This window comes from Acartia tonsa, chromosome 5, assembly GCF_053477335.1.
Source record: "Acartia tonsa isolate MP-2025a chromosome 5, ASM5347733v1, whole genome shotgun sequence".
Lineage (NCBI taxonomy): Eukaryota > Metazoa > Arthropoda > Copepoda > Calanoida > Acartiidae > Acartia > Acartia tonsa.
Window position 1 is genome coordinate 54,062,648 of NC_137264.1, and position 144,179 is coordinate 54,206,826.

The 144,179-nt window shown below is 31.2% G+C and overlaps 8 protein-coding genes across 8 annotated transcripts; 5 read left to right on the plus strand and 3 right to left on the minus strand.

Moving 5' to 3' along the window:
- The first annotated feature begins 48,515 nt into the window (after positions 1-48,515).
- LOC145320390 (uncharacterized) lies at positions 48,516-64,978 on the plus strand. Its single transcript, XM_080162797.1, has 18 exons — positions 48,516-48,612; positions 49,595-49,639; positions 50,165-50,196; positions 50,609-50,665; positions 50,979-51,068; positions 51,361-51,457; positions 52,165-52,231; positions 53,965-54,012; positions 54,975-55,079; positions 55,355-55,449; positions 57,792-57,838; positions 58,413-58,464; positions 59,941-60,005; positions 61,119-61,185; positions 61,359-61,408; positions 62,685-62,762; positions 64,044-64,178; positions 64,467-64,978. The coding sequence occupies exons 1-18, from the start codon at positions 48,517-48,519 to the stop codon at positions 64,537-64,539; spliced, it is 1,299 nt and encodes a 432-aa protein (XP_080018923.1). The 5' UTR covers position 48,516; the 3' UTR covers positions 64,540-64,978.
- A 1,564-nt stretch (positions 64,979-66,542) lies between these two features.
- On the plus strand, positions 66,543-73,105 carry LOC145320391 (uncharacterized). Its single transcript, XM_080162798.1, has 7 exons — positions 66,543-66,591; positions 68,068-68,132; positions 69,246-69,312; positions 69,486-69,535; positions 70,812-70,889; positions 72,171-72,305; positions 72,594-73,105. Exons 1-7 carry the CDS (start codon positions 66,547-66,549, stop codon positions 72,664-72,666), a joined length of 513 nt encoding a protein of 170 aa, XP_080018924.1. The 5' UTR covers positions 66,543-66,546; the 3' UTR covers positions 72,667-73,105.
- Positions 73,106-81,015: 7,910 nt separating this feature from the next.
- LOC145319856 (uncharacterized) lies at positions 81,016-90,811 on the minus strand. Its single transcript, XM_080162260.1, has 16 exons — positions 90,710-90,811; positions 90,386-90,491; positions 89,679-89,778; positions 89,501-89,604; positions 89,284-89,342; positions 88,950-89,036; positions 88,593-88,611; positions 87,968-88,013; positions 85,092-85,180; positions 84,975-85,019; positions 84,762-84,873; positions 84,348-84,470; positions 82,086-82,124; positions 81,773-81,805; positions 81,584-81,699; positions 81,016-81,171 (listed from the first exon to the last, which is right to left on the minus strand). The coding sequence occupies exons 1-16, from the start codon at positions 90,804-90,806 to the stop codon at positions 81,108-81,110; spliced, it is 1,239 nt and encodes a 412-aa protein (XP_080018386.1). The 5' UTR covers positions 90,807-90,811; the 3' UTR covers positions 81,016-81,107.
- Positions 90,812-90,820: 9 nt separating this feature from the next.
- LOC145319855 (uncharacterized) lies at positions 90,821-100,425 on the minus strand. The gene is made up of 16 exons (XM_080162259.1): positions 100,296-100,425; positions 99,898-100,012; positions 99,557-99,656; positions 98,377-98,480; positions 98,173-98,231; positions 97,820-97,909; positions 97,010-97,034; positions 96,155-96,200; positions 95,140-95,228; positions 94,990-95,034; positions 94,308-94,431; positions 93,066-93,188; positions 92,847-92,885; positions 91,734-91,766; positions 91,426-91,544; positions 90,821-90,968 (listed from the first exon to the last, which is right to left on the minus strand). Exons 1-16 carry the CDS (start codon positions 100,390-100,392, stop codon positions 90,905-90,907), a joined length of 1,272 nt encoding a protein of 423 aa, XP_080018385.1. The 5' UTR covers positions 100,393-100,425; the 3' UTR covers positions 90,821-90,904.
- A 13,224-nt stretch (positions 100,426-113,649) lies between these two features.
- LOC145320393 (high zinc activated nuclear receptor protein-like) lies at positions 113,650-120,599 on the minus strand. The gene is made up of 5 exons (XM_080162799.1): positions 120,499-120,599; positions 116,962-117,067; positions 115,779-115,851; positions 115,435-115,513; positions 113,650-114,376 (listed from the first exon to the last, which is right to left on the minus strand). Exons 1-5 carry the CDS (start codon positions 120,581-120,583, stop codon positions 114,204-114,206), a joined length of 516 nt encoding a protein of 171 aa, XP_080018925.1. The 5' UTR covers positions 120,584-120,599; the 3' UTR covers positions 113,650-114,203.
- A 15,892-nt stretch (positions 120,600-136,491) lies between these two features.
- LOC145320396 (uncharacterized) lies at positions 136,492-138,084 on the plus strand. Its single transcript, XM_080162803.1, has 8 exons — positions 136,492-136,605; positions 136,809-136,862; positions 136,944-136,997; positions 137,076-137,126; positions 137,235-137,294; positions 137,385-137,480; positions 137,564-137,635; positions 137,726-138,084. Exons 2-8 carry the CDS (start codon positions 136,854-136,856, stop codon positions 137,930-137,932), a joined length of 549 nt encoding a protein of 182 aa, XP_080018929.1. The 5' UTR covers positions 136,492-136,605; positions 136,809-136,853; the 3' UTR covers positions 137,933-138,084.
- Positions 138,085-138,089: 5 nt separating this feature from the next.
- Positions 138,090-139,505, plus strand: LOC145320395 (uncharacterized). The gene is made up of 7 exons (XM_080162801.1): positions 138,090-138,152; positions 138,234-138,299; positions 138,384-138,431; positions 138,564-138,632; positions 138,727-138,825; positions 138,906-138,959; positions 139,068-139,505. The coding sequence occupies exons 1-7, from the start codon at positions 138,093-138,095 to the stop codon at positions 139,392-139,394; spliced, it is 723 nt and encodes a 240-aa protein (XP_080018927.1). The 5' UTR covers positions 138,090-138,092; the 3' UTR covers positions 139,395-139,505.
- Positions 139,506-139,509: 4 nt separating this feature from the next.
- On the plus strand, positions 139,510-141,271 carry LOC145320394 (uncharacterized). The gene is made up of 8 exons (XM_080162800.1): positions 139,510-139,590; positions 139,699-139,788; positions 139,918-139,986; positions 140,070-140,111; positions 140,218-140,292; positions 140,386-140,472; positions 140,651-140,752; positions 140,846-141,271. The coding sequence occupies exons 1-8, from the start codon at positions 139,522-139,524 to the stop codon at positions 141,149-141,151; spliced, it is 840 nt and encodes a 279-aa protein (XP_080018926.1). The 5' UTR covers positions 139,510-139,521; the 3' UTR covers positions 141,152-141,271.
- The last annotated feature ends 2,908 nt before the right edge of the window (positions 141,272-144,179 follow it).

A 144,179-nucleotide genomic window follows, 5' to 3' on the forward strand; every position in this document is an offset into this window, starting at 1 on the left:
TGATATAGCTGAAATATTATCAATTTGTTTGCAATGCATTAAATTATCACCTATGATATAAAAAGGTATTCAAAAATTTAACGAATAACAGGCCATGTTCCGAAATCTTTGTTGGATTTTTTATGAATATATATTCACACAAAAAAATTACATGATCTATTGGGCATTGTTTTGATAAATAATTATGGAAGAAAAAAATAATTTTATCGTTTAATTAGACCATAAATTAAAAATTTATAAAATCACTATGTTCAATGGATTGTTTGTTTTGATTAATATTCAGCTGTTTTCAAATTTGATAGTGTACACTTTTTTTGATGAGGTTTAGCGAATTTATACTCTAAAGTAGTTTACTAATAACCGATTTTTATAAGAGTTGAACCATTCATAATATTAGATACTCATATAGGTTTCGTGATAAAGTTACATAATTTTAATAGAATTATTGGTCAGAAAGAACTTCCCTTGTCCCTGAGCAAACTAAAAATTTTAAAAGAAAAAATATTATCATCTTAGCTTCTATTAGAGCTAGATGGCTAAACAATTGATAAGGGCATACAAAAATTTCGACTATAAATCAGTCAAAGTCTTATTTGGATTCCTTCGCCCATTTAAATTAACAACCTTTGTTTTTGGGTCCTTTTTCCTTAAAAATTTTAAACGACTGTAAGTGTCCAGCTAGAATAACATTTTTTTACAGAAAGACTTAAAGACAAAGGTGGATTAATCAAGGTGTTAGTTTACTAAATACTATGTTGAATTTTTTTTATTAAAAAGTTTGTAGTCATAGTGTCAATAGAATTACAATTTCAAGTATGGCTTAGATTAAGATACTGATTAAGATCGGCAGGATGAAAACCAGTTCTTAGCTATACTGAAAAATCAAGTATAGCAACATATTACAGAATTTTTTCATAAATAAAAAAATATAAGATTATTGCTCGTTTTATTATCATCCCCTACCTTCGGTTCCTCAGGGCTAACAAAACTGGTTTTAATCATTTAAATCTTTATTTTAATATCTGTGGAAAGCTGTCTATAATACGATGCGATAGATAACTATTATATTTTCAATTATGTTTTTTAAATAGCCCTTTATATTGTAATTCCGCAGGGTCATACCAAGAAAGGCAAAATAACCTTTTTCTATTAATAGGATAATTTTCAACCTTTACGAATTAGTAATTCTTTTCAAAGCGGTATTTATATTTGATTCTTATCTATCATTAGACCAAAACTGTTAACACTATAAAGATACTCTTAAAGTCTTATTATGCACTTTGTCTGTGTGTAAGTAAATTATTTTCTCGTATTCATTCGAATCCGGTGGATAGGAACCGGTTCTCATCCATACGAAAAAACTATGTCTAGCATCGTATTATATCCAGCTTTCTACGAATATAAAAATGTACAATCATAAGGTTAAAACCAGTTTTGTAGCCCTACCTCAGGGCTAAAAAAGCTGGTTTTAACCTTATAATTGTACATTCTATATCCGCGGAAAGCCATTTATAATACGATGAAAGAAATAACTATTAAGAAATTGTCTGTACTACGATGCTATACGTTTATAATCCAGCGGAAATTTATCTTTTTATAACCATTCTGGAAAATGAATTAGTGGCGTTATCCTCTTACAAATATATTTTTTTCATTTTTGAAAATTTTTATATCCCCCCCCACCATTGTTCATAGTTCTGTCAGAGGGAGGGAGAAGGGGGGTCTGAATAAAAATTTTCAAAATTGAAAAAAATATTTCTTGAAGGATTATTCCGAATCAATTCAATTTTGATTTTGTTAGTAAACTTAATTTGTAAACTTAATTTCAATCAATTTCAATATTTACTCAATTGAAAGTCTGGACATTTTAGTGTTTCTACTTTACAACATGTCTTAATCCTTATACTAAAGTAACAGGATGTCTGTGTGTTTGTGTGTTTATTTGTACCGAAGGATCTCGCTAACCGCTGAACCGATCGGGTTCTCCTTAACAGGGTAGCTTCTCATAGGTCCCGGGAAGGTTTATAACTTTTTTGGGGGGGATGGGACACCCCTAATCCCCCCCCCACAATTTTTTTTTATTTTTTTACCTAAAATTAAAAATTAGGGGGGGGCACACCCCCCCCCAAAAAAAAAAAAATTTTCGCCCCCCCCCCTAAAATTTTTTAAAAAACTTTTTATTGAATTATATTTTATGGAAATTTACTAGAATCATCTAATAAAATTTTTGTAATCATTTCATTTATTAAAAGAATCAAAACGAACTTAAGTCTAAATATGACCCAAATATGACAATCCCTCTTTAATTTTTTTTTCAAGCCTTTATTTGCGGTTGACGCGCTGCTACCCACCCCTAAACAAAACCCTCAGCTGGTAAAATCCAGGAATAAATCCAACAAGCGAAATAAATATAAAATGATATTTGGGGGGCAAATGGAGAGTTCGTCAATTTTACTATATGTTGCCCCTCAACGACAGCTGATAAACATGTATAGGTTTCGAGATTTTTTCCGAATTAATTTCGTTATTGGTATAAGCTGTGTAAAATCCCTTTAGCTGGGGGCGAGTAATTTAACAACTAATAATTTTTCTAATTTTGGAAACATCTTTACAATTACACAAAAACTACAAACCTTTTCCCTTTTCATCAATAGAAAGTATGTTCGATCAGGAATGTACGGATAGTATATACTAAAGTAACAAGATGTATAATTTTTGTCTGTCTGTCTGTCTGAATATAAGTAAAGCATAACATTTCATGGATAGTTTAGAATTAGTTAAGAACCGGTTTTCCAGTATGGCTTCCGAATAATACGATGTATACCAGTTTTGTTAGACCCTTAACGTGTTGACGCACATTGAAACTAGTATTTTCAAATTTTAAAAAAAGAATTAAAAATTTATTTTGTTGATTTACCGAAATCTAAATTCCTGATTTTGCTTTTCAAGAACAGTCTGTAAAGTTTAAAGAGTCTTACCCGTAGTTAAATTATTAGAGTTATACTAACTAGAATAATCATATCGGTTTTAATTTTGTTTGGTACTAACGGTACACCTCTAGCATCCAGGGACACTCTATGTTAGGGGGCAGAAAGGGACTAGAAAATAGCTTGAAACCATTCCAAACCTAAATCTAAAAATAAAATAGCTTAAAACCACCACAGGACGTATGGGAAAATACTTTGTAAAGGAGAACCATATCCTTTTCATTTTGATGGGGGGGAGGGGGGGGGAGAAGTAATATTTATATCATATAGGCGAGGAGGTCAAAGCTTTAAAAAAAAAAAATTGTGGGGGGAGGGTAATTACCCCTTTACCCCACCCCCAATGGACGTCCTTAGGTTCATAGTTTGGCGAGATCCTTCACTACAGACAAAAAGATCTTACTACTTTGTGTAATAGGATAGATTTTGATTTCATTGGTATCACCAGTTTAAAATCTACTGCAATCAATAACTATATTTATACAAAGTGATTTATTGATATTACCATCCAATAATAAATAATTTTGTCTATCTTTAATTTTCATCTCAATAGTTCTAAGTAAAACATAATATTAGCTTTTTTTGACAAAGAAATTTGTTGGAAATTATAGTCAGTTTAACTTAAACAAAACGTATGAAAATAAAAATATACATTGAAATTATTTAATAGTCGGTTCGTTCATTCAGTAAAAGGGGATAGATGGGGATTTCATTATTTTAGACTGCTGGGAGTTTCACTTTGTTAGAGACCATGAAAAGTACTCCATATTCTTTACTCCACCCACGAATATATATATATATAACAGTTTATTATATTTTTGCTAAATTCCTTAAGTCTTAATTTCAATACCTAATAAATTTGAACATAATTTGTGACAAATACAAACTGATTATATACAAAAAAATATCCTACATGTTCTGGAAGAGTGTAATTCCATTAAAGATAGGCTAAAATCATTCTAACTCTCTAATAGTTTATTTTATAATACTCTTATTGGCTAACCATTGAAATTCTATTTCTGTAAGTCTCACTTTGGCGCAACTACAAAAATGTCAATTTTTTCATGATAATTTAATCAGTATCTCTTAGTAAGAAAGAGCGATCTAAAGGGATAAGACAATGGCCGATAAATTGATGTACATCCCCTTCATTAGATTACAATTAGTGGTCGAAAGATTTGGACACCCGATTTGATAAAGCAACCAATTTCTCCTTCTTTCGATTACAAATAGTGGTTGAAACGTTTAGACACTCGACCACCCAATCAAAATTAAATATATGCTCCAAAAGTTATGCCAATTATTGTTTTTGCTACTTATGGATGTTGTCATCCTTATTTTTGATGAAAACCGAACATCTGCCCTAAAACTCACTTTGCACTGTCCGTTTGTCGTGCTTTGCTTCTTATATGTGTTGTCATTCTTGTTAAAATTCAACCTAACGCTTATTTTCTCATATTTTGTAGATGCCCTTGTAAAATTTTACTTGACTTAATTTGGTTTTGTTTACTTTTAAAACAAACTTCACACACTTTTATTTACTTACAACTACACATTAAACTTGGATCTTAACTTTTTATATTCTCCATGAATTGAAAAATATTTTTAAGTGGTTTTTTGGAATACTGATTTCTTTTAAAACAAGGTACAATGTTATAAGCGAATAATCTCTATAATAAAGTCCTAAATGTAAGTATGTCCTCAAACAGAATCCTGTATTAAAGCAGTTTTGCAACAATTTTTCTTGCAATTTTGTTTAGACTTACACATACATTTTTTTTCATTTTTCAACAGATTTACTTACAATTTTAGTCAGTTTAGTTCGACTTTTTTACATTCTGATTATCCAGTCCTGTCACTATACAAATGATTTTGTTCATTTAACCTACTATTTCAGAGATTATACATACATACATTTATTCAGTTCTCTCACTCTACAAGTGAAAATGTTAGTTTGACCTACCGTTCCTTTGATTCGCTTTTATTTATGTTGTCATTCTTGTTCAATAGGTATTGACTTTACCCAAAATGAAGCACTAGAAATAAATTGTCCAAAGAAAGCGCATCATAGTCATTAGTTAAAATTATCTGTACCCGCTGCGTCAGCTTAAATGGTAGCGTACTACAGACATAGAGAGAGAGAGAGGAAAATGGAATATTTATAAAGTTTTATAATAACGTTTTCTTATTTGTTGGTTTAACAACCTTGGGGACTCTAGTGAATTTTTATTGGTTGGTTTATTAAGTTGAGTGTTCATAACTTTCAACCACTAATTTTAATCTACAGAAAAGGGAAATTTTGTGCGTAATCATTAGGGATAACATCAATTTACCGGCAGTTTGTCTTATTCCTTTAGATGGTAGCATACCCTCTTGCCATCCGGGAGGTGTCGAGTTCGAGTCTGGACATCACCGCGATATACCAGAGACATTAAAAATGGAACCTAACACTGCATTACTCGGATTAGAGAAGGATAAATGCCTTAGCCCCTTACACAGGCTCAATTTATTATCATACACAGTTCCAGACAAAAGTTCTAGGATCAAAGCATTGGTTGACTGTTGGGTATTACTTAACTTGATGTCAATTTTACACGTTCAATTCAAATAAAGAGGCAAAAATCAAGGAGCTTAAAAAATATAAAAAAAAACACTAAAAATGAAGCCAGTATAATTTTATCACATATATTTTATTATAAATATACCAACTAAAATTTAAAACACATACATACGAATAATAAAATCGTTTTGAGATGCACAATTTTAAAATTTTGAATTAAAATTTTAGAGAATTTTTACTCAATATTTATAAATATTAACAAATTGATATATTTTTAAGGTTAATTTTAGATTTTTAGTTTAAGTCAAAGAAAATTGGTAAATTAATAATATTAATAAAAATCTTATTTTGGTAGGTTTAATCTTAGATAATAAATGAGAAAATTAGAAAACTTTAAAACGTGACATTTTGATTTTTAAAATGGACTAATTAATGCCCAAAAAATTAGCTAGTCGGGGCTTTTGGTAAGTAGTAGATGTAAAATGATCCAAAGAATTTAGATATGCTATTTTTTGTAGACCTCTTATTTTTGAAGTAATTTAAGTTTTACAAAAAATCAAGTTTGTTTTAGGGTACTAAAACGCAACAAAAAAAGAAGAAAATTGCCATTATGAACTTAATTTGACACCTTACAACATTTTTAATTCTGTTAAGTAATTATTGAAAAAAATGTATTTTGTTGAACCCCAGTGAATCAAATCTTTGAACTTTGGGAGCTCGTCAGGAATAGGTTAAAACAAAATCACAAAATTAAGGACACGTTCTTTCTCAAAATAAGGATTTATTGGCATTGAATACTAAACATACTGTTTTTAATCTATTAAAAATGCTTTAGATTCATGTAAGGTTACTCATAGACCTTAATCTCCTTCATTATTTAGTTAAATTGACATAATTTGCCTTAACTGCAGGGCTCGGCAGCCATCTGTAAGCCTCAAGGATATCAACCCTTTACAATTTTAAAAATCAGCTGGAAGTATAACCCTGACATAAATGTTGCAATCAAACTAACTTTCAAAGTATCCTAAGATTTGAGGGTTAGTCGCGACTGACGCGTGACTGCCGAGCTATGCTTAAATGGCATCTAAAAAAAATTATTGATAAGCTTTTAATAATTAAAAGATGAACCTACACACATTTTCAAAACTAATTGTCAGAGATAAAAGGTAATGTAAAATCAAAAATATGTTAAATTGAATTTCAAACTGGAAACTGCTGGCTTTTTGGTTAAATAATAATAAAGTTAAGTAATTAAGTGAGAATGGACAAAATGGCGGTTTCCCTCAAAATAGGCAACCACAGAAACTTGTTAAAATAAACTGAAAATAAGTGGGTAGTGGTAGAGTTTGTAGTGTTATTTTGACTTACTTTGGTTAGGTTAGGTTATATTGGATAAAGAGTAGCTCTGCAGGGCTAAGACCACTTGCTAGAGTTCGTATTAAAGTAAAGAATACCTCCGCCCCCGTTTGTTCAACATGTTTTTCTTTTAAATGAGGAGAGAGTTTCTTTCCTCACAATGTAATTTGAGGTAACGGTTATAGATTTGCTACACTTTCTAAAGCGTACCTTACTACTACAGGAATCACCATGTAAAGTTTGGATTCGATAGGACAATTCTAACCTATTGAAATTAATGAAAAAGCTATCCGTCACGGACGGACGGACCGACCCTTATTTATAGAAAAGCTTCGCTTTGAATAACTGAACCCTTACTTTTTACCAACAGTATTTTAATCAATTCTTAATTTCACCAAATTCCAGAAAACTGTAGGTATGACGACAGGGATCTAAAGGGATAAGATATTGGCCAATAAATTGATGTACATATATATCCCCTTTGATGATAAAAAAATTAACCCTTCTGTAGATTACAATTAGTGGTAGAACCATTTGGACACTACACCATATGAATAAACCAATTAAAATTAAAGTTTAAATAAGAAAATGTTATTGAAAAAACTTTGGGGGTAGCAAAACAGTCAATTGACCCCTCCCTCATTAGTATGAGGATTTTTTGTTGGACTTATTTGATGTTTAAGAAAAGGGCGTTACTTTTATAGAAATTATAATTTTTTATCAATTCCTGGAATTAATTTAATTAATAATTTATGTATAAACTAGCGGCTACGCCACCTAGAGGCCTCTAGTGGCACTTTAAATGTTTTTTTTTTTTAATAATACGATACCTGTCTATGTTGCGTTCAATACGTAATTTTTTTTATATTTTTTTGTGATTTCTTTTGGGAGGGCGATGCCCTCCCCACAAAATAGTTATAAACCTTCCTTGGACCTATGAGAAGCTACCTTGTTAAGGAGAACCCAATCGGTTCAGCGGTTAGCGAGATCCTTAGGTAAAAACACATAGACATTCTGTTACTTTAGTATAAGGATTGAAAAAACTTTGGGGAATAGTGTAATAAACAGCCAATTGACCCCTCCCTCCTTAGTATGAGAATTTTTTGTTGGACTTATTTGATGTTTAAGTATAGATTAATTATTTATTTGATTTTTTAGATTTTATAAATGAAGCAGGTACAATTTAAAAAACAATATTGAAAAGAGCAACAAATCACAAGAAAATGCAATATTAATTTCCAAAAATACCTTGCAAATACCGTCTAAAAAGCATAAGAAAAAATGGAATAGTAACAATAGGTATTAATTAATAACAAGATAGATTATATATTATAATATCATTTTTTAAAAATAACAATCCGAAGCTATCTTTATACATAAATATAATCGACCATAATATGGTAATGTGAGGGGGGGGGGGGGATAATTAAACTTTCATCGATTTTGGAAAAAAATAGCATGTATTAAAAACATCTTTAAATAAGGAAGATTGCATTCAAACTTTTGTAAAAGTGGATTTCATCATTTTAATATTACTAGAGTTATCTTCTAAAGCTAATTTCTTTGAATCTTGATATCAGGGTGTTGAAAGAGCTTCAATCTTCATGGTAGAGTTGTAAATTTTATTGATAAAGGACACTCTGAAGTTTTCAAATCAAAAATAATTTTCAAAAGCCAACAGTTAAGAAAACTAAATAGCGTCCTCCAAAAATACAATTATCAATAACATAATAATCAATAAATACAAAGCACATCAAGTAAACATCATCAAAATTGCCAAAAATCAGTCCATTATTTTAGGCCATATTGACCAATATTATCCTAAGAAACCTGTCTATATAAATATTAGAAAAAGGCCTATGCGACCACTATCAATATTTTCTTTTATTTTCCCTAAGTGTCTTAAATTCTAGTACCTGGTGATTTTAAACAATAACGTAAATTGGTATTAAACTTTATTCCAGACAGGACAAAGTAAAATATAGAGTTCTATTTTTACAAACTAAACCTTCTTAAAAACAAGAACGATTACGTAAAAAGTACGGATATCAACCCATTAGTTTTATCTAATTTTAAAAAGAAAACCAAAACGGATTTGTAACCCATGAGTAATCTCATAAATATCCACAGAACCGACATATATGTGTTTCATAATAGGCCTTAAGATAAAAGCATGGGTATTCACTATACATGTTATAATTGAAGAAAATCTATATTTTAAAACTGCTTCTTCACACACAGACACAGACACACACACACATACAAAATAACTAACAGAAAACAAAAGTACAAAAGAGTGCTACAAAAAGGACAACTGCAAATTTATTTTTTGCTTCTTAAATTAGTTCAAATTAGCAAGTTCACGGTAAAAACTACACTAAAAGCAACACATATAATACAACAAGTAATTAACACCATGAAACTGCTCAGAGCATCAAACCATATAAATTATTAGAGATCGAAATTAACTACTTTTGTCTGTTTTATAGCACTCCCACGTGGAAAACACATTTTCAACTCTTTAAAAAAAGCCAAATTAACAAGTCAATTTGTTTAATTTTATTAATAGCTAAGATGAAATAAAAGAGGGCTTCAGACGTAATCCATAATTTAAGTCCTTATAAATTATCAAACGTAATTATCCGACTCAAAACAATACTACCAAACAAGGCTAAATGAAAATTAAGTAATGAAATATGTGAATTTCAGAGAAAAAGATTTTTAGAAAGAAAATTCAATAGATAGTAAAAACACTTTATACAAATGAAACGAACAAATACAACGACACCCGTACGCACACATAGACTCATTTTCGTAGTACAAAAGTGCTACAAAATAACAAAAGAAAACTTATATTGCCTTAATTATATGAGACATTCTTTGAAAGAAAAATCAAATGAATTTATGATTCCAAAATACTATTTAAAGACACAAAATTCACTGGATTACTCACGCTAACAAATACTTAAACAATGAAACACTACTTTTCTGTTCCTTTAATTAGTATTAAGACTTAAAAAGTTCTTTACAAGTATCATTATTTTGTTGACCACAATTTCACTGTAGCTGATTTTAACTTTAGTTTAATTCGTAGCACTAACAAAAATATTTTACGATCTCAATTCATACAAAAAATACTGCCAATATTATAAAAAATAGTTATGCAGAAAGTATTTAATGAACGCAAGCTTAACAAATTAGATAACTAATATGCAATAGATGAAAACGAACCATGATTGATCTTATAATGAACACGTGGTAATCCACTAAAATTCATTCAATTTTACAGCTTCTTTTTCAAATGAAAACAAGATTTACCCAAAATTACAGAAAAAAAACCTAATAATAATCATGATGACCTATACAACACGTGGTTATCAAATCAAACGAGGGAGTATATTATGTAGCTGGTTATCCAACTTAAAAAAAAGTAAGGGGGGGGGGGGGTGAATAAAATGTAAATTTTTGGGAACAAGTACAATCTATGATTTAACAAAAAGCACGATAATACCCTATTTACATGTTGGAATCAAAAATTCTAAAAACAGCTTAAGGAGTTGTTTCATAAATCCATATAAAACTAACTCCATTACTAAATCTATCCAGCGGACAAAACAAAAAAAAGAACAGGAGCAATAAAAACTTAATGAGATTTGTTCGAAATACCATAAAAAAATAAGGATGCAACATTTTTTTAATGACAATTTAGAAGTTTTAAATAACACACACAGAAAAAATATATTATAACCTATCGCAACCGTGTCCGCTAATCAAATGAGTGTTGGTGATCCAACAGAGTTAAAACCAGTTTTGTACGAGAGTACACATTGTGTACTACACAAAGAGAGGAGAGGTGGTCAGACCACCTTCCTTCTTGGTGTCTCGTACTCGTGATGTTTAAGTAAAGGGCGTTACTTTTATAAAAACTATATTTTTATCAATTCCTGGAATTAATTTAATGAATAATTTATGTATAGAGGCCTCTAGTGGCACTTTAAAAGTTTTTTTTGTTTTTAATAATACGAAACCTATCTATGTTGCGTTCAATACATAAATTTTTTTTTGTGATTTCTCTTGGGAGGGTGGTGCCCTCCCCCAAAATGGTTATAAACCTTACAGGGACCTATGAGAAGCTACCCTGTTAAGGAGAACCCGATCGGTTCAGCGGTTAGCGAGATCCTTAGGTAAAAACACAGAAAAACTTTAGTATAAGGATTTTTAAAGGTGAAGCTTTTCTATAATTAGGGTCAGTTCGTCCGTAGATTTTTTTGTTCATTTAGGCATGATAGAAATGTCCTATCGAATTAAAACTTTGTATGATGATTCCTGTAGGAGTTAGGTACGATTTAGAAAGAGTAGCAACTCTATAATCGTTACCATAATGTCCGTACGTCCTCTTTAAACATGTTAATTTTAAACTTTTTTAACAACAATTTTTTATGTGATATAATCATCCGATTGATCTGATTTTTGGAGTACTGATTTCTATTTTAATAAGGTATAATATTATAAGTGAAGCATCTCTATAATCAATTCCTAAAAAGTCAGTATGTTCTGTATTTTGTATTTAAGAAGTTTTGCAAAAAAATTACATATAATTTTGTCAAAATTTATATTCTGATTATTTAGTTCTGATACTCTTCAAGAGTTAATGTTTGTCTGTCATACCGTTTTAGAGCTTCGCTTTTATGGATGTTGTCATCCTTGTTTTATTTAAAAATGTTATACTTTATTCAAAAAACTTATTTATACATTAATTTTCATAGGTTTTTGAATGTCTGGTGCTTTCCTTGAAAGTTCTTAGCAAGCACAGAACACGGGTCTCCACCTTGTTTATAGCATAAAGGGAATAGTAGCTTTCACAATATTCTGTAAAATTGTGAGAAATCGTCCAGTCAAATGCGCTTATTAAGTCTAACTGTTCTTAATGCTGACCAAACACATATTTCAAAACAATTTGACCTAATAAGCGCATTTGACTGGAATCTTACTCACAAATTTTACGAAATTTTGCGAAAGCTTCTATTCCCTTTGATATTGTCTTACGTTCTTAACAAATAATAACTGCAGTCTCGGAACATAATATAACCTAACCTTACCTAACCCTAGGGTATAATACAAATAAATATCTATTATTTTTATTCTGCTATTAAGAGGGTTGGTCTGTCTGTACGTCTGTCCGTCGGGAACAGATAGCTTTTTATGTTAATTTATGCATGTTAGAATTATCCTATCGATTTTAAACTTTGCATGGTGATTCATGTAGTAGTTAGGTACGATTTAGAAAGCATAGCAACTCTATAATCGTACCCAGAATGTCCGTACGTCCGTTTTAGACAGGTTGATTTTTAACTTTTTTAACAACAAATGTTTATGTCTTGTAATAATCCGATTGATCTGACCCCATTTGAAAGCAAAGTACAATGTTATTAGCAAAGCATCTCTATAATCAAGTACTTAACTTGTATGTAATTAGTATGTCCTTAAAAATGTATTTTTTATGATTTCAGTTTTTATGTCTTGCAAAGATAAATTTTAATATATACCTAAAATGAAGATAAAATTTTTCTCATTTTCATTCGAAACCGATCAATAAACGGTGGATTAGTACCAGTTCTCATCCATACGGAAAAATTATGTCTAGCATCGTATTATAGCCAGTTTTCTACAAATATAAAAATGTACAATCATAAAATTGAAACCAGTTTTTTATCCGCGGAAAGCTGTCTATAATACGAAGCAAGACACAACTATTATTGTATAGTTGTTGCATATTTAAATTTCATCTATAATACAAAGTAGAATGATGTCTGTCTGTCTCTCCGTCCGTCCGTCTGAAGCTTAAGATCTCGGTAACCACTGAACCGATTGGATTCTACTCTTCAGGGTATATACCTACTGGTCCTTAGGTGGTTTTAGGCTATTTTCTTGGGGGTGGGACACCCCCAACCCCCCAAAAAACAAAAAAAAAAACCCCAATTTTTTTTTTTTTTGCAGGGGATTTCCTTGGTCCTTTTTTTTTGCTGAAGATTTCCCTGGTCCTTTTATGAGTTTCACCTTATTTTTTTTCAATCACCTCTTGGGGCAAAGCCCCTAGAGGCTAGGGGCGAAGCCGCTAGTAATTATAATAAAGTAACAGGGTGTGTGTTTGTCTATTTGTTTGTCTGTCTGTGTGTCTGTACCAAAGGATCCCGATCGGGTTCTTCTTAACAGGGTAGTTTCTCATGTCGTTTTATATCTATTTTGGGGTAGGGTACCCCCACCCTCCAAAGAGAAATCACAAAAAAATCTAATTTTTTACCTACAGACTTGAACGCAACATATAAGAGTTACATATTATTTTAAAAAAAACATTTGAGGTGCCACTAGAGGCCTCTAGGGGCGTAGCCGCTACTTATAGATATAAAGTACGAGGATATCTGTCTGTGTGTGAGTTTCTGTTTGTACCTCTGAAATATGGTTCTCCTTTTCTCATAGGTCCTGTGATGGTTTATAACTATTTTAGGGGAGGGTACCACCACCCTTATAAATTGCCCTTATGACCCCTCCCAAAAAATTTGAGAATAGTTATTTCTCGCATCGTATTATAAACAGCTTTCCACGAATATAAAGTGTACAACCATAAGATTAAAACCATTTTTTTAGCCCCAAGATGCCGAAGGCACGTGCTAAAAAACTGGTTTTTATCTTATGATTGTAAATTTTTATATTTGTAGAAAACTGGATATAATACAATGCTAGACATAATCTTTTAATGACTAAAATAAATGAAAATCTAATGAAGTATTTAAGTTTGTTAATGTATATCTATTATTGTACAAATTTTTACTGCGTAAATGAAAATTTAATTAAGCATAATGGTTTGTTAATGCATGTCTATTATTGTACAAAGGGGGAGGTAGATTGTGCTAAAATTCCGTAAAGGTGTGAGTTTTAAGGCTTAAAAACAGTAGTAGAACGATAATATTCACTAAATATGTGTATTCCTTATTGAAAAGAACTATAGACAACAAATTTTATTTAAAGTTAACATAAATTTTATCGTTCTACCACTGTTTAAAACTTAAAACTCACACACCTTTACAGAATTTTAGTACAACCTACCTCCCCCTGTTTCATGCGTAAATGAAAATTTAATCAAGCATAAGAGTTTGTTAATGCATGTCTAATATTGATTTGACAAACATAGTATAAAGTTTACCCATACATTCAAGGCCTTTTCATAATTTTCCTTATATGGCCTATGGAGCAAAAAAAAAACTACCAACCCAAATTATTTTTATACTAGCGGCTACGCCCCTAGAGGTCTCTAGTGGCAATTTAAATGTTTTGTGTTTTAAAATTATAATAATCTTGGGGGAGGGTGGTGGTACCCTCCTCCAAAATAGTTATGAACCTTCCCGGGACCTATGAGAAACTACCCTGTTAAGGAGAATCCGATCGGTTCAGCGGTTAGTGAGATCCTTCGGTACAAACACACAGACATCCTGTTACTTTAGTATAAGGATAGATTAAAAAATCAAATGTATTAAATATAACCTAACCTAAAATGATAATCATCAAACAGACAGAAATTCACCCCCCTTCCCCCTTTAAGTAGATTAAAATTAGGGGGTAACTGCATTGCATTGCTTTAAACCTGCAGGGCTACCCAGTACCAAATATAATAATCTATATATATGTCTATCTATCTATATGTCTGTCTATCTATCTATATGTCTGTCTATCTGTCTATATGTATGTCTATCTATCTATATGTCTGTCTACCTATCTCTATTTATCTATCTATCTATCTATCTATCTATCTATCTATCTATCTATCTATCTATCTATCTATCTATATCTATCTATCTATCTATCTATCTATATCTATCTATCTATCTATCTATCTATCTATCTATCTATCTGTCTATCTGTCTGTCTTTTTGTCTGTCTGTCTGTTTGTCTGTCTGTCTGTCTATATGTCTATATATCTATCAATCTATCTATCCATCTATCTATCCATCTATCTATCCATCTATCTATCCATCTATCTATCCATCTATCTATCCATCTATCTATCCATCTATCTATCCATCTATCTATCCATCTATCTATCCATCTATCTATCCATCTATCTATCCATCTATCTATCCATCTATCTATCCATCTATCTATCCATCTATCTATCTCCTAATCCTAAAAAATAATTGCCCCTTACCCCCCTCATTTATTTTCAGATTTTTAAATTAAGGGAGGGGGAAGGTTTTATGTACCTGGCTACTTTAAGGGATTTTGAATTGTGAAACAGAATTAACTTTTTATATTATTAAACCTAAATGAGAGAATTTTAATAATATTAATATTTCTATTAAAACCTAAAAAGTTTCCTCTGCTATGAAATTTTTTTTGTGTAGATTCTCTTTATCCCTCCATCCAATTGGCATCTAGTATAAGAATTACTTGGTCCAAAATACAATACATACATTTTCTAAAGGGATTAGACAATGGCTGATAAATTAATATACATCCCCAATTATAATAAAATTAGCCTTTCTGTAGGTTTCAATTTGTGGTTGAAACACACTCAACTTAATGAACCAACCAATCAAAATTAAAGTCCCTAAAGTTGTTAAGCAAACAAATAAGAAAACTGTATTAATAGACTTTGGGGATTAGTGTAATAAACAGCACATTGTCCCCCTCTCTTTCTCTGTGATTTTCTACCAAGATACATATTTATTCTTTATTACACTGATCTAAAACCCACTCTGTAAGTTTGGTAATTCTTATTTTTGTGCTTGCATCCATGGAGGGAGGGGACAATGGGCTATTTATTACACTAGTCCCCAAAGTTTTATAATAATGTCTTCTAATTCGTTGGTCCAACAACCATCCTTACTTTTAAATAATTATGAATTCCATATTATAGCAATTGAAACAAAAGCATTAATTAACCAGGGATCTAAAGGTATAAGCCTATGAACTGATGTACATCCCCAATGATAATACACAAATTACTTCTTCTGTAGAATACACTTAGTAGTTGAAACGTCTGGACACTCATAAAGTTTACATAAAGTAGTATGATGTTTTGTATGTAACAAATGGTCTTTGTAACCGCTGAAGCAATATGGCTTTCCTTTACAGTGAAGCTTCTTATGAGTCCTGGGAAGCTTTTTAACTATTTTATGGGAGGGGTTCTTCGCCCTCCCAAGAGAATCCACCCCAAAAAAATAACCACTGACTAAAAAATCATTTTCTTTCCTTTTTAAAACTAATGAATGACCAACTTCCACGACCTCCTAATCTTTCAAGTGTCCCTAGAGGCCTCTAGGTGCGTAGTTGCTAGTTAATTTTATTTTAAGCAAAAGCATTAATTATAACATTATAAAATGCTAGACCTTTATTTGAACAGCCTCCAAATTAAGTAAAAGCTGGTAGGCAAACAAAGTGTTTAATTTATGGATGTATTTTTAGTAGCGAAGCTACTCTATAATTGGAGTTGATCCGTCCCTCCGTCCGAAACGGTTGGGTCTTTTCGTTAATGTATGCATGATAGAGTTTTCCTATCGATTTCAAACTTTGCATGATGATTCCTATAAAAGATAGGTACAATTTAGAAAGCGTAGCAACATTATAATCGTTTTCAGAATGTCCGTACGTCCATTTATAATAAATTGATTTTTAACTTTTTAATAACAATTTTTCATGTGATGTAATTGTCCTATTCATCTGATTTTTGGAATACTGATTTCTAGGATAACAAAGTACAATTTATCAAGCGAAGCATCTCTATGATAAAGTCCTAAAAATGTAAGTATGTCCCTAACAGTATCCTGTATTTGAGTAATTTTGCAACAAATTTACTTTCAATTTTGTTTATACATTTTTATTCTGCTTATTCAGGTCTGACACTCTACAAGTAATACTGTTTGTTTGTCCTTTTTGTTTTGTTTTAGAGCTTCGCTTTTAAGGATGTTGTCATCATTATTTTGTTAGAATTAACAGTTTTTACGCAGTTCCTAAATTTATACATTAATTTAATTAAACAAGAATGACAACATCCATAAAAGCAAAGCTCGGAACTTTAACACTTGTAGAATAACTGAATAAACTTAATATTAAGTCTATACAAATTGTAAGAAATTTGAATTAATACACAATACTGTTTAAGGATATACTGACGTTTTTTGGACTTGGTTACAGGTATGCTTCGCTTATAACATTGTACCTTGTTGTAATAGGAATCAGTAATAAAAAAAATCAGATGAATAATATAATTTTAGCATACAAAAATGTGTTATCTAAGTCGTACCTAACTGTTACAGGAATCAGAATGCAAATTTTGAAATTGACAGGACAATTCTAACCTGTTTAAATTAACGAAAAGAACTGTTAGGGACGTACGGACCGACCCTAATTATAGAATAGCTTTTAACAACAAATGTATTTGTTGTTAGTTGTTACTACTCAATAGTTCCAGGGATCTAAAGGGATAAGATAATTTGCTATATATATTGATGTACATTACTACATGCCTAATGTGGATAAAAATTAAATTACCCTGTCTGTAAATTAAAATTAGAATTAGTGGTTGAAATCGTTTGAAGACTCAACCTAATGAATAAACCAATCAAAATTCACTAAAGTCTTCAAAGTTGTTAAGCCATCGACTAAGAAAACCTTATTATAAAACTTTGGGGACTAATTGGTGTAATACACAGCCCATTGCCCCGTCTCTCTCTACTAAAATTCACAATAAATCTGCCTGTTAGGTAATTAATGCTCTGGGGAAGAGGTAATGTGATTCTGACAAACAATTCTTCAGGAAAATGTCCCCACAACCCCTTTCCTCTTTTTCTTACCCACTCCCATTCAGTTACATTTTACCCCAACAAAATATTAAATTTTGAGGCATTGTCAATTGCAATTAATTGGCTGAATAGCAGCCCCTGAGTACTTGCAGCTTTGTCCTTAGAAGCCACTAGAAGAACTTGATAAAGAGAGATGGGAAGGAATTTAACTTTTACTTTTAGAAGAAAAAAAAAATTTATGTGGTATTTAATCCAGAGACAATTTTTTTTAACAGGTATATAAATCTTCCTTGGACCGTAAGAAGTTTATTAAGCAGATCTTAAGCTACACACAGAAAGAATTCCTGTTACTTTTATATAAAGATTATGGTCTAATTCTTGCCTAAAAACGTACAACTATAATTTTCTTTAAAACAGAGTTTGCAGAGTTTTATTTCCTGGTTGGTGAAAGATTTGTTTAAACTAAAATAAATCAATAAAAGGATTGTCATGTCATGTTTGTTGATTTTACAATTTCTTTCTTTCTTTTTGTCTATCTATTAGTCTATCTTTCTATCTGTCTATCTATCAATCTATCTGTATGTCTGTCTGCATGTACATCTGTCTATCTATCTATCCAACTAACTGTCTATCTATCTATATGTCTGTCCGTCTGTCTGTCTATCTTTCTATCTGTATATCTAACTATCTGTCTATCTATCTATCTTTCTATCTATCTATCTATCTGTATGTCTGTCGGCGTGTCTGTCTGTTTATCAGTCTATCTATCTAACTAACTAACTGTCTATCTATCTATCTGTCTGTCCGTCTGTCTGTCTATCTGTCTATATATCTATCTATTTATCTATCTAACTATCTATGTTTATTAATTATACAATGTTTGATAGATCTTTGTTGGATACACAATATTCATAATAAAGTAAGGGGGGGAATGTCTAAATAGGAATAATTTATATTACAATACAAAACAGTTTGGACTTCTAGACTAAAAGTTGAGTATTAAAGGGAGTAGACTATCTGCAATAGCCATTATAAAACAAGTATGACAACATCCATAAAAGCGAAGCTCTAAAACAGCAGGACTAACAAACATTAACACATGTAGAGTGTCAGAATTGAAAAAATCAGAAAATGAACAAAATTGTCGGTAAATTTGGTCTAAATGATTTTTAAGGACATACTTATATGCAAGTTTAGTACTTGATTATATAGATGCTTCGCTGATAACATTGTACTTTGTTGTCCCAGGAATCATAATTCCAAAAATCAGAAAAATCGGATGATTTTATCACATAAAAATTTGTTGTTAAAAAAGTTACAAATCAACATGTTTAAAATGGACCTACGGACATTCTGATAACGATTATAGAGTTGCTCAGGTATCTAAATCGTACCTAACTACTACAGGAATCATCATGAAAAGTTTGAAATCGATAGGACAATTATATCATGCCTAAAATAACGAAAAAAGCTATCCGTAACAGACGGACGGACCGACCCTAATTATAGAAAAGGTTACAAATTTTAAAGTGTTAAATCTGTAGCTTTGTTTGACTCTTAACATAGAAGTCAGATTGATAAAATCTAAAATAAAATTTAGTTATTTCAATAGAGTAAAACACTAAAGGGTGAAAGGGTTAAATAACTGTATCTCCCCATCGCATCAACCTTGTGCAACCTTTCAATTGGGTTAATGAAAATCAACCAATGATTTCGCTTATATTACCACAGCCAAGTAGGAGAAAATGATTAAGAAGCAGACGAAAAAGGTCATTGAAAATCGAAGGGAGGTAGATGTTTGTATATACATTTTTACTATAGATCTGGGAAGCTGCAATACTAAAAACATGAAAATAATTATAGAGTACTTTTATCAAATTTTGTACATTTATAATTTTGTGTTGTAATAAATGTTAGGTTTTCATGTTTGTTATCGATTTTTTTAGGTTGAATTGTTGACTTTACTTATTGAATATTAAATATTTTATAAACTTAAATATATAGCGAGTACTTTTAAAATTTTATATAGACTTTTGTATTTTTAAAATAGTTTAAGTAATTTACTTAATAAGTTAAAATTTCTAAAACAAAAAATTGAAGCTCTGAAACGGTATAATAAACAAACATTATCACATTAAATATTTGCATTTTTAAAACTTAATTATAGAGATGCTTCGCTTATAAAATAGTACTTTGTTGTCCAAGGAATTAGTTTACAAAAAATCGGATCAATCGGATAATTGTATAAAATAAAAGTTTGTTGTTTAAAAAGTTAAAAACAAAATGGACGTATGGACGTTCTGGTAATGATTATAGAGTTGCTTCGCTTTCAAAATCATACCTAACAACTACAGGAATCACCATACAAAGTTCGAAATTGATATGACAATTCTAATATGTCTAAAAAGCATTGCAAAATATATTGTTTATTGTAAGGCGTTGTAATCCTCTTTATTATATTAATAAAATGAAAATGTATTGTTAATGTTTAATAAAAGTTTTAGCTGTAACTTTTTAATATTAAACTTAATAAAACAAATTAGAAGCATAAAATTTCTTTTTCTTATATAGTTTCTTTTTCCTCAGTCACTTTTAAAAACTTAATTTATATAAAAATAATTTGTATTTTCTTGTGTGGAAATTTATAGAGAACAAGGATATATACTACTTTTTAAAACACACCAAGAAGTTTCTAAAGTATACAACAACCTAATAGTTATTTCTCGCAGTGTATTATAAATAACTTTCCGTGGATTTAAAATGTACTATTATAAGATTAAAACCAGTTTTTTTAAGCCCCGAGATGCTGAAGGCACCGGCTAAAGAACTGGTTTTAATCTTATGATTGTACATTTTAATACTTGTTGAAAACTGGATATAATATGATGTTAGACATAATTTTTTCGTATGGATGAGAACCGGTTCTAATCCACCGCATATTAAACGGTTTCGAATGAATACGAGAAAATAAATAAACGTATTTGCCTACTCAATATTTACACAGAAAACTGAAATTTCCTACACTTGGATAAATGGATGAACTCCCTCCCTTAGCTTCAGATATGTAAAAATATGTCTAGCATGATCTAGATCTAATCACCAAAGATTAGAGGCCAAAAGGTGTAGAACTACAATCCTCCAAAAATAAATAGTAAAATAAAGTGAGGAGGGGGGGGGGGGGGTATGTCTGTAGTTCACTGTAGCAAACATTAGGATCATGTAAAATTAAATATGTTGAAAAATTAGTATTTTTTTCATGTAAAATTAAATATGTTGAAAAATCTCCTAAAATTTATTGAAAAAATCATCCAATTATGTTATAAAAATCATTAGTATCTTTCTGAAGATTGCGAAAGCATGAAACTTTAAGTTAAAGATAAATAAAATTGAAGTAAAAAACGTTGTTTTACTATAAAATGTTAGGCTCCATAGTATACTCTATGTAGAGCACTCTTGGCTACCTTGGAAACCAACGTTTATTCTGTCTCCTGGAAACAGTTGAGCACTCTGTTCACCGAGGTAACTTAATCAAACAATGAAGAAATTTGAAATCCCATACTCATTAAAGAACATACCAATCCCTTCAAGACTTCAATACAAGAAACAACTTGTCAGCCAGGTACAAAAGTTCACCAACAAACTTAGGTGGTCCTGGTTCTTCATCAACCATCCAGAGGCAAGAGATGATAAACAAACATTTGGATTCAAATCTGACAATAGTGCCCCAACCAACTACACAGAATTTGAACAGCTACGCGACTTTGAAGATGATTTAATAAGTTTAGTAGAAAATGTAACATTCAAACCAGTAACTGACAATTTTCAAAAAAAGTTAAGAGATGATTGTAAAATAATTAAAAATAGCAAAGATGTCATAGTCAATGCAGACAAAACTTCAAACTTGTACGAGATTCCTGTCACAAATTATAACCAAACTTTAAGAAACAATGTCACCAAAGATTATAAGAAATCCAATACTAATAATATTAACAATGTCAATGTTGAAGCAGCGGAAATAGCGACAGAGCTGAATGTGGCTGACAGGATTGAGGTATTAGCTAAACCTCCATGTTATATAACAGTTAAGGACCATAAAGATTCGTTTCCTGGTCGAGTTGAATGCAGATTGATAAATCCAGCCAAAACAAAAATTGGTATAATATCTAAAAACATTTTGGATAACATAAATAAAACTGTAAGAGCAAGCACAAATTCGAACCAATGGAGAAGCACTCAAGACACACTATCTTGGTTCAACAATCTGCAAAACAAAAGATCCCTAAAATTCTTTCAATTTGATATAGAAAGTTTCTATCCAAGTATTACTGATACTCTTCTAAGGAAATCAATTGATTTCGCTTCTACATATGTCAACATTACAGAACAAGACAAGCACATTATCTTCCATTCAAGAAAAACATTCCTATTCTTTGATGGAGATCCATGGATAAAGAAAAATGGAGAAAATTTTGATGTTCCTATGGGCGGGTATGACTCTGCAGAAGTATCTGATCTAGTAGGCCTGTATTTACTAAATAAGTTAGAAACAATCATTCCTCAGAACCATATTGGACTTTACAGAGATGATGGATTGGCGGTTTTATCAGCTTCTGGACCACAAATGGATAGAATAAGAAAGGAAATAATTAAAATCTTTTCAAATGAGATCTTGAAAATAACAGTTAATATGAACATCAAAACTACAAACTTTTTAGACATTAACTTAAACCTAGAAACTGAAGAATACAAACCTTTCAGAAAAGACAACAACAAACCAAATTATATCAACATTAGATCGTGCCATCCACCTAACATTAAAAGAGATCTTCCCTGTATGGTAGAGAAGAGACTTAGTAACCTGTCAAGTAACAATCATCTGTTTGATTCTGAAAAACATATCTACCAAGAAGCCCTAGAAACATCAGGTTATAAACACAAGTTGATTTTTCAAAATGATAGGCAACAAAATAGTCAACAAAACCGCACCAGAACAAGAAAAGTTATATGGTGTAATATTCCTTACAATACAGCTGTGTCAACAAATATTGGAAAGGAGTTCTTACGCCTGGTAGACAAACACTTTTCAAACAACAGAGTCTTTAAAAAATATTACAACCGAAACACCATCAAAATCTCCTACAGTTGTATGCCTAATATGGTCAGCATAATCACAAGCCATAATAAGAAAGTTCTTGGACAGACAAAGCATACAACTGAAGCTGGTTGTAACTGTAGGAGAGGCACAACTTGTCCACTTGACGGAAAATGCTTAACTGATTCTTTAGTCTACCAAGCTGATGTTCAAACAGACCAATCTACCAAAAAGTATATTGGAATGGCCTCAACAACTTTCAAATTAAGATACAACAACCACAATTCTACCTTCAATAATCTACACCTTCAAAATTCTACAAAACTATCTGGTTATATTTGGCAATTAAAAAATGACGAGTTACAATATAACATCAAGTGGAGTATCCTTTCTATGCAGCCACCCTTTGATCCTGGTTCTAATAAATGTCAACTTTGTCTTATGGAAAAGTTGCAATCTTATATTCAGACAAAGAATCTATTCTCAATAAACGGCATGAAATCTTCTCTAAGTGTATCCACAGAAAATACCACCTTCTTAAGAAACTAAAGAATGTAGCTGTTCAAAATTAGTATTTTTTTCATGTAAAATTAAATATGTTGAAAAATTAGTATTTTTTTCATGTAAAATTAAATATGTTGAAAAATTAGTATTTTTTTCATGTAAAATTAAATATGTTGAAAAATCTCCTAAAATTTATTGAAAAAATCATCCAATTATGTTATAAAAATCATTAGTATCTTTCTGAAGATTGCGAAAGCATGAAACTTTAAGTTAAAGATAAATAAAATTGAAGTAAAAAACGTTGTTTTACTATAAAAGAATATGAACTCTATGTGTAAATAATTTGGCTCATGTGAAGGAAACAAAGTTGCGGGTTCAGTCATGTTTTCAAAGTAGCTTTTCTCCCATTTCTAGCTCCTGCAGGGGGCTTTAACCCCGCAGGGCCAATTGCTTTACACTTCGGGGCAATCACCTCACCTAACCTAAAATAACCTGTCAAAGGCTACTGTGAAAATATGACAAAACCCTCTTCACATGACCCAATAATTTTTCCCCCAGAAGGTCAATAAGACACAGCAACTCCAACAAACAAGGGTGACAACATCCATAAAAGAACATCTAACATTAACACTTGTAAGGTGTCAGAACTCCAGTTTCAGTACATGCTTACATTTTTAGGATATGGTTATAGAGATTCTTTGCTTAAAATATTGTATTATGTTTTCCTGGGAATCATTATTCAAATATCAGTTGAACAGAATAAAAATATAATACTAAAAATAGTTGTCAAAAAGTTAAAAATAGCATGTTTATATTAAAGGACGCCAGCAAGAAATTAGCATTGAGATTCTTTCAAAATTTTCATTGTACATAAAATGTCATTTTAAAATGCCTAGAACTTTTTTGTTATTGAAGCTGAAGGATTCAAATTTGGGGTATTGGGTCTACTTGTGGCAGTCTTTCAGCAGTTAAAGCGTGGTATTTCTTGCAGGCTTCCTTTAAGAACTCAATAATTTCACCAATAAAACTACAAAAAACTACATATTGCCTTTTGATAATATAAACTGTTGAGTCAAATAAATTCAACCTCCACGCGTTGATAGAAATCCAATAATTTCAGGAATTCTAAGAAATAATTTAAAAGATCTAACATTAGGATGCATGGAAATTTATGACATTGAATGACCAACGCCTACAAGAAATTTTTCCCCACCCTCCCATGGTTGCTTACAGACAGCCAAGATCTGCTAGTTTAAGAGCACGCCTTGTAAAGACAAAATTACCATCAAGAAAACAGCGAACTTTACCTGGCCTCAAAAAATGCCAACAACCAAGATGTAATACCTGTAGCTATATTCAAGAAGGTAAAAAAGTTGTTAGCTCAAATAACAAGAAAATTTACATCAACCTACAAGAGAGTGTTACCTGTGAAAGTAAAAATGTGGTTTACTGCATTTCCTGTGACAAAGCTGCATGTAATTTTGTTCAATACATCGGTGAAACACAAGCTAAACTAAAAGTTAGGTTTGGCCAACACCTTGGTTATGTTAGAAGCACAGATCATGACAAATACCCAACAGGAAAACATTTTAATCTACCTGGACACAGCATGACCAACATGAAGCTTTCAGTCTTAGAAAAATGCAAACTAGACTCATCAAACTACAGAAAAATTCGGGAAGCTGAATACATCAATAAATTTGACACACTAAGAAATGGATTAAATAAAAAATTGTAATTTTACTTGTTATTTTATCCAAATATAAATTTACATTTGTTGCTTTGTTGTTAATCATTACTAAAATAATTTTTAATACTTTATTGTTTAATTTATGACATTTTTTCATACACTTTCATATAAAATTAAAATCTTTTCAACACATTCACGTATTTCTGTTTTGCTAATTGCAATATTTTTTTAAAAATACAAAAGTTATACAGTACAAAACTTTCATTCTTTTGAACTTTGATTCTTTTAAACCCCCATCCCTTCTACCCCTTCCCTTTACACCAAAACCAGCGGTTAAAATACTCAGTTTCAAACAAACCTTTGTACAGTAAAGAATAATAGAAGGGATAACCATATTCATTATAATACATTCAACTTTTTCTTTGTATTTTCGAGCACTTTTTCATTATTTTGTTGTTTCTTTACTTTAAAATAACCTAATTTTTTTCAAAATATATATCTGATTTTACTATAAATATATGAAATATGGTTAATTTTGTGCAGGTTGACAAGGATTAGATGTGATTTAATCGAAATATATTCCTACAAATTGAGCTGTGTGTTTTTCCTTGGATAGTCTCTTTTCAACATCGCTGCCGTGTATTATTCCAAATAATTTAAATTATGCAAGTGTTGGTAAAAAGCCGATAATTTCATTAATTCCAAGAACTACTGAAAACCTTTTATATTATACAAACTCTTGAGCAAATAAATTCAACCTCTACATGTTAATACAAACCCAATAATTTGATAAATACCCATATAACAGTAGACTATTTGTAGCATTATGCCTTTTACCAATCCAAATTTTTTTAGAGCAGTCCTTTTGGAGATTAGACATTTTAAAGATGTAAACCTTTTTTGATTAGATCTTATGTAGGCATAGACCTTTTTTAGAGTTGATCTTTTGTAGGTGTAGACCTTTTGTAGAGCAGACCTTTTTTAGATGTAGACCTTTTGTAAAGTAAATTTTTTGTAGAGTAGATCTTATGTAGGCATAGACCTTTATTAAAGTAGATCTTTTGTAGGCATAGACCTTCTGTAGAGTAGACCTTTTGTAGCAACGCCAATAATTTCATTTATTTCAAGAACTACTAAAAAAAATCTAAATTATACAAACTCTTGAGGCAAATAAATTCTACCTACACGCGTTGCTAAAAAGCCGATAATTTCATTAATTCCAAGAACTACTAAAAACCCTTTAAATTATACATACACTTGAGCAAATAAATTCAACCTCCACGCATTCATAAAAATCCAATAATTCTAAAGTACTACCTAAAAAGCTTAACACCAATAAAGTTAACACCCAAAAAGTAAACAAGTTGGCCTCACTAATAAATTCTCTCTACATTCATAATAATTTTTTGTTTAAATGAAAAGTCTGGCTAAAAAAAAGTTTATTCTTAATTTTTATAAATTCTTTCTTCTTCTTTGAAATAGTTTTGTTTTAGAGGATAAATCATTATTCCTAGAACAATTATTAGGCACAATGCAAAAAGCCTCTCTCTCTATATATATTAAATCCTTGATTTAATCAATTCAAGATTTTGAATTGCTTAAATCAAACATTTTCTTATTAAAGAGTGACAATTAATAATTGCTATAGGTGTAAGATTGCTGTTTAAAAGTAAATTCAAAGCCATCTAGTTTCATAGGAAGATAAAGCTTTCAATGTACCCCTCCAACCCCCTTCTCTCTCTAAGGTTTCAAATTCCAGAAAACAGAATGGATAAGGGGGAAGCTTTATCTTGGTTCAAGCCTTTAATCATAATTTTGGAAACTTGTAAAATGGAAAATTTGTTTTTCTTTTTAAAGGTTTTACATATTGCTACAAATCAATATGAAAGTATTCTATATGAATTAAAATCAAACTGTCCTTATTGATTTTTAAAAATATATGTAATGTCATATTTCACAATGATTAAAGGATTATGATTTATTTCTAATCTTTATCTTCTTGACAGTTCTTGTCATCTTAAGCCAAATTTTAAACAGAAAATAATATCATGAAATGGTATTTTTAATGGAAATTCAACTTAAAATATAAGAATTTAATTCTTGGCAAATGAACCTTTTAAGATTCCGGTTTTTTTCAATAACAATAAGAAAAGGGTGATTGGGGCTTACAAGGCATAAGAAATCTTATCATTTGTTTACCCTAAGTTAGGTTAATGAAATTTGGCTACAGGGTTGTGCTAGAAACAAAAGTTTTGGATCTTTTCAGCTTTCTTTTAAGAATTGCACTTTTTTTGCAGACAAAACACATACATTTTATCTATCTTATTAAGCTAAAATACTAATAAAGAATTTTAAACAAAATTAAAAGAATATAAATATAAAAAGAATATTTTTAATTTAATCTAAAGTTTGGATTAATATGAAAGGTCTATTCAAATTTTTCATTAGACTAAATTATTTAACAATAGATGGGTAGTTTCTACCCACCCATAAATTCAACATTTTGTTTGTCAAGTCAATACCTTACAACAATGCTTATGAGTTTTTCAAAAAAAACTTGTGACCTTAATGTTATTGAACTTTTAGCCACGTGAAAGACTATTTGACTTATGAAAGCTTATTTATAATAAAACTCTGTACAAAATATTTTCTATAAGAAGTACATCAGTTGATTTGTTTGTTTTATGTGAATTTTTACATTATATTTTTGCAAGATAAATATATTTAAAGATTCTAGAGATCATTTCATCAATTAATGTTTAATTTTTTAAAGGAAACAAAATTTTTCATAAAAAAGATTGATAGATAGATATGGATTTCAACATAAGCATACAAAATGATAATAAAATTATTACACAGATTCATATAATTTTATGCATAGTTTGATACTTTTAAAACCTGTGTTGTCAGTTGCAAAAGCTGAAAATACCAATATTTCTACCTATTTTTTTAGAACCTTCTATTTTATCTATTACTAGCAGCTTTGCCCTATATAGAAGTGTTCTTAAAGCTATTGAGATATTATCTAAAAATATTTCATATCAAATTTAGTCTCTAGCTAAATTAAACCCAGGAATATTATCTATTATTACAATGTTTCAATTGCAGTTATCTTTCATATATATATATATATGTTTTATATGATTTAACATAGAATGAATAACAAAAAGTTATAAGTAATCCACTGTGTTTGGTAATGATACCCTTCAGTTATAATAACAATTTGATATGTTTTATATATATAAGATAAAATTGTATAAATGTTTTATTTTCACATAATAATATTACACCATATATATTACTTTTTTCCATAAGTTTTAATAAAATGAAAATTTAATTAATTTTGAAAAGTCCTTGAACATTTGTTAATAATGTTTGGGTAAACTTAAACTTTTACCACAAATTTAAAAATTTTGTTTGTCAAATCAATATCTCTACAAAGACGACTAGAAATGCACAAACACTTAAAATTAATTAAATTTTCATTTACGCGTAAAAGCATAATACAGTAAAACTTTTCTATAGTAATTTTAACAAGTATATAAGTATACAAGTTGATAACAAGTATATCAGTTGATCTTTTTATTTAATATTGACTTTTGTTTTTCATTTATATTTTTTTTTACCATGCCCACATATTTTGATGTAATAACTACATGATTAAAATATTATATATCATATAACTATTTTAAAATAATAATGTTATCATCCTTGTTACTAAGCTCACTATTCAAAAAATAAATGTAAAATTATAGATGTATATTTCAGACATCTAACAAAGACCCTTATGTTAACAGACAAAAACAAAATTTGCTTTCTCAATTCACCTGTGGAAAGGGACAATTTAAGAGAAAATATATTTTCTGCCTGAACTTTTATTAAGTTTTAAGGGGGGGGGGGGGGTAATTACACCCCCAAGGAAATTTTATCCCCTAGGTTATAGTGGTTAAAAAAATTGCTGAAAGCTTCGCGTGCCTTTTAATTCCACCCCAAATAAAAAGGCTTGGATGCCCCTATGCTTGCCAGGTTTTGTAAAAAGAAGTCTGATTAGCTCATAACCCTCTATTTTTTTATTTTAATATTTAAATGGGCATGTGACCTCTACCAGCCAAAATATTGTTGCTCAATTGATATAATTAAATAAATAAAGTTGGGGACAATAAAATATTTTCATATTATTTACAAAATATTCACAGCTTATAGTTGATGTAAAAGACTCAGATTTTTAAATCAACTTCTAGATTTTCTAATTTAACTAATGCCTTTAATTTTCACTAACTGGTTATATAACTATATAACTGGTTAGGCTGGACCTACAAACAAAGTCTTATATCCAAAGTACCTGGCAGGGGAACCTGATCTTATTATTGGAAACCAATGATACTAATTGTGAAATTTATGTTTAACAACAAAAATGGGGTATCAAAAGCCATTTAAAAAATAAGACGAATCGCCCCTTAAGGGGCATTGGCTCAAAATGAACTATTCCCAAAAAATGTAAAACCAATGTTATAATTATATCAAGTTAAAAATGTTTCAGTAACCCAACATTTAGTTAAACAAATTTTGAAGTGTTAGTTCATAATTAAAGTTAACTTTTACAAAAAAAAACCATATAGGGTTGTGAAGAATTTAACTTTCTCGTTATTACATAATTTTAGATTTTTAAAAAATGATTAATCTTTAAATAGAAATACTGCCACCATTAGACCTTAGTTATATTATTTACACAAATATTTTTTATTCCTATCCAGATTTTGATTAGATTGATAAACACTGAACCGATATGGGTCTCCTTCACTGTGAACCTTATAGGCATAAGTGCCCATGGAAGCCCCTAGAGTCATAAAGGCTAAATAATACAAGACAACATGTACATATTCGCTCATTGTCATGAAGGTGTCATGAATCTTGGTCTAACACAGCAACATAACTAAAGACGTTAAAATGGTTCCTACTACTGATATGTAAGGTACGCAACATATATAGTTAAAGTAGTAGAAATGCTTTGGTCCAAATTAAGGGCAAGTCATTGTCATGCACAGTTAGAATTTCTCCGAAAAAGGTCATGAAATCAAAGGGTTGGTTGCACTGCAATCATAAGTAGAGTATGTTTCAGGGTGTGTGGAGAGGTCTACATCCTGAAGAGATACCAAGATCCCTATATGGAGTCATCATCATCAATTTACTTCAGATTGAAGGTCCTAGGACAATCGCAGGAGTCCCAAACGTCAGAGTGGACAAACATAGGAGTAGAAACCTAACCTATTTTAAACTATCTTATATATTTTTTAATGCCTAACACCTGCGGGGGGCTTATTTGTATATTCATATCTTAACCTATCCTAACCTGTATAGAAATACCTAAAAAAAGTTAATATTTTAACACTCCTGCGTTTGTCCTGGAACCTGATGGAAGGGTGATGGAAATAGTCTTAGAAGCCCCCTCCTTTTAGCTGATTAAATAGACAGTAATAATATTTTGTTGGAGTTTATTTAGATTTATATTTTCAAAGTTATTGAAATATTCTGTCATAACCCTGATAATATACCAAGGTATGTATGTAACTATAAACATTTATGTCTCTATAGTAAATACTTACATATAGTCTAAGGCCTACCCAGGATATGTTACATTAGGCCTTCAGACTTTTAGAAGTAAGGTTATTCAACATTCACATACAATAGTTACAAAGAAAAGTGTATAAACATATAACTAACAAATAAACTGTAAAAGATAGGTTTGCTGCTGGTAGAGAATTTTTTCTTACTAGTTTGAGACATCTGTCCCTAAACAAGCAGACACCAACCTCCAAGTTTGTTCTCCTAATTTCAATTTTAATCCCAGCTTTCGAAGTTTAGCAATGGATCTTCTGAAAATCCTCAAATGTCTTGTCTTTATAATTTCATTTGTCATGTTTTGCTACCAGCTCAACACTGCCACAATAAACTTGATGGACCCTCCAACAGTAGATTCTACAAATGAAAGAAGTATCACTGATGATGACATGCCCCTTATTACAGTATGTCCTACTTATCAGACTAATCTCACAAGACTGTATGAACTAGGATATGTGAGTTATGATTCCATGCTTTTGGGAATTGCTAAATGTAATGAAACAACTTTGTGTACTACCTGGGGTGGACATCTGAATCTTACTTTTGATGAGCTGAAAGAACAAATATATGATTTGGACAAAGTTGAACACATAGGAAGAGGAAAATTTAAGGTTAGTCTTGTATTTATACCTGCCTATGGATTGTGCAGAGAGACTTCATTACTAAATTATACACAAGAAATAATATTAAAGCATTATCATCCAGAAGAAGTAAGGGTGTTCATTACAGACAGAAACTATAGAAGCTTTATAATGCCCGATGTTGCTTCTCATGTAGGAAAGGAAATCTTTATGAAACCAAAGACAGAACATTTCATCAATGTTAAAATTAACATTAAATCATTCTGTAAGAGTGATGAAAAGCCAATGTCAGAGGAAGATTATAAGAATTGTGTTGATGATAAAATTCAAAAGGAGTTTGATAAGAATAATATTAGTTGTATTACACCATGGTTGTCCTACAACAAACAATGTAACCAGACTTACCCTGAATACAAAACATTTTTTGGCAAACTTTGGAAAGACATGTGGATCTATAGAGATTTGGTGGGTATATCAAATAACATCAGGTTTGAGGAAGAATGCAGACAATCTTGTAAGGAAACAACTTATGTTGTACATGAAAAGGGTTCTAAAAAAGACTATTCAACAAGTTGGGCTACACTAACCTTCAATCAGAAAGTTACAGTTACAGAGAAGGTGCCAAACTATGATATGTTTAAATATATCATTGATGTTGGCAGTAGCCTAGGACTCTGGTTAGGACTGTCTGTCCTGGGACTTCATGATCTGGTTGTCTGGGCTGTTCAGTTTGTCAACAACAGCTTCATCATCAAGAAGATCAGATCTGCAGTCACTAAATAAGATAAAGGTATTTTTTGTCTTCCTGTTAACTCTAAATATCCAAAGGCATTAGTCACCTTGAAATATCTTATATTATACAATGTTTTCAAATATTCTTTTTAATTACAAAAAACTTATTGTCAAAGATTCTACCAATGAAAGGTGGAATATTCTTACAAATGTTTGGAACTATATTATGCTTTATAAACAAATTTTAAAATAATTTACCCCATACTTGAAGCTCTCTCTTAATCCTCAATTTTTAGCTTTAAATACTCAAAGATCTTTACTATTAGTAAGCTAAGGTTTCCAAATTAAGTATATGTTTTTTTGTAATTCAAAATTTAAACAACCATATCATTACACATGTAATATTCATAAAGTGGACAAATAGCTGATATATTTGATTTTTTACACTTTTATATTTTTCAATTTTTAGACACTGTTGCAATCCAGAAACTTGCTAAAAAGTTCCAATAGCTCCTTCAACTGGTAACCAATTTGTATTTATTTGAAAATTTCAACCAATCATATCAACAAACCTTTGATAAAAGACAATTCAAAAAAGAAATCAAACATGTTTTTGTTTCTTGTTACTTCTAAATATCTATCAAGAATCATGATTTTCCTTAATGTAAAATTTTAACTATTTGAATTTCTTAAACTTATTTAAAAATGTTAAATAGAGCAATTGTATAAATATCTTTTTATAAAATGTATAGTGAATTTTTTAAAGTTTTTTTTTAAAAACAGTAATAGAAGTAGGTTCAAGACCTTAGTTAACAATTGCAATCTTTTGATATCTTTGTATTTGAGATTTCTACTTTGTTTAAAGTATGTGTAACATAAGTTCATGCTTTAAGTAATGCAAAATCATGATTTCTAATTACTTATTGTATAATGTAATTGTTTAATTGTAAAGTGTATTGATCTCAGTGTTAGATGTCATATTGTTAATGATATACAATATAGTTTTTTTGCAGGAAAGCTCAAAGAAATTTTAAACTTTATCTCATATCACTCTCTATATAATCTTATATTCTTATTACTTATTGTATAATGTAATCATTTTTAAGATATATGTGATATTATATTCTAAATAATATCAAACATAGCATTTTTAATCATTATTGAAATTTAAACAATGGTAGAAAAGTTGAATTTGGTTAGATAGGGTCTATCAAAGTAAATAATATTGAATATAAAATAATGATAGACTTATGAATGTTTTATTATTGTAATATTGTAATTATAATTGTGTATTCTAAGCAGAATCACATAATTAGGATGGATAGAGTTAGGGAATTCATCTTGTGTGGGTCTAGTTTGAATAGAACCATTTTAAGTTATGTTTATTTGATTATTATACTTTATCAAATTATAGTCTTATTACTTATTGCATAATGTATCATTTTGAATTTAAGTTAGTTAGTGTCTATCATAGAAGATAGGTTAGGTAAGGTTCAATACTATATTTTTCAACTTTTATTTTTATTACTTATTGTATAATGTATCATTTTAAGATCTAAGTGTTAGATGTTATATTGTTAATTATATCAAAAATAGTAATTTTTATATAGTTTTAAATACTATGATTGCTATGATTATTGTTTTAATAACTCAATTTTTTCAGTAAAGCCCAAAGAAATTTCATTCTTTGTACAATTTTTTTTTTCTTATTACTTATTGTTTTATGTATTTCTTTTGGATAGTAAAGATATTTTGACAGTAGGAGAACACTTAAGTTTTGTAAGTTAAGATATGAGGTTGGATTTTAAATAATGATAAATTTATGAATGTTTTGATTGTAGTAATTTTGTATTTGTGTAATTCATAATGATGTTTCTATGTTTTAGGAAGAATCTAATGATATTTTTATTTTCATCCACATTTAACTTAATGAACCTAGTTAGGTAAATTAGAAAATGTTATAATATTAACATAGTTATGTTTCAATTACTATATTTTGTTTTAGTAAAGCCCAAAGAAATTTATTTTTTGTACACTTTTTTTCTTATTACTTATTGTAGTATGTAATTTTTGGATAGTAAAGATATTTTTGACAATAGGAGAACACTTAAGTTTTGTAAGTTAGGATATCTGGTTGGATATTAAATAATGACTTTTTTATAGATGTCTTGATTGTTGTAATATTGTATTTGTGTAATTTACAATGATGTATCTATATTTTAGGCAAATTCTAATGATATTTTTATTTCCATCCACATTTTACTTAGAAGAAAGATAAATTAGAAAATGTTATGTTATTAACATAGTTATGTTTCAATTACTATATTTTTTCAGAAAAGACCAAGGAAATTTATTCTTCGTACCTACACTTTATAAAAACTATTTTGACAATAGGAGAACACTTAAGTTTTGTAAGTTAAGACAATAGGTTGGATATTAAATAATGATAAATTTATGAATGTTTTGATTGTAGTAATTTTGTATTTGTGTAATTTATAATTATGTATCTATGCTTTAGGCAGAATCCAATTATATGTTTATTTGTATCCACATTTAACTTAATGAACCTAGTTAGGTAAATTAGAAAATGTTATGTTATTAACATAGTTATGTTTCAATTACAATATTTTTTTAGTAAAGCCCAAAGAAATTTATTTTTTGTACATTTTTTTCTTATTACTTATTGTGTTATGTACTTTTTTGGATATATTATTGACAATAGGAGACCACTTAAGATTTGTAAGTTAAGATATGAGGTTGGATATTAAATAATAATATTTTTTATATGTCTTGATTGTTGTAATATTATATTTGTATAATTCATAAACTTGTATCTAGTTTTAAGCAGAATCTAATGATATTTTTATTTGCACCCCCATTTAACTTAATGAACCTAGTTAGGTAAATTGGAAAATGTTATGATATTAACTTGGTTATGTTTCAATTACTATATTTTTTTTTAGTAAAGCCCAAAGAAGTTTATTTTTTGTACACTTTTTTTCTTATTACTTATTGCATTATGTATTTTTTGGATAGTAAAGATATTTTTGACAATAGGAGAACACTTAAGTTTTGTAAGTTAGGATATATGGTAGGATATTAAATAATGATAATTTATAGATGTTTTGATTGTAGTAATTTTGTATTTGTGTAATTTATAATGGTGTATCTATGCTTTAGACAGAATCGAATGATATTTTTATTTGCACACACATTTAACTTAGTGAAACTAGTTAGGTAAATTAGAAAATGTTATAATATTAACATGGTTATGTTTCAAATATTATATTTTCTTCAGTAAAGCCCAAAGAAATTTTATTCTTTTTACTTTTTCTTATTACTTATTGTATTATGTAATTTGTTTTTGATAGTTAGGATGTTTTTGACACAAATTGAACTTGAAAAAATAGGAGAAAGGTTATGCAGATTCCAATGATTACCATATTTATATTAACACCCACACATGATTAAACTTAATGAACCTATTTAGATAAATTAGAAATGGTTGAGTAATAGAGTAATAGTAGTTTTGGGATAGTTAAGATATAGTCAGGACACTAAGTTGAAAAGTTAATTTTGGTAAGATTAGATCTATGATAACAAGAAAGGTTAAAAGATGAAAAATATTTCAAAAATGTTTTGATTGTTGTAATATTATTTAATGAATGTTTCTATTTTTGTAATATTGTAATTTTGAATTAGTAAGCTTGTATCTTTTTTTTGTTGGCAGAAACCATGTTGTGATTACCTCATTCTTATTACCATATTTTTATTAGTACCAACACAGGATTTAACTTAATAAGTCTAGTTAGGTAAATTGGGAAAGGTTAAGTTTGGTTAGGTTAGGTTAGGCCTGATACAGTTTGAGAGTTTAATCCTGTGTGGGTAAAACTCTAATTGGAACATTTTAATTTATAAAATATTGAGATATTTGTTAAACTACTACATTTTTTTTTATTAAAACTCAAATGTATTGTATTTTTTGGCAGAACACCATTTTGTGATTAACCATATTTTTATTAGTACCACACAGGATTTAACTTAATGAGTCTAGTTAGGTAAATTAGGAAAGTTTAAGTTTGGTTAGGTTAGGTTTGGCCTTGATGCAGTTAGAGAGTTTAATCCTGTGTGGGTAAAACTCTAACTGTACCAATTTCATTCTTAAAATTTTGTGGTAATATAATTTTTTCAGTATAAAACAAAGAACCCTGTGACTTTAATATTATGATATTTATTCCTTATAAATTTTAGTAACTGAATTAACTATGTATATTATATTTATTTTTAAATCTCAATGTCACATTCAAAATTTAGATATTGTATTATTTATGAGCATAACATTTATTTTTCATACTTGAGATAAATCTAATTATAATTGAATTTATTAAGAAATGGAGAAAATTTTATAATTATAATATCTAAATTATGAAATATTTTAGTAAGAATAATTGTAATAAATGTTTTTATAATAAAACAAAAAAAAAGCAAAATATTTTAATTTAAAACAAATAAAGATAGATAGATAACAAGGTTAGGATTGTTTGTCTGTTATAAAAAGGTCTTTATTAATGATTAAAGAAAATATTTTTTTCCAAAGCCCAATGAATTTTTATTATTAGGTGTAAATAAATTGTTGGAGGAGGGGGGATGGGGGGAGATGAATAATTATCCTTATATTAAAGTAACAGGATGTGTGTCTGTTTTTTTTTTGTCTGTACCAAAGGATATCACTATGCGCTGAATTAGTCAGGTTCTCCTTAACATGGAAGCTTTTCATAAGTCCAAGAAAGGTTTATAACTATTTTTGGAGAGGGTACCTTCACCCTCCAAAGAGAAATCTCCCCCCATCTAAAAATCTAAATTAAAAAAATGGGTTTTTGGATTCTCTCTCAAGTGCCCCTAGAGGGGAGTAGCTGCTAGTTTATTTTTAAAGGAACATATAACAATACAAATATTGAGTTAGTTTAGAGGTTAGGATAGCATTGATTATACAATAAGACATGTGAAATTGACCATAGATATCTAACATATAATTCCTGCAACCATTATCCATAAGAGTAATAGTATGTCTTGTGTGTGTGTGTGTGTGTCTGTCTGTGTACATGTGTGTTTGTCTGTGTACATGTGTGTCTATCTGTCTACATATCTGTCTATCTGTCTACATGTGTGTCTATCTGTCTACATGTCTGTCTATCTGTCTACATGTGTGTCTATCTGTCTACATGTGAGTCTATCTGTCTACATATCTGTTTATCTGTCTACATGTGTGTCTATCTGTCTACATGTGTGTCTGTCTGTCTACATGTATGTCTGTCTATCTCCATGTGTGTCTATCAGTCTAGATAAATGTCTGTCTACATATGTGTCTGTCTGTCTACATGTGTGTCTGTCTATCTACATGTGTGTAGGTGTGTCTAGATGTATGTCTATCTATCTACATGTGTGTCTGTCTGTCTACATGTGTGTCTGTCTATCTACATGTGTGTCTGTCTGTCTACATGTGAGTCTGTCTGTTTATATGTATGTTTGTCTATCTCCATGTGTGTCTATCAGTCTAGATGTATGTCTGTCCATCTACATGTGTGTAGGTGTGTCTAGATGTGTGTCTGTCTATCTACATGTGTGTCTGTCTAACTACATGTGTGTCTGTCTGTCTACATGTGAGTCTGTCTGTCTACATGTCTGTCTATCTGTCTACATGTGTGTCTATCTGTCTACATGTGTGTCTATCTGTCTACATGTATGTCTATCTGTCTACATGTGTGTCTATCTGTCTACATGTATGTCTGTCTGTCTACATGTGTGTCTGTCTGTCTACATGTGTGTCTGTCTGTCTACATGTGAGTGTGTCTGTCTACATGTATGTCTGTCTATCTCCATGTGTGTCTATCAGTCTAGATGTATGTCTGTCTATCTACATGTGTGTAGGTGTGTCTAGATGTGTGTCTGTCTATCTACATGTGTGTCTGTCTATCTACATGTGTGTCTGTCTGTCTACATGTGAGTCTTTCTGTCTACATGTCTGTCTGTCTGTCTACATGTGTGTCTGTCTGTCTACATGCTTGTCTATCTGTCTACATGTCTGTCTGTCTGTCTACATGTGTGTCTGTATGTCTACATGTCTGTCTATCTGTCTACATGTCTGTCTGTCTGTCTACATGTGTGTCTGTCTTTCTACATGTGTGTCTGTCTATCTACATGTGTGTCTATCTGTATGTACATTAGGGTTGGACCGGATAGTTTTTTGGCCGGATACCGGATATCCGGCTGATTTCAAATGCCGGATATCCGGGAATTATCCGGTTATCCGGCCAAATTACCGGATATCCGGCCGGATAACCGGCCAAATTACTACATATTAAAGTATCAAAAAAGGATATAGTCCCTTTCGTAGCAACGCACCTTAAGGGGCGATTTGTTGTATTTTTAAAATTGCATTTAATAGGTTATTTTAGGTTAAATTAGGTTATATTTGGTTAGGTGATTGCCCCGCAGTGCTAGGCAATTTGCCCCGCAGGGTTAGAGTCCCCTGCGAGGGGCTAGAAATAGGAGGAAAGCTACTGTGAAAATACGAATAATCGCTCCTTAAGGGGCATTGCCACGAAAGGGACTATACCCGCAAAAAAATTCTTCATAAACTGGTGTTTTATATTATACTAGCGGCTGCGTCCCTAGTATCTAGGGATATTAGAAAGGACATGAAAGTGCAGAAAAATAACTTAAAACCTTACAATGACTTTTTTATAAAAATTAAACGGACTAAAACCACCCTGGGACCTAAAAAGAAGAACCATATCAAACCATATCGGTTCATCAGTTAGCGAGATCCTTCGATACAGACAAAAAAAAAGCTTACTACTTTATATAATAGGATAAAATTAAGGTTAAAACTTAAAAATTAAGTAACTATTAAATCTCCATAGCAAATAAATCTAATTAACTATTACTACCCTCAATATGTAATATCAACCCCTTACGGTTGGAGGATGGGCGGGGAGGTGGCGTTAAATGCCTGCCCCCCCCCCCCCTCTGTTTTTTTCTATCCCATTTTCTGTGTATAAAAGGTAGAGGGCTACAACTGAGTGACTTTCGAAATATGGGTATGAAACATAACTAAGAGTTGAAAATTTTTAATACCTCCTTCCTGGCGGGCACAGGATGCCAGCAAATCTGGTAAGGTCATTCAGGTAAAAAGTAAAAATATTTTTTACTTAAACAAAGCATTTCATGTAATCTGATACTAAAATATCCTATAGTCGTACATCCTCATATGTAATATAGATGTTCAAGTCGATTTCAGGTTCCAGGTATAATCCTGCAAGTTCTGAACCTCCAGGTCTCCAGAAATCTTTAAACGGTTTCTGTGACCGCAACTTTTTACTTGAAGATTTCAAATTTTAAACTTAAGCTTTTTTATATATCTTCATGACTTATTACAATTTCATAAAATCCGTTGCCGTTTACCTGCCAACTGTCGGTTTGCGGCTGGCAGCTGCCAAGTACTGCTGCCACCGCCAAAATTTATGTTTTGAGATTTCTAATATAAAATTTACATAAAGATAAACATATTCAGAAAAAAAATTTCTTCTATTTTCAATAACAAGAAAATTACAGCCATTTAAGATTAAAAAAAACAGAGATTTTTGTTGTAAAATATAAAAGATTATATTGCCGGATATCCGGCCAGATAGTTTCAATATCCGGTATCCGGCCGGATATTGAAAATGGCCGGATATCCGGCCACACCGGATATCCGGCCCAACCCTAATATACATGTATGTCTGTCTATCTACATGTGTGTCTGTCTGTCTGTCTACATGTGTGTGTCTGTCTGTCTACATGTGTGTCTGTCTATCTACATGTGTGTCTATCTGTCTACATGTGTGTCTATCTGTCTACATGTGTGTCTGTCTATCTACATGTGTGTCTGTCTGTCTACATGTGTGTCTATCTGTCTACATGTGTGTCTGTCTATCTACATGTGTGTCTGTCTGTCTACATGTGTGTCTATCTGTCTACATGTGTGTCTGTCTATCTACATGTGTGTCTGTCTATCTACATGTGTGTCTGTCTGTCTGTCTACATGTGTGTGTCTGTCTGTCTACATGTGTGTCTATCTGTCTACATGTATGTCTGTCTATCTACATGTGTGTCTATCTGTCTACATGTGTGTTTGTCCTATCATTTCAGAGCTTTGCTTTTATGGATGTTGGCATCCTTGTTATGTAAACATGCCCTATAATAAAGTAACAGGATCTCTATGTGTACCAAAACTAACCACTGAACCAATATGGTTCTCCTTTACAATGTAGCTTCTTACAGGTCCTGGGAAAGTTTATAGCTTATTTTGGAGGAGGGTACCACTAACCTCCAAATAGAAATCAAACTGACCAAGCTAAATTTGCTTGATTCACTTCACTAAGAGACAAAATGAATAGTAAATGATTGCTAAAATCGAAATATATCTTCATGTTTTAGAATAGGTTGAAAAACATACTAACTTTAAAATAATAGAAATCAACCATATAAAAACAAGGATGACAACATCAATAAAAGTGCAGCTTTAAAATCAGAACAAAAACTCTCGTAGAGTGTCAGAACCTAATAAGCAGAAAAATGTTGCATTAGGCATAAATACAGGATACAGAAAAATAATGTTTAAAATGGACGTACGGACATTCTTGTAATTGTGGGAGTGTAGATTGAAAATGGTTAAAATGTACAGTTACTACACAGAGGCACAATCCTTATACTAAAGTAACAGGATGTTTGTCAGTTTGTGTGTCGGTGTGTCGCACCCTGTATAGTTACTATAGCAGTAAAATGTATTAAAAATATAAATGAATTATAGCAGTAAAATGTCAGGAATATATTCAAAGACCTACGGACTTTCTGCTATTGATAATAGAGGTACTTTGCTATCTAAATTGTAACTAATTGTTAAATAAATAACCCTGCAAAGTTTGAACTTAATCGGACAATTCTAACATACCACTAGAATACATTCTTTTAATATACCAATTTTTTAGAGTAGCTGCAGTAGACAAGATAAATTTTTTATCGTTTGTCTTTGTATTGATAGAAAAGTATTAGTAGAATGGATTTATTATTACTTGGATCTTACACAAGATTTTCATGATTTAGATAAATTGAACTCTGTAGCTGGCTCAAATAACGATCTACCCCATACCCTTAACCCTTAACGGTCGGGGGGGGGGGGCGTTGAACGCCCCCCCCCCTCCGGTTTTTTCTATCTCATTTTCTGTGTGTGAAAGATGAAGAGCCCAAACTGCTTGACTTTTTAAGTATGGGTATGACACATAACTGAGAGTTGGAATTTTTTGAATATCTCCATCCTGGCGGGCACAGGATGCCAGCAAACCTGGCATGCTCATCCAGGTAAAGAGCAAAAATATTTTTTTGACTAAAACAAAGCATTTTATCATACCAAAATACTAAAAAATCTTCTAGTAGTACATCCTTATATAAAATACAGGTGTTCAAGTCACTTTCAGGTTCCAGGTATGATCCTGCAGGTCCTGATTTTCCAGGTCTCCAGAAATCTTTAAAAGGCTCCTGTGGCCGCAATTTTTGACGTAGAGACTTCAAATTTTAAACTTAAGCTTTTCTTACATGTCTACATAACGTATTAAAATTTCATGAAGATCCGCCGCCGTTTTCCCGCCGACCGCCGACTGCGGCGGCTGGCAGCTGCCAAGTACAGCTGCGGCCGCTGAAATTTATATTTGATATTTCTAATGTAAAATTTACATAAAGATAAACATTTTCTGGAAAAAAATTTTTCTTCTAGCTTCAAAAATAAGAAAATTACAGCCGTTTGAAATTTTTAAGTAAAAAAGGACCTAAAAACAAAGGTTGTTAAATAAAAGGGTGAAGGAAGCGAAAATTGACTTAGACTTATAAAAGGTCGGAAATTCATTATCAAACAGGGGACTTGCACAAAAAAAATTAGCCCTCTAGCTCTAATAGGAACTGAGATAATAAGGGGGGGCGTTGAACGCCCCCCCCCCCCCCCCCCGACTGATTAAGGTGCGGCAAGGGGCCCGACTGTAAAGGGTTAATTTAACCTATCCCCTCCCATCCCATTGAACCAATAAATGTGAGGGGATATTGCAACCTAAATTGACGACAATTTTTCTTGTGTCCTAATATCCGTCTATATTCTACATCCATTATTAGTTGAGCCGCGGGAATAAAATGTTTACAAACATATTATATAGATATCAGAGTCAAGAAAAACGAGGATGACAACATCCTTAAAAGCGAAGCTCTAAAACATTAGGACAAACTAACCCCTTGTAGAGTGTCAGAACTGAATATGCAAAATTTATATATTTTGACAAAATTGTACGCCAATTTGTTGCTTCTTAAATACAAAATACTGTTTAAGGACATACTGACATATTTTGGACGTGATTATAAAGATACCTTGCTTATAATATCGTACCTTATCGTAATAAGAATCAGTAGTCCAAAAATAAGATGAATAGGATGATGATATCATACAAATTGATAAGACAATCCTTACCTTTTAAAATTAACAAAAAAGATCCATCCGTTCCAGACAAACGGATGGACGGTTTATTTTTAGTTAACTATCATTAATAAAATTTTCATTGTCATTTGTGAACCAAATGTTTATGAACACCAGGGAGAGAGAAAGTGGATAATGGGATATAAATGGTCAAACAAAACAGCATAATTTTCAAATTAATTGAAATACACATAGATTATCCTATAACTTACATTAATAAGATGTCTATTTGTCGGAAAGTATATGGCCACCATGGTGTGTTAAACAGAAGGACGGATTGCACCAATATTTTCATAGAAGTTTGCTTGTACCGTGAATTTGTTGTAATTAAAACAGTTTTTTTTGCTACATAGTAAAAATGTTTTATTCTACAAAGCACTTGGCGATATGAACATGCATATTTTTAGGATTTTTTCAGTAATAGAAAGTTGTTTTGTCCTATTTGTAGTTCAGTGAAACCTATGAGTGTGTAAGTAGTTATGGATCTCGTGAACTGCTGAAATGATATGGTTGTCCTTTGCAGTGAAGCTTCTCGTAGGATCAGGGTGCCACCGCCCTTCCAAGTGAAAGCACCCCTATGACAAGACCAACCCGTCTGTCCGGCTAAAACGGTTTGTTCTTTAATTGGAACGTTTAGCTCTTTTCATTAATTTAGACATGTTAGAGTTGACCTATCGATTTCTGCAAGCTGATTTCTATAACAGTTAGGTACGAATTAGAAAGCGTAGCAACTTCATAATAGTTACCAGAAAGTCCAAATGTCTATTTAAAACCTCCTTTTAACCTCTTTAACAACAATTTTTTGTGTTATAATTATCCTATTCATCTGTTTTTTTGATTTCTATTACATTAAGGTATAATGTTATAACCGAAGCATCTCTACGATCAAGTCCAAAAAATGCAAGTATGTCCTTAAACAATTTTCTGTTTTTTTAAGCAGTTTTGCAAAAAAATTACCTTAAATTTTGTTTAGACCTACATTCTGCTTATACAGTTCTGACACAATCCAAGTGTTAATGTTTGTTTGTCCTGCCGTTCCAGATCTTCGCTTTTATGGATGTTGTCATCCTTGTTAACAAAGATGTTTGTTGTATCAAAATATAAAGTTTAGGAGATTTCCTCCATAGCAGTTTCGTAACACATGTAAAATGACTATGAAAATTCGTATTCATGAAAACCGATCATTATCCGGTGGATTAGAACCGGTTCTCATCCATACAAATTATATCCAGATTTTTACAATTATAAAAACGTACAATCATAAGATTAAAACAAGTTCTTTAGCCCCCCGATGCCTATGGTTTTAATCTTGTAATTGTTCATTTTATATCTGCGGAAAACTGCTAAACCTATATCTAAACCTCTTTATGTTTGATGTTTTAATGTAACTGAATAATCGTTTCTATGGATTATTACAAATATCAGGGATCTAAAGAGATAAGACAAAGGTCAATATATTGATGTACATCCCCAATGATCATACACAAAATTACCCCTTGTGTAGATTAAAGTTAGTAGTTAAAACGTTTGAACACACAACTGTAAAACTTTGGGGACTAGTGTTATAAACAGCCCAGTTAGGAAGTTGATTGATTTTTATTGGATGGTTCCTTAAGATGAGTATCAAAACTTTTCAACCACTAATTATCATCTAAAGACAATCAATTTTGTATTATAATTTATTATTTAATGTATCAATATTGGGGATGTACATAAAATAATCAGTTATTGTTTTGTTCCTTAGATCCCTGGGAGTTAATCTATAATACAAAGTAGCTTTATGTCTGTTTGTCTGTCCGTCCGTCCCTTAAGATCTCAGTAACCACTAAACCGATTAGATTCTACTCTTCAGGGAATATATCTACTGATCCTGTGGTTGTTTAAAGCTATTTTACAAAAAAAATTCCTCTAAATTTTTTCATATTTCTATAATTAGGATCGGTCCGTCTGTACGTCTGTTACAGTTAACTCTTTTAGTTAATTTAAACAGGCTAGAATTGTCCTATCGATTTCAAACTTTTCATGCCATTTTCTACAACAGTTAGGTACGACTTAGAAAGCACAGCAACTCTATAATCGTTATCAGAAAGTCCGTACATCCATTTATAACAAGCTGATTTTTTAATTTTATGACAACAAATAATGATTTTGAATGTTAAAAATATACTATTCATCTGATTTTTTGAATACTGATTCCTAGTACAATAAGGTAATCGTGTTATAATCGAAGCATCTCTATAATAAAGTCCTAAAAACGTCAGTATGTCCTTAAACAGTAACATGTATTTAATCAGTTTTAATTACAATTTTGTATAGACATGCATTAATATTCAGTTCTGACACTTCACAATGTTCGTTTGTCCTTCCATTTTAGAGCTTCGCTTCTATTGATGTTGTCATCTTTGTTTAATTACCTCTTGGAGCAAAGCCCATAGAGGCTAGGGGCGAAGCTGCTAGTATACATATAAACAGTAAATAAGAATCAGAATATCATTATAAATATAGATATTAGCTAATAAAAATTTATGTCACTCATGCTCACATTTATAATAGATTTATTATTAAGTGAAACTTGTAGCTTGCTAAAATAAGAATCCCTATCCACCCTCTTTACACCATCCTCTCCCATTCTACTGAAATGAATTAAATGACTCCAAATTTGACACTTTGAACACTTTGATGAATAGATAGATGGATAGGTAGATGAATATATATATGGATAGATAGATGGATGAGTAAATGGATAGACAGATGGATAGACAGATGGATAGACAGATGGATAGACAGATGGATAGACAGATGAATAGACATATGGATAGACAGATGGATAGATGGATGGATAGATAGATGGATGGATAGATGGATAGTTGATGGATAGATAGATAAATAGTTAATGGATAGATAGATAGATATATAGATGGAAATATAGATGGATAGATAGATGGATCAATAGATGGATAGATAGATGGATAGACAGAAAATAGCCTAAAATCACCACAGGACCAGTAGGTATATTCCCTGAAGAGTAAAATCCGATCGGTTCAGTGGTTACAGAGATCTTAAGCTTCAGCCGGACGGACGGACGGACAGACGGACAGACATCAAGCTACTTTGTATTATAGATAATAGAATATCATAACTGAAAAATTTGTTGAAAAACTTCGTTAATAAAGGATACTGATTGAGGACATACTCAATTTTTAAGGACTTGATAAGGATGCTTCGCTTATAACATTGTATTTTGTTGTATAATCTATGAGTATTACAAAAATGAGATCATAAGATTATTATATCACATAAGAAGTTTAAAAAGTTAAAAATCAACTTGTATACAATGGACGTACGGACATATTGCTATGCTTTGTAAATCGTACCTATCCACTACAGGAATCACAATGCAATATCGATAAGACAATTCCAACATGCCTAAATTAACAAAAAAAGCTATATGTCCCAGACGGACTGACCGATCCTAATTATAGAAAAGCTTTGCCTTTACAAAGTAACAAATTAGCTTTTTAATGGATAAATGGCACGGCGTTTTTTATGTTAGTGCAGTACATCAATTTATTAGCCATATTCTTATCCCTGTAGATCTTTGTATTTCATCAGTTTTATCTTAATCAGTAATTCATAATTCCAAATATTGATCTGCACTAGTAGGTATTATTATAATCTTATGTTAGAGAAAAATGATGGCCATAATGATTTTATTCATTATACTCTTTGTTTTTTAAAGTAAAGGGGAAACAACTAAAGAAGATTGTTTTAATTTCATGGTTGACAAAGGTAAATAAAACTAAATATTCTAAAACGAACAAATATTTATGATAACCGAATGGATATATGGATGGGACAATAGAACTAAAATACAATTTCAAGTATCGCTTTGAAACCCATTAATATCATGTGGACTAGAACCTGTTTTCTGCAATACTGAAAAATTATGTATATTATATTATATCTTCAGATACAATGCGCTAAATTACTATTCTTGGATATCTTGGACTTTGCAATTTGTCTTATTTTGGCTAATGTTATAGACTTTGTGGACCAGCACACCTTAAGCCGTTGAATATTTTAATTCTCTATATGTCAGGAATTGTATGTCACTGAGGCAACTTTGATTTGTCATCAATATTAAAGTAATATATATAGAGCGATAAATAGTATATGTAACAATCACCCCTTTTCAAAGGCTTTTTACCGACTTTGGGTTGGATCTTTGATACCAGCTGAATCTTTCAACAATGTAAATACAGCTGGGTGCTGGCAAAAAAAAAAAAAAAAGCAAATTGTGAACTAATGTTAACACAAGGACGCCCAAGCTTTTTACTTTGCATGGGTGTAAAATGAGGGTTCTATATGTTCAAGATAGTAATCTAACGTATTTTTAAAAAAAATTAAGGGGTGTAAAATAAGAGGATTGAAAGTCTAATGGGGTAAACACCTCCTAACCCCTTTACTTGGACGTCTATGTATGAGCTATAATGATTTCTGCATTTTTATGTAGTTAAATTCGTTTTGCATTGTCTAAATACTGTTCATTTGTTGAAAAATATTTCAAAAAATTACCTATTGATATCATAAAACTAACAATAACCCAATTACTTAAAATAAGGACATAGTTAATTTGCCATCACCCCAAAGAGAGCTCAACCAGTTATAGAAAAATAATTGAAAACAACATAAATTCAAACAAAAAAATAAATTTGGGAAAATCTGCAATATATTAGTTCTATATTTTTCACTAGATGTCACTAAAAACTTGACAATTATGTTCTGCAAGAAAGTATTCACATCATTAGGAAAAATGTCTTGTTAATACAAAATAACTAGGTTTAAAAATGCAGTAATGTGAAACGGAAAAGATGATTAGAATATAATTTTATAGTCAGGAGCCTAGTTGTGAGAAATTGACAAAGGAAGTTTTAAAAACTTCATAAAAGTTTACACAGTAATGACAATTTTTCACAAAAATTGTCCCTTTCTGTTTCAAAAAGCAGACAAAAGCATTAAACAGCTGAATTTAGAAAGCAAAGTTTAATAAAATTCTTTCTCATCTGCAGAATTTTGGGTCCTTGCAATTAGGAAGCCTTTACACAGTCCACTCGAAGCAACAGTAAGAGAAAAAAAATTTCCCAGACATAAGGCCAACTGTTTCTAAAATGTCCCAAGGAACATATAAATTTAGTATAAAAGACTTGAAATCTTAAAACGAGGCCTTTCTGAGAAAATTAGATTTGAAAATTTCAATTGATATTTTCACCCCCTAGGAGTTACCGAATAATCATGACAAGAAAAAGAAAGATTATTTATTTAAAATTTTGAACAACTTTGCTTTTATGAAGTCTATCATAAAACCTCTTTATATATGATTTATTTAAGGCTGAATTTCCGTGACCTTAGCAAAGCAACTGATAAAAATGGCCATTAATTAACTCCCTTCAGGAGTGGTTTTATGAAGAACTTTATAAAAGCAAACTTATTCAAAATTTTAAATAAATAATCTTTGCTTTTCTTGTCATGATTATTCGGTAACTCCTAGGGGGTGAAAATTGAACTTGAAATTTTCAAATCTAATTTTCTCAAAACGGCCTCATTTTAAGATTTTCGTTTTTCCACTAAATTTATATGTTCATTGGGACATTTTATAAACAGTTGGCCTTATGTCTAGGAAATTTTTTTTCTCTTACTGTCGCTTCGAGTGGACTGTGTTTAGTAATCTGTTTATACATCTATATTATAAATCTATTCCTAAATAAAAGAAAAGAGCTATCCGTTACAGACTCACAGTCGGACGGACATACCTAATTATAGAATAGTTTTGCTTTTAAAGATATTGGTGGAAAAAAAGGAGTGAAGTTTAATTAATTTTTAGAGAACTCTCCCTGTCTAAATAGTCAAATTTTCATAGTTTTTGATTATTTTTTGTGCTTTAAAGCTATGTCCCCCTCTCCCTCTAAAAGGTAATGTGGGCGAAACAGCTAGTTAGTATAAATCTTATATGTATTTGTTAATTTCATTGTTTTATCTTTTCAGTGACAATGTTATATATAAAATGTCGAGTTTTTGCAATGTATTTGTGCTTGATTGGACCTTCTTTGTCAAAAATAGACTGGGGTGATTATATTCAGCTTGAGGTATGTTTACATTTTATAGTATGGTTTCAAATCCGATTAATATCCGCTGGATTAGAACTGGTTCTCAGCTATACTAAAAAACCATGCATATTTCCACGAATGTTAATATGACATTCATAAAATAATTTTTTTTGCCCCTCTGGGCTTACAAAACTGGTTTTAATCTTAATGATATAATGCGCACAGTAACTGTATTTTTAAAAGTGAAACTTTTCTATAATTAGGTTTGGTCCGTCTGTACGTTCGTAACAGTAAGTACTTTTTGTAAATTAAGACAAAAAAATTTAATGATATAATTATCCTTCTCATCTGATTATAACAAGGCACAATGTTATAAGCGGTCATATATCTATAACCAAATGTAAGTATGTCCTTGAACAGTATCCTGTATTTAAGCAGTTTTGCAACAAATTTACTTAAATTTTGTTTAGACTTACACATTTATATTTTGCTTATTCAGTTACTCACACTTTACAATTGTTAATTTTTGTTTGATTTACCGTTTCAGAGTTCGCTTTTGACATCATTGTTTTTATGGATCTACTGCAGTTCACAGTAAAATGTTCATGGTAACGAATATCTCCAAAAATCTATGAACTTTAAAGTTTGCTAACAGCTAAACGGCTGAACGTACATATCATGCTCGCACACCATTTTAAGCGGAATGATAAGGCATACAAATAATCTGGAATAGTCATTAATCAAAAATGCACAGTTATCTCGCAGTGTACATGAATGCGCGAAAAAGACTTATTTTACGCGTTTTTTCTTCAGTAAAGCTTTCAATGTGCATCATTGGATCTTGGCTATTCCAGATTATTTGTAGGCCTACTAATGATGCTTAACACGATGTGCGGGCATGACATGTACATTCAGCCGTTTGGCAACTAACAGCCTTTAAAATTCATAGATTTTTGGAGATATTTGTTACTAGGAATATTTTACCATAAACTGCAGTAGATCCGTTTTTATTATGTTTTAGGATGGCAGTAAATTAGAAGCAATAATAGAAGAAGATCTTAGTAAAGTAAGAATCTATAATACAAAGTAGAATGATGTCTGTCCGTCCGTCTGTCTGTCCCTTAAGGTCTCTGTAACCACTGTACCGATCGGATTCTACTCTTCAGGGAATATACGTACTGGTCCTGTGGTGGTTTTTTGGCTATTTTCTTGGGGGGTGGGACACCCCCAACCCCCCCGCCCCCCCAAAAAAAAATCCCACCACCATTTTTTTTATTATTATAAATTGTGGTGGAGTTGGGGCAAAAAGCCCCTAGAGACTAGGGGCGAAGTCGCTAGTACAATTATAAAAGAGAAAATAATGATACAAAATTTGGTTTTTGAAAGAGCGGAAGGGGGGGGGAGGGTATCAGTATTTCTTTTTTTACTTTATGTCAGGTTAGGCTAGTATCACACAGGGTTAGGACACCTGCAGGAGTTAGGTGAAATGACAAAATGCCCCCTCTTATTTTCAATTTATTTAAAAATTAGAGGAGTATTGTCTTGATAATTTTAATTAATGAAAAATGTACATAATATTATATATTTTTAGGTTGATTTTTCAAACCTTCCCATTAAATTTGAGTAAGTATCTTCATTTCATGAAAATAGCTTGAAATAGAAGCTTTTTATAGCCCCCTTAAAAAATAACGTCATACTGGCCTACCCGTGATCAATTAAACTGTATGTATATTGTACACTGGCCTGCCATTGGTGATTTAGACTGTGTATTGGCCCATTATTGGTAATTTGATTTGATGAAATAGATTAAACCCTTCATAGTACTGAAATATAAAATTAAAGTAGCCTAAAACAATAATTATCAATATGAATCTTCCCTAAACAATGCAAGAGAACGCAAATGTAGTTATCAAAATCATATGTTACAGACAAAATTAAAATATTACATAATATTGGATGAGATTAACGCACTGTATATTTATGCCAACATTAAATTTCCATTGCAGTTGTTCATTAATTTTTCTTGTTACTTTAGAGATGTAGAAGTAGATGCAGAGTGTGAAGACAGAAAATTTAAAGTCACTGGTTATAGGTAATTTCTATCCAACTAACGGCTGTGGGGGGATTTAAGGACGAACCTTAAAAAGAAAAGGAGAGAGTTGGAGTAGTTTACAACCTTAATTTTTTGTGGTAATAGAGAATTTTTTTCTCAGTCATATTTTTTTTTTAAATTTGCAAATTTTTATCAGATTTTTTTTTTTTTTTTAGAATAATTATCTATTGTTAGTATAATAGACTGCTTTCCTCGGATATAAAAAAAGAAAAAGATTTAAACCAGGTTTTTCCTTTCTTTTCCAAAAGAAATTTTCTGTGGAATGATCTTGCTAACTGACAGTTTTATGCAGGTATATAACCAAGGACCGAAAAGGTGAACAAGTTGAAATAATTCTGACACAGAAGGCAATTATTTTCGACACTGATGGAGTTGCTTTATCGTAAGTTTTTTTATCTTTAAAATTGAGGTTTAAATCAGGGATGGAAGGGACACTGGGCTGTAAAAAAAAACCGATGGCATATCTAAATACTATGGATCATTTTACATCTACTAATCATTAAAAGCACCGACTAGCTGTTTTAATAAAAGTTAAGACAACTTTTTTGCGTATAATTTATAATTTGCATATTTAGTTCTGACACTCGAAAAAGATTTAATGTTCATCTCTCCATACCGTTTCAGAGCCTCGTTTTTATAAATGTTGTCATCCTTGTTATTCTTTCAATTTCTAGTGGAAGATCTGGAGGAAAACCAGATGAACATATAATCTATCACAAACATTTCAACTGTCATAATCAAGATGATCCAATATTAGTTAACCATATAAAGGTAGGTTTATGTCAATGCCCCAGTCACAGTTTTTTTTGCTAAGGGGCGTGGGTCAAAGGAGTAATTTCCACCCTCATGGTTTTTTAAGTTACATTAGCTCCCCCCACAACATAACAAATTTACTTATAACAACTTTAATGAGTTGTTATGTGGTAAGCCGAACGTTTCAGCTCACAGGGTTGCGAGTTCGAGTCCAACGAGCCTTAGCCTTGAATTATTCTACCAAAACAAACTAGCAGGATTTAGTCATACAGAAATTATATATTTAACTGAATAATATTTACAATGAATGTTTACTATATATATACAACAGATTATAACAATGGTTAGGTTTGAAGGGGGTGTGGGACACAAGGGCTTAGCCCACGGCGGTAGACAGGCTGCGGGGGCAGCTGTGGTAAAAGGGGAGGCAGCGCCTCCCGGTTGTATAATTGCGTGAGGGGCGCATGATAGCTGCGTGTTTGTGCCCCTCCCCATATTTAGGCAGGCCAGTTTGACCGCTGGATAGCGGGGTCACCGTCGGTCATGAGATAAATGGTGATATAATGGGATTAGTGCAGAGGGCTTGTTATGATAAGTCACAGCGTAGCAATTCTGTAAACTGCCCGTCCGTCTGGTTGTCGTATTACCACAGTTACACCCCCCCCCCTTCATTAACTTTTAGATATCATGTGAAAAAAAAGGGTTGACAATTTTCAACTGTTTAGGAACAAATGCTGATATCTCCAAATGGTGAAGATTTAAAGTTGTCACACCCAATAGAGGACAATATTGGTAAGATCTATATTTATATTAGATTATTTTCTATAATCTATTATACAAAGTAGCTTGATGTCTGTCCATCTCTCTGTCCGTCCGTACCTTAAGATCTTGGTAACCACTAAACTGATCGGATTCTACTCTTCAGGGTATATACCTATTGGTCCTGTGGTGGTTCTAAGCTTTTTTCTTGGGAGATGGGACACCCCCAACCCCCTAAAAAAGAAAATCCCCCCCCCCCCAAAAAAAAAAACAATTTTGCTACCCATAAAATATTTTTTTTATATTTTTTTAAAATTACCTCATGGGGCAAAGCCCCTAGAGGCTCGGGGCGAAGCCACTAGTCCTTGAGCGGGTTCTTCTTAACAGGGTATCTTCTCATAGGTCCTGGGAAGGTTTAAAAATATTTTGAGGGAGGGTACCACCACCCTCCTAAGAGAAATCACAACAATTATTTAAAAATAATTGAGAGACTTTAACGCAACATAAATAGGTATCGTAGAGACTTGAAGAAAAAAAACATTTAAATGCCAATATTGTTATATAATTACATTTGGATATAGGTCTACAATTTCAAAGTGCTCTAATATTTGTTAAAAGCGAAGCTTTTCTTTAATTAGAGTCATGTTTATTTTTTTTCAACAACAAATTATTATGTGTAAAAATTATCCAATTAATCTGATTTTTGGAACACTGAATTCTAAGACAAAGTACAATGCTATAAGCGAAGCATCAAGTCCTATAAACATAAGTATGTTTTTAATCATTATCCTGTATTTGAGCAGTTTTCAACAAATCTACTTCGACATTTATATATTTATGTTCTGTTTTTCAGTTCTGACACTCTACAAGTGTTAATGTTTGTTCGTTCTACTGTTTCAGAGCTTCGCTTCTATGTATGTTGTCATCCTTGTTGATAATAAAAAACATGTAACTGCAAATACTTATATGATTATGAATTACATTTAGAGAGCTATTGGTTTCTTACTCTCTATGTTTAACAAAAAAAGTAAAGTTTCTAAATCATATAAATAAATATAGCATATAAGGTTCTGTCACTCAAACTTGATTCTTGATCATCTAGCCCCTCTTCTCTTACTTTCAATTTATTTCTTATCTAGCCCCAGCGGAGGTCTTAACACTGCGGGTCCCACTCAATTCTTATGTGTTACTATCCAGGGAGGAAGGGAGGGGACAATGGATCAAATATTGATATTTTAGGGTCTCAAACCTTGGGTACCAGCTAAAGGTGTTCGTGAAGTATTTAGACTGAATTTGGAGACTTTAGGTACTAGCGCACAATTGCCGCGGAATTTGTTATGAATCTAGCAGACAAAAATAAAAAACAAACAATGAACACAATTTCTAGCAGACTAAAAATTTATATAGTATAAAATTATTTCAGCTGGTTCTAACAAATATTTTTTTTCAATAAATGTCATTTCATGTCTAGAAACTGTACTGATGTACTGGTAACCTAATTTATAAGTAGATGTTTTTTTTTCTTAGAACTCTTTCTCATTTACAGTTTTTTAATTTAGATAACCATAAACACTTTACAATTTTCTTCAAATTTTCTGGATAAATCTGGTTCTCATGGCCTTTCAGCGAAAACCCTTAATTGAATTAATTGCCCATTGTCCCCTCCCTTCCTCCCTGGTTACTATCTCTGCGTATTTTTCTAAACTTTACCTAACCTAAACTGCCACTAAATGTACATAATCTTACAATTACAAAAATAATTTTAGATGGTGAAGTTGGTCAACCACTTGATGTTGATAGAATTGTGTTTGGAGGTAAATATCTTTTTAGTAGCGAAGCTACTCTATAATTAACTTTGTCCGTCACTTTGTCCGTCAGTCCGTCAGTCTGTCAGTCCGTCAGTCTGTCAGTCCGTCAGTCCGTCAGTAATGCTATGGGGGAAACATGATTTTCACGGCTCTCCTTCAAGGTACTTTTTAGTGAAGATTCCTATGATATAAGCCCATCTAAACTATACATTGTTGTGTCTATCTGTCTGTTATTTGGGGTGCTAGATCGATTCCTAGATTTTCAAGTTTTCGTGATTTTCTCAATTCCTTTTCAAGATAGAGGGCTGAAATTTTCAGGAATTAATCAATTTTAGATTCTACTTTTTTGTACTAAGTTTTGTTAAGATTTGTCTTTCAATTGGTGTGCTAGATTGATTCCCAGATATTTAGGCACCACGGGGCTAAAAAAACTAGTTTTAATCTTATAATTGTACATTCTATATCCGAGGAAAGCCGTTTATAATACGATAAGAGAAATAACTATTCTCGTATACATTCGAATCCGGTGGATAGGAACCGGTTCTCATCCATACAAAAAAAACTATGCCTAGCATCGTATTTTATCCAGCTTTCTACGAATATAGAAATGTACAATTATAAGATTAAAACCAGTTTTTTTAGCCGGCGCCTTCGGCACCTCGGGGCTAAAAAAACTAGTTTTAATCTCATAATTGTACTTTCTATATCCGCGGAAAGCCGTTTATAATACGATGCGAGAAATAACTATTCCACTATTGGTTCCGCTGGATTAGAACCGGTTGTAATCCATACTGAAAAATCATGTATATTATTGTATTATAGACAATTTTTTACATAAACAATAAAAAAAAAATTATTACCAGTTTTGTTGGCGCTAGAATTCGGCCCCTTGGGTCTAACAAAACTGGAATTATTCGCGGAAAGCTTTCTATGATATGATGCGAGAAATAACAATTATGATTTTGCAGGAGAATTGAAGAACGGATTTTTCCTGGAGGCCGGCGCTTTTGATGGAGAATATAACTCTGATTCCCTGTATTTTGAAATGAATCATGGATGGACTGGTCTCTTAGGTTGGTTTTTATGTTGTATCTAACGATTTTTTCACTTTATTTTAACACAGTCAGAAATTGATGGTCGGATGTTGTTCAATTTCAAATCCATTTAAATCATGCCATTTGTATATTAAAGTATTGAACCTTATTCATGTTTCCCCCTCCATTCCATTTTTTTCTTGTTGTCATTAAAAATAGAATATACTAAAACCATCTTAGGACCTCTAAAGAGAGAACAAAACAAAAAGCCCTAGTGATTTATAAAATAGGAATAATAAAGTTTATATGTTTAGTTGAGCCTCATCCTTATGCTACGAGTGAAATCAAGGCCCGCAATAGAAATGCTACGGTCATTCAAACATGTCTTTCTACAGAAACAAAACCACAGGTATTAATGCAATTGATCTAGTGTAGTTCATGGTAAAATGTTCCTGGAAACGACTATCTACAAAAATCGGTGAGCTTTAAAGGAATCCTGCAAGAAATACACATCTTTAACTGCTGAAAGACTGCCACGAGTACACCCCATACCCAAAAAACTCGGCCTTCTGATGGCATTCTCACACTTCAGTACTCTCAGTACATTGCAAATACAGTGTGTTTTTTTTATGAGAACTTTTTTGAAAGCAATTTTACCCCACTTTTAGTTATCAGAATTTAATGATTAATGACTTATTTTCTTTGTTTTTTAAGGCAATGAATAGAACAACAAAAAAAAATATTTCTGTTTTATTTTAAAAGTACAGTAAAATCTAAATTTCAAAACTTAGGTGTCAACATATAAAAATGGTTTTAGCGCATTTTTCTGAAAAAAATGGATTTTCTGTAGTAGACTTTGGGGGGCCAGTACTCCCTCCCTGGTTGAGATATGACCTTCAAACTTTGATATGTTCTAGTACATGTCCCTAATAGTATCTGTACACATTTTTAGCTCTATATCTCAACTTTGAAGTGTTTAGCAGCCATTCTTGCAAAAGGTTGATTATTTGAGCATAAGAAAAATGCGCTAAAACCATTTTTAGATGTTGACACCTAAGTTTTGAATTTTAGATTTTACTGTACTTTTTAAATAAAAACTGAAATATTTTTTTGTTGTTCTATTAATTGCCTTAAATCGAAGAAAATAAGCCATTAATCATTAAATTCTGATAACTATAAGTGGGGTAAAATTGCTTTCAAAAAAGTTCTCATAAAAAAACACACTGTAAAACTGAATTTTTTTGAATGATTTTTAATATAAAGAAGGGTGTTTTTATTGTAAAAATGTTATCAGTTACTGGCATCCTAAGTTTCTGCCAAAAATAAACTTTCTAGGCGACATATTTCAATAATGAAATTTGTATTATTAGCAATGAAAAACTTTCAAAATTTTCATTGTACTAAAAATATTATTTTGAAATGTCTATAACTTTTTTGTTATTGAAGCTGGAGGGTTCAAATTTTGGGTATTGGGTCTACTCGTGGCAGTCTTTCAGTAGTTAAAGTGGTATAAAGTGGTATATTTCTTGCAGGGTTGCTTCAAGGCTGCTAGCAGTCAAAAGTCTGAACCTAGTACAAATTTTAACCAACACAAGAAGTCCTACAGAAATATATTATATGTATATACAGGGTGGGGCAAATAAGACCGGACAAATTCTAACTTCTAAACAAATGAACATAAAATCGTCAATTTTAAAGATTTTATTGAATTTTAAAAACTGGCAAGCAAAATAGGTATATGACTATTAGATTATTTAATAAAATCGCCGCCAGCCTTAATCACCGTCTCTACCCGCCTCCTCAACCGCCGACAGGTCCAGGTAAAAATGTACCTGTCCAAGCTGGCGTAGTTCTCCTTAATAGTGGCAATGAGGGAGGTCTTTTTGGTATGAGCACGTCTATTGGTGCATGCTTCAAAGTAGCCCCAGGCCCAAAAGTCCATTGAATTAAGATCGGGCTGCTGGGAGGCCACATTTCCTTAGGAACGTGAGTAACTTCAGGATCCAAATTCGCCCAACTTTCAAGCTACCCTTATACACGGAGGCTCTTATTTGGACCACAGATGAGCTAGAACGACGTTCTTTACCTTTTTGGAATTGGCATGAAGTTTTAGCTAGGGTTGTCAGCACAACCAATAGTCTAAAATGAGTTTTAAAGTTCAATATGGGTCCCTGAAGTCAAGAACCGAGAAATTTTCACGAATTTTCATGGTTATTGGCGTTTTTTACATCTCAAAATCTGCCCCGTTCCACTTTGTTGGAGTACTACGGCCAAGCCATTTCAGATAGAGAGCTCTAGTCTTTTCTACTGTCTTACTTATGTATCTAACAGTATCCCCAGCAAGTTGCATAACTCTACCTCACCTACAGATGGGCTGAGGTGAGATGTAGTGGGCCCTAGTCGAGAATCAAAATTTAACCACCGGCGCATTTGGAATCTGCCTTGTTGAACATATGCGCGGCTAGCTCGTTGTACATGTCCATCTTCGTCAAAAGATTTTTTGTGCTAAAAGATCATTGCCTAAGCTTTTTATAGTGTGGTTAAACGTCCTGATTTGTCAAGTAGTTTCGGCGCTATAGCCGTTTAAAGTTTGTCCGGTCTTATTTGCCCCACCCTGTATATACAGCCAAAATATTCAGCAACACTCAGTTGTCATGTGGCGCACATAAACGCGCAAAAAAGACTTTTTTACGCCTGTTTTCTTAAGCCAAGCTTTACTTGTGCATGTTTAATCATGTTTAAATGTTTTAGGTTGTAAACTTTGATCTGGGTGGAAGTGTGAGGAACAAAACACATAGGTATAATTCTTTTATAAAAGTAATATGATCTTTGTCTGTCTATCTGGACCAAAGTTTCTCTGTAACCGCTGAACTGATTTTGTTCTCCTTTACAGTGTAGCTTCTGATAGGTCTTGTGAAGGTTTATAACTTCTTTTTTTGAGTGTACAACCACCAACTCAATAGAAATCGCACCTAAGCAAAATGACCCCTCAAAATCTTTTTTTACCTTTTCTTTTTAAACCTTCCCCCCCCCCCCCCCCTAGTACCCAGTATAAAACTTTCATTGGAATTTTACTGTAGAAATGGGATTTTTTCAGATGTTATTGGATATAAACGGCTGAATTTTGACATGAAGATTCTGCTGACCAATGAATATCCACTCATTTTGTTCAATTTTAGTTTTACCTCATTAAATTATCTTATATTTATAAGTTTTGCTACCTACGATTATTGATATTCTTTTTTAAATTAGAAAAATATCAAATTTAATCTTAGTGCATTTTTTATGAAAATAGCAATAAATTTTATTTTACACTTTAATATCTATTTGAATTTCAATTAGATTTACTGATTATGATATTTTTCCATGTAGAGAATCAATGATGGGAATTACTTTGAATCCAATTGATGACAATTATGTAAAGGTTAGTGTCTGTTATCACTCACGCAACCCCTCCTAGATTGTGTCAGAATAGTCATTTCTCATATTCATTCGAAACCGATTAATATCCGGTGGTTTAATACCGGCCACACTACAAAACTATGTCTCGCATCATATTATATTTTCTACAAATGTAAAAATGTACAATCATGAGATTGCCTTCTGTATGTTGGGGCTAAAAAACTGGTTTTAATCTTAAAATGTACATTTACATCCGCGGAAGCTGTTTATAATACGATGCAAGAAATAACTTTTCGTTGGTATTATAAGATTAAAACCACTTTTGTTAACCCTGAGGAGCCGCAGATAGGGGATAATAAAACTCATATTAAAGGAAGCATGCAAGAAATGCCACGCTTTAACTGCTGAAAGACTGCCACAAGTAGACCAAATACCCCAAATTTGAGGCCTTCAGCTTCTATAACAAAAAAGTTCTAGGCATTTTAAAATGACATTTTATGTACAATGGAAATTTTGAAAGAATTGCAATGCTCATGTTGAAAACTTTAAAATTAAACTACGTGGCCTAGAAACAAAATTATAAGCTTATTTTTGTCATAAATTTAGGTTTCCAGTAACTAATTATATTTTTACAATAAAAATACCCATTTTTATAGTCAAAATCATTAAAAAAAAAAGTTTTACTTGCGTTGTACCGAATGTACTGTAGCCAATCAGAAGGCTGAATCAGCTAAGCAACCAATCACAGCTAAGCTTGTATAAGTTTACCCCTTTGTTTCCGCTATGATTTTCGTTTAAAAATGCAATTTAAATCGAATTTTTTTCAAAGATTTTGACTATGAAATGTGGTGTTTTTATTGTAAAAATGTAATCAGTTACAGGCAATCTAAGTTTCTGACAAAGATAAGGTTATAATTTTATGTCTAGGCAACGTAATTTAATATTGTTTTTTCTTTTATGAGCATTGGAAATCTTTCAAAAATTCCATTGTACATAAAATGCTATTTTGAAATGCCTAGTACATTTTTGTTATTGAAGCTGAAGGCTTATAATTTAGGGTATTGGGTCTTCTTGTGGCAGTCTTTCAGCAGTTAAAGCGTGTTATTTCTTGCAGGCGTCCTTTAATTTTATAATTGTCTGTAAAAAAATTTTCAAAATGGCTGGGAACCGGTTCCAATAAAGCAGATATTAATCTGTTTTGAAGTTATACTGGAATAAAGATTATTGAGTATATAGTTTGTGTCATAGATATTAAATAGCCTACATTTATACATCTTTTATTCTTTGGGACCTTTTTTATGTCATAGTCTTAACTAGCCTATACTTGTAAAGTTTTTTCTATTGTATCTTTTGAAATATGATAAGGGTTATTTGCACCTTTATTTAAAACTTTTGTACTTTTCTACCCTATTTATGTTATATTTGGAAACCTACCATACTTAAATTGATAATTAATACATAAATATAAATTCTTTAAATTTATTTATAATTATTTTAGATGCAGTGTATGCCTCTTTACTCAATTCTTATGGCCATGGGTAACCCAACTGTTCATCACTTCAGGTAAAAATTTTAAATAGATATTCCCTATAAGTTAGAAATGGTTTTAGTTTGAATTGGAATATATATTACTAGCAGCTACACCCCTATTATCTAGGGACTAGATTTTTATAGAGATAAGATGTGTGCAAAAAAATAGTCTAATACCATCCCCCTGCTTATATCTAAAATTTAATAGCGTGAAACCATCCCATGGCTTATGAAACCTTTCCTAAAATCTGTTTTGTAGTTCTTAAAAATCTTAAGCTTTAGACAAAAAAAAATAGGGTTATAGTTAAGAAACTAGTGTTAATGCATTATAAAAACATTATTTTAGACCAACATATAAATTAAAAGATCATTGAGACAAAATAATATTTAATTTTCTTTTTAATCTGTCTTCAAATACATTGTCAAATCATATACATTGAAAAAACATGTTTTTGGGGTATACTTGGTGGAAAACTGCAAAATATTTAAATGCCCAATGAAGAAAATAAGATATTGATTATTAATTTCTGCCAACGGTAGGTTGGGTAAATTAGGTAATACTTTTGAACAAAGAAAAAAAAATGTATATTTAGTTATACACATTTTTAAAAGCGAAGCTTTTCTATATTTAGGGTCAGTCCGTCCGTACGTCCGTCCCAGACAGATATCTTTTTTCGTTAATTTAGGCAAGTTAGAATTGTCCTATCGATTTCAAACTTTGAATGGTGATTCCTGTAGTAAATAGGAATGATTTATAAAGCGTAGGAACTATGTAATCATTACTAGAATGTCCGTAAGTCCAATTTAAACATATTTATATGTGCTCCAATTATCCGTTTGATCTGGTATACTGATTCCTGGGACAACAAAGTACAATATTATAGGCAAAGCAACTCTATAATCAAGTCCTAAAAATGTAAGTATGTCCATAAACATTATACTATTTCAAGCAATTTTTTAACAAATTTACTTACAATTTTGATTCGATTCTTATACATTTATATTCTGATTATTCAGTTCTGACACTATACAAGTATTAATGTCCGTTTGTCCTACTGTTTCAGTGCTTTGCTTTTATGGATATTGTCATCCTTTTAAAGATATGTGTTAACAAACAAAATTGCAAAGGGATTCTTTTTTTTTCAGCTTGGACGTTGAAGGTGCCGAATTTGCTATCCTAAGAACTATTCCTTGGGACAAGGTTGACATACAGGTGAATACAGCTACTAATATCTTTTTTGTTGGCCTGAAGGCAATAATTTTTCATTTTACTCTCTGCGGATAACTGTTTAGAAAATGATACGATATGTGTATGTAAATAAGTCTAAAATCAGTTTTGATTTAGTGGAAATTAATTCTTTCAATGCAATAATTAATCAATTTTAGACGCTGAGTATTGAAACCCATCTTTTAAACAGAATTTTTCCAGGAACAAGGTATATTTTACATTTTTAATAAAGTTCTTTCAAAGAGCTGAAAGTCAGTTCCTCTGAATAATAAAAATGACTGCATAGTCCGTCTGCATTGATAGCTTTTTCAAAGGGGTAGTTTTACGAAATGCATTTGAACTTAATTTATTGAACCGCATATTTTTTGCTAGTTAATGGGTTAAACTATATTTATATGGCATATATTTGAAAGAATTTCAATTTTCTACCACGTAGTTTTGAAAATATCAAGACTAGAAAATTGTCTTTTTGTGATATATGCAATTTAAAAAGACAATTTTCAAGTCTTGATATTTTAAAAACTACATGATAGAAAATTGAAATTCTTTCAAATATATGCCTTATAAATGTAGTTTAACCAATTAACCAGGAAAAAATATGCGGTTCACTAAGTTAAGTTCAAATGCATTTAGTGAAACTACCCCTTTAAACCTAATCAGCTTGTGTTTAATAATAAAGTTTCTTATTGATAACAATTAACCCATTAGTGCCGAGCGCCACTTTTATGGGCCAATCGAGCTAAAAGTCTCAGGGAAGCTTTATAATGGTAAAAACGGAATTCCAATTTTTTTGTTTTGCTCTAGTGGCGTGCACAGGAAAGTTGCAAAAAAACCCGGTTCGGCCTGGCCATAAATACCAACCAGGCATTATTTGGGCGGTTTCCGCCGGCATTAAAACCCGGTTTTGTAGTAAAAACCCGGTTATTTCGGCCGTTTCGGGTAAAAAAGCCCGTTTGTCGAAGTTTTTAAACCCAACATACACAAAAAAAGGGTGTAAAAAAACGATAAAAAAATCATATAAAAAATAATAATTTGAATAAAACGAATTAACAAATAGATGTACTTGTCAATAAACATTAGATTTCACGAAAAAAATCAGCGACTTTACTATAAAAACAAAAAAGTTAGAAGGGTATTTTGAATTTTCATGATTTTCAAATTTTGTTGATCTATACCGGCAAACGAAAGTAAGCTAAACTGCCTGTTTCAGGGGGAAATGAAAGCTAGGGTAGTAGAGGGGGGATTCATACTGAGAATGATGCAATTATGAAGCCGGAAACCGTTTTTTTTTTCATTTTTCGGAACCGGGTTTTAATACCCGGTTCGTCACTAATGGGTTAATAAAAACCTAGAAAAGAGATGGGGTATAGGGTATATCCTGACGTCAATAGAATATGTAGGCCAAAAGCGTTTACATTTATCCCCATTTTGCACTATAGACAGCTACCGGTTTGTGGTTTTTAATATGATGAAAAACTTTGTAGGGAGGAGCTGATACAGTTTATGGATGAAGTTGGTTATGAAATCCTACCCTGGGCGCACACAACTACAAATGAGCTCAGGTCATTTATTTTTCTTGTGGCGGCGCTATTGGCTGATACAAAATTGGGACATAGTCCCTGACTGGAGGAGAAAGTTACTATGCCCCCAATTAATTATTTTACTTTAATGTAACCCTTATTGCATTTTGACCTTAAAGGACGCCTGAAAGAAATACCACGCTTTAACTGATGAAAGATTGCCACAAGTAGACACTATACCCCAAATTTAAAGCCTTCAGCTTCAATTACAAAAAAGTTCTAGGCATTTCAAAATAGCATTTTATGTACAATGCAAATTTTGAAAGATTTCTAATGCTCATAAAAGAAAAAAGAATATTAAATTACGTCACCTAGACACAAAATCATAACCTTATCTTTGTCAGAAACTTAGATTGCCGGTAACTGATAACATTTTTACATTAAAAACATCAGATTTCATAGTTAAAATCTATGGAAAAAAAATTTGATTTAAATTGCATTTTTAAATGAAAATCATAGTGGAAACAAAGGAGGAAACCAATACAAGCTCAGCTGTGACTGGTTGCTTAGCTGATTTATCCTTCTGATTGGCTACAGTACTCTCAGTACAATGCAAGTTAAATTTAATTTTTTTTAATGCTTTTGACTATAAAATGGGTATTTTTATTGTAAAAATATAATTAGTTACTGGCAATCTAAATTTATGAAAAAGATAAGCTTATAATTTTGTTTCTAGGCCACATAGTTTAATTTCAAAATTTCTAACATTAACATTGAAATTCTTTCAAAATTTTCATTGTACATAAAAGGTCATTTTAAAATGCCTAATAATTTTTTGTTATAGAAGCTGAAGGCTCAAATTTGGGGTATTGGGTCTACTTGTGGCAGGGTTTCAGCAGTTAAAGCATGGTATTTCTTGCAGGCTTCCTTTAATATCATTTATTGAACTTTATTGTCTGTTAGTATCTGTGTTGATGGCGTTCCTGCAGCAAGCACGTCTGTTTGGAGCATAACTTTTTAGTGGCATTTCATTATATGAACATATGAATATTAGATCCCATCTCTTTACCCTAAATTTAAGAAAATAGTAGCTGGACAAAGGGTCTCAAAAATCAGCCATGTTACGCCATAAAAATGAGAGAAAAGTTGGAAAGAAAACCTCTAAAAAAGAGATGGATATTGATAATTCCTTATTTTTATTACGTCACAAGGCTGATTTTTTGTGAAACTTTGTCCAGCTATAAAAATACAATCAATCACGGTTTCAAAGTTTAAAAAAACACAAATAACCAACTGCAAATTCACCTAGTTAATTTCTTATAGAACTTTTATGTCCACAACTGATGATCTGTTTGTGAGAAAGGATATTCCCTTGAAGATGACCAAGGAGGAGAAGGAGAAGCTTTACTCCGAGGAGAACAGATCATATCCAGATAAACCACATTCAGAATTTAATAGGTAAGTCTAGTATCAGTTATATCACCCTATTTGTAGATTAAAAGTAATGATTGAAAAGTTTGAATCAACATTTCAAGATCCAATGAAAGTACCCAAAGTTTTAAGCAAATAGATGAGATCATTTTTTTTTAAAGTTTGGGTACCATAAAAAAAGGCCAATATCACCAATCCCTCTGAGCGCATTTCACACAAGATATTTCTTCGATCTCAATTTTTTAGTTAAGATTGTATATCTGCAGAGCTCCTCCTCTATACCTCTGTCAGTTTAATGTTTTTTATTATTTGCAGGAGAGACCCAGAGTATACCTACAACAGGGAAGAGTATAGACAAAGCAAACTTAACAAGAAAGATGAGCTATAAAAATTATTTCTTAAGTGTGTCTTTCCATATGTATATTGTGATAATCAAATTCCAAGAATCTCATTTTCAGTATGGCTTTGAAACAAATTGATATTCGCTGGATTAGAATTGATCCTCAGGCAAACTGAAAAATTATGTATTGCACCATGTTGTAGACACTTTTCCACAAATAGTAAAATAAAAATCATAAAATCGAGAGCCCCAAGGGGCTAACAAAACTAGGTTTAATCTTATAATATTTAATTTAAATAATTTTGCGGAAAGCTGTCTATAAAATGATGCAATAAATGATTATTAAATTTTCATTTTGAAGTAAAAATTTGAATTATTATCATACTTTGTTTTATTTTTTAGAAAAATATAATGATATATGATCATATTTATACCCGTTTAAAATTATATTTGTACACTCTTAGTATATAAATACTCATGTTCATTATTTTGTTATTTGCATCTTTTGAATCACCTGAATTTTATAACATGGCAGTTAATAGAGAGTCGGGAGCAATGTTGTGTGCAGATCTTGGTGGAAGTAGCGAAAAATCCATATAGGAATTGGATAGTTGAAGTGGAGAAAGGTTTTGTGTGAACAGTAGTTGAACACGAGTCAGACGGTTCTAATCCTAAGTTGAAGTATGGGAAAGACACAGGAGCAGTGTCAAAGCGGAGAAAGGGAAACTTGTTAGAGTTCAAGTTCCTAGACCAGTCTCTTTCTAGTGATAGGCCAGGGTAACCTGGAGATAGGATAGAGATTCCAGCTCGCCCAAGAGAAAGAGTTGTCTTTTCTATATAAGCAAAAGGTTACCTTGAAACACTGTTTGAGTGAGTAAAGGTAACCCTAGCTAAGAACACGTCCATTCAAGACATGTCTCCTGAGGAAGCTGGACCTTGAAAATCAATCTTAAGGCTATGGTTGAACTCGTCTCCTAATAGAAATAACCTCTACATAGAAAAAAACTCCAGCCACCAACAGGGGCGTCCAAGTTTTTTTTTTTTTTTTGGGGGGGGGGGGGTAAACCTACCTTTCCCCCCCCTCCCCTTGGACGTCTATGGCCACCAATTTTTTTTAAAACTAAAATTCCCATGAACATACGAGGCTTTGCTTTTAAATTATGCAACAATCTTCTTTATTTTGCTTTTTATTTATTTATAATAGCTAGTCGGTGTTTTTAGTATGTAGTAGATGTAAAATTGTCCATACAATTTAGATATGCAATCGTTTTTTTTTTGTAGACTTCTTATTTTTGAAGTAATTTAAGTTTTTTTTATAATTAAGTTGGTTGTAAGGTACTAAAATGCAACCAAAAAGAAGAAAGTGCCATTATGAACAAAAATAGTTAGATCTTTAATTTTACACGTTACTTTTTTAATTCTGTTGGGAAATTATTGAAAAATTGATTTTTTTGAGTCTTGATCAAATCAAAACGCTGAACTTAAATATCCTTACACTGACAAAAAAATATGTATTTGTATATACCTTAATAATGAGAAATAAATATATTACAAATCCATTTTAATCCAGTAGCTTCTGATAGGTCTTGTGAAGGTTTATAACTTCTTTTTTTGAGTGTACAACCACCAACTCAATAGAAATCGCACCTAAGCAAAATGACCCCTCAAAATCTTTTTTTACCTTTTCTTTTTAAACCTTCCCCCCCCCCCCCCCCCTAGTACCCAGTATAAAACTTTCATTGGAATTTTACTGTAGAAATGGGATTTTTTCAGATGTTATTGGATATAAACGGCTGAATTTTGACATGAAGATTCTGCTGACCAATGAATATCCACTCATTTTGTTCAATTTTAGTTTTACCTCATTAAATTATCTTATATTTATAAGTTTTGCTACCTACGATTATTGATATTCTTTTTTAAATTAGAAAAATATCAAATTTAATCTTAGTGCATTTTTTATGAAAATAGCAATAAATTTTATTTTACACTTTAATATCTATTTGAATTTCAATTAGATTTACTGATTATGATATTTTTCCATGTAGAGAATCAATGATGGGAATTACTTTGAATCCAATTGATGACAATTATGTAAAGGTTAGTGTCTGTTATCACTCACGCAACCCCTCCTAGATTGTGTCAGAATAGTCATTTCTCATATTCATTCGAAACCGATTAATATCCGGTGGTTTAATACCGGCCACACTACAAAACTATGTCTCGCATCATATTATATTTTCTACAAATGTAAAAATGTACAATCATGAGATTGCCTTCTGTATGTTGGGGCTAAAAAACTGGTTTTAATCTTAAAATGTACATTTACATCCGCGGAAGCTGTTTATAATACGATGCAAGAAATAACTTTTCGTTGGTATTATAAGATTAAAACCACTTTTGTTAACCCTGAGGAGCCGCAGATAGGGGATAATAAAACTCATATTAAAGGAAGCATGCAAGAAATGCCACGCTTTAACTGCTGAAAGACTGCCACAAGTAGACCAAATACCCCAAATTTGAGGCCTTCAGCTTCTATAACAAAAAAGTTCTAGGCATTTTAAAATGACATTTTATGTACAATGGAAATTTTGAAAGAATTGCAATGCTCATGTTGAAAACTTTAAAATTAAACTACGTGGCCTAGAAACAAAATTATAAGCTTATTTTTGTCATAAATTTAGGTTTCCAGTAACTAATTATATTTTTACAATAAAAATACCCATTTTTATAGTCAAAATCATTAAAAAAAAAAGTTTTACTTGCGTTGTACCGAATGTACTGTAGCCAATCAGAAGGCTGAATCAGCTAAGCAACCAATCACAGCTAAGCTTGTATAAGTTTACCCCTTTGTTTCCGCTATGATTTTCGTTTAAAAATGCAATTTAAATCGAATTTTTTTCAAAGATTTTGACTATGAAATGTGGTGTTTTTATTGTAAAAATGTAATCAGTTACAGGCAATCTAAGTTTCTGACAAAGATAAGGTTATAATTTTATGTCTAGGCAACGTAATTTAATATTGTTTTTTCTTTTATGAGCATTGGAAATCTTTCAAAAATTCCATTGTACATAAAATGCTATTTTGAAATGCCTAGTACATTTTTGTTATTGAAGCTGAAGGCTTATAATTTAGGGTATTGGGTCTTCTTGTGGCAGTCTTTCAGCAGTTAAAGCGTGTTATTTCTTGCAGGCGTCCTTTAATTTTATAATTGTCTGTAAAAAAATTTTCAAAATGGCTGGGAACCGGTTCCAATAAAGCAGATATTAATCTGTTTTGAAGTTATACTGGAATAAAGATTATTGAGTATATAGTTTGTGTCATAGATATTAAATAGCCTACATTTATACATCTTTTATTCTTTGGGACCTTTTTTATGTCATAGTCTTAACTAGCCTATACTTGTAAAGTTTTTTCTATTGTATCTTTTGAAATATGATAAGGGTTATTTGCACCTTTATTTAAAACTTTTGTACTTTTCTACCCTATTTATGTTATATTTGGAAACCTACCATACTTAAATTGATAATTAATACATAAATATAAATTCTTTAAATTTATTTATAATTATTTTAGATGCAGTGTATGCCTCTTTACTCAATTCTTATGGCCATGGGTAACCCAACTGTTCATCACTTCAGGTAAAAATTTTAAATAGATATTCCCTATAAGTTAGAAATGGTTTTAGTTTGAATTGGAATATATATTACTAGCAGCTACACCCCTATTATCTAGGGACTAGATTTTTATAGAGATAAGATGTGTGCAAAAAAATAGTCTAATACCATCCCCCTGCTTATATCTAAAATTTAATAGCGTGAAACCATCCCATGGCTTATGAAACCTTTCCTAAAATCTGTTTTGTAGTTCTTAAAAATCTTAAGCTTTAGACAAAAAAAAATAGGGTTATAGTTAAGAAACTAGTGTTAATGCATTATAAAAACATTATTTTAGACCAACATATAAATTAAAAGATCATTGAGACAAAATAATATTTAATTTTCTTTTTAATCTGTCTTCAAATACATTGTCAAATCATATACATTGAAAAAACATGTTTTTGGGGTATACTTGGTGGAAAACTGCAAAATATTTAAATGCCCAATGAAGAAAATAAGATATTGATTATTAATTTCTGCCAACGGTAGGTTGGGTAAATTAGGTAATACTTTTGAACAAAGAAAAAAAAATGTATATTTAGTTATACACATTTTTAAAAGCGAAGCTTTTCTATATTTAGGGTCAGTCCGTCCGTACGTCCGTCCCAGACAGATATCTTTTTTCGTTAATTTAGGCAAGTTAGAATTGTCCTATCGATTTCAAACTTTGAATGGTGATTCCTGTAGTAAATAGGAATGATTTATAAAGCGTAGGAACTATGTAATCATTACTAGAATGTCCGTAAGTCCAATTTAAACATATTTATATGTGCTCCAATTATCCGTTTGATCTGGTATACTGATTCCTGGGACAACAAAGTACAATATTATAGGCAAAGCAACTCTATAATCAAGTCCTAAAAATGTAAGTATGTCCATAAACATTATACTATTTCAAGCAATTTTTTAACAAATTTACTTACAATTTTGATTCGATTCTTATACATTTATATTCTGATTATTCAGTTCTGACACTATACAAGTATTAATGTCCGTTTGTCCTACTGTTTCAGTGCTTTGCTTTTATGGATATTGTCATCCTTTTAAAGATATGTGTTAACAAACAAAATTGCAAAGGGATTCTTTTTTTTTCAGCTTGGACGTTGAAGGTGCCGAATTTGCTATCCTAAGAACTATTCCTTGGGACAAGGTTGACATACAGGTGAATACAGCTACTAATATCTTTTTTGTTGGCCTGAAGGCAATAATTTTTCATTTTACTCTCTGCGGATAACTGTTTAGAAAATGATACGATATGTGTATGTAAATAAGTCTAAAATCAGTTTTGATTTAGTGGAAATTAATTCTTTCAATGCAATAATTAATCAATTTTAGACGCTGAGTATTGAAACCCATCTTTTAAACAGAATTTTTCCAGGAACAAGGTATATTTTACATTTTTAATAAAGTTCTTTCAAAGAGCTGAAAGTCAGTTCCTCTGAATAATAAAAATGACTGCATAGTCCGTCTGCATTGATAGCTTTTTCAAAGGGGTAGTTTTACGAAATGCATTTGAACTTAATTTATTGAACCGCATATTTTTTGCTAGTTAATGGGTTAAACTATATTTATATGGCATATATTTGAAAGAATTTCAATTTTCTACCACGTAGTTTTGAAAATATCAAGACTAGAAAATTGTCTTTTTGTGATATATGCAATTTAAAAAGACAATTTTCAAGTCTTGATATTTTAAAAACTACATGATAGAAAATTGAAATTCTTTCAAATATATGCCTTATAAATGTAGTTTAACCAATTAACCAGGAAAAAATATGCGGTTCACTAAGTTAAGTTCAAATGCATTTAGTGAAACTACCCCTTTAAACCTAATCAGCTTGTGTTTAATAATAAAGTTTCTTATTGATAACAATTAACCCATTAGTGCCGAGCGCCACTTTTATGGGCCAATCGAGCTAAAAGTCTCAGGGAAGCTTTATAATGGTAAAAACGGAATTCCAATTTTTTTGTTTTGCTCTAGTGGCGTGCACAGGAAAGTTGCAAAAAAACCCGGTTCGGCCTGGCCATAAATACCAACCAGGCATTATTTGGGCGGTTTCCGCCGGCATTAAAACCCGGTTTTGTAGTAAAAACCCGGTTATTTCGGCCGTTTCGGGTAAAAAAGCCCGTTTGTCGAAGTTTTTAAACCCAACATACACAAAAAAAGGGTGTAAAAAAACGATAAAAAAATCATATAAAAAATAATAATTTGAATAAAACGAATTAACAAATAGATGTACTTGTCAATAAACATTAGATTTCACGAAAAAAATCAGCGACTTTACTATAAAAACAAAAAAGTTAGAAGGGTATTTTGAATTTTCATGATTTTCAAATTTTGTTGATCTATACCGGCAAACGAAAGTAAGCTAAACTGCCTGTTTCAGGGGGAAATGAAAGCTAGGGTAGTAGAGGGGGGATTCATACTGAGAATGATGCAATTATGAAGCCGGAAACCGTTTTTTTTTTCATTTTTCGGAACCGGGTTTTAATACCCGGTTCGTCACTAATGGGTTAATAAAAACCTAGAAAAGAGATGGGGTATAGGGTATATCCTGACGTCAATAGAATATGTAGGCCAAAAGCGTTTACATTTATCCCCATTTTGCACTATAGACAGCTACCGGTTTGTGGTTTTTAATATGATGAAAAACTTTGTAGGGAGGAGCTGATACAGTTTATGGATGAAGTTGGTTATGAAATCCTACCCTGGGCGCACACAACTACAAATGAGCTCAGGTCATTTATTTTTCTTGTGGCGGCGCTATTGGCTGATACAAAATTGGGACATAGTCCCTGACTGGAGGAGAAAGTTACTATGCCCCCAATTAATTATTTTACTTTAATGTAACCCTTATTGCATTTTGACCTTAAAGGACGCCTGAAAGAAATACCACGCTTTAACTGATGAAAGATTGCCACAAGTAGACACTATACCCCAAATTTAAAGCCTTCAGCTTCAATTACAAAAAAGTTCTAGGCATTTCAAAATAGCATTTTATGTACAATGCAAATTTTGAAAGATTTCTAATGCTCATAAAAGAAAAAAGAATATTAAATTACGTCACCTAGACACAAAATCATAACCTTATCTTTGTCAGAAACTTAGATTGCCGGTAACTGATAACATTTTTACATTAAAAACATCAGATTTCATAGTTAAAATCTATGGAAAAAAAATTTGATTTAAATTGCATTTTTAAATGAAAATCATAGTGGAAACAAAGGAGGAAACCAATACAAGCTCAGCTGTGACTGGTTGCTTAGCTGATTTATCCTTCTGATTGGCTACAGTACTCTCAGTACAATGCAAGTTAAATTTAATTTTTTTTAATGCTTTTGACTATAAAATGGGTATTTTTATTGTAAAAATATAATTAGTTACTGGCAATCTAAATTTATGAAAAAGATAAGCTTATAATTTTGTTTCTAGGCCACATAGTTTAATTTCAAAATTTCTAACATTAACATTGAAATTCTTTCAAAATTTTCATTGTACATAAAAGGTCATTTTAAAATGCCTAATAATTTTTTGTTATAGAAGCTGAAGGCTCAAATTTGGGGTATTGGGTCTACTTGTGGCAGGGTTTCAGCAGTTAAAGCATGGTATTTCTTGCAGGCTTCCTTTAATATCATTTATTGAACTTTATTGTCTGTTAGTATCTGTGTTGATGGCGTTCCTGCAGCAAGCACGTCTGTTTGGAGCATAACTTTTTAGTGGCATTTCATTATATGAACATATGAATATTAGATCCCATCTCTTTACCCTAAATTTAAGAAAATAGTAGCTGGACAAAGGGTCTCAAAAATCAGCCATGTTACGCCATAAAAATGAGAGAAAAGTTGGAAAGAAAACCTCTAAAAAAGAGATGGATATTGATAATTCCTTATTTTTATTACGTCACAAGGCTGATTTTTTGTGAAACTTTGTCCAGCTATAAAAATACAATCAATCACGGTTTCAAAGTTTAAAAAAACACAAATAACCAACTGCAAATTCACCTAGTTAATTTCTTATAGAACTTTTATGTCCACAACTGATGATCTGTTTGTGAGAAAGGATATTCCCTTGAAGATGACCAAGGAGGAGAAGGAGAAGCTTTACTCCGAGGAGAACAGATCATATCCAGATAAACCACATTCAGAATTTAATAGGTAAGTCTAGTATCAGTTATATCACCCTATTTGTAGATTAAAAGTAATGATTGAAAAGTTTGAATCAACATTTCAAGATCCAATGAAAGTACCCAAAGTTTTAAGCAAATAGATGAGATCATTTTTTTTTAAAGTTTGGGTACCATAAAAAAAGGCCAATATCACCAATCCCTCTGAGCGCATTTCACACAAGATATTTCTTCGATCTCAATTTTTTAGTTAAGATTGTATATCTGCAGAGCTCCTCCTCTATACCTCTGTCAGTTTAATGTTTTTTATTATTTGCAGGAGAGACCCAGAGTATACCTACAACAGGGAAGAGTATAGACAAAGCAAACTTAACAAGAAAGATGAGCTATAAAAATTATTTCTTAAGTGTGTCTTTCCATATGTATATTGTGATAATCAAATTCCAAGAATCTCATTTTCAGTATGGCTTTGAAACAAATTGATATTCGCTGGATTAGAATTGATCCTCAGGCAAACTGAAAAATTATGTATTGCACCATGTTGTAGACACTTTTCCACAAATAGTAAAATAAAAATCATAAAATCGAGAGCCCCAAGGGGCTAACAAAACTAGGTTTAATCTTATAATATTTAATTTAAATAATTTTGCGGAAAGCTGTCTATAAAATGATGCAATAAATGATTATTAAATTTTCATTTTGAAGTAAAAATTTGAATTATTATCATACTTTGTTTTATTTTTTAGAAAAATATAATGATATATGATCATATTTATACCCGTTTAAAATTATATTTGTACACTCTTAGTATATAAATACTCATGTTCATTATTTTGTTATTTGCATCTTTTGAATCACCTGAATTTTATAACATGGCAGTTAATAGAGAGTCGGGAGCAATGTTGTGTGCAGATCTTGGTGGAAGTAGCGAAAAATCCATATAGGAATTGGATAGTTGAAGTGGAGAAAGGTTTTGTGTGAACAGTAGTTGAACACGAGTCAGACGGTTCTAATCCTAAGTTGAAGTATGGGAAAGACACAGGAGCAGTGTCAAAGCGGAGAAAGGGAAACTTGTTAGAGTTCAAGTTCCTAGACCAGTCTCTTTCTAGTGATAGGCCAGGGTAACCTGGAGATAGGATAGAGATTCCAGCTCGCCCAAGAGAAAGAGTTGTCTTTTCTATATAAGCAAAAGGTTACCTTGAAACACTGTTTGAGTGAGTAAAGGTAACCCTAGCTAAGAACACGTCCATTCAAGACATGTCTCCTGAGGAAGCTGGACCTTGAAAATCAATCTTAAGGCTATGGTTGAACTCGTCTCCTAATAGAAATAACCTCTACATAGAAAAAAACTCCAGCCACCAACAGGGGCGTCCAAGTTTTTTTTTTTTTTTTGGGGGGGGGGGGGTAAACCTACCTTTCCCCCCCCTCCCCTTGGACGTCTATGGCCACCAATTTTTTTTAAAACTAAAATTCCCATGAACATACGAGGCTTTGCTTTTAAATTATGCAACAATCTTCTTTATTTTGCTTTTTATTTATTTATAATAGCTAGTCGGTGTTTTTAGTATGTAGTAGATGTAAAATTGTCCATACAATTTAGATATGCAATCGTTTTTTTTTTGTAGACTTCTTATTTTTGAAGTAATTTAAGTTTTTTTTATAATTAAGTTGGTTGTAAGGTACTAAAATGCAACCAAAAAGAAGAAAGTGCCATTATGAACAAAAATAGTTAGATCTTTAATTTTACACGTTACTTTTTTAATTCTGTTGGGAAATTATTGAAAAATTGATTTTTTTGAGTCTTGATCAAATCAAAACGCTGAACTTAAATATCCTTACACTGACAAAAAAATATGTATTTGTATATACCTTAATAATGAGAAATAAATATATTACAAATCCATTTTAATCCATTAAAAAACTGTTATAAAAAATATAAGTTTATTTTAAGAATTGTAATAGCCAATCACAAACAAACTAGCCAAACATGATTTCAGCTTTAAAGGGTTAACTTGAACAAAAACCTTCTTGTATTGTTCATCAAATACAGACTTACTTTTAGAATAGTTTAACACCTTTTTATACCAAACCAATATGACATGGGCCGCCGATTTTGTTTCCTTGGGTCTAATATACCTTTCTATAAGACAATAATTATAAACACAGAAATCATTATTTCAGCTTGGTTTCTCTTGGAGTGTAGAAATAAGAAAATTAAACCAGCATTGGCAATGCTAAAAGACTTTTAAAAGAATTATAGAGCAATATTTATGAGTTTTCCTAAATATCAAAATGCATATAATAAGTAGATAAGAGGATAAAAGTATTTTTTCTAACCTAAACTTTCATTCTTTTTTGTTTTCAGATCCAAGCTGAAGGCTCAGTGTTAACCCTTAACAGTCAGGTCCCTAGCCGCACCTTAATCGGTGAGGGGGGGGGGGCATTCAATGCAGAAAATGTTTATCTTTATGTAAATTTTATATTAGAAATATCAAAATATAAATTAAAGCGGCCACAGCTTTACTTGGCAGCTGCCAGCTGCCGCAGTTGGCAGTTGGCGGGAAAACGACGGCGGATCATTATGAAATTTTAATACGGTATGTAGACATGTAAGAAAAGCTTAAGTTAAAATTTGAAGTCTCTAAGTCAAAAATTTCTAGAGACCTGAAGGATCAGGACCTGCAGGATCATACCTGGAACCTGAAATTGACTTGAACACCTGTATTTAATATGAGGATGTACTACTAGTGGAAATTAGTGCCTGCCAGGATGGAAACACTTACAAACAAAGACATCAAATTTTTAGACACACTTAAGTATTTTCAACTCACCTGTAAAGATAACAGGTGGGGATTGATAAATCTTTAAAAGGAGTAAGAAAAAAGAATAATCCTGAGGATAATTATTTCTTGCGATTTTTTACCATGTCAATTCAAGCTTGTTATTCATATGGTGACATTAATCCCACAAGTTACTTCATCCAATAGAGGGTCAGTATACAGCCAACACAATAATCTTGAGGTGGAGCTTTTGGTGGTCTGCCCAATAAATCATATTGCAGTCTTAATTTTAACAGGCCATTTTTATATTTCCTTTGTATGCAGTTTTTAGTTTTAAGATGATTATCCATTAGACACATTTAGACACGGCTGAGTCAAAATTTGATAATGAATTACTTTTCCTATAAATGTACAACCCCCCTCCCCCTTAAGACAAATAAAGAATCAAATAATAAGAATAATAATTGGATGAATGTGAATAGTCAAAGAAGACAGAGCGCATGAAAGAAACTGAAATTATTTTTATGTAGTAATTGTAAATAATTTTCAATTTTATAGTTTAGTAATATTTTTGTGATTTTACGTTTATAAACTGATTAAAAACCAATAAAATATGTAATAATAATAGATTTTAAAGATTTTCCTTAAAGAATATTACTCCTGGATTTGAGAACTACCAAGTTTTCCAGTATATTACCTAAAACTAATCAAAAAATTTCATAACTTTGATGTTGAATACCCACTAATTTCAAATTTAAATGATTTAAAAGTTTTAAGTGGTTAAACCCTACCCAGATTTGGGGGAGGTTGTATTACCTCTATTATCATCCCCTTTACTTTTTTATGTATTTTATGTTAAAGGTTTATATTCTTCCATGTCAGTACAACCTTCTATTATGTTTCTTTGTTATTTCAAATAATTTTCAAAAGGGCGGATATGGTAGAGCATGAAAATTGCCTACATCCATACAATGACTTATTTATAAAAATAAAATAGCATAAAACCATCCGTGGACTTATAAGAAGCTTCAATGTAAAGGAAAACCATATTGGTTCAGCATTTAGCAAGATCATTTGCTACATACAATTAAGCTTACTAATTTTTTTCTTGACAGGTAAAAAGAGCTGAATATGATGAGATACAACACAAGCCTAACAAAGCCCCTAATTGAGCATCATACTGGATATAACCCTTTCATCTATATTTTAAGGTATATTTTTCCATTCCTTTATTTAAAACTAGTGGCTACGCCCATAGCATCTAGGTGTATGTATCCAAATGGGTGAAAGAATAGCTTAAAACCATCCTAAGGCTTGAGTCTAAAAGGAAACAGCCTAAACCATTCAAGGACCTATATGGAGCTTCCCTAAATGGAGATTTCAAATGTTTCTGTAGTTATTGCGATCTTGTGATTTAAACAAAAAATCCTTGCTACTCTATGTATATAACTAGCGGCTTCGCCCCTAGCCTCTAAGGGCTTTGCCCCAAGAGGTGATCAAAAAAAGAATTTTGGCGAAATTCGTAAAAGGACAAAGGAAATCTTCAGCAAAAAAAAAGGGGGGGGGGGGTTGGGGGTGTCTCACCACCCCCCAAGAAAATAGCCTAAAACCACCACAGGACCAGTAGGTATATTCCCAAAAGAGTAGAATCCGATCGGTTTAGTGGTTATTGAGATCTTAAGGGACGGACAGACATCATTCTACTTTGTATTATGGATAGAATGATATAGAATAGAAGCACAATTCTTATCTAAAACATATAATAGCACCTAATTAATAAATTTTTTCTGCAATTATTATTTATAGCAAAGCTAATATATAATTCATTTGTCTGTCCGTTAGTTTGTCAGTCTGTCAGTTTGAATCGCTACAAAGGAAAGATTATTTTCTCAGCTACTATTAATGATCAACAGCTAAAATTTTTAGTAAAGATTCCTTTGACATCTGCACACCTAATCTATATATTGTTATGTCTGTTTTTCTGTCGGTCATGCTTTAAAAGATGTAATCATTATTCCGGTTTTGTGATTCTCTTCAAGATTTTGCATAATATCTTTCTTTTTTTTTCTTTGTTATGAGAACTGAACATTTGTTCAAGAACTCACTTGTCCATTCCATGATTTTTTTGTGCTTTGCTGCTAATGGATGTTTTTAAATATTGATTTACTACATTTTATTAAAATTTGATAACTTTAAAACTATGCAGGCACAATGATGTTTTGAAACTATCAGCTTGGTGTTGGAATCCTTCCTGGCAACATTGTTATTAGAGAGAAATAAGAATAGAAAAACTGATCATCATTATCAATCAAATCAAATCAAAATCAAATTTATTCACCATAAGATCCGACAACCCCTGATCTTGGACAATTATCCTCCATCAGGACATAAATAATTAATATTATTAATATATAATAGACAATGATAATGGCAATTTAAATAGCTATTAAAGATTTGGTTATTAATTACATTATCACAGTATATAAGTTAAAGTGATGGATTATTATTTATTTCCCATCTAATCATTATAAGATAATTTGGTACATTATAGCAATAATAAAATGAATAATAATGATTAATTATGATTATCAAGCGGATAATGCCCTGCCTGGCGTTCAGGTACAGTACGTAGCCCTAAGGCTGGAGCACGCACTTGATGACGGTAGTGCGCTTTTGCTGGCCGATCTGCCTGGCAAAATTTGATATGATTGTGCACTGTTATTTCTATCAATCCATAAATCTGCTATTGTGTTTTTAGTGAGTTCCGTATACCCCCAGCTTTCTCGTACTCCCTCCGCCATCGGTTGTCCCCCACCGCCATGTCACGCCTCTAGATGCAGTCTTAAAAATAAGGTTAATACAATTAAATGGTCCGAGGACCACAAAACAATGTTATCGGTAGAAAGCACAATATTTAACCCAAATGATTAAGTCCCAAGAATAATAAATAGCTTGCATTCATGTGTATTATTCTTTAATAAAAAAAACCTTACTAAGTTACTTGAAACACAATGAATTTTGTTTGCTCTCCTGCTGTAAATATTAAGTGGTTTCAAATGTAGTATGAAGTCGTTTTTTTCTATCTTGTTTTATGTATGTGAGAGATAGAGGGCTACAACTAAGTGACTTTTTAATTAAATAAATGGTGTTTAACATATGAGAGAAGCAGAAAAATCTGAACTTACTTATTGCACATTGATCATAATCCCTTTAAAAATAAGGATGACAATATCCATAAAAGTGTAAAAGAGAAGCTCTTAAATCAGACAGTAAGGCACACAAATATAAACATTTGTAGTTTTGGAACTTTTATGAGTGTTTCGATTATAACATTGTATCAGTTGTCATATGGATCATTAATTAAACTGTTTTTAACCTATTTTTAAAACATATATCAAAAATATACTATGACACCAGTAGAATTAAACTGCAGAGCCTAAATTTGAATTAAGTCCCCAATAAACTTTTTTGAGGGGATTTAAAAATTAATTTTACTGTTGCTGTGGTCATTTTTGATCAGAGCAAAAGGTCTTTTTTTATTTGGGTAAAATTCGTAGCTTTTAGAGTGTTTTGCTTCATATATATAGTATTCTGGTATAGAGTAAAATTAGGCCTTTTGATTTCATCTAAATTAATTCACTAAAAACTTAATTCTTTACAATATATCAATGAATTAACTTTATCGTGCTTGTTTTCCATCACTTATTTAAAACACAAAAAAATTGGCTGTAAAGGGTTAAATAGTGAAAGATGACAACAACGTTTACGCAATACAAAAAAATTTTTTTTGTCACATATACCAATATGATAAAATATAAGATTATTCAAACTAATTTTTTAAAATAATTTTAAAAAGCATGTATCTTTTATGTGTATAGTTTTCATTCTTTTCATTTTAATTAAATAAAAATTATTTAACTACATTGGAAATAAGTCACTTTGTGAAAACACTCTTTTTTGAATTGTAAAAAACTGAAATGAAACAAGGCTTCTAATTGGTTCAGACTTCAGAATAATATGTTTTATTTTAATGTTAAATTTCTTCTTTATAAATTATTGTTTTAGAAAAAAATTAATTGCATCGAACAGAGTAGAGTTTTTATTATTGTATTGATATAATCTGAATCACATCAAATTGTTCTGTAAGAAACAATTTAACCCCAAACTAAAAAATGCTTTTGCTTCCATCAAAATGATCACAGCAACATATAAAATTGATTTTTAAATCCCCCAAAAAAAGTTTATTGGGGACTTAATTCAAATTTGGGCTCTGCAGTCTGATTCTACTGGTGTCATAGTATATTTTTGATATAAGATAAAAAAATAGGTTAAAAACAGTTTAAACTAAGATAAATATATCATTAACAAATTGCTTGTAAATACGTTAAAAATCAACTTTTTACAATTGACCACCAGAATTTTTGGTAACAAATTTAGTGTTGCGCCGCTTTCTGAACCATGCTAAAAAACTACAATGCCAAGTTTGAAATCAATAGTACATTTCTACCTTGCCCAAATCAACTATTAGATAAATCCTTTATCAGATGTATGGATGAACCGACCCTAAAAATACAGAAAAGCTTAACTTTTAAAAACAAGCATGACAAAATATTTAAATGCTCAATAATTTGAATATGTTCTATTGTAATTTTAACACTATAACGAATATTGCCAAAAATCTATGAATTTTAAAGGCTGCTAGCTGCCAAACGGATATTTTTTCTTAAAACAGTGTGCGTGCAGGATATTTACGTTCAGCAGTTTGGCAGCTATTAGCCTTTGAAATTTATAGATTTTTGGCAATATTTTACCGTGAACTGTAGTTGATCCAAATATTTACATTTCTTGACATTAATTTTGATTTAATAGCAATGATGCCTATTTTGGCCAAAACTTTAGTTTCACAGAGTATCCAACAAAAAGTAAATTTTGGATCTAGCATGATGCCCACTGTCAAAAAATTTTTTTTTGCTTAAACCCTGTGTTTTATTTGTGGGCATATGTGGTATTAAGAGTTCAATGGATTGTGGACTGAAAGTTTGCCAAATTTCACCCTGTAAATGTCATTTTTGCGTCTGTATAGCTAAAAAAATTTTCAAATTGGATATTTTTTTCTTCAAATTACTTTACTAAGTGTCTAAGTATGTTTGACCATAGTGTTTTCTGACGGTATTAAAAATATAAATTTTTTGGACACCCTGCTTTTTCAAAAAAAAATTATAAATATATTTAGTTTTTTTTTATATTTTATTTTACCCATTTTCATACTTTTGGGACACCCTGTGTATGTGTTTAAAAATGGTAGTTTTTGCCCCTTTCATGGGGGTAGGAGTAATTTAAGGGCCTTAGACATTTCCTTCATTTTTTTAGAACTGTGTATGGCGCATCATTTGTTATTTATGCATCAAACGCCTCCCGCGAACCATTTTGCCATTATTCACCGCCAAAGGCGGAATTTTTTTACTTTAAATAAAATTAATAAAAACCAAGAATCTTTAGGATTTATTACCATTACCTCATAAGGGCGGGATTCTCCTTCGATTTAAGTGATCATCTAGAGAATCCAGAGTATCATCCACTTGTAATGGGATGAGATACTCTAACATCCAAATATATTAAGTTAAGTATCATCCATCAGGCAACCAACCCTTTGTTTACAAAACCTTTGTCTGAGAAGTCCTAACTGTGCATGGTAGTGAGATGTGCCTGTTTATATATCAAGGCATTACCCCTAATCTTGCTATTTAGGTCGTGGATCTGACATAGAAGCAGTAGGAACTATTTTTAACGTCTTTAGTTATTGTCGTCCCGAGATTTGAACCTATCACCTCCCCTGCGTCAAGCAGATGCACAATGTGTTGAGCCACGATTGCAGGTTATCTTAGGATTAGGATTAGGTTGCACATTTTTACCATTTCATAAAATTTAAATGAGAGGCAAAAAACTTCTTAGGTAGGGGTTTACATGTAAACATACAATTTATTAAGGATAACACGTGATTTATGGAAACAATGGTTCAAATTTTAAATACTTCTACAACTAGTGCAAATAAATTAATAGCAATGGTGCCAAGCTGGGTTCCAACACCAAAAGGACAGCTTCAGGAGGGCATTGTATCTGAAACATACTTTTTTTCAGAAAATGATTATTTTTATGTAGATTTTATATTTTAAGTAGAAAATTTGGGCACAGGATCCATATAGAGATTGATTGTTGGAACCGTGGAGGATCAGGACCTGCAAGACCATACATGGAACCTAAAACTGACAGGAAAACCTTTATTTCTCATCATTTTGCGCTACTATAGCATTAAATGACTTCATGGAGGAACATGGTAGCCGTATTCTCCCAACTTCATTGTCAATTAGAGAGAAAGCCTGATCTAATAATATATTATAGAATTTTGGCCACATAAAATGCTTTGTTTGACTAAAAAATAGTTTTGCTCATTACCTGGATGACCCTGCCAGGTTTACTGGCATCCTGCACCTTGTATATTACAAATGATCTGTTATTACATGTATCTTACTTGGACAAAAGTGTATCTTCATATAAGTTTTCTCCTGCATAATGTTGAATATAAGGCTTGGAAAGGCAGGTATGATACTCTATTTTCTGTGGTTCCATTATCCCAGCAAAAAATGACTAGATATGGACAAACATAATTTTTAAACAACTATTTAGTCAAAATGTTGTCTAAAAGAAAAATAAATTTTACCATATGATTGTACTGACATGGGATCATATACACCTAAATTAATCAAATATTTGTAATACTAGATACTTAAAAAATTATAAAAAGACAGTTTTATTTTTAAAATATTATGGTAACTAATTTACTAATCTTAAAGTTTTAAAAAGCAAATAAAGTTCTTATAGTGTCTTTGTAGAAGCTTTACTCAATAATGATATTCATTTACATTTTCTTAATGATGTATACACTTTATGTATGTATCAAAAACTTTAAATTATTTTGTTTTGAATGAGAAACTAGTAAAATTATGAATTATATATCTTATTTGACTGTTTACCTTCTCAGGATGTTTGTATCTGATCAAGTGATAGCCTCCCTAAAAGTAAAATTTATTCTACATATATCTCAACAACTAGAATTAAATTATATTTTTTTTTAACTTTTATTGGTTTTAGGCTCAAGTAAATACTCTAAAGACATATTGCCTAAATAATCCAATAGGAAAATACTGATAATACATTCAAGAAACATTTTACAAATCTTGTTACATAAGGGCATACTTTTTTTCATTTTTCATAAATTGTTGCATATATTATCTTGGGTAAATTATTTCCTGTAAAAATTTCTTCTCTTGAATAATACTAGTGGCTTCGCCCCTAGCCTCTAGGGGCTTCGCCCCATGAGGTAATGGAAAGTCAATCCTCCAGAATAATTTCATAGTTTTATTTTCAAAAAGTTATTCTTTGCCGAATTACTCTTTAGTAAAATTAAACCCAGGTTATGCGCCGTATGCACAAAAATTTTAATTCGTAAAAATTAAACCCTGGTTGTCCACTGTATATCTCGTACGGGGTGAGCATAAGCGAGTACCCCGTATACGGCGCAAGCTCTGATAGTCCCACTGATTGGTCCACATATACACAAAAATTGAAAACTCACCTCTGTAAATTTTATTTAACTTTTTAAAGATGTCAATTTTTAAAAGTTAGAAAAAGCCAAAAATTTTTTGGGTGAAATTTTTTTTTTGGAGGGGGGGGTTCATGGGGGCTTCGCCCCATGGTGCAGTGGGGATCCCCCAACCCAATTACTGGTTTTTGTTTACAAAAATAAAAAAAAATTTAAAAAATTGGAAATGGGGATTTTTTATTTTAAGGGGGGTTGGGGTGTCCCACCCTCCTAGAAAATAGCCTAAAACCACCAGAGGACCAGTAGGTATATTCCCAGAAGAGTAGAGCCCAATTTGTTTAGCAGTTACTGAGATTTTACAAAAAATGTAAAAAAAAAATTTTTGGGGGGAAGTGTTTTTTTTAGTTTTTGGGGGGGTTAGGGAGTGTCCCACCTCCCAGGAAAATAGCTTAAAACCATCACAGGACCAGTAGGTATAATCCCTGAAGATTAGAGCCCAATCGGTTCAGCGGTTACTGAGATCTTAAGCTTCAGACGGACAGACAGAAGGACAGATGGACAGACATCAAGCTACTTTGTATTATAGATGAAGTATATTACAAAACAAATAAGTTAATTACAAAATTATTTCAATAAAGTTAGCTTTTGAAAAAATTCTATCTTTGAAAAATCGTCTCAAATTTCGTCACCCATATCTTGAATATAACAAAATTTAAACAAGGCCCAAGGTTTTTTGTCTTCAAACAAATCCCTTCATTCAGTTTGACAAAAAATGGGGTCAAATGGATTATCTAGATATATTTCATCTATTTTGAGAGTCAAAAATAATATAACAATTAATAATCCTCAGTATTGTTGTTATACTGTCTTCTCAATTAAAACTGGTTCTGCACAACTATGTATTACAGAAAGAAATAATAATCATAAAATAATTCCAGTTTTGTTACTCTTGTAATTTTTAAATTGCACTCATTTTTTATTCTCTATGAATTTTATCTATCCATCAATGTTAGTTTTGTTTGTCTATAAGATCTCGCTGAATGATCAAGTTCTCTAATTTATGGAAGCTTTTTTTATTTCCTGATTTAGATTTTACCTATACCAAGGTTTTTTGTTTCATCCATAAGTAATTTGATACAACATTAAGGGTAATTCTTTCTTATTTGTTTATTATTTTACTGTTTTTGGATCTAAGTTATGAAATCTAGAAATTTCTTAAAATAAATATAAATTGACAAGAGCAATTGAAAATAAACTGAAAAGAAGAGTGGGAAGAAGCAGTAGGTATACACTATTTTTTAGCTTAGTCTAATTTTTATTAAAAATCATACAATTTTGGTTCAAATTTTGGTTCATTTAGATTAAATCGTGATTAAACAATGACAATAAAAAAAACAATAATGAATTGTGAATCTATTTAAAATCTCAAGAGTACCACAGCTTAAGACCTAGCCCTTGTGGAAAATTTGCACTACCAGGAGAGTGCATATTTCATAAAAAATTTGGGGTTTGTCTTTATCGAATAAGACCAAACTGGCTTAAGTACTTGAAATCTTGGAGATTGACCCCATAATGCCTTAGAGATTTCAAGTACTTAAGACTGTTTAAGTGGTTGGCAGTGATCTGTTTTTTACACTGTTTATTTAATTCATTCATAATTCATCAACTAAATCAATCAAAAAAATATGTATACTTGATCTGTCATTGGGATGTAGTGAAACTCCTGTATCATTTTACGGAAATATTCTGGAGCAATTATTTCAGGTTGTGCTCTTAGTTTGTCAATATCCAACAACAGTAACCCACCATTCAAAGCCTAAATATCATGATTGTCACTGTTTGTTCTAAAATGCTATAATTTTTGTTGTTAATCCACATTTCATAAACTATTTAGAATTCCCTCATAAAGACAACCAAAAAGATGAATTTGGCAGGAACATTTAAATTCAAGTTCAAGGTTTTTCTGAAGCATCAAACAAAACTTTGTTAAATGGGTCATTTTAAGCATCATAAATAATTTGACCAACCCTTTTTGTTTGGTTCAGTGGCAATAAGTATATATTCAGACATCTGCATACTTTTTGTATTTTAGAAATAATTAAGATACCTGATAAGGTCCTGTCTGACCAAAACTGGAAGATTTAACTTTTTCTAAATAATTCCAAGATCTAAATTTGTTGATATAAAACCAGTCTTTTGCCAAACCAAATACCTCTTTTCTAAGAATAAATAATTTATATGTTTAAACTATAAATCAAAGCAAACAAATACAGAACATGAATTCAAAATATTCGAAACTCTTGATAAAAATAACTAGAACCTGTTCATTAAATTAAACTGATCATGTAGTAGGCCAATGTCACACCTAAAAATGATTAGTTTAAAAGCTATAACTTTGTATATTTATAATTTTGTAAAATATATGATTTCCACCAACCTTAACCGCATATCAATATCAAGACGAATTATTTTTTTTATGAACATTGGAAATTCATTCATGATTAGGAACTGAATGTAGAAAGTATCCTGAAAAATTTTGTTTTACAAAAATTAATGATTTTATAGCAATCATGATACATATATTTATTATAATGTGAATTTGACTTATATTAAGATTGTTAATCAAATATAGCTGATGTTTTAATCATCAACATTCATTCCTAGTCCTTGTTGCAAGCTTTTTTATAATTTGAATGTCTGTTAGTCATTTCTCACAGGCCTGGGATATTGGATGTGTTGTTGAAAGTGAGATAGTATTTTTCAGGTGCCTTTAAAAATATACCTCAATTTACATGGATTTTGTTTGGCTCCTAAAGCAGCTAGGAAAAATAGATCCAAAAACTGGTGACTCCATCTTTCACTCAAATGAAATGAGAGGCCAAAAACTTTAGAGGGAAGGTGGGGGAGTAGGGTGTTAAGTGCTCTCTCCACCAGAAATAGAGTTAAATGAACAAACTTATTAGAAACAAATACATAGTTGTTTTTCCTTCTAAATCATGAGTAAATTTTAATCATGTTTGAAATAGACTATTCTAACATACATCAATTAACTGTATGATCTTTAAGTTACAAATGCACGTACAGAGAGACTGTCCCTTATTATACAACAGCTTTTTTTAAAAAAAATGACTATATACATGAAAATTAAAAGCAATGTTCAATAACTTGATAAGGAAAAATAAGGAAATAGAGTAAAGAAAAGATTTATTTTAAATTAACAGACTTTATTAGAATAGCACCCAGCATATACTTTTATCGCATTATTTTAAGAAACATGTCGCATTAATACGTCCTTAATGACGTAACTTTTTTATTACTATACAAATGACGTTTCATATTTTTTTAAAGGACGTTTTGTGTACCAAAAATACGTCGTTATCTTTAAAAAAACGTCACAAAAAAAAATATAAATAATAACAATATTTTGAATTTAATGACATGTTATCTTAAATAACGGCACATTAAAACGTCAATTTTTTCTTTAAAACGTCCAGAAAAACAAGATGGCCGCCAAACTAACAATATAACAAAAATATTAAATGACATATTATTTATAAAGACATATCAAAACGTCATTTTTTTACTGTAAAACGTCAAAAAAAACAATATGGCCGCCAAAATTGGTATTTAATGTGTATCAATAAAATATTAGATTTAATATTAAACAATTATTATATTGAATTAAATAGATATTTTTTAATTAAATCATTGAATTAATTAATAATTAGAAATTGATTTGAGTTAAATAAAAATGGATTATTTTAATAAAAATTGCAATTAATCTAGATGCTTGAATATGAGAAAAGTACACAGGAAAAAAATAAGACCTCACTCTTAATCAGGAAATGAGAAAATCTTTTTTTTATATATTTCTAAATTTCTGCCTTTTATTGCCTAACCAACCGACCAACATACAAAATATCATGGAACAGATTGGTTAGAAGCCTCTAGGGGCACTGGTAGGAGGGGGAAAAGTTGACCTTATCCCATTTTAAATTTGAGTTTCAAAAGAGTTTTAAAAAATATTTTTTTTGGGGGGAGGGGGGTGTAGAATCCTTCCAAAAGATAGTTAAAAACCTTCCCAGGACCTATAAGAAGCTTAACTGTAAAAGAGAACAATATCAGTTCAGCGGTTAGCGAGATCCTTTGGGACAGACAAAAAACGTTTACTAATTAATATAATAGGATTGATATAAAATAGAACTCTTACCTTTAAAGTTATAAAACCAATTGAAATTCACTAAAGTCCCCAAAATTGTTTAAGCTAACTTCTTACCTCAACATTGTAAAACTTATATTCATGATTTGTCATCGATTATGATCTCCTTTCGAAAATATGCAACAAGAGAAGGAAAAATGTTTTTAAAATTCATTTAACTCATTCTCTCATCACATTTACGAACGAAGTTCTATTATAAAGTAAATCTTATTCTTCACACAAATTAAATTACTCAAATTGTAATGATTGTTTGTAGGGTTAAACTGTTACTAAATACTCATAATATTTATATGGGGATCATAGTTCAGAAATTTTTTTTGTCTTTTAATAAGAAAAATTTAACTTCAAAAATAAAAATAATAGATTTCTTGATTTTATTTTTATGTTACAAACTTTTAGTTTTTAAGAAGAAAAAAATAATTATGTCAGAATTTTTTCTGAACTCTTCCTTATTTCCTAAAGTGTCTTGAAAATTATTTAATTAATCAAGATGACACATTACACAAAAAGGACGTATTGATTCCACATTATTTATTTTATTTACTGCGGAATTAATATGTAATATGTAAGTAATATATTAATAAATTATTTAATCAATAAAGATGACTTATTACAAATTAAGGACGTTTTAATACCACATTATTTATTTTATTTACTGTCACATTAATATGTAATTCTACACATATATATTAATATGTGGAAAAAATACCAAATGACGCATTGAAACAACCATAATTTTTATATTTAATCAGGCATTAATTTGTAATTTCTTTTTTTAAGAAAAATAATAGCAAATAAAAAACAATTAATGACATATTAATAAGTCATTTTCTTTAAATACGTCACAAAAAAGACGTATTGAAAATTAACGACATGTCAATGCAACATTTCTAAAGAAACAAAACCACTTTAGTAGATGCTGGGTAACACCTTCAACAGTTTAACTAATATGAGATATGAATACTATTATGAGTCAGTATAGATTACAAATAGCAATATTTAGGGAAATAATGCATTTGTCCATCACCCATATGATTTGGATTTTAAAAAAAACTGAATATAACTCTAATTAATTCATATGGAAATAAAATTACCAATTTGTATCTTGAAGAACATACAAAAGAGCTTTGCATTTGATACCTGAAAATTGTTCAAGGTGTCTCAGAAAAAATATTTTTTTATTCTTTATTTTATTGAACAAGTAGATAATATTAATCAGGGCATATAATCATTTTTATTATACTCCATCTGGTTGACTCACAAAAATGAAAAACACAACTTATTTTCTGAGATACCCTTACTTACTCATAAATTACTATAAATAAGAAGTTGAAAGTCTTCATAAGGACAGCTAAATCAAATATTAGAAGATATTAAACAAAATATACTACCAATTTTAGAGAGGGAAAGGGAATCAGAAATTAAAAGAGAAAATAGAATTCAAATTATTTAATGAAGGGAACAAAAATTTGGACTAGAAAAAAAATATTTTCCTAAAAATCATACAAGAACATGAAGACATAAATAAGCCATATCAGAGCCTTAAATTGTAATATTGCAAACTGTAAAACAAATGTATATTTAGAAATGGAGAAAATAAAAAAATAAAAGTTATAGGGTTGATACTTTATAATAATAATCAAGATTATAGAACCAGATTTTTTATCTGATATGCATGTAAATTATTTTATTAATTATCAATATTTTTAAAATTCTCACCTATAACCATTCTTATCAACTGAAATAAAATTGCTATTAATCTGTTATTTATATCTTTGGCATAAATTAAAGTGGTTTCTCCCCTATCTAATGGTAAAACGTTTTCTAGAACAATACAAAATATCATATAAGCTGTTCAGGAACAATATTAGGCTCCTCTGCTAAACAATTGGCCACCCCAGGCCTTTTGCCCATCATGGTTAAAAAAAATTTATTTTGATACCTGCTGAAAGCTGTCTATAGTATGAAGTGATAAATATCTATTCTGTCTAATTTTTGCTTAAGAACTAGATATGGTTAAAACAGTATTTTAAAGCAATAATTAAAGTTTTTACTTATTTCTATGTATATTTAGACCTGTTATATTGCCAATTACAGCTTCATCTATATTTAGATCTGGAATTTCAAAATCTTCTTGTGGACACAAAATATCGCTGTACAAATCTGATATATGAATAATGATTTTAATAAAAGATTGTCCCAACAATGTTAGAAATTGCTGGGAAGTATCTGGCCGAATGCATATTATCATGCCAGGCTTAGAAAATGATTGACATTCATTTCTACTGCTGAGAAGAGTGAAATTGAAACATATGGTTTCTAATAAGAAGACATTGGCAGATTTATAGGCAGAAAATATCTATGAAATTTTAGGGTAATTTTTCAAAAAAAGATAAGAGAGCTCCATTACCTAACATTTTCCTATATTTTTGTTGAAAAAACACAAAAGAAACATACTGTATCTGAAACCTAAACAAAATTTTATGTAATTTTTTTGTAAATATGAAATAGATATTCATATTTTATTTGTTAAATTATCCTAATATGTATCATAAGATTCAAAAATATAAAGTTAACCATTATTGACAAAAAACTTTATTTTGAAAATTTTGTTTATATAATTTTACCTAGGAAATTTCCAATTTTCATTAACAAGTTTTCTTTCTTTATAAAATAGCTTGTTGTGAAGAACTTTTCCAATTGATTCTTTAAATATTGTATTCACAATGGTCTTAAAAAATGTTTTAGATAATAAATTGGACTAAATGTAAATATAGAATACATTTAAGTTTAATTTAAGTTAACCTTGCTTTTTTCATCTGTAACAAAGATAAAATTTATTGGAGTTCCAGTACTTTCAACAAATATGGAAAATAAAAATCTTTCAAGATGTCTCTTCAACCTCCTAAAAAATAACTTTTTAAAATATAAAGACTTCTAGTGATTAACAAAAATGTATTTATATATTCATGTTACCCATAATTAAGGTATTATCTTTGTAACATGTTAAAACATGCCCGTGAATTACAGAATCTCATTTTAAAAAGTTAGATGGTTATAATTTATAGAAGATGACAAAAAAATATAGTAAATATGCAACTATGAAAGCAGCAAAAAATTGTCATGGAGCAGTATGACAGTCTATGTTATTAAATGACAAACATGAGCTACTGTCAGGGAAATCGACACTAGAAAAATAAAAGATCTATTTTTTATAGCCTTTGAGATTTTTTTTTGACAGTTTCTGTAGTGAGCAGGTATGTCTGACAAGCTCCTCCCCTCACCCCTGAATAAGAATGTATGGAAGCCTTACCAGAATAAGGTTCAATATTTCCAATATCAATATCCAGTTAAGCATTGTTTATAATTAACAATTCTAACACTCTCACCTTTCCTTATCCCCCCTCCATCCCCCTTAATAAGAATTTAGAAGCCTCACCAGAATGGAGTTAAATATTTCTGATTGTTCCAGTTTAACATTGTTTATAATTTCGAATATATCACAATCTTACCTTAATACTTTTTCCTTATCAGAATTTGATGAAATTTGAAATAATAAAAGAAGGTGAACAAAGTCATCTCCTGGATCTTTAAGGCTTCCTGGAAGTTGAAGAATATCTACAAGTAGTAAATAGTAGGTAAAAGTTAGTTTTACCTTAACAATTCATTAAACCTCTTAATTAACTAAAAATTCAAAATTGCCTATACAAAAAAAAATAATGGATTTTAAAAAAAACTTCTTTCCTATTCAATAAATCTAAAATCTGCACCTGAAAAACAACTGATTTATGAAAAATGGTACATAACCAATCATTCAGGATATAGAACATTTTTACCTGTTTCATCAATATTTTCTAAATTATTTACTAAAGAACAATTATCAGCCAAATTAGGATCACTCAAGTTCAGAAAAAATAATACAGCAAATATCATCTTATTTATCTGAAATAAAAAGACAATGGGAGGTGAAAACTAAGAATAAGATATTAGAAATGCTATGCTACATAAGATTACAACTGAATAAAACCAAATTAATAACAATGGTGCCAAGTTGGATCCCAACACCACCAGGACAGTTTCAGTAGATTTTTGTATCTAAAACAGAAAATATTATATGTTTTGAAGGGGAATATATGTTAACCCTATTCTGGGAAAGGATGGGGACATTGGATGCCCGCTAAGATTTTTGGCTTTTATTTTAATTGTTAGAAAGGTATAGGTCCTAAATCTTCTTACTTTTTAAATGTATTCTTATGTCTTCCTGTTTATATGAATATTTGTGGTTATGTTATTGGGTGCTTCATATACTTATAATGACAGGATATGATTGAAAAGGACTGACTAACTTGAGACTATTAATTTCACTTAAATTTAAGCATAAATTGTCTCTAGCTTAATAATTTGATTTAAATGCTTTACATGGTTGCTAACAGGAAAATTTTTTATGATCAATGAAGTAAGGGGCCTTTGGGAGTAGTAAGCAAGTCCATAAAAACAATTTTATTCAGCACTCATTTAGATTACAAATTACCAGATTATATGATTTACTTACCTAACTAGAATATTGTTTGCATGTATGTCTTCTGCTGCAAAATGTTGAATGTAAGGCTTGGAGAGGCAGGTATGATACTCTAAGACAAGTGGTTCATAGTCTTTGCTAGCAAAAACTTCCTAGATTAATTAAATCTGTTTTATAATCAAGAGTAAAGGAAAATTAAAATTATATTTTACTTTAAAATTACATATTGTAACAGAAAATATAATTTAAACAATTAAAATTTAATTTCTTTTTCCTTTAAAACTGTAAAGAAAACGAAATGAGGTGAAATGAGAAAAATATAGAAATTAGAAAAGACTTACCATATAATTGTATTGACATGGGATCATATACACCTAAATATAATAAAGAAAAATATTTAAAAAATAATAATTAATCACAGAATGCTGTAAGTCTTGGAAGTAAGTCCAAAAATGGGTATGTGCAACAAAAGAACATTACAAACACTTTTTTTAATAAGCAATACAGAAAATTCACCCTTAAATAAATATTTATTAAAATAATGTGTACTTTATTCTAAATCTTGTTACCCTAACATAAATCTTGTTATGCTTAGATTATGACTCTAGTAGAATTGTCACTTTAAACCTTAAAGGTTAGGGGGAAAGGGGGGCGTTGAACGCCCCCCCCCCCCCCCCCCACTCATGTTTTTTCTATCTCATTTTCTGTGTGTGAAAGATAGAGGGCTATAACTAAGTGACTTTTTAAATATGGGTATGACACATAACTGAGATTTAGAATTTTTGGAATATCCCTTTCCTGGCGGGCACAGGATGCCAGCAAACCTAGCGGGGTTATCCAGGTAAAGAGCAAAATATTTTTTTTTACTTTACAAAGCATTTTTCTGACTAAAATACTAAAATATCCTCTAGTAGTAAATCCGGGTATATTCCCTTTTGTAACATCGCTCCTTATGGGGCTTTTCTTCGTATTTTTCACAGTAGCCTTTTCCCTATTTCTAGCCCCTGCGGGGTCTCTAACCCTGTGGGGCCAATTACCTAGCCCTGTGGGGCAATCACCTAACCTATAAAATAACCTATACAAAGCCATTTTAAAAATACGACGAATCGCCCCTTATGGGGCGATGTTACAAAAGGGACTATTCCCATAAATCCTTATATGAAATACAGGTGTTCAAGTCAATTTTAGGTTCAAGGTATGACTGCAAATTTTAAACTTAAGCTTTTCTTATATGTCAACATAACATATTAAAATTTCATAAAGATCCACTGTCGTTTTTAAGCCGACTGCGGCGGCTGGCAGCTGCCAAGTACAGCTGCAGCGGCCGAAATTTATGTTTTGGGATTTCTAATATAAAATTTACATAAAAATGAACATTTTGTGGGGGGGGGTGTTGAACGCCCCCCCCCCAACTGATGAAGGTGTGGCAAAGGGCCCAACTGTTATTTTTATACCTTTTCTGGATGTTTGTATCTGATCAAGTCATAGCCTCCCTAAAAGTAAATATGAATAACTACATTGATAAATATTTTATAAATCATTACTATTACAAAAAATATTCTTGTTTACTTCTAGTTGTATGGTTTTATGCTAAAATGTGCAAATCCTTACATTTACAGTGTATCCAGAGATGTAATTCAAATGTTCTAATCCTACTTAGAATATCTTTGTACCTGATCATTCATTGGAATATATCTATATTCCTGTTTCAACTTAAGGATATACTCTGGAGCAATTATATCAGGTTGTGTTCTCAGTTTTTCAATATCAAACAACACTATTCCACTATTCAAAGCCTAATAATAAAGCATAATATAAATCTCAGTATTATTTTGCTTTAAAAAAATACTACAGGGTGTTTCAAGAGAAATGCGTTTTTTAAAACTTAATTATGCATAGAAAAAAAAAACAATTATATAAAATGCTTTATGGGAACCTCTTCTGGGACATTTATGTTTCAAATATTTAAAAATTATTTTTTCAACAAATTATTCCTAAAAAAACAGTTTTTCCAAAGGCCCTATTTTTGAAGATTTATGCACATTTTTAAAATTAATATTGCGCTTTTATTCAAAGTAGAAAAACTTTATGCATACTGTTAGAATCATCATAAACTCTATTTTTTTGGAAATATTGTTGTGCTACATATAGTATAGGAGCTACATGGTAAAATTTTCCAACTTACTTAAAACTTTTCAATCTTTTTTTCATATTTTTCAACGTAGCTCCTAAACTACAAATAGCACAAAAATAGTACTTATATTTCCAAACAATAGAGTTTATGATGGTATGCATAACATCTTTCTACTATTAATGATAAATAGCTTATTTTCTTCGTTTTTCGTTTTTTAAATCCCTGAAGAAAAAATCTTTTAATTATGTTGTGACAAACACAAACTTCATGGCACCCCAACCTGCCTTTTCTCCAGATCAGCAAGAAATTTACAAAAATGGACATTTTCGAGGTTTTTGTTGGCTGTAAAACGCTTCAAAGTAGAGATCTAGAGCTAAATAAATACAGATACTATTGGGCATAATTGCTTGATTCACTTCTACAAGAGACAAAATGAATTGAAAATCGAAATATATCTTCATGTCTTAGAATAGTGTAATTTTTTTAAAATAGGTTGAAAAACATACTAACTTTAAAACATATTTACTAAGACATATTAAAGTTTAAAATCTATATCTGAACAAGGAAATGGAGTAATGTCCCCCCTAAAGTCGACTAACTAAGTAATGAGATTTTTTGGTCAGAATTTTGTTCTAAAATGAACCAGGATAGTCATAGTCCCCCAACACCAAAAATACCTTTGGAAGTGGTTTAGGAAGTCTAGAACTGATCCTATGGGCAGTATGTCTTGGAGTTCAAATCCCCCCCAAAAATTGTTTCAGATAATCATTAATTAAACTACCTGATAAGGCCCTGTCTGACTAAAACTTGAAGAATTAACTTTCGCCAAATAATTCCAAGCTCTAATTTTGTTTAGACCCAACCAGTCCCCAGGCCAGTCCTTTGGTAAGCCAAATATTTCATTTCTATGAATAGAAAATAAACTAAACATAACAAAAATATGCTTTAAGTTTAAACAAATATTGCCATAACCAATTTAAAATTTACTTTTTACGTTTATTTGAATATTCAATTCTTAATATTATTATTTCAATATGCTATTCATATGCTATTTCAAGAATTGACCATGTTCTTGATAAAGAACAGTCCTAACTTTTGTGATTTTTTTAACACCTTTGTGATGAGCTCCCAAAGTTTTGATTCAATAGGGTTCAACAAAATAGATTTTTTCAATAATTACTCAACAGAATTCAAAAAGTAAGGTGTCAAATTAAATATTTTGTTCATAATGACAATTGGCTTCTTTCTTTGTTGCGTTTTAGTACCTTAAAACCAACTTAATTTTAAAAAAACCCACTTAAATTACTCCAAAAATAAGAGGTCCAAAAAAAAGATTTCATGTTTAAATTCTATGGATCATTTTACATCTACTACTTACTAAATACACAGACTAGTTATTTTTAAAAATCACAAAAGTTAGGACAAGTTCTTTCAAACAATAAAGATTATAAAATTCAATAAACCTGTTCATTAAACTAAACTGATCATGTAATAAACCTATATCAGTCCTAAAAAAGTTTTAAAAAGTAATTACATGTATTCTAATTTCATATTTTTGTAAAATATTTTATGTATATATATTAATCTAATACCTATTAACGATTTGCACCAACCTTAATCGTAAGTCAATATCAAGCCTGATCATTTTTTTTATGAACTTTGGTAATTCATTCACTATTACAAACTGAATGTAAAAAGAATCCTAAAAAATAGTTACATAGTAATGAGTTGGTTTTAAGAAACAGGATACAATGAGGTTAAGATTTAATGGTAGCCTTTAAGAGTAAATAGGACATTGGGTATTTCAAAGAAAAGGTTACTTTTTGCTACTTTAGAGATGTTAGATTTGTCCTGATGATTTCTTTAAAACAGTGCAATTAGATAATCTTAGTATTATATTCATTGACAGAAAGTACTTTTGAAAGCATCATGTTTGTGATTAATAGTAATAGGCCAATGATTAAAAATGACATTTACATTCTGTCCTTTATTAGGTAATGTCAATTTATAATTGGAATCAGGAATAGTTGACATAAAGGGGACTATCCATGAACAAGAGCAAGTGATTCTAAGCACCTTCTTCCAGCATTGATCTATAGTATGTTTTTAGTGAATATACTAGGTTTATGTTTAATATTTGGTTTATAGACTAAAACGTTTTATATGAAAAAAAACTTTGAAATGTAAAGCATTTTTAAGTGCAATGTCATTTAATGTTTTGATTAGTTTAAACTGTTGTTTAAAAGCCTTGACACAAAAGTATATTATTTTGATTAAAAATTTATATTTAGAAAATGGTTGGTAACTTGTAATATTGTAAATAGTTTAATTAATCTACTTTTGAAATTTACAGCATTTGATGCTTTTCTGTTGTGTTATTTTATTTTGTTCTTAGAAGTCATCAAAACATTTGATGATATTGCATCAAAAATGCTTCAAATTTCAAATTTTTTTTTTCATATTTTTTAGTCGATAAACCAAATATTAAACATAAAAAATAACATACTAGTATATTCACTAAAAAAATACTATGGATCTATGCTGGAAGGTGCTTTTGTTCATGGATAGTTCACTTTATTTGACATAAACATCACACCCTTAATTTTTAGCCTAATGAAATAAAATCACCAATTGATATCTTGGTGGACAAAACACAGAGCTAGAAAGTTGAATTCTGAAAATTATAAAAATTATGCTGTTATAAGTAAATAAAACACTTAATAAAACCTTAAATGACTTTTTAGAATACAACTGATGATATTTTTTTAAATTTCAAAATTCTGTTAAAAAAACAGCTGCTAAGAAAGTATACTTCATAGACTTTTAATGCTGTTTGTTAAGACCAAAAATCATCAAGACATATTTCAACCAAATCCACACTTCTACCCCACACTATCTTCATAATTTTTTTATGGTAAATTCTTATTTTTATTCTAGTAACAGGCAATTTTTGAATAAAATTTAATAATTAGCATATCAATTAATGAACAGCTTTCTATGATTAAGATCTGTTTGTATGTCAATCTGTAAATTCGAAATTTATGGAAGGCATATTATTGTAAGTCTAGGCATGTTGGCTTAATTGTCAGCATGATGATTCCTGTAACAACTAGTTAATATTTAGAAAGTCCAGCAAATGCATTATCTTATTACTAGAATGTCTGTATTTCCATTAAAATATGTATATTTAAAAAAAAAAAATTCACATAAATTTTGTACAATACAATTATAATATTCATTTGATTTTTGGAGGGTAAATTTTAATAATTCAATAACAATTTTATTTTTAATTTTGTTTTGTATTATGCAAATTAAATTCTAACATTCAGCAAGTGTTAATTTTCATTTAATGCAACGTCTGGTAACCTGATTTAATTCTTAGCTTTTATGAATGTTGCCATCCATGTTTTTATGGGATTTATTAATAGTTCTAATGATATTGGTAAAGCATTTAATTATATTATCATTATTTCTTATTCTTACCTTACTCCTTGCAGGCTCTTATCAACTAAAGAAAAAGAATGAATAACTATTGAATCTTTATTATTATTAGTGTTTTAGATACTGTCTTCTGTATTGTCTTAAATATAAAAATTAGCATTATTCCATATGGCAAGGAATAAATTGAATAAAGGGTGGAGGGATAGCTCATCCTTCATACCCAGACTAAAATTGTATGACCTACTGGTAGAGGAATGGACTTAATTAGTGGTAAGAAAATTTCTTGATCAACTGAAAATTGAGTGCCTATTTCTTCCCTAATTTCCGTAGTTGTACAGCAGAAAACCCAAATATTGCAAAACCTATTTTTAAGATACTGCTCAAAGGGTAAAGCGATATAATGTAAAAACGATTTGGATTTTTTTTTTGAAGTTTGAAGCTTTTTTAGTTATTAGTAAATATTGAGATAGGATGAGGAAACTATGTACACAATCGGAAACTTAAAATCAGCTGACCAATTTCTTACTACATATTTAGGAGGTATTCATATGTCAATTAAACTTCTTGTTATGCCAACTCTCTTTGGGAAGTTGAACTATCTCGCTGCCAAATAGGCTGTACCACTGTACATGGCCATTTAACTGGATAGCAATCTTTTCACTGATTTCACTGATTTTTCACTTTCATATGTAGTATATAGGTCACATATCTATTACTTTTAATGTTTAAGCTAGTATGTTATCTATTATGAGTCATATATGTTATGCTATAGGTGTCTGTACAGTCTCTACCTTGCATGCCTCTTTTAAAAGCAAAAATTAAATTTGTGATAATTTTCTGTGTGAAACATACCTGGTGTTTTCGTAAGTGTGGTAAATTCATTAACATCTATGATTGGAATTTCCACATTTTCTTGTGGACATAAGATTTCTCGGTACAAATCTAAAAAAAAAATATAGGCTTAATTCTATCAAATTTTCAAGGCTAGCATAGGATTTGGATTTCCTTAGCCTTATATAGAAGGTAACTATTAGATTAATGTGACACATTTTTAGTTATATGGTTAGAAAGCTTGCAAATATACTTTCAACACTTCAAGTGAATATTTTGCTGGCCAATACAACTGGCACATTGATCACCTTGCTCTAGTAAACAGCTAACTTTTTAATTGATATCCTTTTCTTTAAAGATAATCAAACCAATACCTAATTTTTTTCTGTACTTTTGTTGAAAAAACACATAAGAAACATACTGTATCTTAAACCTAAAAAAAAAATGCATGTTAGTTTTGTGAATATTGATTTTGTTTGTATATCTAAATTATCTAAACAATTTCTTTTTTGAAATTAGTGAAATTTCTGGTTTATCAACATCACAATTTTATTTTAATTAATTTTTATTGTTTTTACCTAGGAAATTTCCAATTTTCATCAACAAATTTTATTCTGTTGTAAAATAGTTTTTTGTGAAGAACCCTTCCAATAGATTCATTAATTGCATTATGCACAATAATCTGAAAAAAAAGGAATGGCAAAATCCATAAAAGTAAAGCTCTAAATTCAGACAATAGGACAAATTATATTAAGTATAGAAGACGCTGAAAGTCCCTCAAAAATCAGCATGTAACGTCATAAAAAAGAGGGATTATCCATCTCTTTTATAGGGGTTTTAGATGGTAAATGTTTTGAATATATTATAGTTTAATTTTTAAAAGCAAAGCTTTTCTTTAATTAGGGTTGGTCCGTCCGTCCATCTAAAACGGATAGCTTTTTTCGTTAATTTAGGCATGTTAGAATTGTCCCATCGATTTCAAACTTTGCATGATGATTCCTGTATTAGTTAGGTACAACTAGCAACTCTATAATTGTTATCAGCATGTCCATACATCCATTTTAAACATGTTGATTTTTAACTTTTTATCAACAAATTTTTATGTGATAAAATTATCCCATTTATCTGATTTTTAGCATACTGATTTTTAGGACATGTTCTAAACAAAGCATCTCTATAATCAAGTCCTAAAACGTAAGTATGTTCTCAGACATTATCCTGTATTTAAGTAGTTTTTCAACAAATTTACTTAAAATTTTGATTCGACAATATTTATGTTCTAATTTTTCAGTTCTGACACAGTACAATGTGCGTTTGTCCTACCATTTCATAGCTTCGCTTTTATGGATGTTGTCATCCTTGTTTTATTATTACTATTACCTAATTGAGATGGGATTTTCCTTCAATGTCAAGTGATCATCTGGAGAACCCAAGGGCCTCATCCGCTTTTAATGGGATCCAATACTTTACCGCCCACTGGTTGATTTAAGGTTAAGTAACATCCAACAGACAAACAACCCTCTTAGTGCATGACTTTGTAACTGTGTGTGCATGCTTATTAGTTGTGACTGTTTATGGGCATAGGCATTACCCCTAATCTAACTATTTATGTCGCACACCTAATATAGCAGAAACAAATTTTAACGTCAGTAGTTATGACACAGTGTCTGGCCGAGATTTTAAACTATAACATCTCCGACAACGAGCGGATGCACTTTGTGTTGAGCCACGGGTTTTATGAAAATATTTTGAATTTACCTTGCTCTTTTCATCTGTTACAATGATAAAATTTATAGGAGTTCCAGTACTTTCATCAAATATGGAAAACAAAAATCTATCAAGATGCCTTTTCAACCTCCTTCAAAATAAATTTAAAATGTATTTTTAACAATAATTATTGAAATTACTTATAAAACTTATAAAATCAGTTTTATCAGCCCCAAAGGGCTGTAGGCCCGGGCTAATTGAAATTTATTTTAGGAATTTTATTTATATTTTTGCGGAAAATTATCTGCAATACAATGATAAAAAGGATCAATATGGCTAAGAGCAGGTTCTAACCCAGTTTGAAAGCCATTTTGGAAAGATATTTTTCCTACCTTGTTACTCCTTTTACTTTCTCCTGATCAGAATTTGGTGAAATGTGAAATAAGAAAAGAAGGTGAACAAAGTCATCTCCAGGATCTTCTAAGCTGCCTGGGAACTGAAGAATATCTACAAAAAGTAAAATGATATGGTTCTTCTTTACAATGTAGCTTCTCACAGGTCCTAGGATTTTTTTAGTCCTCCTTGTTGCTTTACTTCAAATATAGTTTATTAATCTAACCCCATGCCAAGCAAGCTGCCTGTCAATATGCAACCGCCCCCCCCCCCCCTCCTCCTCCTCACCGACAGTCTCACCACCTCCCTCCACCTTAAAGGCCCCTATAGGCCTCTAGGGTCCTAGTGATGAATATAGCATTTTATATAATATAATTAGAAAACATTTATGGTTTACCTGTTTCACCAATAATTTCTAAATCATTTACTGAAGAATAGTTTTCAGCCAAAGAAAAGATAATGTTGGCAAGCAACGTTAATGTTAAAAACAGCATTTTATCATTTATCTGAAATAAAAAGATAAAGAATAGCTATTTCTTTCATCCTATTATAAACTGCTTTCCGCAGATATAGAATGTACAATTATAAGATTAAAACCAGATTTTTTAGCCCCGAGGTGCCGAAGGCACGGGCTAAAAAATTGTATATTCGTAGAAAGCTGGTTATAATACGATGCTAGACATAGTTTTTTTCGTATGGATGAGAACCGGTTCCTATCCACCGGATTCGAATGAATACAAGAAAAAATTTTAAAAATGATTTCCTACACATTATTAAATTCGCCAACAGGAGTAGAAAGAGGTAAACCATTTTCTCAATTATTTACTATAGAACAATTTTCAACTAAAGAAAAATCACTCAAGGTTAGAAAAACTAATGCAAGAAACAGCATTTTAATATTTTTTTGAATAATAAGACAATGGGAGGTGAAAACCAAGAATAAGATATTAGAAATGCTTTACTACAAAAAATTACTACTGAATTAATAACAATGATGCCAAGTTGGATCCCAACACCACAAACACAGTGACTAAATTGGATTTTTAGTAGTCGGATTTAGTACCTGGTTAAGACATGGCCTTCAAACTTAAAAACGTTCTAGTACTTGTCCCCAATAGTATTTGGATCAATTTTTAGCTCTATAACTCAACTTTAAAGCGTTTTGCAGCCATTCTTGCAAAGGGTAGAAGATTTGAGCATAAGAAAAATGCGTTAAAACCATGCATTTTGAACTTTTAATTTTACTGTATTTTTAAAATAAAGACTGAAATATTTTTTTATGTCCTATCAATGGAACACCTGCCAAAACTCTAGCCCAGGGTGATGTAATAATTGATTAGCTTCCACAAGAATTGCAGGTCAGCTTATAACATATTATAGAATAAAGCCAGCTTTGCGCAAAGCTTACCAAACTATGATTTGCCAAAGGATTCTCAACTCCAATCTTTATGTGCATCAGAATCCTAACTTCAGAGAACCTGGGCCACATACATACATACATGAGGGGGGGGGTATAACTCCCTTATGGTTATTTTAACATTATCTGACTTATATTTGTACAAATATTTTTAATTATCTTTTAAGTATGTAAATTAGATTAATATGATCGATACATGTCATTTAGACTGCTGTGAATTTATCTTTTTAATATGAGTTAATGATAAGCAATTGAATAATTTAATCACTGAAAATTTCAGCTGTCTATCTTGAATAAGAGAAAATCACCAAAACTTAAAAACTAGGAATTGACACCTCAACAATTAAGCAAATCTTAATAAAGCTTAGTGGAAATATACCGTGTGTCAATCCCTGAACATTTCAGCCATCTATCTTGAATAAGGGTTGAAAAAATCCAGAAAACTTTTGAATCTTGTAATCTATTTAGCAACCAAATGAATATACAAATCATAATGAAACTTGTTGAAAACATATGGAAGACAGACATAGTACCTTGGGCTGACGAAATTAAAATTCGTGTAATATTGCAAATTTGGGACAATACTAATTACCCAAAATAACATAAAATTTTGTTTGAAAATATGTAATATGCAATCATTAACAAGGAAATAACAATAATTAAGCCTCAAATAGTCAGAATATTGCAGACTTAATTATGTTTTGTGAATGTAAAATTATAGTCTTAGAAACAATTAGCGTTGCAATATTGTATAATAACATATATATTGCCAGGCTAATGGATTTTGTTTGTAATAATCAAATATTTTTTTTCAAATATGATAATTATAGTTTATTATAAAATCACTAAACCTAGCAAAAATCTTTTTAATGAAAAATATTCTTATTCTTTATTATGTACCAGCGGCTACGCCCCTAGAGGCCTCTAGGGTCACTTGATGAGGGGGGATTTTTTTTTTTTTGTGGGGGGGGGGAGTGGTAATTTTTTTCTAGGGGCAATTTCTCTTGGGAGGGTGGTGGTACCCTCCCCCAAAAATAGTTATATACCTTCCCGGGACCTATGAGAAGTTACTGTGTAAAGGAGAACCCAACTGGTTCAGCGGTTAGCGAGATCCTTTGGTACACACAGACAAACACACATCCTGTTACTTTATTATAAGGATGATATTTTTAAAAGCGAAGCTTTCATATAATTAGGATCGGTTTGTCCATCCGTATGTCCGTCCTTGATAAATAGCTTTTATTCCTTAATTTAGGCATGTTAGAATTGTCCTATCGATTTCAAACTTTGCATGATGATACCATACCTCTAGTAGTTAGGTACGATATAGATGTTGAGAAAGATGTAAAACATATAATTCACCATATAATTATAGTTGTCAGAAATTTTGTTTTCCTTATTCAGTTTCTTATCAAAGATGAGGGAGCATATTAATTTATAGAGTAGCTGACTTATATTTATATTCTTATTATTAAGTTCAGACACTATACAAGTCTTAATGTCCGTTTGTCCTACTGTTTCAGTGCTTCGCTTTTATGGATGTTGTCATCCTTGTTAATAAGTGAATATGTTAAAATTTGACAAAAATAGCCTTAACCAAACCCCCCCCCCCCCCCCCCCCCACCCTCTTACCCTCTATTCTTAATAACTAAATGAGACGCTGAACATTGATTTATTATTTAACTTTCATTTTCAAGTTAACCCTGAATTGACAGGCAAACACAGGGATTTAGGATTAAGTAAATCAGTGCTATATCTGTTTTAGCAAAGTTTGTTTTAGCTAGGAGACTAGTGTTAAAATCGTAGAATGAATGAAGCTAATGTAATAATGAACATATCAAATATTTGTTTATTGATTCAATTATATAAAATTGATATCAATCAATAATTATATTATAATTACAATGGAAATTGGATGAATTTTAATACTTGAATTGTTAAAGGCTGGATTAGATTTAAAAAGTGGGATAACATATTTTCTTTTTTTCAAACTGTAAATACCAAACAATTTTTGATTCAAAATTATATTATTTCCTTCTTAATTGTATTATGATATACGCCTCTTTCTTGGAATCTATAAATTTCTCCTCCCTAATTGTCACATTAGGTTGAACCATTTAAAAAATCTTGGTATTCAAATTATATTACTTCCTTCCTGAAATATGGTTTCATAATTCTTAATTGTATTATAATATACGCCTCTTTCCATGAATCTATAAATTGCTCCTCCCAATTTTCACACCAACTACTCATTATCCCTATAATACTTTTAACTTATCATCTTGTAATTATAACTTTATCCCTGTAACATACTTTTAACTCTATTTTTTGTGACGGGGGGGGGGGGGGGAGGAAATATCGAATTTCCAAATAATCCCTTCAAACAAAGAAAATAATATCTAAGTATTTGGGCAGTTTAAAGTGGAAGCTTATGAAAAAGTATCTTATGTGTACATAGAAAACATTAAGGATTACTTATTTATTACATTAGAGATACGTTGTGACGAACAGATAAATTTTTATTATAGCGAAGCTGTGCTTCTAAAAAATATGGTTGACAATAATGTTTAAACTTACTGTTTCAACAGTTTCACTGTTTAACACAAAATCTTTTCAAAGAGCCCCTTTTACAATCTTAAACAAGTCAAGTTTTAAGTCAGTTGACCTAAAATAGACATCATACTGGTTCTAATGGTATGCCTACCTTATTCTACAATTACTATGAGCCGCTCAATTTAAATTTTAAAATCTACGTATGTTGTGGCTCACATATCATTTAACTTTAATACAGATTTAGGAACCAAATATTGAAAATCCATAAAAGCGAAGCTCTGAAATGAAAGGACAAACTAACATTTACAGGATAAAATGCATAAGTCTACATAAAATTATTGCGATTATAGTAAATTTGGGGGAAACATGATTTTTAGTAGCGAAGCTACTCTATCATTCGAAATGTCCGTCCGTCAGTCCGTCGGTCCGTCCGTCCGTCTGTCCGTCCGTCTGTTTGTCCGTCTGTCCGTCTATCTGAGACAAAATGGGGGAAACGTGATTTTCTCGACTCCTATTAAAGACAGCTGAAATTTTTAGTGAAGATTCCCATGATAAATGCGCATCTAATCTATACATTGTTTTGTCCATCTGTATGTTAATTGGGGTGCTAGATCGATTCCTAGATTTTTTTGTTTTTATAATTTTCTCGACTCCTTTTCAAGACAGACAACTGAAATTTTCAGGGATTAGGTAAATTTGCATCATACATATTTTTACTAAGTTCAATTGAGATTTGTATATTAATTCGGGTGCTAGATCGATTCCTAGTTTTTCAATTTTAATGATTATCTCAACTCCTGTTCAGGATAAACGGCTGGATTTTTTAGGGATTAATCAAGTCAACATTTTTAAAAAGCTTTTTTTAAGATATGATAATTGGTTGGGGTGCTAGATCACTTCCTAGTTTTTCAAGTTTTCATGATTTTTCGACTCCTGTTCAAGATAAACAGCTTGAATTTTTAGGGAATAATTAAGTCAACATTATACATATTTTCACCAAGTTTATTAAAGACTTGCTATTGGTTGGGGGGCTAGATCGATTCCTAGATTTCATGTTTTTCTTCTTAGCTTAATGCTTCAAAAGATATCATACATTTTTAAAAGGTTTCGGGATTTATTTCATTTATGTCTTTTAACATACCTAAAAGATTATTTTTCCTGCTGTCTATCAATAAATTTTGAGCTTCGATACTTATGGATGTTGTCATCCTTGTTTTAGCATCGCTTTCACTACATGGATTCTACATGATTCTTGTTTTTACTTCAAACTAAATTTAATCTTAACCATGAATCTTAATTAATTAGAAAATGAAGTATAAAATTATGAAAATTGCCAATTACAATACAAAAAAAAAAAATTAAATTATTGGCCAAAAAAAGTTAGGATTCTGCTAGTTTGGAACCAATCAATCAAAATACTGAAATTATATCAAAATATAGGGATCTATAGAGATAAGACAATGGCTGTTAAATTGATGTACATTACCAATGATGACACATAAAATTACCCCTTCTGTAGTCCCCAAAGTTGTTAAGCCATCGCACAAGAAAACGTTATTTTAATGGCGTTGCTACAAAAGACCAACTCTACAAAAGACCAACGCCTACAAAAGACCAACTAGTCGGTTCTACAAAAGACTAACGCCTACAAAAGACCAACCCTACAAAAGACCAACGCCTACAAAAGACCAACGACTACAAAAAATCGTAGAGCTGGAAGGTCTATAGCTGCAACTGGTGTAGCATCATATTTGTATTTATCAAATTAATAAATATAATGAATATAATGTATGCTTTAAATAGATTTTAAGAAAAAAATTGTAATTATTTTTTTGTATCAATGTAATCAAATAATAGCTTGAAAATCTTCTAAAGAAGTTGTATCAACTTTTTTGCTTTTTATTTAAGATAGCTAGCCGGTTCTTTCAGTAAGTAGTAGATGTAAAATTTTTCATAGAATTCAGATATGCAATCGGTTTTTTTGTAGACCTCTTATTTTTTAAGTAATTTAAGTTTTTTTAAAAAATAATTAAGTCGGTTTTAAGGTACTAAAACGCAACAAAATAAAAGAAGAAAATAGCCAGTATGAACAAAAATAGTAAGATCTTTAATTTGACACCTTACTTTTAAAATTCTGTTGAGTAATTGTTGAAAAAATCTATTTTTTTAACCTCGGTTTAATCAAAACATTAAACCTAAATATTTTCTCATACAGACATAAAAATATGGGTTCATATATACCATTAGAATGAGAAAAATAATATGAATCCATTCTAAGCAAAATTGAAAAAGTTTAAAAAAATTGTAATAAAAAATAGAAAAAATAAAAAGTTTATTTTAAGAATTGTAACTACTAAACTAGCCAATCACACATCCCAAAAATTGACGAATCGGGAAGCTTAACCTATAAGATTAACCTATAGAATTGCCAGAAAAAAAGGAGAACGTTCATACAATATATACAATAGATACTACAATAAATATAGTGATATTAAAGAACATGTAAAGAATGAAAAATTATGAACAAATATGCATCAGTCTGTTTATAAACTTCAAAACAATGCAGTTAAAAATACATTAATGTTTCTTGTGTTTAAAAAATATCTGCTACATTGCATTGTCTTTTGTTTAGGTTTTGTTCAGGTTTGGTTCAAGCTAACCCTTTAAAGCCGAAAATTATGATTCTTAAAAACAACTTACTTTTTTTATTATAGTTTTATAAAACTTTTTCAATTTTGCTTAGAATAGATTCGTAATATTTTTCTGATTCTAAAGGTATATATGAACCCATGTTTTTTATGTCTGTATGAGAAAATATTTAGGTTTAATGTTTTGATTAAACCGAGGTTAAAAAAATAGATTTTTTCAACAATTACTCAACAGAATTTTAAAAGTAAGGTGTCAAATTAAAGATCTTACTATTATTGTTCATACTGGCTATTTTCTTCTTTTATTTTGTTGCGTTTTAGTACCTTAAAACCGACTTAATTATTTTTTTAAAAAACTTAAATTACTTTAAAAATAAGAGGTCTATAAAAAAACCGATTGCATATCTGAATTCTATGAAAAATTTTACATCTACTACTTACTGAAAGAACCGGCTAGCTATCTTAAATAAAAAGCAAAAAAGTTGATACAACTTCTTTTAAAGAAAAAATCTTCCAATTTTAATGATATCCAATATGGCGATTAAAACACAAGGACAAAATTCAAAACCGAAATTTCTTTCTTGAAAACTTTGTCCACAGGCTGAATTTTAAAATTCCGTCCGACAGTTTGTCCAAAGTCTGTGTTTGCTACGTAACGGAATAGTTTCGAACCGGATACAACCTTGCGTTTAAAAAATTGACCCTTTTGTAGTTGTTGGTCTTTTGTAGGTGTTGGTCTTTTGTAGGCGTTGATCTTTTGTAGAGTTGGTCTTTTGTAGGCGTTGGTCTTTTGTAGAGTTGGTCTTTTGTAGGCGTTGGTCTTTTGTAGAGTTGGTCTTTTGTAGCAACGCCATTTTAATCTTTGGGGACTAGTGTAATAAACAGCAAAATGCCCCCCCCCCCTCTCTCTCTCTCTCTCTCTCTGCTAGTTCCCAAAGTCTTAAAATAACGTTTTCTTATTTGTTGGCTTAACAACTTTGGTGAACTTTACTGAATTTTCAATTTTGTTGGTATAACCACTGCTATATTAATAACCTGACCATTCAAAATACAATAAAAGACCACAAAGTTGTTAAGCCAGCGAATAAGAAAACATTATCGTAAAACTTTGGGGACTAGTTTAATAAACAGCCAATTGTCCCCCCCTCTCTCTCTGCTAGTTTCCAACGTTTGATAATAACGTTTTCTTTTTCGTTGGCTTAACAACTTTGGGGACTTAAGGAATAAGACAATGGACGATAAATTGATGAAAATTTCCCATTTACGATAAGAAATAAACAAATCATTGTTCAAAAAGTTTTGAGGACTTTTATCGAATTTTGTTGGTTAGTTTATTAACTATAGTGTCCAAACGTCCAACCCCTAATCGTAATGTATAGAAGGGGTAATTTTGTTTACCATAATTGAGGATGTACATCAATTAATCTGCCATTGTCTTATTCCTGTAGGTTCCTTTATTTGGGTATAGTCCCTTTAGTGGCAAGGGGCGTTTCGTCATATTCTAAAAGCAAGGTTTTATATAATTAGGGTCGGTCCGTCCTTTCGTATGTACGTCCGTCTGTACATCCGGAATGGATAGCTTTTTTTGTTAATTTATGCATGTTAATTGTCCTATCAATTTCAAACTCTGCATTGTGATTCCTGTAGTAGTTAGGTACGATTTAGAAAGCGCAGCAATTCTATAATCATTATCAGAATGTCGGTATGTTCATTTTAAACATGTAGATTTTTTACTTTTTTAACAACAAATTTTTATGTGATCAATTAACCGATTGATCTGATTTTTGTATATTTTTGTATATTGATTCCTGGGACAACAAAGTACAATATTATAAGCTAAGTAACTCTATAATCAAGTCCTAAAAATGTAAGTATGTCCATAAACATTATCCAGTATGAACTGGTTATAAAACTTTGGGTACAAGTGTAATTTATGGTCCAATGGCACCTCCCTCCTGGTTTGCTCAAACAAATGCATCATAAAACGGTTTGAGAAATAAAGCCAAACATTAACCCATTTACTAATTTAAAACATGTAAATTTGAATAACAAAATGGTTAGCTCTTAAAAAATTAAAAAGGATGACAACATCTGACCAAACCTTCAAACTACCAATAATTTTAATCTGAAGATAGGTGCTAATAATGTTTATTATAATCAGATTGAGATATCAAATTATCCTCCATTGTTCATTATTATGATTTTAGATAAATTTCAGGGAGGGAGGAACATTGGGCTGTTTATTACACTAGACTCAAAAGCATTTAGTAACATTTTCTTATTTGTTGCAACTTTGCGACTTTAATTATCGGTTTATTGAGTTGAGTGTCCAAATGTTTCAACCACTAATTATAATCTACAAAAAGGGGTTAATTTTGTGTATCATCATTGGGGATGTACATCAATTTATTGTCCATTGTCTTGTCCCTTTAGATCCCTGATAAATTTTGAAATTCTATCAATTTAACCGTTTTGTTGAAAATAATATTGAGTCATAAAGTAGCTAAGCTCAAAAGATTGTGTTAATTCCACTGCTGCTCTGTATGATACTGAGCAAAGGGGGAGGGGGGAGACTTGTCCTTAAACATGGACTTGTATTCTTACTTTTCTACCGATTAAAACGAAATTTATTCCAATACAAAAGGCTAATGTTTAATAGCATAATGTTGTTTTTTTCTTTATTATAGTATTTAGTATTTACGGTGAATGTTGTTTGTCATCCTTATTAAATTGAACTAATATTATTAAAATGGCTTAAAACCTGTCCTTAAGCAATATATGTGCTAACCGCTCAACTAATATGGTTCCCCTTAACAATACAGCTTAAAATTAAACCACCTCTATTACCTTAATAACAAATAAAATATTATTTGAGATGCAAAGAAAGGATAGAACAATTTAGTTTGAATGGGAGGAGAAAAAACAAATATGAATAATTCCCCCAACCCCTGAGTATCATATAACATAATTAACAACATTTCTTTTCGGTCAAATAACTTGACCTTGTTTGACCCCCCCCCTCCCCCATCACACACATCCAGATATATTTTTAAGAAGCGCAGCTTCTATCTAATTTGTTTGGCTGTACGTCACAACGTATCTCCATCAAAATAAACATGTAATCTATTGTAACCTAAAGTTAAAAAAATGTATTAAACATTTTTTTAAAGATCAATAAAAGTTTTAGACATGCTTAGAGCTGAAACTGATTTAAATTTGGAAATTATTTTCCTTGTTTCACTAATAAGTCATTGATTATTAGGAAATTCAATCATAGGTTAAAGTGAGGCGATCTCAGTGGCGAGGCAAAGTTGGTAATTTTCAACACACTTTCATTAAATGACACTTTTCTCCATGTTTTAATCGACTGATAGGAAAATCATTAAACCAAAGTTGTTCGTTATTAAATTACACACAAACATACTGCCATTTTTAATACTTGATTATAATATTGTACCTTATTGTAATAGGAATCAGTAATAAGAAATCAGATCAATCGGATGATTTTATCACATAAATAATTCTTATTAGAAAAGTAAAAAAACCAACATGTTTAAAATGGACGTACGGACCTTCTGGTAACGATTACAGAGTTTCTACGATTTCTCAATCGTACCTTACTACTACAGGAATCACCATGCAAAGTTTGAAATCGCTAGGACAATTCTAACATGCCTAAATTAACGAATAAAAGCTAACTATCTCGTACGGGCGGACTGACCGACCCTAATTATGGAAAAGGTTTGCTTTTAAAAAGTATAAATAGTAGCTGTTCATAGGAGAGTTTATAACTATTTCTGCAAGGGTATCATTATACCGAGAGTGATTGCATCAAGAAAAATTCCAATCCCCCCCCCAAAAAAAAATTAATTAAAACAAGGATGACAACATCCATTAAAGCAAAGCATTAAAACAGTAGAACAAAAGGACATTAACACTTGTATAGGAGAGTTTATAACTATTTCTGCAAGGGTATCATTATACCGAGAGGGATTGCATTAAGAAAAATTCCTAACCCCCCCAAAAAATCAATTAAAACAAGGATGACAACATCCATAAAAGCGAAGCATTAAAATGGTAGAACAAACGGACATTAACACTTGTATAGTGTCTGAACTGAATAATCAGAATGTAAAAGTATAAGAGTCAAAGCAAAATTGTAAGTAAATTTGTTGCAAAACTGCATGATACAGGATAATGTTTATGGATGTACTTACATTTTTAAAAGTTGATTATAGAGTTGATTAATATTCAATATACCAAAAATCAGATCAAACGGATAATTAGATCACATAACAAGGATGACAACATCCATAAAAGCGAAGCACTGAAACGTTAGGACAAACGGACATTAACACTTGTATAGTGTCTGAACTGAATAATCAGAATATAAAGTATAAGAGTCGAAGCAAAATTGTAAGTAAATTTGTTGAAAAACTGCTTGATACAGGATAATGTTTTTGGACATACTTACATTTTATGAGTTGATTATAGAGTTGCTTTGCTAATAATATTGTTCTTTGTTGTCCCAGGAATAAATATACCAAAAACCAGATCAAACGGATAATTAGATCACATAAAATTTTGTTGTTAAAAAAGTAGAAAAATCAACATGTTTAAAATGGACGTACGGACATTCTGGTAATGATTATAGATTTGCTTCGCTTTTTGAATCGTACCTAACTACTAGAGGAATCATCATGCTATTTTTGAAATCGATAGGACAATTCTAACATGCATAAATTAACAAATAAAAGCTATCTATCTCGGACGAAAAATTAACATGTTTAAAATGGACGTATGGACATTCTGACAATGATTATAGAGTTGCTACGCTTTCCAAATAGTACCTAACTACTACAGGAATCATCCTGCAAAGTTTGAAATCGATAGGACAATTCTAAAATGCCTAAATTAACGAATAAAAGCTATCTATCTCGGACGGACGGACGGACCTACCCTAATTATAGAAAAGCTTCGCTTTTAAAAATGTGTTGTTAAAAAAGTAGAAAAAACAACTTGTTTACAATTGGAAGTACGGACATTCTGGTAATGATTATAGATTTGATACGCTTTCTAAATCGTACCTAACTACTACAGGAATCACCATGAAAAGTTTGAAATCAAAAGGACAATTCTAACATGCCTAAATTAATGAATAAAAGCTATCTATCTCGGACGGACGGACCGACTCTAATTATAGAAAAGCTTTGCTATTAAAAATGTGTATAACTCTATTCTCTAATACAAAGTAGCTTGATGTCTGTCTGTCTGTCTGTCCCTTAAGATCTTGGTAACCACTGAACTGATTGGATTCTACTCTTTAGGGAAAAAAATCTGTAAAAAATCTTGATTTGACCAAACTTATTTATCTAGGGATAAAGAGGTGTTTTTAAAAGAGAAGCGAAGCGAAACTGAGGCCTAGAAAATAATGGATTTTAGTGGATAAGACTTTTTAAAAAGAATTTTTTACGACTTTTGTTAGCAGGTTGACTGTCTACTATTAACAGGGATCTTAACCCTTTACGGTCGGGCCCCTTGCCGCACCTTAATCGCTTAATCGGTCGGGGGGGGGGGGGCGTTGAACGCCCCCCCTCCCTCATTATCTCAGTTACTATTAGAGCTAGAGGGCTAAAAAATTTTGGATCACCCTGCCAGGTTTGCTGGCATCCTGTGCCCGCCAGGATGGAGATATTCAAAAAATTCCAACTCTCAGTTATGTGTTATACCCATACTTAAAAAGTCAAGCAGTTTGGGCTCTTTATCTTTCACACACAGAAAATGAGATAGAAAAAACCGGAAGGGGGGGCGTTCAACGCCCCCCCCCCCCCAACCGTTAAGGGTTAAGGGATTGGACCCAAAGTAGATAAATTGTTATAAACCCAATAATGACAAGCCAAATATAATTATTTGTTAAAAACTTCAAGTACTAATAGTTTCAAAAGTCATGCAAGGTTGAGTGATTTTTTTCGGAAAAAATTTACAAGTACCCCTTTTTGAAAAATTAGAAAATAAACCCCTTTTACCTAACATCATTAAGGATGCTATATTGACGAATATTACATCACTAATTATCTTTTCTTACCCAATATTACACACTTAATTATCTTTTCTTAAAAATACAGAAAATATAACAATTAATAAGGTTTGTCATATTCCTATTATTACATAGTTGATTATTTTTTTTGAAAATAAAAATAAATAAACAAAATCATATAGGATAATCATATATGTAATATTCATTTTTGAGATATTGGATAATTTCGAATTTAGACAGCCCAAGGTACTATGTCTGATTGTCTTATTTTGTCTTTCATGTTTATCATGCAAATTCGCTCACATTACAGTTGAAATGACAGATATTGGAGCTTTCTAAAAAGGTCTCTAACATTTTTCTAGCTGTAATACTTTTTGAGATATCTTATTTCAAAGTATTGCTTTAAAATCATCTTTTACACAGCAAAAAGTTAAAATATAAAATTAGTTATTTTAGAGAAAATTACAAGTATCTTCATGTAAATCTTTTTAATATTGCTCCAAATTGGACAGTTAAGGTGCCTAAAACTATCTACATTCAATGGAAAATCTAAATACATACTTTTTAAAACTACATAAGCCAATAGGAGCATGCTGAAATGATTTTTTAAAATGCTAAAGGAAAAAATATTTCCTTTTTTTAAAAATAAATTGAAATTTAATCAACCTTAGCAAGGATTTTAGAAAAATAAACATAACCATTGAAAATAAATCAAAATTGTTTAGAATTTTAAACATTTCCAAGCAGGTTACAAATGTAATCTACTAATTCTAGTAATTTTTCTAAGAATAGTTGATTGGCCTTTTAAATTTTTTTAACCTTAAACAAAATTAGTTTTTGACACCTTAACTAAAAAATATAGTAATTAAAAGACATTCATGGATGATCTCATATATAAGAAAAGAAACAATTTATTCCAGATCACATCTTTTGTTAATAAACACTATTAGGTTCTCTAAACTAGTAATGAGATTTTAAAAATAATAAATCATAATTAATTATGAGTTTCATGTACCTTAAAACACCTTTTACATTATTAAAAATGCCTTAAAAGTTATTTTTAATTAAAATTAAATTACATTTTAGCCTTCTCCTGTTGACTTATAAAGTAAGGTGAAGGTAGTATTAAAATGAAATTAAATTTGATCACCAAAAGTAATTTTAAAATTTTCTACTATGGGAAGGTACTAATTCAAATTAGGGAAAGCATGTTCTGAACTCACCATAAGGTCCCAGTAAATCCTGTGTAAACCATTTCCGCTGGGGTTTTTTTTTCTAACCTAACACGCCTTCGGGTGGGGTGTGTGTAGCAACTCAGTTTACAAAAGACAAAGCACTAGTAAGTGTTATGTGTGATGTCATAAAAATATGTCTTACTGGGAGTAATAAGAGGAGAAGTGGGAAAGGACGTCTCTCTAGACGTATTTCTATGACGTCACACATGACACTTTCCAACGCTTCTCACAAAAGACCACTTGAAAAGTGTATAAAAAAGTGATAGGCATAAAATTTCTATGATTATATTTAATTTCTTATTTAGTATCCTGTTTTTTTATGAAGTACAACATTTGAATGTTCATTTATAAAAAAAAAATAAAAAAAGGTCTCCTAATCATTATTTTTTGTTTAATAATATTTGAACCTTCTCTTTTACTGGTGTTTTCTTAGGGTAGGATGGGTGAACATTGGGTTGAGTTGAATAACAGAAGCTCGTAGAGGTTGAATTGGTTGGTAAGTATTAAAACTATTGGAATAACCATCTGTATCTTCCAAGTCATCCTCAACAGTTATTATTTCTTCCTTTACACAGGTAGCGGATGTTGCTAAAAAAATATTTCATTATTAAAAACATTTTGCTGATTTCTACTACCGGATATACAGATATTGAAGTAGCAATAAAAAGTTTTCTTCGTAAAATGGTGTTATTTTATATAAAAAAGGTTATAACTTAAAAATTAAGTATTAAGATTATCCTAATTCTGATCAATCTTCACTTCACCCCTCTACCCAAGTTATCTATCTATCTCTGTAATTTGCATATAAATACTGTATTTTTTTTATCATATGCATAGTTAGTACCAAATAAATCTTCAATCCTTTAACACTTGAAGTACCTCTCTGGAAAGAACCATCGAGCTAGGGGCTCTGTCGGGAAATCACGCCGTATCGTAAAGGGGCTGGAACGCTTCACACCTATTACACTTACATTTTTAGGACTTGAAAATTGCTTTCCATTATTGACGGACAGACCTTAATTATAGAAAAGCTTTGCTTTTAAAAATAAAGGAACTAAAGAATCTTGAAATTCTCCAGCAATCCAATAATCTAAGACAACAGTATTCAAGGCCTGATATTCTATGCCCCAACTAGATTATGAACTGAAGATAATTAATGGGATAAACAAAGAAGCAGCGAAGAATACGCCCCAACCTTTGCAGCTGGAATACAACAAACAAAAAACAAGAAAAAGTAAGAAGATGTCTGGAACTATATGCAGATGAAACAGCTAGTTAAACAAAAACACCACTCGTTTCCTCATCAAAAATAAATAATCATACACCTTCTTTTGCCAATAAAGCTACACTTGTGAGACTTAAATTTATTTATTAGAATTCCTAAGGATTTGGTTGATATCAGAAGTTAAAAAAGGCTCCCTGAACATTACAAATTATACATTTAAATTGCATAAAGCAAAATTGGTCAAATAAGACTTTAAATTTATTAGGCTATTCTTTTAGAGTAGCTCTGCTGTGCAAATATCAAAATTTATATTGATCAGTCATTTAATTAGGCCTAACTGTGCCTATTGTACTGACACACTGACTTGTACCAAAAATACCCTAGAAACATAGAAAAGCTTTGCTTTTGAAATAATCCAAACCTGATATTCCTTGTTTAGAGTCCTGTGTGGATTGGGTTATATTATCATCAAATTCACAAACTTGAATCCTTTTCCCATCCTTTGAAAAAAAAGTATTCTTAATTTTTTTGTATAAAGTAGTAAGACTTTTCTATTTAGCTTAAGATTTCGATAACTACAGGATAGTTATAGACTATTTACTTTTTAGATTTAACTTTGGATGGTTTTAGGCTCTTTTTCTGCTTTCTCATTTTAAGGCTAAAAAAACTGGTTTTAATCTTATAATTGTACATTCTATATCCGTGGAAAGCTGTTTATAATACGATGCGCGAAATAACTATTTTTCCATTTTCTAAAATAATTACCTGATATTTAATAAGTTTGGGGTCCATACCAATAGCTTTACATTTGTTGTAACGGCAGGGAATACACCTTAGTCTAAACATCAGAAAAGAAGGTGTCTTAACTTTTATTTTTATAGCTAGTCGGTGTTTTTAGTAAGTAGTAGATGTAAAATTTTCCACAGAATTCAGATATGCAATCGGTTTTTTGTAGACCTCTTATTTTTAAAGTAATTTAAGTTTTTTTTTAAATTAAGTCGGTTATAAGGTACTAAAACGCAATAAAAGAAAAGAAAAAAACCTCCATTATGAACAAAAATAGTAAGATCTTTAATTTGACACCTTACTTTTTTAATTCTGTCAGGGAATTATCGAAAAATCGATTGCATATTTGAATTCTATGGAAAATTTTGCATCTACTACTTACTAAAAACACCGACTAGTTATAAAAATTAAAGTTAAGACACCTTCTTTAGACAGGGCCGAATTTTGAACAATTAAAAAGATTAACACTCCTGAGACCTATGTAGAGTTTCCTCCCAAAAAAAACATTAATTGTGGTAATATCACATTTTCTCTGGCGTTTACACTACTTTGCACGTTTACACATTGAAAGACAGATAGACATCCTGTTACTTTAGTAGAATAATAGCGTCTACTAGAGGCCTCTAGGGGCTCGTAAGGAGGTGGGAGTCGAATTCCATAACCCAATTTTTTTATTTTAGATTTAAAAAGAATTTTTTTAAATGGGAATTTTTTTTTTTTTAGATTTAAAAAGAAGAATTTTTAAAAATGGGAATTTTTTTATTTTAGATTTTAAAAAAAGAACTTTTAAAATGGAAATTTTTTTATTTTAGATTTAAAAAGAATTTTTTTTTAGATTTAAAAAGAAGAATTTTTAAAAATGGAATTTTTTTTATTTTAGATTTAAAAAGAAGAATTTTTAGAAATGGAAATTTTTTTATTTTAGATTTAAAAAGAAGAATTTTTAAAAATGGGAAGGGGAGGACAATTTATTCTAGCTGCGATTTCTCATGGTGGGTGGTGGTAAAATATTTATAAACCTGCCCATGACCCATGAAGGGATACCCTGTAAAGGAGAACCCGATTGGTTCAGCAGTTAGCGAGATCCTACGGTACAAACACACAGGCACACAAACAGACAAAAAAACCTCCTGTTACTTTAGTAGAATATAGCACAACTTACTCCTTGGGATTAGTGATATCACAGTTTCCCTGCTTTTTACACCACCTGTTCATGCCCGATATAACTGTGCGCCGAAAGAAGGACCGACAAGAAGAACAACAAATACCTGGCATTGTAAAATAACATTAGCTTGGTAGTAAAGCTACTCTATAAATAACTTTGTCTGTCCGTATGTCCGTTCTAATCAGGGAGTAAAGGAGGGGACAATGGATCGAATATTCAATTTTTAAGGAGTCTCAGACTTTGGGGACTGGCTTAAGGGGAATGTGCACGAATACAGCAGATTCTTACTGATTTTGGGGACTTGCGCATTGATGCCCCGCTAACTAGCTGAGCTAGTTTTGAATATGCAGACAGAAAAGTTTGGTATTTATCGCTGGTTTTAACAAATATTTTTTCCCAAGAAAATGTCTTTTCATGTATAGAAACTCTACTGTGAAATTAATGTATTACATAATCTAAGAACCGCTTGAATTTAGGGGTTAATTTATAAATATATCAGAAGGGTTGAGGTAGTTCTAAACAAGATTTTTCTAGTGATTAATTACAGAATGTTTACTACATTGTGATGTGTTGAAAATTTAGTTTTCAAGTAAATGATAATTTTTCTTAGAACTAATTTTGTTCTAAATTAGGTTACCATGATCCCTTTACAATTATGGTAAAATTTTCTTGAAAAATCTGGTTTTCATTGCTTTTCAGCGAACCCTCTTAAATTGAATTAATTGCCCATTGTCCCCTCCCTTACTCCCTGGTTCTAATACACATCCCTAATAATGATTGACAAAATTACCCCTTCTGTAGATTGAAATTATTAGTTAATCTAAATTTCAATAAAAGAACCCAAAAGTTTTTGAGCCAACAGATAAGATAAGGTTTTTACTTCAAATCTTTACATCTAAATTAATGATAATTATGTGCTTTCCCTCAATTTGCCTCTCAAGCATTTACCTCCCCCCCCCCCTTTTCCATATTTTTAGAAGAACAAATTAAAAAATAAGGGAATACGGGGGGGGGGGGGGATAATAATTGTTTTTGTTGTGGCGCCATACCATAGAATGGGGAAAGGGGTGAATGTTAGACTTTTCAAAAGCGAAGCTTTTCTATAAATAGGGTCGGTCCGTCCATACGTCCGTCCGACCGTAACAGATAGCTTTTTTCGTTAATTTGGGCATGTTAAAATTGTCCTATTTATTTCAAACTTTGCATGGTGATTCCTGTAGTAGTTAGGTACGATTTAGAAACCGTAGCAACTCTATAATCATAACTAGAATGTCCGTACGTCTATTTTAAACATTATTATTTTTTTACTTTTTTAACAACAATTTTTTTTGTAATCTAATAATCCGATTGATCTGATTTTTGGTTTACTGATTTCTGGGACAACAAAGTACAATATTTTAAGCGAGGCAACTCTATGATCAAGTCCTAAAAATGTAAGCATGTCCATAAACATTATCTTGTATCAAGAAGTTTTGCAACAAATTTACTTAAAATTTTGCATTGACTCTTAAACATTTATATTCTGATTATCCAGTTATGACGATATACAAGTGTTAATGTCCGTTTGTCCTACCGTTTTAGTGCTTCGCTTTTATGGATGTTGTCATCCTTGTTCTCTAGAGACTAGGGGCGAAGCAAGTAGTATATGATAAAAAGTAAAAGTCTATATGTCTAAAGATTTTGGTAAATGTTAAATCGATTAACCCCTTACTAGAGTCTAGGGGAAAAGCCACCAGTATTGTTTAATACTTATATTTGCGGGAACTTTTGTTTAATGAAATCTTCCAATTTTTAACATTTACAAAACAGCCTGCTTTATTGCATCAAGATCCATGACAGATCTATATAGGAAATGAATGTCTATATATGAGCTCAAGTATTCCAAGCAAAAAATGTTTAAAACTCATAGTGCTCCAATAATCCGTAATAAACTCTCATTGACTAGAACTATAAGACCAATTATTTTACTGTATGAAGAATAAATTATTTTTTTTTATTTCTATGTTGCTATTTGAATTATATTGAAGTATTAAATTTCTATCCATAAAACAGAAAATTTAAATTTATGATATAGTAAATAAAAGAAAACTTAGTTTAAAAATAATTTGATACTAGCGATACATGCGTAATGTGGTCAGATATTGAACTAAAATTTAACAGTTAACTAAACATTTTAACCCTTTCAGGACAATATTTTGAAATAAAAAATATCAAGATCCTAAAATAGTTTAAAGAAAGAAATCGTCAGGGAGAAGATAATGAAAGAATAGGGTTAATAGTCAGAATTCAGATAACCAAAAGAAAGTCAATAAAACTAGCCATTAGCAATATAATTATATCAAGCCCAACTCTAGTATTATATGTTAGTGGAGTCTTGTATCACTACTAAACCAATTGAGTTTTATTTATTTGAAATTTTTAACAAGTTTGCTTTTATAAAGTTCTTCATAAAACCACTCCTGAAGGGAGTTAATTAATGGCCATTTTTATCATTCGCTTTGCTAAGGTCACGGAAATTCAGCCTTAAATAAATATTTCGAGAGGTTTTATGAAAGACTTCATAAAAGCAAAGTTGTTCAAAATTTTAAATAAATAATCTATGCTTTTCTTGTCATGATTATGCGGTAACTACTAGGGGATGAAAATTGAACTTGAAATTTTCAAATCTAATTTTCTCAAAATGGCCTCATTTTAAGATTTTCTTTTTTTCACTAAATTTATATGTTCATTGGAACATTTTAGAAACAGTTGGCCTTATTTCTGGGAAATTTTTTTTCTCTTACTGTCGCTTCGAGTAAACTGTGTAGACTAGACACTTCGAGTAAACTGTGTAGACTAGACACTTCGAGTAAACTGTGTAGACTAGACACTTTGAGACTAGACATTTCGAGTAAACTGTGTAGACTAGACACTTCGAGTAAACTGTGTAGACTAGACACTTCGAGTAAACTGTGTAGACTAGACACTTCGAGTAAACTGTGTAGACTAGACACTTCGAGTAAACTGTGTAGACTAGACACTTCGAGTAAACTGTGTAGACTAGACATTTTGAGTAAACTGTGTAGACTAGACACTTCGAGTAAACTGTGTAGACTAGACACTTCGAGTAAACTGTGTAGACTAGACATTTTGAGTAAACTGTGTAGACTAGACACTTCGAGTAAACTGTGTAGACTAGACACTTTGAGTAAACTGTGTAGACTAGACACTTTGAGTAAATTGTGTAGACTAGACACTTCGAGTAAACTGTGTAGACTAGACACTTCGAGTAAACTGTGTAGACTAGACACTTCGAGTAAACTGTGTAGACTAGACACTTTGATTAAATTCTGTAGACTAGACACTTTGAGTAAACTGTGTAGACTAGACACTTTGAGTAAATTGTGTAGACTAGACACTTCGAGTAAACTGTGTAGACTAGACACTTCGAGTAAACTGTGTAGACTAGACACTTCGAGTAAACTGTGTAGACTAGACACTTCGAGTAAATTCTGTAGACTAGACAATTTGAGGCTAACCGTCAAAAATATTTACCTCCATAGGTGTGGGTTTGACAGTCCATTTGTTTAGTACACACTGCACAATTTGTTTCACTCATGTCTAAACAACAACAAACCATATCAGTCCAGTGGTTATCAAGCTCCTTTGGCACAAACACAATTAGGTGATAGATAAACCAGTACACCAAGAATGTACAAAATGTAAACCTGGATGACAACATACATGGGTAGGGAAGCTCAAAAACTATGGATAAACATCCGAAATAAATAAACTATAGAGGTGGGTCAAAAATAATGATCATTAAACTAAAATAAATCACGAAATCTTTTAAAATTTATAATATGGAAACCTAGAAATCGATCTAGCACTCCAACCAAATACAAAATCCTAATGAAACTTGATAAAAGTAAGCAAAATATTATTTTATTCAATCCTTGAAAATTACAGCCTACTATTTTGAATAGGAGTTGAGAAAATCATGAAAACTTTAAACTCTAGGATTCGATCTAGCACCCCAATTAATAGTCCAATCTTGATGAAACTTGATGAAAATATGAACTTATGTAATCACTGATAATTTCATGCGGCTATCTTGAAAGAAGCTGAGTAAATCACAGACGGATATTACAAATTGTAGAGAAGCTTCGCCTCTAAAAAGGTACAACGGCAATTATTCACTAAAAAATACGAGTTTGAATTAATTTTGTTTGTCAAAAAGTTTTGTACAATATCCTTATAATATAGTAAAAGGATATGTGTCTGTCTGTTTGTTAATGTGTCTGTTTGTTTGTACCGAAGGATCTCACTAACCGCTGAACCGATCAGGTTCTCCTTAACAGGGTAGCTTCTCATAGGTCCCGTGATTTTCTCCTATTTATAACCCCTGCGGGGGCTCTAACCCTGCGGGGCAATCACCTAGCCCAATATAACCTACATATTAAAAGCCATTTTAAAAATACTACGAATCGCCCCTTAAGAGGCGTTGCCACGAAAGGGCATGAGTGCAGGAAAACCTTCAAAATTTGCATCTACCTAAAATGAAATTTAAAAATGTCTATAACTTTTTTGTTTTAAAACTGAAGGTTTCAAATTTTGGGTATTGCGTCTACTTATGACAGTCTTTTACTTAATTTTCACTTTAAAACAACTAGCGCCTACATGCCTCTTTAGGGGCACTTGTTGTGGTGGTGGATTGAATTCGATAACTCTCTATTTATTTTTACAAAGAGAACGTAAAACAAATATAGAGGGGGAGTTCCCCCCCACCTATTTTTATCTTAGTTTTAAAAAGATGCAAATATGGGCTCTTAAAAATTGGACCCTAAGTTGACCGCTATTAAAAAAAGTTGCATAGTAAAATAAAAATAAGCTTTGATACAGTAAATAAAGGCAAAAATAGATGATATATATTCAGAAAACATAATTTTTTTTCTCGTATTGATTCGAATCCGGTGGATAGGAACCGGTTCTCATCCATATGAAAAAACTATGTCTAGCATCGTATTATATCCAGCTTTCTACGAATATATAAATGTACAATCATAAGATTAAAACCAATTTTTTAGCCCGTGGCTTCGGATTGTAAATTCTATATCCGCGGAAAGCCGTTTTTAATACGATGCGAGAAATAACTATTCTATATATTACATTTTACATTTAAATATTTATTCCAATACGAAATAATATACAAACATAGTTAAAACATAATAATAATAAAAAGATAAAATTAAGACATAAATCGATCCACATAGAACGAATAAAAGAAACAATGTGTATGTTAGGCTTAGTTTGATATGAAATTAATAAAATCATATATTATATTGTTATTCAAGCCAGCATTATGAAGGAGTTTACAAGTAAATTGAGATAAAAGAATAGAGTGTGCATAGAAATTGTTGTCATCCCACTTAATGAAATCGTCCTCTATGCTTATTTTTAAAGATCTATCTTTTGCAACTAAAATTAAATGGGATAATTGTAGATAGAAATCGTTTGAAAAGCCTTCATAAAACATATTGTATAAGTAAAAGTTTTCTTTTAAAAAGATGAATTCTGGCTTACTATCTTTTAGAACATAATCTAGAAATAATGCAAGTTTATGTATAAAATAGGTAGGAAACACACAGAAATAGAGGGCATGTTCTGTTGAACTTATTATATTACATTTTGAACATAAATTTGAATCAGTTAATTTAAATTTATATAGTTTATTTTTACTATTTAATGTTCTGTTCATTTGTTCAAGGATAAAATTTTTATAATATAAAATAATTGGCATGCTAAATATTTTTTTTTAACGACATAGAAAGCATTTCTTTGTCTGGAATATATAACTTATCACTCACTCTAGTTTTTAGTGCAGGTAGCTCACATGAGTTTTTATTTCTATGAATTAGTTTAAAATGGAGAGAAAATACAGATTTGTTCTTTAAAAAAACTGTTCCAATTGGAATCAAAAGTTGCTTTGCTCTCTTCATGCTAAACACACAATCTCTAGGAAAAGCTGTTTTTGTTGACTCTACTAGTTTACTCAATTTATTTATTAAAGAAACATCTCTAATTATATTCGATAGATCAGATTTTATGCATGGCAAAAACAATACTTTTTCATCAATTTTTCTTGTCTCAAATATGGAAGCAATGGTTAGCTTCTTAGTTTTAAGTAATATATTTTCATCGTGTTTATTAAAAGGTGTTGAAATATTAGCAAAATTGGATGAAATAATGGGGGATTGGAAAAACGTGGATGGTTCATGTTCTAAATCATAAAAAAACTCACTTAGCTTATGAAAATAATTACCACCTGCACATGGATAAAGACTCTTAAAGAAATTTTGATGCTCAATTATTGTTTTATAACTAAATGTAGGTAACATTGCTTGAATGTTTAGATGTTTATGTTCTAAAATTAAGCTAATGGTAGTATCATTATGTTGGGAAGAAAATCTTAGACAATTCATAAAACTATTTAACCATATTGAAAATGCTTGGGTGTCAGGTTTTAGAAAGTTCAAACCACCCTGAGTGAAATCTTGTTCTATACGATTTTGTGAAATTTTATATCTGTATGATATTTTTCCATCAGGATTTCTACTAGACCATAAAAACTTTGAAATAATTTTCCAAATTGATTTACAACATGTAAATTTGAATAACAAAATGGTTAGCTCTTAAAAAATTAAAAAGGATGACAACATCTGACCAAACCTTCAAACTACCAATAATTTTAATCTGAAGATAGGTGCTAATAATGTTTATTATAATCAGATTGAGATATCAAATTATCCTCCATTGTTCATTATTATGATTTTAGATAAATTTCAGGGAGGGAGGAACATTGGGCTGTTTATTACACTAGACTCAAAAGCATTTAGTAACATTTTCTTATTTGTTGCAACTTTGCGACTTTAATTATCGGTTTATTGAGTTGAGTGTCCAAATGTTTCAACCACTAATTATAATCTACAAAAAGGGGTTAATTTTGTGTATCATCATTGGGGATGTACATCAATTTATTGTCCATTGTCTTGTCCCTTTAGATCCCTGATAAATTTTGAAATTCTATCAATTTAACCGTTTTGTTGAAAATAATATTGAGTCATAAAGTAGCTAAGCTCAAAAGATTGTGTTAATTCCACTGCTGCTCTGTATGATACTGAGCAAAGGGGGAGGGGGGAGACTTGTCCTTAAACATGGACTTGTATTCTTACTTTTCTACCGATTAAAACGAAATTTATTCCAATACAAAAGGCTAATGTTTAATAGCATAATGTTGTTTTTTTCTTTATTATAGTATTTAGTATTTACGGTGAATGTTGTTTGTCATCCTTATTAAATTGAACTAATATTATTAAAATGGCTTAAAACCTGTCCTTAAGCAATATATGTGCTAACCGCTCAACTAATATGGTTCCCCTTAACAATACAGCTTAAAATTAAACCACCTCTATTACCTTAATAACAAATAAAATATTATTTGAGATGCAAAGAAAGGATAGAACAATTTAGTTTGAATGGGAGGAGAAAAAACAAATATGAATAATTCCCCCAACCCCTGAGTATCATATAACATAATTAACAACATTTCTTTTCGGTCAAATAACTTGACCTTGTTTGACCCCCCCCCTCCCCCATCACACACATCCAGATATATTTTTAAGAAGCGCAGCTTCTATCTAATTTGTTTGGCTGTACGTCACAACGTATCTCCATCAAAATAAACATGTAATCTATTGTAACCTAAAGTTAAAAAAATGTATTAAACATTTTTTTAAAGATCAATAAAAGTTTTAGACATGCTTAGAGCTGAAACTGATTTAAATTTGGAAATTATTTTCCTTGTTTCACTAATAAGTCATTGATTATTAGGAAATTCAATCATAGGTTAAAGTGAGGCGATCTCAGTGGCGAGGCAAAGTTGGTAATTTTCAACACACTTTCATTAAATGACACTTTTCTCCATGTTTTAATCGACTGATAGGAAAATCATTAAACCAAAGTTGTTCGTTATTAAATTACACACAAACAAGGATAATAACATCCATAAAAGCGAAGCTCTGAAACGATATGACAGACGAACATTAACTTTTGTTGAGTGTCAGAACTGAATATACAAAATATAAAAATATAAGGTTTGACAATATTATACGTAAATTTGTTACAAAACTTCTTAAAAACAGAATTCTGTTTAAGGACATACTGCCATTTTTAATACTTGATTATAATATTGTACCTTATTGTAATAGGAATCAGTAATAAGAAATCAGATCAATCGGATGATTTTATCACATAAATAATTCTTATTAGAAAAGTAAAAAAACCAACATGTTTAAAATGGACGTACGGACCTTCTGGTAACGATTACAGAGTTTCTACGATTTCTCAATCGTACCTTACTACTACAGGAATCACCATGCAAAGTTTGAAATCGCTAGGACAATTCTAACATGCCTAAATTAACGAATAAAAGCTAACTATCTTGTACGGGCGGACTGACCGACCCTAATTATGGAAAAGGTTTGCTTTTAAAAAGTATAAATAGTAGCTGTTCATAGGAGAGTTTATAACTATTTCTGCAAGGGTATCATTATACCGAGAGTGATTGCATCAAGAAAAATTCCAATCCCCCCCCCCCCCCCAAAAAAAAATTAATTAAAACAAGGATGACAACATCCATTAAAGCAAAGCATTAAAACAGTAGAACAAAAGGACATTAACACTTGTATAGGAGAGTTTATAACTATTTCTGCAAGGGTATCATTATACCGAGAGGGATTGCATTAAGAAAAATTCCCAACCCCCCCAAAAAATCAATTAAAACAAGGATGACAACATCCATAAAAGCGAAGCATTAAAATGGTAGAACAAACGGACATTAACACTTGTATAGTGTCTGAACTGAATAATCAGAATGTAAAAGCATAAGAGTCAAAGCAAAATTGTAAGTAAATTTGTTGCAAAACTGCATGATACAGGATAATGTTTATGGATGTACTTACATTTTTAAAAGTTGATTATAGAGTTGATTAATATTCAATATACCAAAAATCAGATCAAACGGATAATTAGATCACATAACAAGGATGACAACATCCATAAAAGCGAAGCACTGAAACGTTAGGACAAACGGACATTAACACTTGTATAGTGTCTGAACTGAATAATCAGAATATAAAGTATAAGAGTCGAAGCAAAATTGTAAGTAAATTTGTTGAAAAACTGCTTGATACAGGATAATGTTTTTGGACATACTTACATTTTATGAGTTGATTATAGAGTTGCTTTGCTAATAATATTGTTCTTTGTTGTCCCAGGAATCAATATACCAAAAACCAGATCAAACGGATAATTAGATCACATAAAATTTTGTTGTTAAAAAAGTAGAAAAATCAACATGTTTAAAATGGACGTACGGACATTCTGGTAATGATTATAGATTTGCTTCGCTTTTTGAATCGTACCTAACTACTAGAGGAATCATCATGCTATTTTTGAAATCGATAGGACAATTCTAACATGCATAAATTAACAAATAAAAGCTATCTATCTCGGACGAAAAATTAACATGTTTAAAATGGACGTATGGACATTCTGACAATGATTATAGAGTTGCTACGCTTTCCAAATAGTACCTAACTACTACAGGAATCATCATGCAAAGTTTGAAATCGATAGGACAATTCTAAAATGCCTAAATTAACGAATAAAAGCTATCTATCTTGGACGGACGGACGGACCGACCCTAATTATAGAAAAGCTTCGCTTTTAAAAATGTGTTGTTAAAAAAGTAGAAAAAACAACTTGTTTACAATTGGAAGTACGGACATTCTGGTAATGATTAGAGATTTGATACGCTTTCTAAATCGTACCTAACTACTACAGGAATCACCATGAAAAGTTTGAAATCAAAAGGACAATTCTAACATGCCTAAATTAATGAATAAAAGCTATCTATCTCGGACGGACGGACCGACTCTAATTATAGAAAAGCTTTGCTATTAAAAATGTGTATAACTCTATTCTCTAATACAAAGTAGCTTGATGTCTGTCTGTCTGTCTGTCCCTTAAGATCTTGGTAACCACTGAACTGATTGGATTCTACTCTTTAGGGAAAAAAATCTGTAAAAAATCTTGATTTGACCAAACTTATTTATCTAGGGATAAAGAGGTGTTTTTAAAAGAGAAGCGAAGTGAAACTGAGGCCTAGAAAATAATGGATTTTAGTGGATAAGACTTTTTAAAAAGAATTTTTTACGACTTTTGTTAGCAGGTTGACTGTCTACTATTAACAGGGATCTTAACCCTTTACGGTCGGGCCCCTTGCCGCACCTTAATCGCTTAATCGGTCGGGGGGGGGGGGCGTTGAACGCCCCCCCCCCTCATTATCTCAGTTACTATTAGAGCTAGAGGGCTAAAAAATTTTGGATCACCCTGCCAGGTTTGCTGGCATCCTGTGCCCGCCAGGATGGAGATATTCAAAAAATTCCAACTCTCAGTTATGTGTTATACCCATACTTAAAAAGTCAAGCAGTTTGGGCTCTTTATCTTTCACACACAGAAAATGAGATAGAAAAAACCGGAAGGGGGGGCGTTCAACGCCCCCCCCCCCAACCGTTAAGGGTTAAGGGATTGGACCCAAAGTAGATAAATTGTTATAAACCCAATAATGACAAGCCAAATATAATTATTTGTTAAAAACTTCAAGTACTAATAGTTTCAAAAGTCATGCAAGGTTGAGTGATTTTTTTCGGAAAAAATTTACAAGTACCCCTTTTTGAAAAATTAGAAAATAAACCCCTTTTACCTAACATCATTAAGGATGCTATATTGACGAATATTACATCACTAATTATCTTTTCTTACCCAATATTACACACTTAATTATCTTTTCGTAAAAATACAGAAAATATAACAATTAATAAGGTTTGTCATATTCCTATTATTACATAGTTGATTATTTTTTTTGAAAATAAAAATAAATAAACAAAATCATATAGGATAATCATATATGTAATATTCATTTTTGAGATATTGGATAATTTCGAATTTAGACAGCCCAAGGTACTATGTCTGATGGAAGATGAACTTATTTAATCTTTGAAAATTTTAAGCTCTCTGTCTTGAAAAGGAAAAGAAAATTATAAAAACGTAAGAATCTAAGGATCAATCTAGCACCTCAATTAACCCTTACAGATCGGGGGGGGGGGGGGCTCTTAATCTCATTTTTTTTGTAGGTAAGATGGAGAGCTGTGACTTCATGACTTTTAAAGTTTAGTAATTATACGTCAGCAAGAGTTGATTTTATTAGGATATCTGGTCTGTGTCGGTGGTAGTGTCCGGTCAAAGTCGGTTGGGTAGCACCAAAATTAGAAGAAATTCTAAATAAATCTTAATATATACATTATGACTTTTGTGTATAAGATAGAAACCTAAAATTTTTTGTGTGAATACTTAGATATCAATGACCTTCTGAGAAAAGTTGTGTTTTGACCATTTGACCGCTCCCTGACCGACTTTATGGCCGATTTTTTTTCCGGCTTTTACTATAGACATATATCATGAATATCATGGCTTCTATTACACCTTGAGCAACAATAAACAGATAAAAATATTACTTGGCGCCGCCAACCGCCGTTTTACCACCGTAACCGCCAAAAATGTAATTTTTTTTGTTATGAAAAATAAAAGTTCGTCCTAAAATTTGGTTAACCTAGCTGCAAAATTGGCCGCTCTACAGCTGTTTTAAAATTTAGCCGCTTGATGCTAAAGAGTGGCTAAGGAGCGGCCTGACCGCTATGACTAGAAAAAGTAATTTTCTCTAAAAATACACATGAACCACCAGAAAAACTTTTACGTCCTTATATGTAACAGGAGCCGAGATAGAGGGGGGGGGGGGCCTCAAAGAGCCCCCTCTCCCCCAATCTGATAAGGTGGGAAATGGGGCCCGATCTGTAAGGGTTAATAGACAAATCTTGATGAAAATTATTTTATAACATTTGAGTTCATAAACTAAAATTTTATCACTTTATGCGCTTTTTATCCTCTCCCTACAAATTTCTCAAACGTTTTGCAGTGCCAAACTCAGTGGTTTTGCAATGGAAAGAACACAGTGTATTAGTAAACAATATTTTACAAATATAATGTAGAATATGAGTGGATATTATGACAGGAAAAAAAATAAATCATTTAGGTTGCAATATCCCCTGCCATTTATTGGTCAATTATTTGATCCAGTAGAAGGGTAGGGGGGGGGGTGAGGGATATATTTATTTAGCCCGCTACAAGGTTCTTGAAAATCTGGTGCAACATCCAAGTAATAATAAATCTATTAGTAAAACACTCTTTTTTCTAACCACATGTTGTTTTTAAATCGAGGACAATTTATATCCATAAGTAGTGCAGCTATAACAACTAGGGATATTGGACTGAAAATGCACTGGTACCCAAAGTTTTATAACCACCTTATCTCATCCGATGACTCAATAATTGAGATTGATTGATTGATTACAAACTAGTAGTGTCCAAACTTTTCAACCCATTTTACTCTACAGAATAGAAAGGGAACTTTGGGTACTTCCATTAATTTATCATCAATTGCCTTATTACTTATGAATCTAAAGAGAAATCGCTAGAGAAATTAATTCTTTATTAAAACTAAAATTGAAAATGATGGGGGTTCGACTCCCTTCTCTCACCCCCCACCTTAAGTACCCCTAGAGGTTTGAAGGTGTGTAGCCGCAAGTTTTAAACTTTAAATAGAACGGGGAGGGAGGGGACATTGGACTGAAAAATTATAATAGTCCCAAATTTTTCTTATTTGTTGTCCTATAAACTTTAGGAACTTTTTATATGATCTTGATTGGGTTGTATTAACTTTTCAACCACTGATTTTATCTGCAGTATAATTGGTCATGTATTATGTCCATTGTCATATCCCTATAGATCCCTGCAAAAAACTAGTGTAAATTACTTCAGATGTCTGTCTGTCTGTCTGTCTGTGTGTAGATTTAATAGCACTGCTTGTTTTATAAATGATTTTCTATAGATTAACTGCAAGTTGCAGGGTGCATTTTTTTGTGGGCTTATGCACATTTAGGCCTTCTCTGACAAAGGTCGTGCAATCAACATTAAGGGGAGTGAAACAGCTTAAACCCAAAAGACTTAAATCTATAAAAAAAAACAAAATATGCAACTTATATACCATTATATTCCTGCACAAACAAAGATTTACTCCATTAAAGGGCTTCCTACCACCGCCCCTCGCTACAGGGTGGGTCATTTATTCTCAACGCCCCCCCTCCTTATTATATCAGTTCCTATTAGAGCAAAATTTTTTGTACAAGTCCCCTGTTAGATAATGAATTTCCGACCTTAAGTAAGTCAAAGTCAATTTTCGCTTCCTTCACCCTTTTAGCAACTGAGTAAATCTCATGTCTCCATGAGCATTGGTTTCAGTGCTCGATTGCCGCTTTGAATAAAAGTCAGAGGTTCTGATTACACATAAACTTTCATACCGCCTGGATTAACTCCTTTGACGCTTCTGGTACAAATCCTCTCCACGCCACCTTGAACATACTCTGCAATTGAATTGCAATATAACACGCTTAATCACACAGGGAATTAAGTAAGGTAACACCCATTAGACCACCAACTCTTTGAATGCAAGAACTTTGTCTAGAAGTCTTAACTGTGAATTTTAATGAGTTATGCCTAATTTGGGCCAAGGCATTCTCCCTACTCTAACTATGTATGTTGCACATATCATCATTAGGAACTATTCTTAACGGCTTCAGTCATGACGTGGTGTCGGGCCAAGATTCAAACCTCACACCATCCCGACAACAATGAGCGGAGGCACCTCATGAAATTTCATATCGTAGAGCATAGTTTCACTGTCTGGTTTTTAAAAGCGAAGCTTTTCTATAATTAGGGTCGGTCCGTACGTCCTGCCGTACGTCCGTCCGTACATCCGTCCGAGATAGATAGCTTTTTTTTGTTAATTTAGGCATGTTAGAATTGTCCTATCGATTTCAAACTTTGCATGATGATTCCTGTAGTAGTTAGGTTAGGTTAGGTTAGGTTAGGTTAGGTTAGGTTAGGTTAGGTTAGGTTAGGTTAGGTTAGGTTAGGTTAGGTTAGGTTAGGTTAGGTTAGGTTAGGTTAGGTTAGGTTAGGTTAGGTTAGGTTAGGTTAGGTTAGGTTAGGTTAGGTTAGGTTAGGTTAGGTTAGGTTAGGTTAGGTTGTTCTTACCCACCTTTTTAGGTTAGGGGACCTAACCTAGGCATAGAAATATCAGTCTGGGAACTTTAGCATTTTGTTAGCAGATACCTTATGGCATAAGAAGCATTTGCTAGTGAAAAAATCCCTAAAAAGTTTGGTTAGGCTAGCTTAGATTAGGCTTCAAAAGTACGAAACTCAACTCAATAGAGAAAATGAGTATCAAAAAAAAAAGTGAGTTGGGCTAATATCTCCAAAACTATTAACACCACAATGAACTTTGCTTAAGATGATTTTCTTAAAATAAAAAAAGGAATTTTTCATATTTTATGGTCGCCAACCATTTTTTGACTCCTTCAACCACTTATGGTTTTTTTTAACCTAGACTCCAAAAAATAGACCATATTTTGAAAATAGAATATTATCTATAAATTTTACCAGGTTAAGTATTTTCATAATTTTGGCGCTGGTTGACCGATTTGGACATTTTAAGTTTCTAATGATATCAGCTCGACGAGCTGGTCATTTTTGCTCCTTCTCAAGGCAGTGATTGGCGGCCTCTGGCGGCCTCCAGCCTCAAAAAACCGATCAAAAATGAAATTTTGATGTTTAAAAAATCGTAGCTCAGCTCCTAATTGACCAAAATTTTTGGTTTTTATATTTTTAGAATTGTCAGACCTTCAGTTATAACATACTAAAAGGACAAAGCTGTAGCTAAAGGTTAAAGGTTCGAAACCCTGCATTGAAAGTGGAAAATGGCTATATTTTGACGATAAGATCCTACAAAACTTAATTTCTTGTTTGTCTATTGAGATATTGAAACCATTTATTGTGCATATGCATTTCTCATAATTATCAACAACCTCCATTTGATTTTTTGAAAATCGGTCAACCACAACCTAACCTAACCAAACATTGTTGGTTTTACCTAAATAGCATTGTAGCTCCGAGGTTTTTTAAGATTTTAACAAAATTTCAAAACTTGATAAAAGACTTATTTATTTGCCATTATTGTACAACATATCAATGCCATATCTCAAATATGGCAGGTTTGAGGCTATTCTAAAGTTTTAATGTTTTTTACTGTTTTTTTATGTTACAACAATGTAATTCTTGTTTATCTATTGAGTTATTGAAAACATTTATTGTGTATATACATTTTTTATACCTATGTACCACCTCCAAGTGATTTTTTGAAAATCGGTCAACTCAAACCAAACCTAACCAAACTTTGTTGATTTTTCCCTTCTAGCCTTCTAGGTCCAAGGCCTTTGAAGATTTTTAAAAAATTCTAAATCTTGTTGATAGATATATATATTTTCTATTATTGTACAACAAATGAATGCCATAACTCACAGGTTGCAGGTTTGAGGCCCTTCTAAAGTTTGATGTTTTTGAAATTATTTTCTTATCCATTTTTCCCTGATAAAAATGATAATATGTGTTAGAAAATTTTGTCTTTTACATTTTTAGAAATGTCTGACCTTCAGTTATAACATACTAACAGGTCACAGCTCTAGTGGAAGGTTAAAGGTTCTAAACCAAGCATTGAAAAAAAAAATTATGGTTTTTTTGGCAGTAAGCTCTTTTAAACACAATTTTCCTTTTTGTCTATTAAGATATTGAAACAATATATAGTGCACAGTCATTTCTCATAATTATCTATCATCTCCAATTGAGTTTTTGAAAATCGGTCAACTTTAACCTACCTAACCAAACATTCCTGGTTGTACCTAACCAAACCTTCTAGCTCCAAGGTCTTTAAAGATTTTTTAAAAATTTCAAATCTTGTTGATAGACTTGTTTATTTGCTCTTATAGTACAACAGATCAAGGGCAAATCTGAAAATTTGCAGGTTTGAGGCTATTTTAAAGTTTTGATGTTTCTAAGATTTTTTTTACTTTTCAACCACTTAATTCTTATTTGTCTATTGATATATTGAATCTTTTTTTGTGTGTTTATACATTTCTCATAATTATCTACCACCTCCAACTGATTTTTGGAATGTCAGTCAACTCAAACCTAACCTAACCAAACATTGTTGATTTGTCCCTACTAGCCTTCTAGCTTCAAGGCCTTTAAAGATTTTTAAAAAATTTCAAATCTTGTTGATAGACTACTGTATTTCCTATTATTGTACAAGAAATTAAGTTTATATCTTAAAGGTTGCAGGTTTGAGACCCTTTTAAAGTTTGACTATTTATTAAATTAATTTTTCTTTATTTTTCTCTAAAAATGGTAATATGTGTCACAAAATTTTGGTCTTTACATTTTTAGAAATTTTTTAAGCCTCTAGAAGCATCTACACATCAAGGGGAATCCGATGGTGTTATCGGCTGACCGATTTCGGCCGATTAAAATCCGATAAAAAGTTAGTTTAGCTAACAAAATGTACTTAAGTTTAAAAATCTTGTCATTTCCCTATTTATTAACGGATCTACACGTTTTAAGTGTCAAATGATATCAACTCAACGAGCCCGTCAAAAATGCCTGATGTAAACGTGGTCGTCAGAGGCCTCTGGCGGCCTCCAGCCTTGAAAAACTAAAAAAGATTTATTCTTTCTAAAATCTTTAGTTTTCAACGGATTTTAACGTTTTAAGCCTCTAGAAGCATCTACTCATCAAGGAGAAGCCGATGGTGTTATCGGCTGACCAATTTTCGCCGATTAAAGGCCGATTTCGGCCGATTAAAGTTGACCAATTTTAGAAAGAATAAATCTTTTTTAGTTTTTTGAGGCTGGAGGCTGCTAGAGGCCTCTGATGACCTGGTTTACATCAGGCACTTTTGACGGGCTTGTCCCGCTGATATCATTAGATACTTAAAACGTGTAAATCCGTTAATAAATAGAGAAATGACAAGATTTTTTAACTTATGACATTTTTGTCAGCTAACCTAACCCAATATTTTTGGTTCTAAATATTCTAAAACCGTTGGTTATGAATGGTTTCAAAAAAAAAAAAAGGATTTCAATTCTACTCCTAAAGACCTTTTGAAAAAGATACATGAAGCTGTATGTGTGATTTAATAAATTTTTGACATAACCAAACCATTAAACCATTTTGTATCTCGGTTGTTTACCAACAGATTTTAAAAATTCAAATTGATTTAAAATCAGTAAAAAAATTCAGGAATGTTTTAGTTTAACCATTTTTTATTTCTTTAAAATTTTTTAAAAAATTTTTATTCATTGAGATCAAATTTCACATTTAATCTAACCAAACATTGAACCATTTTGTATCTCGGTTGTTTATAAACCGATTTTAAAAATTCAAATTGATTTAAAATCAGTAAAAAAATTCAGGAAACTCTTAGTTAAACCATTTTTGATTTATAAAAAAAATTTAGTTTTTTTTTATTTTGTTTTTATTGCAGGTATCAGGTTTCGAGGCTAGGTATTTGCAAAACAATTTCCCACCCCCAACTCAACTCAATGCTCTCTATTCAGTACTCAAATTTTGCTTATAACAACACATGTGAGTTTATAAATAGGGTGTAATTTGTAAATCTATGTTAGTTAATTTTTAGATGTCAACATAGAAACATCTCCATAAACTTAGGAAAAAAAGGAGCTTGGCCAATTTTTTCTTTTTACATTTCCCCCCCGCAGAGAAATCCTTGACAGAAGTCAGGGTGCCTACTGTCGTCGCAGCTGTGCTTTAGGCTTGGGATGGTCCCTTTAAGTGGCAGTATCATATGGCTGGAGATGTCTTAATTGTTCACCTATTTTAGCTAAATATCAATTAAGTCTTGACTGGGTGAGCTGTCCCGGAGACTCTTTTATTTTTTATAGGAGGGTTTCTAAATAGGTGAAGAATTAAGCTACATATGATATTGTTTAGATAGACAAGGTAGTTAGATGTTAGAGGTTAGGTTTTTGGGGGACTTTTAATGCTAAGCTGTAGGGGTAGCTTATCCACTAGAGTGGAAATTCAGGCCAAAATCTGAATAGGGCAAGTAGGAGTTATGGTTACTTGGATGCAATCGCCAAGTAGCTGCCATGCCCTGTGGGTAGGCCCTCCTTGTCTGAGCTTTTAAAGTCATTGAAATCCATATGAAAAAAATATGGGTATACATTTTGATAGACAGAATGTGTATTATTATAAATTTCAATATTTTATATATTTTAATATTTTCTAAATTTTCCACCAAGTAAACTTTTATAAATTTACAAAAAAATATCATTTGGCTGTACTTTTCTGTATTAGGTTAGATTTCTTTCTAAAATCTTTAGTTTTCAACGGATTTTAACGTTTTAAGCCTCTAGAAGCATCTACTCATCAAGGGGAATCCGATGGTGTTATCGGCTGACCGATTTCGGCCGATTAAAGGCCGATTTTTGCCGATTAAATGTTAGGTTAGTTGACAAAATGTACTTAAGTTTAAAAATCTTGTCATTTCCCTAATTATTAACAGATCTACATGTTTTAAGTGTCAAATGATATCAGCGCAACGAGCCCGTCAAAAGTGCCTGATGTAAACGTGGTCGTCAGAGGCCTCTGGCGGCCTCCAGCCTCGAAAAACTAAAAAAAATTTATTCTTTCTAAAATCTTTAGTTTTCAACTGATTTTAACGTTTTAAGCCTCTAGAAGCATCTACTCATCAAGGAGAAGCCGATGGTGTTATCGGCTGACCGATTTTCGCCGATTAAAGGCCGATTTCGGCCGATTAAAGTTGACAAATTTTAGAAAGAATAAATCTTTTTTAGTTTTTTGAGGCTGGAGGCCGTCAGAGGCCTCTGACGACCTCGTTTACATCAGGCACTTTTGACGGGCTTGTCCCGCTGATATCATTGGACACTTAAAACGTGTAAATCCGTTAATAAATAGAGAAATGACAAGTGTCAGCTAACCTAACATTTAATCGGCTGAAATCGGCCTTTAATCAGCTAAAATTGGTCAGCCGATAACACCATCGGATTTCCCTTGATGAGTAGATGCTTCTAGAGGCTTAAAACGTTAAAATCCGTTGAAAACTAAAGATTTTAGAAAGAATAAACCTTTTTTAGTTTTTCGAGGCTGGAGGCCGCCAGAGGCCTCTGACGACCTCGTTTACATCGGGCTTTTTTGACTGGCTCGTCGCGCTGATATCATTAGATACTTAAAACTTGTAGATTTGTTAATAAATAAAGAAATGACAAGATTTTTAAACTTAGTGTAAGCTAACCTAACCTATATCGGCTGAAATAGGCCTTTGATTGGCAAAAATCAGCCGTTATTTGGTTGTTTTTTTTTGGCAATTTCATTTCAATATAGATGTTTAAGATTTCTTATAATTATAATTCTACTAAATATCTTTTATTTAAGTAAATACTTTAAATAAGTGTTTTCATTTCATTATTGATATCTTTATTTATTTAGGATACTCTGACATCTGAAAGTTCTACTAATTGTGAACAAGATTCTTCCACATTAGATTTGTCTAAAGTAAGAAATTAATTTAAATAAAACTTTTTCACATAGTTAATTTTTGGTTTAAACAAAACACATTTCAAAATATCTATATTTATAATCATAATCATTTACATCTGATAACTAATTTTTATAAAATTAATTCTCTTAAATGTTTTTAATCTTTTAAATAATTATAAAGCTTTTATTTCAATAATAATAAAGGATTATTTATTAAGGATTCCATACGTTCTTTTTGTGAACAATCTGCATCTAGTACAGATATGTCTGAAGTAAGTTTAAACAAAACATATTTTAAAATATTTATTTCATAAATAGTTTCTCTTACTATAGTCATTTTCTACATAATTTAGGATGACACACATGATGGAGAAATACTGCGCAGAAATAGGAGAGATTCATTTCAGGTAGCCATCTCTTTACACCTTATAACTTATTTTTAATTAAAAATATCTAAAAAAGGTAATCTAACTTTACTACTTTAGAATAATCCTGATACTGCTGTTCCTTGTTGTTCAAAATCATTGAGAGAACAGGTATTCATCTATCATCCTTTCAAAATGTTAATTGTATTTTACATGCTAATAATTCTATTTTTATTAAAATTATCTAAATAAGATAATGATAATTACATATTTGTTTAGAGTGTAGACATGTTTGCTACCAGTTCTAGTGATTCACCAAATGATTTTGAAAGTTCAGAGGTATGGTAATCTATTTCTTTTTATCATGATATTAAAGAATATAAGAAAATATATATAAAATTTATTTTTGTTTATCATTCCTTCCTATAGGATGAAAGTCTACAGGATGAACAGTATAACAACTCTACAGATGATGCTGACTGCAAACTAACAAAAAATTCATCTACAGAATCTGACACTTCACAGGTTTACTTTATCATTATATTGCAGAAAATATATAGAAACCTTTATTTTAATGACATCATGACATTAAAATTATCTTTCTATAGGAAAGTCCAATAAAAAGGAAACGTGTCAGATGTGCTCAACCAGTTATTGAATCTTCCGATGATGAACAGCAGGTAATCAAAAAAATAATAATTGATTCTAAATTATAATTGTCAAATATTACATATCTTGTAAAATGAGTTAACAATTAATATACTTTTAAGGTTGCTAAAAGACATACAACAGAGTTAGTGTGTATTTTTCCACATTGTGGTAAGATGTTCACAACTCGCAGAAACTTGTTGAAACATCTGGATCCAATCAACCCAAATGATCGTAGAGTGAAATCTTGTTACGAAAGAAGAGTATATGATCTAAACAAGGAGAAAATTATAAATGACTTAAAAGAGTCATTCTCCTCTAAAAAATAATTATTTGTGATCATTTCATTTTATTTTTTAGTGTAAATTATATTTTTTTAACCAAAAAAAAAAGAAAACCAAACAAAAACAATTTTTTTCATCATTTTTTATGATATTATTTTTTTCTACATTATAAAAAAGAAAAATAATTAATTTTTTCAGCCCAACAATGTCTGAATCTCAACAATGTGGAGTTTATGAGGAGATGGAGATTGAGCCCAACCTAGAGGTAAATCAACCAACATATAATAATACTGTGACTTTTAATTATCTTAACTTAGTAAAGAAAATACTAATGTGTTATTTTTAGGAATTCACTCCAGTCGAGATTACCCCAATGATTGAGACAAACAATGAAGAAAATAATCCTCTAGAGGTATGCATATAATTAGTCTCATGAAAATTATGCTTTCTTTTGATTATTATATGCATTACAAATATGACATTCTGTTTTTTTTAGAAGGCGAAAGAAACTGTTTCTGATCAAGATAGACTTGATGAGTTAGAGGTTTGTTTATCTAACTCTTAACATTTCAATAATAATTTAATTAATTTATGCTAATGACCCAATTCAGGCCTATATGTTTATGTTAAAAGTCATGCAATGATTTAGATTGGTATTACATTGTGATCTTTTTAGATTAAAATAGATATGACGGAGAATGAACTTATGAATGAACTTATGGGTGATGAAGATAAAATCGAAGTGGTATGTTTTCTAAATTAAAGATCTCATGTTAAAGATTTACATTATTGTTTTTTGATTATAATGTCAGTGGGGTCAAAGATTGAATCTTATTTAGAATGAAGACAATCTTGGTGAGGTAGAGCCACAAGAGGAGGACCACCCATTGGATATACCAGACCTCAGTAAATTCTGTGAAGTGATTCTTGAATTTGATGTAAGTCTTTTAACTGAAAGTCATAAGTTATTATTTTTAATTTACATATAGTTCATGGTCTTATAATGAATTTTAATTAGGATGATTCTCATTTTGATGAACAAGATGATGTTTCGTCAGATAAAGAAAACCAGGTAAAAATAATAATGGATTTGAAATTGTAATTGTCAAATATTACATATTTTGTGAAATGAAATAACAATTAATATACTTTCAATATGATTGTAATGAATTGTATTTAGGATGTTGCCCTTCCTCATTCTGAGTGCTCTGTCCGGGTGAAGAAGATACCATTGGATAAAGAAATCTTCCAAGATCTCATGTTGAAGAACTGTCCAAACAAAAAACATCATAAGGGGAAAACTTACTCCTTACCTAACCCTACTCATCTGATTAAACACCTTAAAGGCCCAGAATCTAATAGTAGAACTGAAAAATGTATTGCATTTATGAAAGAAGATGTCAAGCGATACAACTGTCTACTTGTTTATGCAGCACTCAAAGCCGAGAATGCTGTACCAATCTCAGATAAGGGCAAAGCCAATTTGATGAAAAGGCTTTTCAACTGAGAAGTTGTATTGCTTGACATCTTCTTGGATATATTGGATATGATATGATGCCATTTGACCATTATTTTTTTGAAAAAAAAACAATAAAACTCAAAAAATATATTTTTTCAGATACAATCACTTTGATATGGCTGAAAATATCCTTAATAAGTTCAGAGATCTGGGTGATATGGAGATGGAGAACTATAATTCAGAGGTGAATTATCCAAAATAAAAATTATACTGTGACTTTTGATTATCTTAGCTTAGAAAGCAGTAACACTTTTATACATGGTAGTTGTCTATAGTGATGTTTTATTTATAGGATTTTGAAAGTGTTGAGATTACTCCTATGAGTATGGATATTACTGGAAGCACAACTGTTTGTGAACAATCCTCTTCCAATACAGTAGAAGTAAGATTTATTAATTATACTTTTCAAACTTTTAAGTACTCTACTACTTTAGAACAAGCAAGAAGTTTTATTAAATTATCTTATTAATGTAATAATATAATGTAATAATATTAATGTAATAATGTTTAGAGTGACTCTGAAATATCCCCTGATTCTACTACTGATGATGAAAACTCCAAGGATATTTCTAATATTGAGGTATGTAGGGATAAACTAAATAAATTCATGGACAATGCATATTGAATAATTTTATGCCATCAATTATCATAAATTATATTTAGATTAAGTTTGAGAGGGATGAAGATATGGAAGAGTATGTTGAGGTATGTTTTATAAATTGCATTATATTATAAATTAATATATATTATAATAATCCTTTTTTATCAAAATAATGCATTGAATCCAAAAATTACAATGTGTTCTTTTTAGATCAAAACAGAACCACAAGATTATTCTGATAGTGAGTTCATAGATACAGCTGCTTTATGTGAACAAGATCTTGTGGTATGTTTTCTATAAAAAAAATCATATGTTTAGGAATGTTTTTCTTATTTATAATTTCATTATAAAGCAGGGCTAATAATGATGTGTATTTAGGAGATCAATAAATGTTCAGTCAAGATCAAAAAAGATGATATGGTGGACCGCCATCGTTTGGCTATTCTCATGAAGCGTGATCTTAAGGTATGCTTTCTAGATGAAAAATCATATGTTTAGGAATGTTTTTCTTATTTATAATTTCTTTATAATGCAGGGCTAATAATGATTTGTAGTTAGGGGATCAATACATGTTCTGCTGAGACAAGCAAGAAGTTTTATTAAATTATCTTATTAAAATAATAACACTTGCATTATTGTTTAGAATGATTCTGAAATATCCTCTGATTCTACTACTGATGATGAAAACTCCAATGATATGGTTGACCGTCCTACCTTGGATGAACTCATGGAACAGGATCTTAAGGTATGTTTTCTAAATGAAAAATCATATGGTTAGGAATTTGTTTCTTATTTATAATTTCATAATATTGCAGGGCTGATAATGATTTGTATTTAGGAAACGGAAAGAGAGGATAGGGTTTATCGCACAACCTTGGCTTACCTAAAGATGCATGTGTGCCCGAACTTTGCAGAACATGGAGAAGATTGGAAGAATGTAGAAGAGAAGAAGCATGGAATGTTCACGACCAACACCAACATCTTGAAACATGTGTTCCACACTGGGAAGCCCACCAAAGGCAACAAAAAAACCAACCTCTGTAAAAAATTCATGAAAGCTGATGCTGGGCGTTACATGGCTGTGTTGGCTTTTAAAAACATGAAAGAAAAAGGTCTACCAGTTGGCAGACCAAAGTCAAAATAATTCAACATAACCATGAAATGCCTTCAACTCTTTGTTGACCTGTTATTGACCTAATTGCCTAACTATTATTTTTTTACCAAAAAATAAAATAAAAGAAATAAAAAAATCTATTTTTTCAGATACCATGCCTTCTCTTAGATCTTTTCTGGTTGAGCATCCTGAATGTTTTAACAAGTTCAGAGATCTACTGCATTGGTGAGTAACTTTTTATTGCAAACATTTTCATCATCACTAATATTTTTAATGTAATATCAAGATAAATGCATAAATCTTTCAAATCTTTTTCCTTTTTAAGGATGAGTTTTGAAGATGTAGATCGCAAGAGGATCTTCATTGAAGAAACAATGAACAGCATCAAGGACAACGAGAGCAAGATGGCTGATTATTATCATGAAAACTATGAGTGAGTAATTTATCATGCTAATTTTTAAACAATGGTTTCAATGCATATGTGATATAATCTTTAAGTTTTCTTTCTAACCATATGCTATTTACAGGTTCCTGGTTAAGTTGAAGGAAATACTCAATGACATAGATGTTCATCCCTGTCTTGTTCTTGATGATGTGAAAAGGCAATCTCTGATTAGAATAATGGAAAGTCCCCTATCCTACAGAATCACCTTAGCAGATAGGGGATTCGACAGGCAGTCAATCCCAATAGAAGATATTGTATCATGTGGAGAAATTATGTCTTCTTTCTGTATGCATCTTCCATGTGAACAATGGTAAATTTAAGCAAATTATTATATTTCAGTAAACACTGTGTTTCAATTTGTTATGTAATCATCATTATCAAATAGATTGGAAAACTGCAATACTTTTATTTATGCTTGATAATTTTTTGTTTTAGGAACTCAAACATTGATGTGACTAAACAAGTTGCTGAACAAGTCGCCATGAAGTATTTGGAAAATTGCTATTTTGGAAACTTGTGTTTTTTAAAAAACGAGTTCCCACCAATTACTTATGCTATGGCAAAGAAACCCAAGAAAACAAAAATGTCACCAATGCCAAGGAAAAAGCATGTAAGAGTAGATGACAACCACGACCGAAGAAACTTGTGGAAGTCTAAGATCTTGGCACTTCTAAGTGGTCCACTTACTGAAGAAACTCTTCAAGAAATCAAGGATAAAAAAATCAACAAAGTGAGAGAGATTACAAAAGAAGTATTTGGTTACTATACAAGTGCTGAGGATCTGAAAACTTGTCCTCTGTGTTCAATTTCAACACAACAAACCAGATTCACAAAGCGGCACATGTTGGAACTTAAGTGCAAATATATCAACATCAACAAATCTGTAGATGAAGATAAGGACAATTATGAGGACAAAGATTACCAACCTACTCCTGCTAATCAAGTTCAACCTAATGTAAACTCATTATCCAGGAGTTCAGTGACCGAATTTGAGAGAAACTGTGGCTTTCCATATGGCCAACTCCCTTCTTGTACCTTAGATGACATTGAAGAAGAAAAACAACTTACCCCATTTGATGGCCTCCTACCAACAAACAAGAAGGAACAGTTGCATATGTGGAAAGCTGTAACTGAAAGTCTTATTCATCATGAAGCAGCCCCAGTGAGAACAGAACAACAAAAAAAATATGACAGACAAAGTCTAATGATGGCAACCAAGTCTTACAAAGAGATGAACAAAGAAAGGTTTTTTGAAAAATCCAACTATAGCCACTTGGTTCCTGAAGACAAGAAAGTTCTCAGTGATTTCCTCAAATATGAAGGAAGTGCAAAGACTCTGACAGAATATGCTGTTCACATTTTCAGTAACAAACCAAAAACACTGTATTCCACACTTAAAGAAAATGGTGTATCCAAGATCAGTGATTTGGTCCCCTGCGAAGGCAAAGATATTAATCCTCTGGATGAAGATTCATTTCAATTCAAGTTTACAGTGCCAGGCTCTTCCTTCAAACAATGTGTTGACTTGCATACCAAACAATTTGCCAGTGAGAAAATAAAGATACATGCATTGCAGAAGTTCTTATTGTTTCTACTAAATAAAATCAACAGTGAGCCATTTATGGCAGGCGCATACCATAATGCAATAATGTTGGAAAGGTACCGCAATGCATGTCAGTATGTAGTGCCAGCAGAACTGAATAAACTTTTGCAAAGAATGAGGGACTTACAGAAAAAAACTTTAAGTTCAAAAGAAATCAAGGTGCTAGTGTCAGAAGAAGATACCTTGCAAAAAATGATTGACAACATGAATTATGCCAACAAAACTCTCAAACCAATGATGGAAGCTAAGCTTGAAGTTGTCAACAAGATGATCACAGATGCTCTGACAACTAAGTGTGAAATATCTGAGATGGATAAAGACAGAATCAATACAGAATGGAAACAAGCCAACCAACTAATATGCCATCTGATGTCTACAAATGATGGAAACAGAAAGCAGAACTATGTTTTACTCACCTTGCAAGGTTTAGGTACAGCTAATGAGGGAAGTGATCATCTAGATAGGGTTACTGTCCATGTAATATCTGGAAATAATCCTTGCAACACAATGGCACAAAACAAATTACTATCAACCAAAACAGGAACTCCAACTATCAGTTTGGACAAGGGTATGTATGACTTCCTGAAGAACCAATTTCTGCCCATCCGAGCAAAGTATTATTCCTACTTTGGCATAACAAAAGATACCCACCCAAAAGAATGGTTTTATTTCCCTGTCCTGACTAGTGGAGTAGGACAACAACAAGGAATAAATGGGATTCCTAGGAAGGTTATCTTGCATCTTGATACTAAAAACATTTTGACTAGTGTTCGAAAAATGCGAGGCATCGATGGACAGCAAATCAATACCTTTAATGCCAACAGACACGCTCAGGTCTCTGGAGCATGGAAATCAGGAGTGTCTGGACCAGGAGTGTTTGGGCACCATAAAAAAACTGCATACAACCACTACCTTGAAACTAAAGAACAAGAAAGAAGAGAAGGAAATGAAAAACGTTCTAAATATATGCAAGAGCAACTTGGTCTAAAACAACCTCAGGAGTATAGAGT

Coding starts and splice junctions, on each gene's coding strand:
- LOC145320390 (XM_080162797.1), top strand. CDS start 48,517: ATGTTATATATAAAATGTCGAGTTTTTGCAATGTATTTGTGCTTGATT. Junction 60,006..61,118: donor CCAACTGTTCATCACTTCAG/GTAAAAATTTTA, acceptor TTTTTTTTTCAG/CTTGGACGTTGAAGGTGCCG. Junction 61,186..61,358: donor GGGACAAGGTTGACATACAG/GTGAATACAGCT, acceptor AATCAATTTTAG/ACGCTGAGTATTGAAACCCA.
- LOC145320391 (XM_080162798.1), top strand. CDS start 66,547: ATGATGGGAATTACTTTGAATCCAATTGATGACAATTATGTAAAG. Junction 69,313..69,485: donor GGGACAAGGTTGACATACAG/GTGAATACAGCT, acceptor AATCAATTTTAG/ACGCTGAGTATTGAAACCCA. Junction 69,536..70,811: donor AGAATTTTTCCAGGAACAAG/GTATATTTTACA, acceptor AAAACTTTGTAG/GGAGGAGCTGATACAGTTTA.
- LOC145319856 (XM_080162260.1), bottom strand. CDS start 90,806: ATGATATTTGCTGTATTATTTTTTCTGAACTTGAGTGATCCTAATTTG. Junction 89,343..89,500: donor GAAAATTGGAAATTTCCTAG/GTAAAATTATAT, acceptor AATTTTGTTTAG/GTTTCAGATACAGTATGTTT. Junction 82,125..84,347: donor ACATCCCAATGACAGATCAA/GTATACATATTT, acceptor TTTTACTTTTAG/GGAGGCTATCACTTGATCAG.
- LOC145319855 (XM_080162259.1), bottom strand. CDS start 100,392: ATGCTGTTTTTAACATTAACGTTGCTTGCCAACATTATCTTTTCTTTG. Junction 95,229..96,154: donor GTCCACCAAGATATCAATTG/GTGATTTTATTT, acceptor ACTATTTTTTAG/GATTCTTTTTACATTCAGTT. Junction 92,886..93,065: donor ATATTCCAATGAATGATCAG/GTACAAAGATAT, acceptor ATTTACTTTTAG/GGAGGCTATGACTTGATCAG.
- LOC145320393 (XM_080162799.1), bottom strand. CDS start 120,583: ATGGTTTGTTGTTGTTTAGACATGAGTGAAACAAATTGTGCAGTGTGT. Junction 115,852..116,961: donor GATATCACTAATCCCAAGGA/GTAAGTTGTGCT, acceptor TCTGATGTTTAG/ACTAAGGTGTATTCCCTGCC. Junction 114,377..115,434: donor CTCTAAACAAGGAATATCAG/GTTTGGATTATT, acceptor ATATTTTTTTAG/CAACATCCGCTACCTGTGTA.
- LOC145320396 (XM_080162803.1), top strand. Junction 136,998..137,075: donor ATAGGAGAGATTCATTTCAG/GTAGCCATCTCT, acceptor TTACTACTTTAG/AATAATCCTGATACTGCTGT. Junction 137,481..137,563: donor CAGAATCTGACACTTCACAG/GTTTACTTTATC, acceptor ATCTTTCTATAG/GAAAGTCCAATAAAAAGGAA.
- LOC145320395 (XM_080162801.1), top strand. CDS start 138,093: ATGTCTGAATCTCAACAATGTGGAGTTTATGAGGAGATGGAGATTGAG. Junction 138,432..138,563: donor ATAGACTTGATGAGTTAGAG/GTTTGTTTATCT, acceptor TGATCTTTTTAG/ATTAAAATAGATATGACGGA. Junction 138,633..138,726: donor ATGAAGATAAAATCGAAGTG/GTATGTTTTCTA, acceptor AATCTTATTTAG/AATGAAGACAATCTTGGTGA.
- LOC145320394 (XM_080162800.1), top strand. CDS start 139,522: ATGGCTGAAAATATCCTTAATAAGTTCAGAGATCTGGGTGATATGGAG. Junction 139,591..139,698: donor TGGAGAACTATAATTCAGAG/GTGAATTATCCA, acceptor TTTTATTTATAG/GATTTTGAAAGTGTTGAGAT. Junction 140,112..140,217: donor ATATGGAAGAGTATGTTGAG/GTATGTTTTATA, acceptor TGTTCTTTTTAG/ATCAAAACAGAACCACAAGA.